Here is a 123,212-nt window from a genome sequence, read left to right as displayed (position 1 = left end):
AAACGTTGATGGAAGTCAAATTTCTTGTTGATTTATTACATTTTAGAATACATTTTTGAAAACTCTCTCCAAAAAATTATCATTAAACAGAACGTGTCAAATGCTTAAGACACAAAAATGCTAAACTTTTAGTCTATGGAAAATTAAATATATATAATACGTTACATTGACGTTCCTTGCAAAAAACATTCAATTTGGACGTGGTAACATTTTGGAGAGACATGGACAACTTAATGGAAATTGATGAAAAATTTATCGTTTCCTTAACATTGAAGGCTTAAAAAAATCTGCAAAAGAAAATGCATTTCAGGAGTAACATTTGTTTTCATAATTCATTTGTCTGTCACAAATTTGAAATACCCTAAATTAGCATGGTACTGAAAAATTTTAAACGATGGCTCTATGGTAACATTTAAGGGAGACACGGAAAATACTGAAAAAAAAATGAGAGAAGCTATGTTAGAAATAAATATGTGTTCGTAGAATTCAATAAAATTACATTTGCATGTAGAGGTGGTGAACCTTTTCTATAACTTATGTGAAAATATTGTAATATCGAAGTGCTTGCTTTCATTTTTGTATACTCGAATTTACAAATCTTACAGCTGTATGGAATTTTGAATATGGCCGCTAGAACTATGCGTAACCGTTTCACACCATGCATATGATCATATTATATTCCACCTTTTTGAATTTCATCGTAATCTATTTAGTAGTTTTTGATTTTTTTTTCGTTTATATTTGTATGGTTAGTTAATGTTGTAACGTTTTACACGGCAAAAATGGCATTATGAACAATGGACTTATTGTTTAACTATGTAATAATACATAAAATTGAATATATTAAAATTAAGTTTTATCTAATATCGATTAAAGTGACGAACCAAGACAAGTAATTACATGTATTTGATAATACGTAGAATTGCTTTGTTTTTGTCCTACTTATGCATCAAGAAATGGTCAAATGAAAGATAGACCGAATACCGTGCGTAACGTCAGTCTAGTTATTTTTAGGAAGAGACTGTTAAAAACGGAGAACGAAGTAATGTAAACCACGATGTTTATAATTATGCAATCTTATAAAAATATTTCGCCGATGAGTTGGATAACCATTCTATCCACCTCGATATTTGTACATGCTATAACGTTTGATCAGTAAAAAATATAGAAAATCTGCTATCATATAGTAAAGTAATTGGAACTGATTTTTTTCTTCTAAATTATAAAGTGTCCTTTCTGAAGTGACGTCATTTTGAACTGTTCTACAGTCCTGACTGATTTAGTTATTTCTGACTGACTGTTCTACTGTTAGAACTGATTTGGACAGTTCTACTAGAACAGTTTTAGACAGTTCTACCCTAGAACTGATCCTGACAGTTCTACCTAGAACTGATTTAGTCAGTTCTACTTAGAACAGTTCTAGGTAGAACTGTTCTAGGACAGGTTAGAACAGTTCTATGACAGATTATTCTGACAGTTCTAATAAGAGGTTAGAAGTGATCTCCATTGTATATTTGTCTGTATATGTAAAAAACTGTTTTTGTTCTGTTCCTATTTCGTTTATTCTGTTTGTTGTCTGATATTTAATTAATTGTATGTATTCATTGTATCTCAATTGTGAGGAAATGAATAAATGAGCTAGCACTACAAATTTCTGTGATGTCTCCCAGTAAATTATTTCGACGACTTGCACATTTTTGTAATGTCTATAATATTATTCTCGTTGTGAATATCACTGTGTGTTATATTGGTCATCTTGTGATAATCACCTAACTCTTAAACTTCTTAATTTTAAGATGACACTACTTTCCGTGTCATTCATGTGATAAACCCGATTATCATATTTAAAGTGTACAAATTGGGTTCTCCTATAGTTAATATTTAAGTAGCACGTCTGTCTCTTCAGTGACCACTTGCGAGTCTTTCTTCTTTTGTACAACGTTGGATGTAATACCCACAATTTATCTGAAATACATTTATTATCAAACAGATATTGTAAAGTGTTATGTCTCCTTAAAATCTACTATTTTTGGCACACCGATTCGAAAATATAGCACTATATAAATTATAGGAAATATGTTGATTACTCAATTATGCACTAAATTTTGTTTTGTCTTTTTGAAGACACATATTGTTCATATAAATACATGATAACTTAAAAGATGAATGCAACTCATCTGATGTTGAAGTTTTCAGATTTTATTTTGCTTCGTTTTGTGTGCTGTTTTGTTCTTTTTTTGTTCTTTTTTTTTATCTTTTGCAAATTTGTTTATTCATGTTAGTTTTTATTCCATCAAATAGCTGTATGTTTGTCTATATATCTTTGTTGTCACTGATAAGTGTGTTAGGTAAACATTTTCCAATTTTTATATGAAAATATCCATACTGTATCCGACACATATGTTAGGATGAAGAGTAAACAGCCACTGCGTAAATAACGACTTCAGATAACCATAATAACTGTACATATTAAACACATGTTTTTTTTGAAAATAATTTGGACAACTCTGTAAATATTCAAAATGCGTGCGGATATACTGTTTTGAAATACCGGAAAAACAACATACTACTTTTGAATATATCTTTAAAAAATCATTGGACTTGTCGGAGATTCTAGCGGTACCATCATTTCAGTTCAATCAAACTAGAAAACCGTCTTCAACATTACATTTTGTTAAAATTTATCGTAAAACAACTTCAAATATATTGATATTTTTTGTTTAAACATAGAATTTTGCGAAAAGATCGACGATCTTTGTTTCAAACTAGAGTCTGATATGTAATTTTTGTTTGCTGACCAATAAATGTAAAAGTTACGAATAAACTGGCAAACCAAATCTTTGTATTTATGAAATAATTGATAAGTAATATTAAACGAGTTACTGGTGAAAAAATAATGTTTATCAAATTATTGAACAAATGCATGTTTATATCATCAACTTAGTCTTCTGTGCACGATTTATCACCTTTACGCATCCATACCGTAAAATCGTATTTTTTTTTCTCTCGGTCTGTTATGATGTGAAAATATGACAGCTAATTAATTTTCGTGTTTTGAAACCGTAGGTAACAGATTGTCACATTTATAGTAAACAATCGACAAAGAGTCATGGATATTTATCTCGTGTATAACATGTACATGTACACTAAGATAATAGTTTATTTAAATGACAGATCCATGCTTGTTACGATCACCGGATTTTTACGAGAAAGATCACGCTGAGTTCACCTGCATAAGGAAAACATATCGGCGAATTGTTTACTAGAAGCAAACAATTAAAAAGTTTACATTTCATCTAAATTTGAACAAATTATAGAATTTTATTGAGAAAAAAGTATATGTACATATTGAGTTTTATACTAACAACTAGCCATTCAGTTATAAAAAAAAACATATGCATCATTTTTTTTAATTTAAAGTTTCATATGACTTACAGTTTTTACTGTTTTTGTTTTGGCGTTTTTGCTTTATATCCGAAAAGTTATTACAGATAATAGAAACTTATATAGACTAAAAATATTAGCAAGACGAAATCGACATATAGAGGAAATAGTTACCAAGTCAGGAATACCAGTTGTTATCCATTCGTTCGATGTGTTTGAGCTTTTGATTTTGTCATTTTCTAAAGGACTTTCCGTTTAGAATTATCCAAGTAGTTCGGTATTTTTTGTCATTTACTCTTTGTTTTAAGTTAAATTAGTCCGTACGATACAATTAAGACGAAAAAGGCATCTTTTTGCGATATGTCACAATTTGACGTCGCAAACGTTTGCCTTCAAGGGATTATTTCTTTCTTATATTGCTTTTCCATGGCTGTTTATTTTTAAAATTTATTGCTAACTCCATTTATGTACGTACTTACACTCCATTTTCTAATAACTTTTATATGGTTTTACTTTTTTCTCATTCATCAACTTTTTTTTATCTTTTCATTTTGTGGTCCCTATCGTTAAGCTGGGGAAAAAAATGTGAATAGATAAGATAAATATACAAATATCTTTATGGTGTTTTGAAAAAAAATCCCATGTGAATAAATAAACTCATCATAGATACATGTACCAGGATTACATTTTGTATTTATACCAGACGCGCGTTTCGTCTACAAAAATACTCATCAGTGACGCTCGAATCCAAAAGAGTTAAAAAGGCCACATAAACGAGAAATTTCACATATCACGCAACCCTGACAGACAATGAAAACATCGCAAAGAAACCGAAAAATGGTTCTTCCACGGATTCAATTTCTAACACAACATAGATATCAACGCAATAACTTTATGTATTTGTCTTACATACCATAGATGTGCGCTTCTAATTTTAAAAGCAACGTTAATCGTGATTTTCAAAAATCTTGTAAAAGTCTTTAGGAGAGTTCGGTGAATGGTTAAAGGCTTTTTTATTTAACGGAAACTATGTATTATTTACAAATACATTTAGAATGACAAGCATGGAATATCACTTATACTCCAGTTACACTATAAAAAGAAACGCATATAGGCAACACCGAATTAAAATTCAAATTGAAAAAAAAACAGTCTTTTTTGTGAAAAATTTGTTAATTTAAAAATAGAATTAGTTAGACATTATTTAAATCTCACATGAGTTAAATCAATAAATAGCGACTCGATAAGTTCTTATCTGCACATGCAGCTACTAACAATAAACAATAACACAGATGTTTTTATCCTCATTGTTTTCAACATTTAAAACAAAAAAGTTTAGAAAGTTATGTGATTGACACCTTGAAATGGGTCCTCCAAAACTCTTAACTGCAGCGATATGGCAGATTATCAGCATGAGAGAAGCAGGTATGTCGCTGTGGTAATTGTACGTATTATTGGTTATCACCATTCCACTATAAGTCGTTTTGAGAACAAAAATCAGGCAACAAACGAAGTTCAAGACCTTTTGAGATCAAGAAGACCCCCTATAACATTTGCTACGGAAAATCAAGCATAATGAAGGTTGGTCAGAAGGAAACCCATTGCAAACAATACAAAAAGAAAGTGGTTGCCATAATACAGGATACTTTAAACAAAAACTGTTCTAGATCGACTCATTACTACTGGTTATCGTGCGATAAGACGTTAATGCTGCACCAAGTACTAATTCGTTGGCGTTTAACGATCAACCATGAGGTCGACAATCATCTTATGCTTAATTTTGAAATGTCTGACATTGTAAAGTTCGAATACAGTAAAAGTTGTAAAAGGCATTTCATTTTGTTATCAAAATTGTGGTTAGATAAAACATTTTTTGATACATCTTTTTTTATACGTTTTAATGCCAATGGTATCATTAACTATGTTTCAATTTTATTTTACAAATATTTTATCATATTCTATCCAAAATAAGACGCTGATTTTTCAAGGTTTAAAAAATCAAGGTGTTGCAACACCTTTTTCCATGTTTATATCTTATTCATGACTTGTTACAGACATGTAGAAAATGGTAGATTAAATCAGGTTTCATAGCAAGCTAAACCTCTCACTTGCAAGATAGGCGCATAGATATCCGTTATATTGACAACGATGTGTGAACAAAACTAACAGACATAATAGGTAAAACTGTAAACCACAGGGGTACAGCAGTCAACATTGTGTTATAATTTTAATCACTATAATATATATCAAACAAATAGGTTAACAAAGAAAAGCAATAAAATTAAATAAACAAAGCACATAAGCAAACCCGAAAGACATGAATATAAAAACTTACCATAGCACAAGAGCACGACGACGGGATGTATAGGTACGGAGCTACGTCAAAAGTAGAATCACAATAAATACTGAACTCCTAGGAAAATTCAAAAAGGAAAGTCCCTAATCAAATTGCAAAATCAAACAAAAATGGATAACAACTGTCATATTCCTGTCTTGGTACAGGATAGATCTTACAAAGATAGACTAAACAGGAAAAGTAATTAACTAAACTGGCTAAAGGATATCATGTACAATTTCATAATCCTGAAGCAGCACCAATAGTTTTTAATCATGCACTGAAATAAGAACATATATATGGAATATATCAAAATATGAAAGTCACCATGCGAATCAACACTCAGTCTTTCTATTTATTCAGCTCATCGTTTATCAAAGAAGAATTGAAATCAATAATCTACAATATATCTTCTTGTCAGATCCTTTAATTTTTCGTTGAAAATGCTGTCTTTATATTTATAATGCCTCCAATTTTTCTAATTTCTCAGCATATGTTTTGATGTAAAGGGTATGCAAAAAGGCCAATACCAGTGTTATCTTTTCGTCAGACGACGTTGAAAATCAAATCATAGTAAATGACCTTTCAATAAATGTTAGATAATTAACAAGGGTTCCTCACAAAGTGTATAATTTTCATTTACTATTTTGTTCAAAGATGTGGGAACACTAATTTCTGCTACATTAGAAGAAAATCTTTATTAATAACAATAATTTCTCATCACTGTCATCACGTATACAGAAAAGTGAACCTTCAGCGTAGGTACAAGTACACTTTAATATTAAGTAGCACTTGTCTACAAATCAGTTGTGGGAATTCCATTTAATGTATCAGGGGAAAACCAACAAAAGCTGAAATAGCATTCAACCCTGATTGCAATAAATGTATTTACGTAAAGAGTAATGCTAATTCCTGTGTAGATTATTATCTGCATAAACTTCAACAAAAGACATAAATCTGTAAATACTGCAAACAAATTCAGTGTTGTATAATAACAAAGGATGAACTTAGGGAAAACATTTGATAATCAGTCACGAATCATATGTTATTGAAACTTGTACATTCGTTTCGATAAACACATGCGGCCAAATTGAGATTGGTTGTATATGATACTTTAACAAAAAGATATAAAACAAAATGTTCAAACTACGACAATAAAATATACTAAACAAAGCGGCATTCTGTCTCTTCTTACTTAGAAGTTATGGCACATTAAAGGTTTCTATCTGAATTGAAGTACAAACACTTGTTTTTGCGTTTTGGTCATTTTAAACATGTTTACCTTAAAATTTGTTTTTCTCATAGTTATTCGCTTATTTAGTATTTATAAAAGAGGAAGTAAAAGGTTAGTTACCTTTTCACAGGAAAAAGAACATGAAAATTATGTTCATGATAAAAATTGAATAATTAATATTTTTATTGGGCAATAATATTCCGAATTGGCCGCAAAGCGTATAATACCCTAAAAATACTGACTGTCGTTTGTTGTAACTTGTAAACAAAGTCCGTTGTTCGATATATAAGGTTATCTTTGAGCTATTAACACGATTAAAGTATGATAATAATACACTTGGAAAAACTGCAGGTAAATATTATTTTGAGACGTCCTTCAGATTTCAACCGAGAATTAAGTGTTTTGTGTTTTTGATTACGTTGTCGGCATTGGCTTCCTGCAGATACATAAATCGTGTATTATAGGTGATTATAAATTTGTTAAGCAACAGTGACTGAAGATGGACGGGACAATGATTATTCATTCACTTATAGTGATTTCTTTTTTGAATACGCAAATTGCACATTCAGAAACACAGGTAAGAACTTTATTTGTCCGGGTGAAAGGTCATGCTTCAAAAAATTAATGTGTCAAGCAAAAACAAATATCTATACGTATTGTGGCTGATGCTTTCTTGATTTAGAAATCTATATTTTGCGTAACTTTTCTCACAATTCTTTGCTCACTAAGTATCTATAAAAGAGGAAGTAAAAAGTTAGTTACTTTTTTACAGGAAAAAGAACATATGAAAATTATGTTCATGATAAAAATTGAGTAATGAGTATTTTTCTTGGACAATAATATAATTCCGAATTGGTCGCACAGCGTACTATATCCTAAAACTACTGACAGTCGTTTGTTGTAACTAGTAAACAAATTCCGTTGTTCTATAGATAAAGTTATCTTTGAGCTATTAACACGATTAAAGTAGGATAAAAATACACTTGGAAAAACTACAGGTTAATATTATTTTGAGACGTCCTTCAGATTTCAACCGAGAATTAAGTGTTTTGGGTTTTTGATTACGTTGTCGGCATTGGCTTCCTGCAGATACATACATCGTGTATTATAGGTGCTTATAAATTTGTTAAGCAACAGTGACTGAACATGGACGGGACAATGATTATTCATTCACTTATAGTGATTTCTTTTTTGAATACGCAAATTATACATTCAGAAACACAGGTAAGAAGTTTATTTGTCCGGGTGAAAGGTCATGCTTCAAAAAATAAATGTGTCAAGCAAAAACAAAATATGTTTTGATTATATTCTTTTATGGGTTTCCTTTGTGACACATTTGTTTGTATTCATTGTGATTTAGTATAACACAGTATTAACTATTTCACCCCTTTTTGTGACATTGTTTACCTAATATGTATTTTCGTTTTGTTCACACATTGTTGTCAATATAATGGATTTTTATGCGATTGTCATACTACTGAGAGGGTTTGCTTGTTACAAAACCAGCTTTAATCCAATATTTTGAACTTCAGGAAATGCCGGCTACAAGGCAGGATAATAATAGTTGTTATCCATTCGTTTGATGTGTTTGAGCTTTTCATTTCGCAATTCGATTAGAGACTTTCCGTTTTGAATTTCCCTCGGAGTTCAGTATTTTTGTTATTTTACTTTTTAGAGAAGTAAATTATTGCAATAAAGTCTACGTATCATATACATATGCTTTCATTTTGGAAACAAAATGTCCAAATATTTTACCCTTGGTTACGTATGACGATATTTTCCTATCAAGCTATCTTCGTTCCTTACAATAAAAAACACGCCTCCCTATCCTCTGTTTCAGCTGTATGGCATATTAAGTGACTTTTCATTTAGAGATAGTTTCCTCCCCGATACTACAAATAAATCACCAATGACTGGTACGACACTCAACTCGAAACTGGTGACAAATGTCTTAAATTCAACGTCCTTAAATCTTCTAGTGTCCGTCCTCAAGCTTTTGCTACTGTTTCGGCGTCAACATTTTATCACTGGAAAATAACTCCAAGTTATTTGTATTTATGAGTTTAAATATATGTAACGTGAAATGCAGTTTCTGTTACGTCTTTAACGATATAATAGATAATAAAGTTTATGCTTGAAAAAACAACGTAGGAAATACAAATTTTTGTTTATTTTCTTTTTATCAATTACATTCATTTTTCATGAATGCGAAGATAATTTCTTCTTCAATACTTTAAACCATAAAATCAAATGAAATATTCGGACTCAGCGGATACTACTTTACCAGCTGTGACATTTTATATGAGCAATATATTCGCCTGGCAGACCGACAAATTTCAATCTCGTACAAACTTTTAATTTTAGAGCATTTTGGTTTGTATACTACTATGTAATAATAACTTGTGGAGGGGGACGCACATAACGACATGTCTGTTGGCCTTCGACAACAGTGATCGCTTCAGGTTATGAATACTATAACTGCTCTTCCTAAAAGAAGAATGTAAATACCTCAAGCGGATTTCTCTTCGTTCAGTTATGTGTTTATTTGATGTCTGATGTACAGTAGTTGTAGTTTGTTTATGTAATTTATACGTGTTTCTTGTTTCTCGTTTTTTTATTTTATATAGATTAGACCGTTGGTTTTCCGGTTTGAATGGTTTAACATTAGTAATTTTTGGGCCCTTTATAGCTTGTTGTTCGGTGTGAGCCAAGGCTCCGTGTTGAAGGCCGTACATTGACCTATAATGGTTTACTTTTTTTAAATTGTTATTTGGATGGAGAGTTGTCTCATTGGCACTCACACCACATCTTCCTATATCTTATTATTTGTATAATGTTTTGTATGACAGTACTTTTAATTCATTTGACCGTTTCGTTGACGAAAATCATAGAGACCGCTTTGGAAAATGAATATTCATGCATATGGTATATTATTTTGTTTTTCAGAATCCTAGAATATATTATATGCACATAAAATCTGATGTGAAATTCCGATTTGCAACAACTTTAGTTACCAGCAAAGTTGCTAACAGTGCAAAAGCTTCAGTTGAAGCTCATTTTGAAGTCACTCTTCCAGATGCAGCATTTATTACAGAATTTGTTATGTAAGTTCTAAATTTTGATGTTGCTAAAAAGTAACGAAGACATAAATTCAAAAGACAAAATTTACAGTTTTGATATACTTTCGGCCCATTTCAGCTCTTTCACTTAGTATTAAGTTTTAGGTTCGATTGCATTTTAGACCAAAACAGTATGCATATAATGGTGCAGTAAATAGATGTTGATATGTATAACTAAACAAACCTGCAAAAAACCTTAACTGTTTCATGAGAATGTTGCAAAAGCGATCCATAAGAGCGCATATTTAATTCTTGTAAACTACAATTAGTTAATAAAATAGAAAAAACAAATTAATGTAAAAAAAATGTCATACTGCTTAAAATATATCTTAAAATTAACTATAATTATTTTAGAATATTAATAGATGGTGCTGTAAATTTTTCAGGGAAATTAATGGGCAGGTATATCCCGGAGAAATCAACGAGAAAGCGAAAGCGAAAGAGAAATATGATACAGCAAAGAAGAAGGGTCAAAGTGCAGGACATGTGGCACAAAAGTAAGTACACGATCACAATAAGTTATTAGATGTTTCAAGTAAAAGAGACCAGGGTCCTCGGTCATAAAACTATACTCAGAACTTGGAGTACAAAATTAGTGCTTGAAACAACAAATCCAGTTTTTTGATTAGTTGATTTTTATGACCGCAAGGCCTGTTAGATGGTATAATTGAATTTATTTAAAAAATGGTATTCTGATTTGTAAACTTTAAACAGTTACTAATTAGCTGTTATGTCGCTTAGATATTCTTAAAAGCGAAAATACTTAATTTTTAAATGATTAAATGCAAAACTTATAAAGCTAGTTTATGAATAAAATGGAAGAAATAAAGAGCAGGTAATTTTGATGCTGAAAAAATGAAATCATTTAATTCATACCAAACAATCATCATAAGTAATCACAACATTGCATGGCCGAATTTACGTCAAAGTTTAAAAATTGCACTGAGTACCCAAAATTGCACCCATTTAGCAAAACGATCAGCGGAAATCTTACAAGTTTTCTTAGAGACTAAGCAAGTCCAGTTTTGGTCGTGTTTGTATGTGTGAGTGTGGGTGGTCGATCGTCTTTCATCATAGCTAAATATATTCAAAATACACAAAATGTTCACAGTATATTTCGATGAAGAAATAATCACTATCAAAAGTAAAATATAAGGAAACTTTTATATGCGACGTCTAAAAACAAACCTTGTTTTGAAAATTAGCAATTAAAATATGTAACAGGCACCAATTTCTTAAAAAATAGAATAAAATATGGATTATAAATTGTCAAATTGTTCTAGATAATTGAAGAAATAAAACAAAGTATCGGTTATTTAATTTAAGGATATGAGAATTTAAGGATAGACGTAATTTGGTTTCGTTCATCAAGTTAAAGAATTGTGAATCGGCAATGTTTTTATTCAATATGGATTTAGAATTAATTAGTTATCAAAGGTACCAGGATTATAATTTAGTACGCCAGACGCGCGTTTCGTTTACATAAGAGTCATCAGTGACGCTCATATCGAAATATTTATAAAGTCAAACAATTATAAAGTTGAAAAGCATTGAGGATCCAAAATTCAAAAAAGTTGTGCCAAATACGGCTTAGGTAATCTATCATGTCTGGAATAACAAAATCCTTAGTTTTTCGAAAAATTTATAAGTTTTGTAAACAGGAAATTTATAAGTATGACCACATTATTGATATTCATGTCAACACCGAAATGTTGACTCCTGGGCTGGTGATACCCTCGGGGACGAAACGTCCACAAGCAATTGATGAAACAATCAATTAAATAAGAACACATCTACAAATTAAATACAGAATGAAAAGTTTTGTCCTGAATAATATAGACAAAATAGGTGCAACTTTGTGTACCCTCACGTTAGAAATTTACGTAATATTTGGAGAAGAACAACGGCATAGAATCATTGAAAAATGTCAGTAAATGACATATTGCGCCAGCCTTTATTACAAATAACATTCCGTTTTATTGCAGACCAAGACACACCAACCGGTTCAGTGTTGATGTAAACGTAGCAGCCGAGAGTAAAGTTACCTTTAATCTTACTTACCAAGAATTATTAGAGCGAGTCCATGAACAATATGAGCATATAGTATACGTGGACCCAGGCCAGATTGTGGAGGATTTCACGATTGACGTGTATATTCATGAGTCAAGAGACATTACTAAGGTCTCAGTGCCACCGTTGCGAAATGATATTATTTTGGGGACTATAGGTAACTAGTTGAATGATAGAAAAATTGGTTAGAGACATTATTATTTATGTCAGTGGTAAGTGTAGAAATTGACATTTTAATGATGAAATTCTACTAAACTTAATTCGGAGTCAAATTTGTTCGTTTAGTGTATGTTCAATTAATGTGTGAGTATATCGTTTGATAAAGTTAAGCCATTTCAATTTATGTTTTATAGTGTGTCTTATTATGTTGTGATGCTACACTATTGTTACGGATAAGGGCGACATTTCAATGTTTAAACCCGCTGCATTTGTTTTCACCTGTCCTAAGTCAGTAAGCTTGTCGGTTTTTAAGTGTTTTTCGTTTTTTAAATAGATTAGACTGTTGGTTTTCCCGTTTGAGTGGTTTAACACTAGTCGTTTTAGTGTCCTTAAACGCTTGCTGTTCGGTATGAGCCAAGGCTCTTTGTTGGCCATATTTGACACAATGAGTATGGCACTCATACCACATCTTCTTATATCTATTTATATTTTTATACTGTTCAAATGTTAACGGTTGCAAGGCATTAAAACGGATGCTTTTAAGTTTTTACATATTTAAGTATACGGCTCCGACTGATGGGCAAACATTCACATAGTACAACCTCAAACCTGGTCTTTTTCGAATGCACCAACAAATATATGTTTTTAAAATTTCATTCTTATTATCGAGGTGGAAAGACCTTCAATTGTTCAGAGAGGTTTTTAATATAGTTTTTGTTTTATTTCTAACAGAAGAGAAAAACGCTTTGGCTATCATCGAGCGACCAACACAAACGTCTGCTACTATTCATTATGCCCCTACAGCCGATGACCAGAAACAGATGTCTGACCAGGGAATATCAGGGTTGTTTGTTGTCGAGTATGATGTCGAGAGAAAATTTGACGCTGGTGAAGTCATGGTAAATGAAATAATTCTAATTTGTTCTCTGTTGCTTTCAGCAAACATGAAATAGTGTGACCGTATCAGCTTTAAGTGCGTTTTTAACATATTCATATTTAACATATCTAACTATCTAGTTACAAATCCAAGGGAGCTTTTAAAAGGCCTAACCGCACCCACCGGTATATATAAAAAGTTTTTTGTCAACATTTGAAGAAATGGAGGATTAAAGGTTGTATATGGCTACCATATTGTATAGGAATTATTGATAAACAACCCATTGACTTGCATGAAATGCTGCTATATACTTCGCATCTGATTCAATAAACATGGTATATGCAAATTGCTCCAAAAAAAAACAACTGTTGTACCATTTAGGTAAATCATTTTTAAGGAAGTTTTGTAAAGTCTCATCTATTAATTTTACTTGATGATTTTGCTTATGGGTTTATCGTTTTTAACAGGTTGTTGACGGATACTTTGTGCACTTCTTTGCACCAGAAGGTATGGATCCTTTACCAAAAGACGTCTTATTCATCTTAGATGTTAGTGGATCTATGTCGGGCACTAAAATAGCACAACAAAAGAGTGCCATGAATAGCATTTTGAAAGATCTTTTCGAAGGTGATCGTTTCAACATAATGCTGTTCAGCAGTGGCAATTCTTTGTGGCAGCAAACATTACTGTCTGCTAGCAACAAAAATAAACAGAAAGCACTTCAACATGTTGAAAATATGAAAGCAGACGGAGGTAAGCATATTGTAAAGAATAAATGTCAATTGAAACAAAGTTTAAAAAAAATCTTTCTCCATTTTTTTGTTATAGATTTGATTGGTTATTTGATTTGTGTTTAACGCCATTTTCAGCACTATAGTGCTATATCGTGGCGGGTCAGTTTTTATTTGTGGAAAAATCCAAGGTTCCCGGAAAAAAACAACCAACATCCGAAAAAAATAGATACCAAAAGGCAATTATTTTACCTCAATAAAAACAAACGATAAATAAAAAGGCGAATCAAAATATGATTTACACAAAGTAGTGCATTCATAATAAAGAAAATATGGATATAAAAGAATAACAATATGGTGAATATTATTCAACTTTATGTGTTTAAGGGGTACAGAACACCTAAGAAAAGATAGCTCTTACTCATAGTCTGATTCATTCCTACGTTTTAGAATGATGTGCAATATGAAAGCTTTTAAAAGATCATGATCATAATGTTTACATTATTGCTACTTTACAAAAATTCAAAAGTCTAAGGAACCTTCCATTTGATTTTAGAGGGGGGGGGGGGGGGGCTAGGATTTAAAATTTTGTCCTGCATTTTTTTTTATGGTTGTAATCATCATTATTGTCCTGCATTTTTTTATTTTTCATTCTTTACGGACCTGCAATTTTCATTAGTTTACTGAAATAGTTTACTTAAATTGTCATCCTGCTTGTTATGCCAAATTACTCATCCTGCCTTTGTTTGTTCAAAAGCCTGTCTTGCCGTTTTTTTAATTTCATCCAAGCCCCCCCTCCTCAAATGAGAGTGGATAGGACCTTTATCGGGACTCCGGGATAGGGTGTTTTAAGGTCGGGATTTAGGGATTGATCCTTTAAGGATCCGAGAATTCTTTTTTCGAATTCTGGGACTTCGGGATTTAAATTTATTTAAATTCGGGACCTTGGGATTTCGGGATCAGGACCCCTCCTACCCCCTCTCAAATGGTAGCTCCCTCCGACAATAAAGTTTTAACCAAATAAATAAGAATCTATGGTCAATAACACAATGCTTCTTTTCGTAGATCTTCGTATCAAATTGATTAAATCAAAACTTAATTGTCTCCACAATACTTTTTTTTAATGAAATACACTATGGCCTTAGTAATACACGTAGCAATGTAAAAAAAGGTACGAACAATTTGTAATTTTATAATTGCTGTCATATTTTTTAAAGAGCAATTGAATATGTTATTGCATGATTTATATTCATGTAAAAAGTTAGAAGATACCGAGGGGGGGTAATAAACCACCAGTGCATCATTTACATGATACAGAACAAAGTCAAAGACACAATTTTAAAAATGACAAACAAGAAAAAAAAACTTCCGATTGTACCGTCCAAAAAACACTACACATATTTTTGCTTTCTTAATTCATCTGAATAAGAAAAAACTATATCTTTCTAGTATCTTTCCAACCTTTATCCTGACAGGTGTAGAACATTAACGGGTGTCTTCTATTCCGTCCGCAATTTTAGGGAAAGTAAAGTCTATATTTAGAATCATAGTTAAAACTGAAACTACACATGTATGATATAAATAGAACATGGTATTTTCGCTTTATCAAATTTAAATTTCGAAGGGATAGCAAAATTTGTTATTTTTCTTTTGTTGTGCTTTTGTCCTGTTTGTGTATCTTTCCGAATTTTTGATAAAATGCAATTTTATGATAAATATAAAAAAGAAAGTGTGGTGTTATTGCAAGTGACAAGTGAAAAAATTTCTTCTCAAGTCTCAATTCAAAATTATTACTGAATAGAGTAATCATTCCCTATAATAATAAGGGGCCCAAAAAATAATGTGAAACATGTAAGGGGACGACCATTTGACATTCTGGGGGGAAGAGGATTTTGAAAATAAATAACTCAGCCTTGATAATCACAAAATTAAATGGTTTGTTTTGTGGTAGTTTGAAAATAAATTATCTGACTTGCAATGTATTGAAAATAAATAACTCAGCAGGTCTAATCGAAAGTATGAGATGGCACTAAATTCTTCATAAACTCATCTTTTTCCCCAAAAAAATCGGGAAACACTTCCCAATTTTTTTAATAATAAAAGTATGAATATTATTTAAATATACTTGAAATGTCTGAAAATTAGTTTAATTTAACTTGAGATATATTGTCTCAGGAAACCTTACCTCACTTTTATTTTAACAGGGCCGTAACTTCATTGCGGCAAATGCATCAGCCTCATGTAGGAAATTTCAAAACCAAACGCTTGTTTCCATATTAAATTGTGTTCACGGCGAGTGTCTTGCAAGACGCAAGTTCTGTTTTCCCTCAGACGTAGCCCTGATTTTTTGGGATCAATGTTTTTTTATTTATTTGTTTTTTGTTCATTGATTGCCCTTCTGGATTCTGTTAGAGTTGCACTTCTTTTGTTATCTAGTAATTTTGTTATGAATTTGATTATGAGTTTAAAAAAACAGCAGCCACAGACTTAACTATGTGAATTCCATTTTTGCTTAATCATCCACATTGTTCTTTTGATGTTGTCCGTAGAAACTTAAGTCTTGTACTGAATTTATACATTTTGCTTTGGGACCAAAATATTGTCAAAAAATTGTAAAAACAAAACTTGCATTTTCAGATTATGAATGGGGTTTTCGGAACATCCAGAAAGCATGATGTTGCATCATTTGCTCTATAGCTTCTTGGGCCTTCAGTGGCTCCAAAACCCTTCAAAAAATTTTTACAACCAAATTTAGTATTATGTATGTATGCAATACATGTATATACAGTTGGGAATATAAAAGATTCATTTCTACAGAGGGTGATGATTAATTCTGATTAAATGGTACATAATGACTTGACTATACATGTATTATTTATAAATAAACAAAACATTTAAAAATTGTATAAATAAACTTGTGAAAATGAATAATCAGTCCCTTGCTTTGATGAAAATGAAAAATCTTGCTTCAATAGTGCAGAAAATGAACAAAAACAAATCCTCCTGCCCCCCCTCTAGAATATTAAATGGTCGTCCCCTAACTGCCGTGCTTTTAACTAAAACCAGTTGTGTCTAGTTTTCATAAGCTCTGCAGAAATACTAAAAAAATTTCTATGTTAAACGAACTTGATTTCACAGAATAAGGATTTTTCACAGTCAGCTCTATTTTATCTCTCATGAGCCGTGGTTCTTTGCACCACTGGTTTTGTAGTTAAGTTTTTAATTGTATATTTTTTAATCTGTAGACCAATAAATTGAAAATCTAGATCATGTAAAGCATCTGCCAACTTTAAAGCTTCCGCCTTTTTCCTATGTATCATGTGTATTTTTGGCGTGTCATTCTTTTAATTTCAACAGCTCGTATCTCAAATCAAAAATCAGTTACATCCTTTTTTTGCCCCTGCAACTGAAAGTCGGGGTGGGGGTATTTTTTTACCCCTGTCCGTCTGTCCTTCCGTCCGTCCCATTATTGGTATATAGTTATTTGACATAACTCCTCCTACTGTTTGAAACTGTTTCACTTTGCTGTCTGTTGAGTAGTTAAGTACGTACACTGCACTTTAATAGAAACGATTCCTTTGTAAACAATTTTATGTGACTACATGTCCATTATGTATTCCGTGTGCATGGAATGGGTTGACATTTCATAAAATGTGTATATATTGTTGTATGGTCGATTAAAGCTTGTGTAATATGATTTTTTTTTAAATAAATATGAATTCATAACCATGATAACTACATAAAAGTCATGGCCCATACAAGTGTTTCTTACCAAAAAACACAATCGTCATCCTTTAGGTCAAAGTTCAAAGTCACATGAAAGTAAAAAAATTAAGAAGACACACCACCTCATGATGATACATCCACATGCCAAAGATGTAAGGCATAGGTCAAAAGGTGAAGCATTTATGGCCTACATGGTTGTATTTTTCACGAAAAAAACAACATAAAGTTGACCTTGAGGTCACATTTGAAGGTCACACAAGGTCATCATTATGCAAGACACTTAACCCTGTGATGATACATCCACATGACAACAGAGATGGGTCCAATTACTTTCAATGTAATTGATTAAATTACAATAACTTTGTGATTTGTACGATTAAATTAAATTAATGATTACATCATTTCTGAAAGTGTCTGATTAAATTAATGATTACATTGGCAAAGTAATCATGATTACATCTGATTACAATGAATTTAAAAAAATACATTTTGTATGATGTGAATGAATAAACGTTAAATATAACTGCATTTTTTAGAAAGTATTTTGTTTGCTATATTATAAAATGATAACTTCAAACTTCATTTATTTAATAAACCACAAAAGTTCACTTCATACATACATGAACATTGTGTCACTGGTTATGACCCATTGCACTTTATCATCATTGATCTCTGAATTATTTTTACTTCAATTGAATATAGCTTTATAAAAAGAGTTTGCTGTTTGTCTTCTGACCTATTCTAGACTTGAATTTATATTTGTTTCAAGGTGCAGTTCATGGAAGTTAAAATATGGATGAAATAAAGTTAATCAAATTGTAAACAAAATACAAGTACTAAAAATCATTGCATTTTACATGTCCAGTCCAAAGACATACAAAAAAACAAATTGCTAATTTTAAACAAGATATTTGTCCAACTTTTAATTAATTTTGTGCTAATTAGATAAATGATCACATGTCTGATTTATCTTTTACCATATATATTGTCCTACAGCTATACTCAATTGGTAATTGCAATAAAAAAAAACCTTAATTAGTTTCCTACCTGTCAATTCAAAGTTGACAAAAATCCCAACATTAACAAAAGATTATAATTAAGGGTTAAAGAAAAGTATTACTTGAATATAACAGTTATTATCAAATATATAAATGTCAATTTTTAAATTGTAAATATATGTACAATATCTTTTACTAAGGCCATTGATGACTTTTCAATGCTGTAACAGTTTATTTTTTACTGAAGTATACAAACCAAATATCATGCTTTATAAAAAAAATAAACCAAACTATTTTAACATGTTAAATATTATTAGTAATTAAATAAGAATAACAAAAAGGTCCATTTATTGACCATAAACACAGTTTAAGATTTTTTTCATTGTAATCAGAATGTAATCATAAAGTAATCAGGATTACAGGGTATTTTTAAAAGTAATTGATTAAATTAAATTACATGTAATCAGATTTTTGGCTGATTAATGATAACAATGATTACTTGAAAAAATTGTAATCAATTACAGCTGATTAACGATTACAATTACAATTACCCCAAGTCTGCATGACAAATAGCTAAGGCCTAGTTTAAAAGACGAACAAAAAATATGGCCGTTATGTTCTTTTTTTATAGTTTTTTCTCTTATTTAATGAACCAATTTGAGGGTGGGGCGTAATTTAAACTTAAATACCAAAATATTTAACGGTTAAATTTTAAATTTTTTTTGCAAGAACAGCCGACTAGTATAGCACTCCAAATGCTTAGTTCTATAAAAAAACTAAACGACACATTTTTTTTCTCAAAAAAAAATCTTCTTCAAATACTAGAAGCACAGCATTCACTTTTCTGGGCTGATTCTGATACCCACTTTTAAAGTTCTGGCAAAATTTTTAATCCGGAATAAAAAAAATTGCTAGAAAGGGGTATCAGTTAACTAATATTCACCTGAGCTATCATTATTAGCTATGCCATTGTCATCTTAGGATTAAATTTAAAAAAAAAATGCAAATTCAACCCTATACCCATATTTCACAAACTTCCAATTTTGGCCGATATTAGTATGTAAAAGATGCCATATTTGAGTAGCCAAATCTTTTAAACCTATGGTTCAAATCTTTTAAAATTTTCACAAGATGTTTAAGTTGGCCTAGTTTATCAATGAAAAAAAATAAGAAAAAATATAAATCAATTGCTTTAAAAAAGCAATTGTAGGGGGTCTTTCCCCCTTTAAAATTAATTGAATGGGGGGTGTTTGTTTGTTTGTTTGTTTGTTTGTTTGTTTGTTTGTTTGTTTCTGTATGGGGTCTATATTATTGTTACCGGAGAAGTTTCATGTTTAGTTTGGAAAGTTTTTCTTTTATTTTAGGTACAGCGCGCGCGCCACATCACGTGACACGGGTTTATAATAACGAAAAGATAGTCTTTTTATTCCTTTTTAGGTGGGGACTTTGAACAGACAACATGTATAGAGACGGAATGCACACAATGTAATTTCTTTTGTCATTGTAGGAAATTGACATTTTGATGACAGTTCACAAGCAGTGAATGATTTGGATTTATTTGATCCGGTGTAACTTTAAAACACATTTATTGATTATTTTCTGATAATGTACATTTTTCAGCACCTGTTTGTAACACAGATTAGTATTTCAATCTCGGAGCGGACATTTTATTGTAGGCTTTTACTGAAATTTACGGACCTAGCAAGCAATTTTTACGGCATTGCAATTTCTTTTCTCTAGGAAAAGCTTTGAGAGATATCTGCACCAAGTTTTTTTATAAACTTTAAGTACATGTATGCCCTGCTGACTGCAAATTTTGAGGTCGATTGTATTTGTAGTTTCAGAGTACATGTGGATTTTTTTTTCAGAAGTGACGCAAGAACAATATTAAATTTCAATTTTTCATGAAACATGATTGATTGATCATGATCATGATTGATTGATCATGATTGATTGATCATGATCATGATTGATCATGATTAGTTGGTTGGTTGGTTGGTAAAACACGTTGGATAGGGCCAATTGAAACCGCGAAAAAGAAACAAAAAGATCTTGGACCCTATATTAAACACACGAGACGGAAACATGATTGATTGATTGATTGATTGATTGGTTGGTTGGTTGGTTGGTTGGTTGGTTGGTTGGTTAAACACGTTGGATAGGGCCAATTGAAACAGCGAAAAGAAACAAAGAAGATCTTGGACCCTATATTAAACACACGAGACGAGACGGAAACATGATTGATTGATCATGATTGATTGATTGATTGATTGATTGATTGATTGATTGATTGATTGGTTGGTTGGTTGGTTAAACACGTTGGAAAGGGTCAATTGAAACAGCGAAAAAGAAACAAAGGAGATCTTGAACCCTATATTAAACACATGAGACGGAAACATGATTGATTGATTTATTAATCATGATCATGATTGGTTGATTGATCATGATTGGTCGATTGATCATGATCATGATTTGTTGATTGATCATTATTGATTGATCATGATTGGTTGGTTGGTTGGTTGGTTGGTTGGTTGGCAAACACACATAAAATTCTTCAAGTCGTGCCCCAAATCACATATGTACATGACCTTGACCTTTGACCTTGTGACCTTTGTCAAGGTCATTGCTTCACAATGTCATTGCAAAAGACCCTATGGGTCAAGGACCTTTTGTTTAAGAGTTTTGCCTAATAATGGCTTTTTATAAACCATCAATGGGTGTTATGTCCCTTACATAATGGTAAAACTAATACAGTCATAATGTAACAAAGTTGCCCCTTGAAGTACTGAACATTTTTCACTGCTTAAATTTTCTGTATCTATAACCATTCAAGAATTATAGGGAAATCAAAGACATATGAAAATCTAAAATATGACCTTGACCTTTGACCTTGACCTAATTTTCTAAGTTAGGACCCAGGGGACTCAAATAAAAACATTCCAGGGTTATACGGTTAACGGTTTCTGAGTTAAAAAAACATACCGACAAATTTATTCCGTAAAGGTACATAACTCCTATAAAATTTCATCGAATCGCTTCGATCCAAATTAGCCAAAAATTCCTGAGGATGTAACGAACAATTTGTAAAAAGAATTTTGTCGCTTTCTTATTTTGTTACGAAGGAGATGCGCTAACAAGGAAATCAGTGTTTGGGGAGATAACTCCTACAAAGAAAAGTATTCGTTTACGCAGGGTAAATTTCAAAAGCGCATAAACTGTTCGATATCATATACCAAATATCTAAGTGACATATTGCGAAACAAATGTTTATCGCAAGAACAAAATTAGGCGGAAGAAAAAAAAAAATAATCAGAAGAAAAACAATAGGTCTTTCCACAGAAAAGTGGAAAGACCTAATTAAACGACAGGAATTTTTTGGGGTATAGTGTTTGGTACCCCCTCAAAGAAATGAATGCTTCTTTTTTCGATTTTGTTGAGGTGTAAAAGTGTTGACCGAAGCACATTTTGTATGAAGCGCTGAAGCGCTTCATTCTAAAAATGGGTGCACGATCAATACTTTTACAACCCTATCAAATTACTAAAAGAAAAATTTATTTCTCATTATCACATTTTTTATGTTATTAGTAAGACCACAAAAAAAAGTTTTATCAATTTTTTTCGTTTTTTTTACCCTGTGCATTTTTGTGGAAGCACGTGTGCTTACGAATGTAAAATTTCATTTTGATATGCAGGTCAATTTTTTAATGACGCGCGATTGTTTTTAGCTAATCAAACTAACGATTATCGTTTATATGTCTTTTTGGAGATTTCAATGCTCGAACTGCAGAAGAGTCATACTTTGACGTCGTTAATTTTGAAGAATTTTCAGGAATGTTAGACATTGAAAACGAGGGTATTTGTACTTTAGATGAGTTAAATATAAATTTATTAAGGAAAAGTATGGATCACAAAAAAAATAATTTTGGTAACTTGCTTCTTGAATTTTGTAAGAATAACAATATGTTTATCCTAAATGGAAGAATGTGTGAAGACAAAGGTCTGGGTAGTTTTACATGTAAAAACACCAGTGTGGTTGATTACAATATTGCTTCCCCAAATTTTCTTTTTTCCCAAAATAATCAAAAAGCTGGGTATTAAATTCTAGCGTTTTAGTTTCGGATATTCATAATCCGCTATCGTTAAAGATTACTTGTTATGAAAAACAAAACGACGTCAGTCATGATGATGACATGCATGAGGAGAAGATTAAGAGATGGGAAAATGAACAATTAGATACCTTTATTAGTAACAGTGATAGACTTAAAGTAAATGAAATACTAGCTCAATTAACGGAAATGGTTGAAAATACAAGTGAAAACTCAATTATAAATAAAGTTGTTGAGGATGTATGTCATTTACTTACAAATGCGGCAAATTCTACATTCGGCACATTTACTAAAAGACGTAAGCGTACACAAAACATAAAAAAAAATCCAAACCATGGTTTCGGTCTAGTAGATGAAAACTTAAGCGAAACCATGCTGACGACAAAGTCAATGAAACAAAGAAACTAGAAAAGAGTTATAAGCGAGCAATGGATAAGAGCATTCGTAACCATAGAAAGAAAATTAGACATGTTAGACACAAGATAGAAAACTTAAAATCGATTTACCAGAAAGAATACTGAAAAATTTTGAACGGTGGTAAAAGGGGAAACAACCCATGTGTACCTATTAATATTTTGTTTGATTATTTAACAATGTTTAAAGAATTTAAAATTAGGAAATTCTGAAGATGAGGAGATTGTTTAAGAAAATAAGAACAATGTAAAAAATTAAAATGTTATATTAAACTCACCTGTTACAGAAAAGGAAATTGAAAAATCTTTGAGAAAGTTAAAAAAATAATAATAAATCCTCGGGTGATGATATGATTGTAAATGAATATTTAAAACACTCTTTTAGTGTTATGTCACAGGTGTTTGTGAAACTTTTTAATATTATATTTGACAGTGGAATCATTCCTGATATTTGGGTTTTTGGAAATATAATAACCTTTATTCAGAATAAAGGTAACAAACATGATCCTAGCAATTTTAGGCCTGCAACAGTTATAAGCTGCTTTGGGAAATTATTTAATTCTATTTTGAATTCACGTTTGAATAAATTTTCTGATGATTTTTGTTTACTATGTCAGAATCAAGCTGGTTTCAGAGAAGGTTATTCTACTACAGATAATTTATTTGTTATCTTCATGCTTATTAGTATCATGAAAAATAAGAAAAAGAAACTATTCTGTGCATCCGTAGATTTTGCTAAAGTCTTTGGTACTGTTTCGAGAAAGGGTCTTTGGCATGAATTACTTGTAAATGATATTAACGGTAAAATGTATAAAAATTTTAATATGTACACTGGTATTAAATCTCGTATTGTGTATAATGGTGAAATGTCAGAATATTTTCATGCAATATCGGTGTAAGACAGGGTAAAAATATGTCTCCTTTTTTTATTTTCATTGTATTTGAACAATCTTCAGAAGTTTATTGAAGAAAAAAATGTATGTGGTTTAAATTGTATCACTGAGGAAAAAGAGAATGAGTTTGATATCTACTTAAATCTGTTTGTGTTATTGTTCGCAGATGATACAGTGTTATTTTCGGATAATGTATCCGATCTACAGTTGCAATTAGATATATTCTTTGAATATTGCAGTACCTGGAAATTAAAAGTTAACACAAGTAAAACTAAGATTATAATTTTTTCTGGTGGTAGATTACCCAAAAATATTAACTTTATATATGATGGCAATCCATTGGAGGTAGTAAACGAATTGACATACCTTGGGTTAAATGTTTTAAGAAGGGTTGTTTTATGAGTGCTAAGAAAATTTTAGTTAGAAAAGCAAATAAAGCAATGTATGAAGTATTGAAAAAGGGGAAGTTGCACAATTTGTGAGTGAAATCACAATATCATATATTTGATAAAATCGTGAAGCCAATCCTCCTGTATGGGTGTGAGATCTGGGGTTTCAGTAATACTGATATTATAGAAAAAGTGCACTTAGAATTGTGTTAGCTTTTACAAAACCTTAAGAAGTCGACACCTAATTTTATGATTTATGGTGAACTTGGTATTTATCCCATGTCTTTATATATACAGCTGCGTATGGTTAATTTCTGGTCAAAAATGGTAAATGGGGATGATAACAGGATTGCTTAAATATTATACATTCAAATACATGTAACAGTTCTTGAAGAATTCTGACAAGCAATTTAGGTCAGATTAGTTGAAATACGTTCAAGATACATTAGATAAATGTGGATATAGTAATAAATGGTTGTCACAAGGAAAGTTTAATTCTAAATAGTTGGGTATTAGTTTAAAACAAAAGTTATTTGATCAGTTTCAACAGAAATGGAGAGCTAATATTGACTGTTCATCAAAAGGTTTTGCCTACAAATTGTATAAAGTAAATTTTGAATTTGAGGAACATCTGAATATTTTAAGTGATAGAATCACATATTGTAGATTTCGAACGGGTAACCATAAGTTACCCATCGAAACTGATAGATGGAATAAAATTGACCTTAGATATGGTAACTTATGTCATTGTAACGAGATTTGGTGATGAATTTCATTACACTTTGTAGTGTAGTTCTTTGGCAAATTGTCGAGCACAATATCTGGATACTTTTTTCTTGCATAGATGTAACATACTAAAACTTGAAAAAAAAACTATTTCAGTTTAAAATTAAAAATAAGTTGAAAAAGCTGTGCAAAGGGTTATAGATCAATACGGAGAAAATACCAAACGTCCAATCAAATAGGCAATACAAAAAGTAAATTGACGAAAGATCAGCAAGAACCCACATCCGAGGTGAACCCAGATACTCAAACTATATAATAAATTTGCTTACATGTTTGATAAGGCATATATATATATTTTCGGATTGATAATATGTTTTCCTTTCTAGACTATAGTATATGGTTTGGATGCTTTAAAGGTAATGCATATAGAACAAGAAAAGTAAATTATTTCTTCCGTGATTTAATCGTGAGTCATTATGATAGATATCTTTTGTACACTGTACTTGATGTTTTCGTTTTCTTTTTTTCCTGAAGGGACGAATATCAACGGTGCAATGTTGTCAGGAATTAGGTTTTTGAATTCTATTCCAAGTAAAGAAACTACGGAAAGTCGAAAGAAAATTGTGGTATTTCTTACTGATGGGCTAGGCTCTAACGGAGAAACGGTCCTTAATAATATCGACAGGGAAAATACCAAAGGGTTGCCTATTTATAGTCTTGCCTTTGGAAGCAATGCAGATTATGAGTTTGTAAAAAAAGTTGCAGTAAAAAATAAAGGCGTTGCTAGGAAGATATTTGAAGATTCTGATGCATCGCTACAGATAAAGGGGTTCTACGATGAAATTTCATCGTCAGCATTACAAAATGTTTCTTTTAAATATCTTGACAAAAACACAGAGGTTACTGAAAATGCAACAAAAAGGAACTTTGATACGTTTTTTAACGGAAAAGAATTAGTTATTGCTGGCAAACTATCCGACGACAACATACAAGTGCTGAATCTATTGGTTACTGGTAATGGGGTGAATGGAAATGTGGAACTGGAGCTTAAGTCGGATATTCAGAGACGTGATCCGGAATTGACTAAAGCTGGTGATTTTGAGAAAATCACGGAAAGAATATGGGCATATTTGACAATCAAACAACTTCTAGAAGAAGCCATCGGTGAAACTAATGAATTAGAAAAGAAGAATTTAAATGACAGGGCTCTGGCCATGTCTTTGAAGGTAACTGGTAAATAGTTGGTCTATTAAATGACTCTAAAACATGGGAAATAAAATGAAGATAAGTGCTAAATAAATGCCAAAAACATATAAAATGTAAAATACAAGTTTTGCTATTATCTTTGAAACCGATATAAATACGGAAAATATGGAATTACAGAAATGTTCAAAATGTTGATATCCATCCACCTAGTGTCTTTTTACATCAAAAACTGTCTGAAAAGAGTTATTTCCCTTATATGACGAGATTTATCTATTTTGTTCATGTTTGTTTATTATCTTGAAACCTATAATACATAGACAGAAACTTAAATAGCACAAATTACAAGCAAGACAACATCTACAAACAAGGCTTATTACAGATATCGTTATTCGATATTGCTCTTTAATGACGATTTTTATCCATCTGGTAGTGTTTTTTCATATAAATGTTATACCAGATTGACACTTCAAATAACAATATCTACGAATGAGTCAACATGACCGAAATCGTCGGGCGACTCCTTGTTTGACTTTTTACCATTTAATGACGATGTCAGCCGTATTTGGGACAACTTTTTGGAATTTTTGGTCCTCAATGATCTTCAATTTTGTACTTGTTTGGCTTTACAACTATTTTGATCTGAGCGTCTTATGTAGACAGAACACGCGTCTGGGGTACTAAATTATAATCCTGGTACCTTTGATAACTATTTATTAATTTTTGCGTCTTTATCTACTATCTTGAAAACTAAAAAAATAGAAACGCTCTTTAGATAGCAAAAATAATAAACAAGACAAGTTCTAAAATAAGTAAAATTTGCCATAATAGTTAGAAGACTCTTTATAAGAGTGATTGCCATGAAGTTGCGATTTTTTTTACCTTTTTTTGTGTTGAGGCGAAAAAAAGATGTAGAGCAATTTTTAACAGAAAAAAGTTACAAGCAATTATACAAGATCAACAAAAAAGTTATTTTTGTCATGAATTCTATTTTAGTTCAAAATGTTGGAGATGCACATATACATAGGTGAGCGGGCATGCTCTTTATGGGTTTTAGTTTTGTTATTAGCCAAAACGAGTCGATCATTAATCTAAGAGTACAGTTTCTCAACTTTTAAAAGAACTATAATGAAATCTGAAATGTGTTGAAAGTAATAAAAAAAGCAAAATTCACAGATACAATTCCTGAAATTCAGAGAATTTAATGTTATCGTATTATCTCCGTGATGACGATCACAAAATATTGTTCAACTGGTCTGTATATTATAGATCCTACAATATAAAGCATTACCGACGTTGACAAATATTTCAATCATACATTTTTTGACAACTATCGACCTTTTTCAGTACAAGTTCGTCACACCATTGACCTCTATGGTTGTAATAAAGCCAGATGAACGAGATCTTGGTGACTTGGAAGAGAATGAAGATGCAAGACGTATGTTTATCTTATATATGAGCTCTTGAAGGGGTTTACAGAATAGAAAATAATGGGTAAAAATACAGAATAAAGGGCCAAAGAATTAGAGAGAAAAAATTAAATGAGCAACAAAAAAAAAAAAAATGAAGAATCGAGAATAATGAACAAAAATATAGAACTCCGATGTATATTCGGTTATATAATTTAATTCGCAAAATATAGCCATAAGGGTCAAGCAAAAAACATAAAATAGAACACAGTATTAAAGAGGCACTAGCTGTCAAATTTAAGTTCACTAAGGGATTGTGCAATATTTATCTGAGGGTGGGGCCGGTGTACAACAAATATATTTAAAAAAAAATTACGCCCCGCCAATATTTATTATAAAAAAGTTCTTGCCTCGCTTCAATTAATGAAAAAAATTCCTTGTCCCGCTGGAAAAAATGAAACACATATATGGAAATATAAATGATATTTCAACTCAAATGCATATAATTCAATATTATTAAGATTTTATTTTTGTGAAGGAAGTCAACTTAGGAGCGCTGTGATTGAATGTAAGGGTACAATATATTTTTGTGTATTTATCTATGAATAACTGCAGTGTGTATATGTACAATATAAACTTTGAAACCAAACCTATAAAAATATTTTCTTGAGAATTATTTGAAAAGACTTCCGAAATTTCATAAATTTGGTGTGAAATGATAGTGGGCATCAGACTTCAATTATGTTTGAAACTGCTATTTTGAAGCTGTTAATTAAAACGTTTGATTTTTATCACAAAGAATGAAAAATATTCACTGAAAACAATATTGTGTTGAGAAAAGTGCTGATTCATCATTTTAAGTCAAATTGATGGGTACTTATATAAAACTTCATGTTAGGAGTTCAATATTAACTATATTGTATAAAATACACCAAACCATAGTTCTTTTGTATTTCTTTTCATCTTTCGCAATATAGAGTTTAATTGGAAACACCAGAATTCAAGTCGCGACAAATGTTTTTAACTGAGATATTTACTTCTTTGCTGTGTAATTCCCTAAATGTATCACTTGGGTATTTCTCTAGCTATAATCTATTAAAATGGGAAATGTTCTGGTTAAGTTTGACCTGTTTATGGAATAAGGCAATATTAAGTCATACTAGAAGCATTTTCAGTGTTACAATTGTCCATCTAAGAAAAAAAGAGGCCCACTTGAGGCCAAATTTAGATAGAATTTATATCTCCTGTGTAAAGAATTATTCACATTCTTGGCAATTCATGCATACAATATTTCAATATTGCTTGATTTTGTAGTCTCTATCTTTTATTATATCAGGCATATATAATTTTTCATTTTCTACTGTTTGCAAGGACTTTTGTTTGAAATTAATACTCCCAAGGGACATACTTCAGCTTTTTCATAGATTAAGTTGTAATACTTTTAATGTTTAAGAATTTAATTTTATTATGTTGAAGATTTATTTAAAATACAATTGAAGTTGTTTTATGTTTAAGCATTTATTTACCATATGTTATGTCATATGTTTAAATTACAAAGCATTGTTTAGTTTTCCAGATATTTTATTTATATAGACAATGCTTAATAATAGTGTACTAAACTAAAAAGTGCTAAACATTTATTTTTCTTCATTTAATTTCACAATTCTTTGTACGTACAATGTACATATATATTTTATACATTCTGTTGATCAGAATGTCATTTTTTTTAAATGATTATTTAAAGCATAAACACATAAAAATATACTGAAGCACTGTATTAAGTTATTTTGATTTAGATTCAATCGTGCTTTTTTTCTATCAAGTTACTTTTTCCTAAAGAAATCACAAATATATGTTTTGATAAGAATATTTAGACCTTTAAACATGTTGCATTCAGATAGTTTTAATCTGTTAATTTTTTATGCACACATGAAGGTTTTTAAAATGTGTGTGTCCCGCCAAATATTTGTTAAAAAAAAACTTTGCGTCCCGCTCATTAATTGCATGAAAAAAGTATTTGCCCCGGCCCCACCTTCAGATAAATATTGCACAGTCCCTTATTTGACTCAAATTCTCATATTTGATTTATAACAATGAAAAACATTCATCCAAATCATAAACAGTCTACAATAAACCATTTAAAAGGTATGGGCTCGATAATCTATAGCTTCATTTCGTGTGTATTTTAGTTTAGATGCAATCAAATAATATCGAGTACACCTCCGAAGATCTCCGAGAACAAACTTAAATATAGATTGAAATAGAACAGGTGCAATTTATTTTTGATAGGTCTTTTTAATTTCATTTTATAGATTAAAAACATATGTTAAGCATCGTTTTCCCCTTATAAGAATGATTTTTTCGGGGATCAAATCAGGCAATCAAATGAATTACCTTTATTTCTCTAATTTTTGTGCTATTTTCATATTTCTTGATCGGTGTGAGAAAATACACTACTGAAATATCTGTTCTCAGCAAATGATTAGTCGAAATTTGATTATAACGTCAAACTGTTTTGTTTTCTTCTGAATTTTCCTATTATGACGTCATGAAAAAGGTGACCATGCCTGATGACGTCGCATATAAAGAACACAAGTTTCTGAATATCTTTGAAAAAGAAGGATATAAATCATCAGAGAAACAGGTTTCAACACTATAGCTCGTGTATTACGATATTTCTCCACTCTCGACAGTTAAGATTTAAATATTTAAAAAGCTCGGCAAGCCTTGCGCGCCTTAAATAATAAAATTAAACTGTCTCAATTGGAGAAATATCGTAATACACTTGTTGCAGTGTAGGAATCTATATTTCACTTACAATGTTGACATTCGTTTCCTTTAAATAACTGAGCACGCACCATACATGTATTATCTATCCCTTACTTAGGTGTTAAATTGAAGTTCACATGAATACGGATGCAATGATGTCAAATTGTTCACTGGCAAGTGAATAATTCATTGTCAATGTTTCCTAGCTTTTTTTTTAATTGAACCACTGGCTAAAAGCGATATATTATTTCACTATTTCACTTTCATTAATGATTGAACAAGATATTTTTTATTTTTTTTTTATATATATATCTCGTATCTAGAACCCCTTTAATCACAATAATCAACAATTTCAAATTCAAACATAAAACATAGATAAGATAATCCTAACTTTTGATAGACATCGATCTCGTTTTCACAACTTCAAAGTTGCTTTATACAGTCATAAACTGCTGTCAAACGTTTCCGGTTTCAAAACATGTCTTAGCTTGTATAGTGGTTATGAATTTGCATAACCAGGTTTTATATTATTGATTTTTGAATATAACCATCTCTTAAAGTTGAGTAAAGTTAACAATCAAGAAAAAAAATCATCATCAAGTTTATTTGAAAATTTACATGAACTTAAATTTGGTCTATGTGTATATTTTTGTTTCTTTTCAGTTTATGTTATAGTCATCTACCCGAAATTTAGATATTATCTGTCTGGTTTTAAAATTTTATTTTATCAACAAACGAACGACAGGAATACATTGTTATAGTCTTTATTGACTGGGTATAGAATCAAAAACGTATTTTTACCAAAAATGTATTTTCCAAAAATGGTGGGTTAAACCTGGTTTAATAGCCAGACAAACCTCCTATTTCAAGTTGTCTTTTTAAACTGATTTTTATAGTTCGTTCTTATGTTGTACTGTTATACCACTTTCACAGGTTAGGAGAGGTTTGGATCCCGCTTAATGTTTAACCCCACCACATTCTGTTTGTGCAAAATCAGAACCTATTTTAATGAAAATAGATGTATTACATTTTCTTTGAGGTTTTTTGTTGTTAGCTATTTCATATTTTGGGGGTAACAACATTTGATTCCATTCATATGATACAAGGGATCTCTGAATTTTCAAAATTACTCTGAATCAGTTTAAAAACAAAATTCATAAAAGATGTCTCCACGATAGAATGGAAACGACCGTAAGTTAGTTTTAACACATAAACATTTAAAGTCTATATTTTTTTTAATAGTTGCTCTTAGTAAGGTATCTAGTACGAAGCAAACGAGCTCTGCGTCGACAAATAAGAAACGAACCAGTCCAATACGAAAAGGAGGTGGAGGTGGAGGTGGAGGCAGAGGTTATAGTTCTGGAGGAGGAGGTTTGTATGATGTGAAGTGGAAAGTTTATTACCATTGCTTACAAACTAAATATTTAACTGTCACGTGAATCGATAAATTATGTTGCCAATGTTTTATGATTTCTCTGTATGTTTACAATTGAAAGGGAAAAAGTTGAAAGAACTGTGTAAAGCTGCATGTAGCATGGTTCTGAAATAAAATGTGGTTTGAGGCGGAAAACAAATTTACTGTTGAGGGGATGTAGTGTCGTTACAATTTCTATATACGGGTAGTGTGAATTGCCTTCCTCTTTTAGCAATTAAAGTATTTTTTTCATTATTTTTTTCATCACAAACAATAACTTCCTATGTTTTAAATATAGTAAGTGCATTAAAACAATGATGGAGTACGATCCATCTTATATTTGATGGTAGACTTAAACATTTGATCTAATTCGAAGGAGTACGTTCCAAATTTTACTGTATTGACAGTTCTAGATTTTTTTTATTATATAGACAAGGCCACACCAATTTATCTCCTTGTTCGACGGACCCACGCGCACCTATTTTTTTCAAAACAGTTTTTTTTTTATTTTTTTTTATATTCTCGCTTCCCGCATCCGGAAATGTAATCATGTCTATTTCCCGCACCGTTTTTAGCTCAATTGGCCCGAAGGGCCAAGTGAGCTATTCCCATCACTTGACGTTCGTCGTCCGTCGTCGTCTGTCGTCGTCGTTAACATTTTGAACTTCTTCTAGAGAACCACTGAATGGAATGAAACCGAACATGGCATGAATGTTCCTTATGAGAGGCTGATCAAGTGTTGTTACTTTGTAGCCAATCAATCATCCAAGATGGCCGTCAACAGAGGACTTAGTTTAACATAGGACCCTATGGGAAATGCATACAAATGACTTATTTTAGAGAACCACTGAATGGAATGAAACCAAACATAGCATGAATGTTCCTTATGAGGTGCTGACCAAGTGTTGCAACTTTGAAGCCGATCAATAATCCTAGATGGCCGCCAGGAGGGGACTTAGTTTAACATAGGACCCTCAGGAAATGCATACAAATGACTTCTTCTAAAGAGCCACTTATTTGAATGAAACCAAACATAGCATGAATGTTCCTTATGAGGAGCTGATCAAGTGTTGTTACTTCGTAGCCGATCCATCATCAAAGATGGCCGCCAGCGGGGGGACTTAGTTTAACATAGGAGCCTATGGGAAATGCATACAAATGACTTCTTTTAGAGAACCACTGAATGGAATGAAATCAAACATAGCATGAATGTTCCATTTGAGGTTCTGACCAAGTGTTGTAACTTTGAAGCCGATCAATAATCCAAGATCGCCGCCAGCAGGGGACTTAGTTTAACATAGGACCCTTAGGGAAATGCATACAAATGACTTTTTCTAGAGAACCACTTAATGGAATGAAACCAAATATAGCATGAATGTTCCTTATGAGGAGCTGATCAAGTGGTGTTACTGTGTAGTCAATCCATCATCCAAGATGGACGTCAACAGGGGACTTAGTTTAACATAGGACCCTATGGGAAATGCATACAAATGACTTCTTTTAGAGAACCACTGAATGGAATGAAATCAAACATAGCATGAATGTTCCATTTGAGGTTCTGATCAAGTGTTGTTACTTTGTAGCCGATCCATCATCCAAGATGGACGCCAGCGGGGGGACTTAGTTTAACATAGGGCCCTATGGGAATGCATACAAATGACTTCTTTTAGAGAACCACTGAATGGAATGAAACCAAACATAGCATGAATGTTCCTTAGGAGATGCTGATCAAGAGTTGTTACTTTGTAGCCGATCCATCATCCAAAATGGACGTCAGCGGGGGACTTAGTTTAACATAGGACCCTATGGGAATGCATACAAATACTTGTTTTAGAGAACCACTGAATGGAATGAAACCAAACATAGCTTGAATGTTCGTTTTGAGGTGCTGGCCATGTGTTGTTACTTTGTAGCCAAATTTTATCTTTTTTTATATGATTTTAAAAACCCAAGTAAAGTCAGGTGAGCGATACAGGCTCTTGAGAGCCTCTAGTTTTAGAATATGAGATAAAGATATCAACATTTGTTTTGTTAAAATCACAGTCTAACCTGTATATAACGGTTTTAAACCTATAAGCACCCCATCACACTGTGCAAATATCTGTGAGAATATTTGTTTTTAGTATGAAAGCAATTTATCCCACGTGGGAGTGCTCCGATATAAATATATAACAGCGGAAATATCTATACAGAACAAAACATTGGTTTCTTTCTCCTTACTTATATTCCCTATCAAAAAATATTCGTTGTTAGACTAAAGTACAAAGAACTTCTGAAGGATGTGCCTTCAACTGCAATTATATTGTATGTTGGCGAAACAAAACTATCCATAGCCGCTACATGTTTATGGACCTGTCTTGATTGATTCAGGGGCCTGTCGTTCAGCAATTATCGTTTGTTGATGTGGGTCATTGGTATTCTCCCATTTGGTTATATAAATTAGATAGTTGGTTTTACTGTTCGAATTGTGAACACTAATAATTTTGAGGTCCCTTATAGCTTGCTGTTTGGTCTGGATCAAAGTCATGTGTATAGGCCGTACTTTGACCTGTGTTTGTTATTATCAGGTTGGGAACAAACCCCCTCAGAAAAGGGGTCATTTTACTGTTGTAGAAAAGGAAATAGAGATACCAAGGATTTGTATAGTGCTACTATACAAAAACTTTGAAAACTTTAATTTTTTTTACTCAAAATTAAATAAAGAGGAAAAATACATCATATTTTAAACTACTTTTCTAAAAGAGGGGTCCACTTATTATGAATAATATTAAACTGTTAAGTAAATGTGTTAACATCGTTTAAGTGCAGGAATATTACAAAATTATTGACCATGTTTTGACCATTTAATACCAAATAGATATATAGTTCTTTGGGAAAATATGAGCCCTTTTGTACTAAAAAGTGTTTTTTTTTTACAAAGAAATATTATATAACTTATATTGACACCTCTTAAATAGGATATTTATATCATTATGCCAACCTGAGTATGTCACTTAGATGGAGAATAGTCTCATTGTCAGTCACACATACATAGACCAGACTTAATTATACAATTATTTCTTGGTGAACACGAATAAAATACTTCATAAACTAAAGAAATGTCAAAGTACAAGTGATAAATCAAGTTTTAATATTGTCAAAAACTACTATTTTATGTTTACAAAAAATTATAATCGCTCGCCTTTACTTTTCTAGCTTCGCCTAAAAAATTTGCAAATTAAATATTTTTTTATTAAAATTTTCAAATCGCTCGCTCGCCCCAATTTTCGAAGTCCAAAAATCCGTAGAACAAGAAATTAAATTGATGTGGCCTAAAGGAGATTTGACCTTATCTTCAAAGAGACAGCAATTAAATGACAATTTTTAGCATTTAGAGAAAATGCAACGAAAATCAAATTGGACGGACAAAAATGCGGACAGACAGATATGGATAAGACAGTTTACTCCCTCTTTTGGAACATGGATGGTTTTTTTTTCTATATGAAGTTCATTTGTTTTATGTCTTGATTGAATTTTAATCAGAAGCAGAAAATGTAATAATGGTTCACAGTGAAAATATGAACCAACATACAAACCGATAAAGGCAGTACATGTTTTGAACAAGCATTTATAAATCAGATAGCAATTATTAATACAAATGCAGTATTACTGTCGCACAAAGTATATGTCTGGCATGCATGAAGACAACAAGTTTCGACGTAGGTAACAAACTTTTGATAAATCAGAAACTTTCAATTATTGAATTGAATCAGACAATGTACCTCTTAAATATTTCTTAATAAATACGGAAAGTTCGGGTTTTTTTATCATAAAGTTATGATTTTCTAGCGACATTCATAATCAATTTCCAGGTGTAATGCAAGATGGGAAGTAGACCGTACCTGTGTCTTACTTTGAAATTTGTAGATTCTAGTTAAATTTTGATTGATATAAAACCTAATTTTCAGGTGGTGGAGATCCACATTTTATGCTGAGGATTAATGGTATAAAATTCCCGGTATGCTTTGATGTCGATACACGTGACGGAGATGTTATCCGGATGTTGAAAGATCCAATCGCAGGTATGCATTGTCAATCGGCGGCAATTACTTAAAGTGTTTTGATAAGGTGCAGGATAAACAAATCAACAACCATATTACACTTTTTCTCAATGCACACACATTTTAATTGCTAACGAACATCTATAATACATTTATAATCATTTTAGATGGTGGATTGACGAATTGGGCTGTGAGGAAAAAGAGAAATGAAATTTGCAGGGGTGAAGTATATGTACATGTATGTAAATTTAATCTTTTCTCTGCCTTTGCAGATAGACAGATCTTTTACTTTCTTGGTCGACACACCAATTGCTGTTTTGGTCGACACATCATGCGGTTTATTGGTCGACATATCATGTGGTTTTTTGGTCGACACCATTTAGTGTTTTAGTTGACAAATACTTTGGTTTCTTGGTCGACACATAATGATTATTTGGTTTAATGGTCGACACATCATTTGGTTTCATGGTCACCACAGCATTAAGATTTTTTTGGTCGACACATCACGTTGATTTACATGAAAAAAATATTCCCTCGCTTCCAGTCCGTTATTTCTCTTTGTCTTCGTTTTTTAAACAGGTATTACCATTAACGCTGGCATTGTAAGATCAACAATGAAAAAGAAAGATGGAGAGTTTAAAACATACATTGGAGAAATTGTTATACTGGCACCCGCTTCACGAATTCATATAAAACCAGACAAAATAACATTTAACGGAGATGTAAAATCCTGGAATAATGAAAGCCTCTTTGAAATTGAAGGAAGTAAAATCCACATTTATGGAAATGCACTTCATGAAAGATCAGTATATATTGGTTTTGAGAATAACGTTAGTATTGAAATCCGCCGACCTTTGAAAGACGATACTGAACGTGATGTTAGCTACCTTAACATGTACATCGATAACGAAAAAGGAGTATCGAATATGGCTGGTGGTATCTTAGGTAAGATTCTTCAAATCATAAATGTAACCGTCAAAACAGATCTTAGTCCAATTCTATAAGTAAGTAAGTAAGTAAGTAAGTAAGTAAGTAAGTAAGTAAGTATGTAAGTAAGTAAGTAAGTAATGACATTATTTAAAGAGGGTGACTCAATAAACATTCTCTAATCTACCTTAAGGCCCTCACTAAGAACAAACAGTACAAGTATTACAAAGCTTACAATTTTAAACATATTATGTAGATGCAATATCATCATGTATAAATTTCGAAACCTACTTTGATATTTTAGATGACAAAAATATTGCTTCTTTTTGTAGATTTAGAACTTGAACACAAAAAATCCTATCGAAATTGGTACATGGCAAAACATTAAGAGAGAAAATCGTAATTCCGGTGATATTGGCGACTGGTTCCATTATATTTTAGAATGTTCGCTAATAGACTATAGAAGACAATTGCTACTAAAGCATAATTTTGTAAACAGACCAAATATTTTAAAATTTCAAGGTCTAATGAATTGTAGCAACCCGTCTGAACTAAACAAACTGTGAAAATTTATTAGAATTATTATTAAATGCCTAGAATCTCCTGGGTAACCACTTTATGTCTCTACTTTACATTTGGATTTAAAATTTATACTATATTAATTTATGTGTATATGTCTCTGTGCCATTGTTCTTTGGTTTACGAGAATAAAGATAGATGTATGCACATTTTTCATGCTTAGCTAACTATACATTGTCTGTAGAACAAGAGAAAAATAAATTCATATATTTATATACATAAAATGCTAAATCATTAGAATATATGAGTGAGTTGTTATAAGTCATTTACAGTGAAGAAATCTGCACATTTTTGTTGAAAAGTGTCCAGATTTTCACACCTTTTTGATTCATTTGGTAGTTTATTCCAAAGTATTAATGAGCTATATGCGAAAGATTTCTTCATTGAATTTGTATTCGTTCGTACAACAGCTGAATTATTATTTGCAAAATGATCTTAGATTTCTACTATGCAGGTTAACAATTGGACAACAGAGTTCCTTTAAGTACTAGTAGCCAGGTGCTTTATCGTCGACAATTTTATGAACAAGAATAAGTTTATGATATGAAATTTTAGATTTGAAATTTAACCATTTAAGCTCTTTAGATAAATTTGTAATAGGTGTTAGTATTAGTGCATATAGTATAATCCTTGTCGCACTTGTATTCCTTTTTATAATTCGGACTATGCTAGACATAAAAATTCAATAAGTTTCGACAATTTCAAATTTTTACCACGTTAGTGATCCATATACAGGAGAAAGGAGTCCCACAGAAAATAATCAAGATCCACCGTCAAAAGAAATGTTTCCAGAAAACGAAAAATATTCAGATATTAAATTTTCAACCTCTGACATTGATCCTAACATGGGATATGGAAAAACATACATTTGTTAGCAAGAATAATAGAAATCCCCAAACTATAGACAAGCTTGTATATGAGAACAATTAGAACTCCAATAACAACAACGAAAAGAATTCACATTAAAAAAATACTAGTAGTTCTCCATTAACATATTTATATTACAATCATATATGGCCATAATAACGAGTGTCGTTTTTTTATGTGCTTCTGTTATGGTGTCAAAATTTTTGTGCGGACATTCAATAAAATCAAAGAAGTGCTCAGTAACAAATAGCATTCCTGTTTTATTATCGATATTAAGAATTGAACGATGGACAGCTAGTGCGTGAATTTTTCTTGCTACCTGATTGGAAGATATTACGAGACGTGAATAATCAAAGTTTATTGATTGGTATACAGTCCGATATGCGGTTTAAATAGAACAAAAGAATTCGACCTCTTGTGTTTAGAAGGTAGAAAAGTGTATCGAACTTTGTATACAGTTGTCAAGATGTCACAAAAGTTTCTTTCCGTAAAGTCATTATAAATATTTGCATTCACGTTGTTTAATTTTCATATTGTACAATTGTTCACAATGCAACTTGCAAGCAATCGTTAAAACTTTTTAAAACGACCATAAGTCAAGCTGTTACGTCATTTAAGGGGGTCTCCTTATAAACTGCTACTTTTTTTTGCTCGACATAGAAAAATCTGGGAAAAATTACAAAAATTTCAAAATGAATTGTCAATCGTTTAAGACCATTCCCAAAGTGGCACACCTAAATTTGACATTTGGACGCAACTTCAAAGTTGGATGTTATATGACGGGTTTTGTTAATTAATTTACGCATCGAACACACCCGTCCTATATATGTAACATCACATGACTTTTAAGTGATTAAAACTATTTTTTAAAAATAATATTTGCATGCTTGACATGTTTTTTTCTTAAACAATTACAATTACACCGACAGTCATAATTTCTGTATTATTTAAAAAAGTTTTGTTACACATTTTGTTACACCTTAGTTATACAGTAACCCGGATTGGTTGACCATTGTGAAGTTGAGTTTTTCGGATAGCATAGATTTATATCGTTGTATTCCTTTTGTTTGTGTTAACCAATTGTCGTTCGGAATTATTTTTTATACATCATTTATTGATCTTACAATTCTTGTAATGTAGTTTGCGTCTTATTTCTTGAGTGTCATATTTTGGCTATGTTTGTGTTCGATCACACAGTATAATAAGTCGGTAGTTGCCCGCGAATGGATTTTTTTTTAATTTCTTGTGACTCTGCGTCTTATTTGCTGATTGCAGTTGGTTTTTTGTTTTGTGTCATGTTGAGATATGGTGTTATTTTGTTTTTCTTTTGATGTGTTTGCATCTTAAATTGGGATTGCACTGAGTTATTTCATGATTTCCCTTGTGCTATATTTTCGATACATTTTTAGTCTGTCTTATAGCATCTTACAATTGTCTGACGACATAATGTGATACTTTTTTTGTTCGCCAATATTATTCATAATATTATTCTTGCGATTTGAATTTACTATTTATATCTTATTTTATTCTTAATAATAGTTTATCTACAGTCGAAAATTTGCAAGACATTAAGAGTCTTAACTTATTTAACAGTTTAACATTAGACTCAATTTTATTGTAGTAATTTTCTTGAATAACCGTCCCACTGTTAGTTGTATGTTAGTTCTTCACAACTCAGAAACAGATTCAAGGGTAACAAAGTTCCCTTATATGAATTTTTACCGTGTATGGTAGCTCACTCTATTTGTCTCATACATGCTCACACTATTACAAGTTACAGAGTCGGATTTAGGGGGGGGGGGGGGGCTTTTTCAGAAAAAAAAATTGGTTGGTTATATAGGGAATCACTGAAGCGTGACGGAATCGCCCCCCCCCCCCTCTTTAGGCAGTCAGTGGGCCCCCTCTTATGAAAATTTTATTTGATCCGCCACTGAGTCAAGTACTATAGTAGTACACCGGTGTCTTCATATTTCATGTACAACACATGCGTATATATATTACTTGAGTGTGAAACATACAACAATACTCTACCAAAGAAAGCCAGGAAACAATCCATCAACAAAGAAGTAAGTTAATCCTTGAACTTCAAAGGGTTTTGGTATGGTTTTCTTGTTTGAGCGCGAACATTTATTGTCCGCCTCCATCAATCAATTTTTTTTCTTTCAAAACTTAACACTATAAGGTTTTAGAAGATCAGAATTCATAATATTTAGACGATATTTTTTTAAATGAATCTTACCCCTCACTTTTTTTTCACAATTTGAAGTTAAATTTTCGTTCCCGTATGTAAATAACTAGCACAAAGACTTTCATTATTTTTTTTTTTATTATTATTCATTTGAAGACTTCCATCGCACTGTTAAAACCAATATTCAGAGGCCGATCCAGAATTTTACATTAGGAGGGGGTGGGCGCTGACTGAGATTAGGAGAGCTCGCTCCAGTCCTGCTTCAGTGAATCCCGTATGTTTAAGCTAACAAATTTTTCCGACTAAAGCCCCAGCTCGAATCTGCCTATATGCTTGAAAACGTTGTTCTTATACATACTTACCTCCATGTCATTGTCTCAAGTCTACAGTCTCTGCACCGAACACTTCCAATCGGCCAAGCCGTTGATAAGACGGTGCTTAAAAGAGCAGGGGCTTGGGTTAAAATTGTACTTACTAGACAGTCTTTGATAATCTGTTACAGTTTTGTGCAAGAGTTAGCCCTTTGTTTGTTTTTTTTTTTTAACTCTTTACCATTCGGCAAAAATTGCACTATTTTTGCCGATGAGGAACGATCAAATTTCAATCAATCATAACTTTCTTATTAGCTCACCTGGCCTAAAAGGCCATGTGAGCTTTTCTCATCACTTGGCGTCCGTCGTCGTCGTCGTCTGTCGTCGTTAACAATTTTTCAAACATCTTCTCCTCTGAAACTACTGAATGGATTTGAATGAAACTTAAAATGATTGTTTCTTAGATTATCCTGCACAAAGTGTGTGCTTCGATTTTTGATCCGTCAAAAAACATGGCCGCCGTTACTTAAAATAGAACATAGGGGTCAAATGCAGTTTTTGGCTTATATCTCAAAAACGGAAGCATTTAGAGCAAATCTGACAGGGGTAAAAATGTTCATTAGGTCAAGATCTATCAGCCCATAAATTTTCAGATGAATCAAACAAACCAGTGTTGGGTTGCTGCCACTTAATTGGTAATTTTAAGGAAATTTTGCAGTTTTTGGTCATTATCTTGAATATTATTATAGATGAAGATAAACTGTAAACAGCAAAAATGATCAGCAAAGTAAGATCTACAAATAGGTTAATATGACCATGGAAGTATTATAGTCAATATAATACTTCCATGATATGACTAAAATTGTCAATTGACCCCTTAAGGGGTAAATGTCCTTTAATGACAATTTTTCACAATTTGTTCATCATATTTGCTAACTTTAAAAAATCTTCTCCTCTGAAACTACTGAATGGATTTGGATGAAACTTAGCATGATAGTTCCTTAGATTATCCTGCACAAAGTGTGTGCTTCGATTTTTGATCCGTCAAAAAACATGGCCGCCATTACTTTAAATAGAACATAGGGGTCAAATGCAGTTTTTGGCTTATATCTCAAAAACGAAAGCATTTAGAGCAAATCTGACATGGGGGGTAAAAATGTTCATTAGGTCAAGATCTATCAGCCCTGAAATTTTCAGACGAATCAAACAAACCATTGTTGGGTTGCTGCCACTTAATTGGTAATTTTAAGGAAATTTTGCAGTTTTTGGTCATTATCTTGAATATCATTATAGATAAAGATAAACTGTAAACAGCAAAAATGATCAGCAAAGTAAGATCTACAAATAGGTTAATATGACCAAAATTGTCAATTGACCCCTTAAGGGGTAAATGTCCTTTAATGACAATTTTTCACAATTTGTTCATCATATTTGCTAACTTTAAAAAATCTTCTCCTCTGAAACTACTGAATAGATTTGGATGAAACTTAGCATGATAGTTCCTTAGATTAACCTGCACAAAGTGTGTTCTTCGATTTTTGATCCTTCAAAAAACATGGCCGCCCTTACTTTAAATAGAATATAGAATGATTGTAAGGTGTACATGTCTAGCTGACAGGTGTCATCTAACCTTGACCTCATTTTCATAATTCAGTGGTCAAAGTTAACTTTTTTAGTTTTGGTCTATTTTTTAAATACTTTATGCATTAGGTCAACTATATTTGGTGTATGAAAATATTTTATGATCTATATGTCGGTTACGCAGGTTTTATTTGAACTTGACCTCATTTTCACAGTCCATTGCTAAGTTTTAAGTGTTTGTGTTTTGGTCTCATTTTCTTTATTTATAAACAGTAAGTCATATATATTTGTAATATTGAAGAATTGTTAGCTGTACATGTTTGCCTGGCATGGTTCAATATGTTCAATAAGGCATTGTTTACCAGGTGAGCGATTCAGGCTCTTGAGAGCCTCTTGTTTAATTCAATGGTCGAAAAATGGTCAAATGATATATCTTTTAACAGTCCACCTCAAAAAGTTTTAGAAACGTTCTTAGGTGTACCTGTACATATGAAGAGCTAAATGAATATCATATTTAAAATTTTATACAGCCGAATGGCTAAAGATATTTTAACCTTAAAGATGCTGTCATATGACGATATTAACAATTTAAAATCAGAAACGCTTTTGAACTTTTCGTAAATAGAATTGTCACTGATAACAGTGTCGGTGAAGCCTATTTTAAGATTTTGTTTTTAATTATTATATTTTGTTTATATTTCAGGTCAGTTTGTTCATAAAAAGACAACTCTCTTTAAGATTGGTCTTGACAAAAGGGGAAGACAACATGGACACTTTAGAGAGACAGAAAATACAAATAAAACTCATTTTAATGCCGTTCTTCACATGAAGCCAGATATAATTACTGGCGAAATGGTCTGGTGTTGGAATGTGTATAAGAAAACTGAAGGACTTCTAGCTGGTGATCTGAAAGATTATTTCATTTCTGATATTGATTCTACATAACTATAATAACCATTTTTATTATATACATACTAACTTCCATCAATTTATTTTTGAAGGGATATGAATTTAATGACTATGTCATTCATAATCATCGCTGAACGTTTCGGTCATGAATCAAATATTGACTCTTTATTTACACCAACATTTAAGGGAACCCTTTATAGTAAGGTCCTTTATATTTTATCAACACAATCCCTTCATTAACCAACGTATGTTTATTTCCGAGGAACATTATTTTTTTATTTTTTTTCGAGTAGGGGAGATAAGAGAAATCTGTTTTTAAGTTTCAGCTAAAAGGACGTGTTAATAATGACTGTCTAATGGGCGAAATTGTTATCTCTAAAACTGCGGTGTACCAACAAATATCTAAGAACAATCATTGCGAGTCCTGTAAAACTCTTGATGATCAACTTAAAGGGGCACCAATTTCCGAAAAAGACTGATCTTTTACAAAAGGCAGGCATTCACCTCTATTTTCTATAATAGATGGCAACAATGATAATTATAATCTTATCATAGTTTGATGTCGACTTTAATTTCATATGCTATTTTATATATTTGTATATTTTTATGATATCGAATCATCACTTCACTTTAATAAACTTTTATAAATGAAATTTACGAATAAACATTATCAAAATACAATGTGTATAGATTTCGACATCTTGCGTTGTAACCATTGACACGATATCCAGTAATATTGTAATTTGTACATCTGTTTATACATATTCAGAATTTGCAAAATGTGCTCAACGTGCCCATGTGATTTGCAAAATTTTTACTATGGCAGGGAATTTCAAAATGTACATTAAAGACAAAAATACATCAATATACCAATGTAAGCTTAAATGTATTAATTTATATTTTAATGTCTGGAGCTGGTATGTCAGTAACTGCTGGTATAGTACTTCGTTAATTTATGTATCCTTGTGATTATGCTTAGTTTCTTTTGTTACGTCATATTTTGACATCGGACTGGAACTTCTTTTAAACTGAGTTCAGCTGTGAGTTTGTTTTCCTTTTCATTGAATAGAGATATCGGGGAGGGTTAATATCTCACATAACGCTGCATGTTTGCGACTGTCCCAAAATCATGAGCTTCTGGCCTTTGTTAGTCTTCTATAATTTTAATTTTAGTTCATTCATATATTTTGGAGTTTAGTGTGACGTCCATTATCACTGCAACAGTAAACATTTTTGTTTAGGTACCACTTCCGGGAGCGGTATTTATCGCTGTGTCCATCGCGATGGCTCTCTGCTGTTTTGTACTCTTTGGTCGGGTTAATGTCTCTTTGACACTTTCCCCATTTCCATTCTCAATTTTATTTTTATTAATAAGAGGAGCAGGAATGAAAATAAAAAGTGGGCAATTAAACAAAAAAAGTAGAAGATAGAAGACATGGTGGTGAAATAATAGAAACTTATGTTAACAACTACAATGTATAGGTATCGTAAGAGTTAAACAACGAGAACATCCTTACCGGCTTAGACAGCTATAAAAAGTGATAACATGAGAAATTAAAACAATTCAACAAAAAACGAACGGCCATACAATTTAACACAACAAACGATAAAACATCTTTGATATAAAGCCACAAACAGGGAAGAGGAAAACTAATGTCTTCAACTCCTGACCTAGGACAAGCACATGTAACATGTGACGGGAATACACATGTTTGATCCCCTGCCTATTTAAAAAAAAATTACGGTCGCCATCATGAGCTGATTGGCCATTATGACAAAAGTGTGTCAGAAATCATATCTGAAATTCTTCCTCAGTCATGATAACCTTCCATCATTACCGAACTGAACAAAGGAATAACACGACGGGTGCCGTATATATGGTGCAGGAAATGCTTACCCTTCCGGAGCACCTGATTTCACTCCCGGTTTTAAGTGGAGTTCGTGTTGTTTCTTATTCATTATTTATAACTGTTGATGTAAATGTCCTATGGTTTTTTGAGTCTTTATTTTCTCCATGGTTTTTATTGTTATTGTCTTAAACTGGGAAATAGTATAACGGCACAACATAAGAACAAACTGTAACGATCAGTTCGAACAAAACTAAATAATGAAGACAGGCAGAAAGAAAGAAAGAACTGATTACATAGAGTTCAAATTTGCAGATTTAGAAATCTAGTTCAACTTTAGCCAACTACAACTAACGAAAAAACTTGAATCCAAGACAAAATGTCAATCATTACAATTCCAATACCAGACTCAAGCTGGCATATCAATACTTATTTTGTAATGATTAAATGTTATGCCCCACCTACGATAAAACAATATTCAAATATGTTATTACAGTGCTCTGTTTATAACTTTTCGGGGTACGTTTATCTATAGAATCGATCAGTTTACATTGGTTGTTACTACTTCAGCTAGCTATAAAACCCATTATCTACAAAGAAAATGCCTGTTCAAAGCCAGGAATATGACAATTGTTATCCTTTCGTTTGATGTGTTTGAACTTTTGATTTTGACATTTGATTATGGAATTCCCTTTTTGAGTTTTCCTCGGAGTTCAGTATTTTTGTTTGTTTACTTATAACCAGTGATACATATATTGCGGTCATTGAAATCTATAACACCGCTACAGACGCGTGCATACCAAACGAGTTAGAAGCATCCGTGCCAAAAACAGGAAATAAATTATAGGTAAAAAAAAATCGTATCTTTTGTCGTAAATTTGTTTGTAGATATTCCCGTGTGAATTGAGATAACTTAATCTAGAAAATCACAGTTAGTGATATTCCTTGGGTATATTTTTCGGCAGTGAATTAATCAAATATTTGATATAAAAAAAACGGCTATATATATATAACACGTTACAGACTGTACATCTATAATATATACTAGGCAAAACAAGAATGTGTCCATAGTACACGAATGCTCCACTCGCACTATCATTTCCTATGTTCAGTGGACCGTGAAATTGGGGTCAAAACTTTAATTTGGAATTAAAATTAGAAAAATCATATCATATTATCATAGGGAACATGTGTACTAAGTTTCAAGTTGATGTAACTTTAACTTCATCAAAAACTACCTTGACCAAAAACTTTAACCTGAACTTCGCACTATCATTTTCTATGTTCAGTGGACCATGAAATTGGGGTCAAAACTATAATTTGGCATTAAAATTAGAAAGATCATCATGGGGAACAAGTGTACTAAGTTTCAAGTTGATTGGACTTCAACTTCTTCAAAAACTACCTTGACCAAAAACTTTAACCTGAAGCGGACGGACGAACGGAGGCACAGACCAGAAAACATAATGCCCCTCTACTATCGTAGGTGGGGCATAAAAAGAAACGTTACATGCTTGTAAGATCATTGAAATTTTTTATAACAAAAAATTGATAGCAATAATTTAATGGGGTAGTTAGCTAACATAATTTTGAAGAGAACAATAAGTTAAACAAGTTTTCTCTATTGAAAACAATATTGCACGTTTTCTGACAATTTTAACAGGACGAGTACAGAATTCAGGTTAACATGTCAATACCTTGTATGACCAACGCTTGCATTTATGACCGCCTGACACCTCCGTCGCATGGAATCAACAAGACGTCGAATAAAGTCTTGAGAGATGTTGTTTCATTCCCTCAAAAGTGCTGTTCGGACAGTTCGGAGCTGGGCGAGCGTTTCTGGAAGAATTTTGACTATTTCTGATACGTCGTCCAAATTCGTCCAAAAGATTTTCAATTGGAAATAAATCTGGAGACATTGCTGGCCAAGGCAACACACGAATATGTTTATTCTCCAAAAAGGTCATCGAAATGTGTGCCACGTGACAACGGGCGTTGTTCTGCTGAAAAACGTGGTTAAAACGATTTCTTCGGAGAAACAGGAGAACAGCTGGAGCAAGAATTTGATCCCTATACCTTGTTGCATTAAGGTTACTAACGATGATTTTGAGCTCGATGCGTTCCTGCTAGTAGTGCGGTGACAGAAGTGTAAAAAGTCGTCTAGATCGCGAGTTTAATCTCCCCAAATAACACACGGCTAAAAATGGTTTTAACTTTTAAAGACAAATACGTCTTCTTTAATTTTTGCCCTGTCGTCAGAATTTCGTACGGTCACTTTTTTCTAAAAAGTCGTTTTAATGACTGGTAGTATATTGGAGAGTTTCAACCCCCCTTTTTCAAAATGAAAAAAATGTATATGTTTGCTTACATTTAATTGAAATAGTTTTTCCTGAAGCTATTTTTATATGTCAAAATATTCTATTCAGTATTTTCTTTTCTTCTAACCTATAAAATTTGCGAAGTTTAGACTATTTAAAATTGAGGTAATTTTAATTGCAAATTCAGACTCAAACTTTAGTTTCTTCTTCATAGTAGTGATAACATTTATCCCATAATATTTTAAGCATATAGTATTTAATAAAACCAATAAGTGATAAAATTTTCGGAACCAAAATATGAAAAAAACCTTAAGAAATCAATGGAAAAAAAATGGAGTAAAAATCTTCAATTTCAACACGGAACTCAATCACTTGCCTTCCGTCACATTTTGTGTATTAGTCAATAATTTGCTCTCAAATGATATATGAAATTACTACCTTTTTCGCTATTATATATATATATTTTCAATAAAAGTGCACTGATATATGCCACATACTTTGTTTGTATATGTTTATATTCTATGTTTTTTCGTTATAAAACATCAAATAAACTCTTATTGTAAAATCAAAATAATTGACGGATAGTTTCAGTAAATATTCCGTGATATGCCAAGTCCTTTGCAACTTGCTCCAAAGAAGAGAAAAGTCGTTAAATTTTATGCAGTGCATAATATGCACAAAAAAAAACTCGATTGAAAGTTTGAGTCAATTTACCATTTAGGGAAGTCGATTTTTGTATCTGCATTGCATAAAAGATTGGATGAGGTGTACATCAAGATGTTTCATGCGACAGCTGTTAATTTGAAGAACTCCGTGCAGGCAGTTTATCATCGTTCATGCTACAAAACTTAGTAAACATATCTGTTCCCCCTTTTAGAGCAAGGAAGCTTCTAGTCTGATATTTAATGACGACATACAATTATCTGACTGTTGTCCCTCAGTTTCGGGTATTTGTACACGTTCTAGAAATCAGTCGTTCAACTGGAGCGCTTGTATATTTTGTTGCAACAAAACATTTTAGAAAGATCAAAAATTACTCAAATTTGAATCAGATAAGCGTATTAAAAATGTTTTATCCGTGTCAGATAAAGTTAAAGTTGAAATAGTTTCCAGTCCATCTTTTAAACTTCAAGCACTCTGTCATTTTGGTTGCATTACAAATTATTTGCTAAAAACGATAAAAAAAAATCCAAACCCGTGGAAGCAGACATCTCAGAACACGATACTGCTTTTACTAATTTTATTTTGGTTATTGACAACGATTTAATGGTCATTCCTCACGACACCGTTACTTGATAAATATAGATCATTTCTTCCGGCTGATTCTAATTTAAAATATTCTACATGTAAAATGCAGTCTAAACTCATTTATTTCTATAGAAATTCAGTTGTCAAACAACTTCAACAAGTTCAAGGCAAATATAACATAATAATTAGTAGCAAAATAACTATTTAAGATGCCATATAAGCTTCTAGTCAATTGAAAACTGACCTCAAAATCTCAATGTCAACTGTAATAGACACAAATAACGGACAGATATTTCATTCCGCTGCAAGTTTACTTAGAAAAGACATCGAAACTCAATAGAAGACTACCCAACTTCGGATGAATTGTCTCTTCCTTCTTAATTCAGTCAATGTCCTTCGTATTTATTGCAATGCGTTCTATGGTTACTCAATGAAACTGCATACAGCCAAGACTATTGTCAGGAAATAGCACCAGAGAAATTGTGGAAATGCTTTAAGCAATTGTTGAGGCAATCGTTTTTGTTTTACTCCTTTTCATTTAGGATTGGCTTTACAAATTTAATGTACCATGAGTTTGGTTCAAAACACCTTGTTGAAACATTGAATGCCAATGGATTTTATGCTTCTTAAAGTAAAGTATGACGCTATCTGATGTGTTGCCAACCATGAAATTGAGCAAATTCAAGATAGTGTGTACGTCTATAATGTTTTTTGATAAAAAAATCTCAATGATTAAAGTTTATGTATAATAATAAACATTACTAAAGCCAAAACAGTATCATTTGTATTTAGGTAGAGTTTAGAAATAGAAAAAAATGTCAAAATTGAAACCCTCCCAAATTTTCACAGATTTTTACATATGACCTTTAACCTCAATTAAAAAAAAATGTGACCATATCAAGTCCTGACGACAGGCATATTATTATAGTACACGATTTCCTCTTTCCAATGATATATTATGTAGGTGTGTGTTCGGTGGGGAGATTAAATTTTAAAAAATCTGCCTTCAGTCACCGCACTATAGGTTATTCCGACCCATACCATGATTCCACCATCACCAAAGCGATCTGTTTCCTGCACGCACGCACCAAACATTCCTTCATTGCGCCTCCGGTAGACCCTGGCTCTGCCGTCGCTAAATTTCAAGTTGAATTTAGATTCATCGGTAAAAGGAACCTATCACCATGTTTGCCTACCGGAGTCCATTAAAGTCGCGCCATCCTTGGACGCTGCGTAAGGATAGGTCCCTTCAATGGACGACGAGCTCTTAGACCAACTTGACGAAATCGGTTACGAACTGTTTGAACAGATATTCTGTTGTTATGTCTTCCGCGTGTATGTCATTCAGTTTGTAACGCGTTTACAAATCAATTCCGGAGATGCAGATGTGCCTGTCTTGACGTCACGTCGTTTCACGTGCCCTGCCACTACGGGGGCGATCATGTGTTGTGCATGTATCTCTAAGACGAGTCTTAAGTCTGGCAATAGTTATTCTTGAGACATTGAAACGATTTGCAACCTGCACTTGAGTCATTCCTGCTGCCAACATCCCAATAGCTCGTTCTCTCTCATTTTGACGTAGACGGGACATTGACTTACGGGGAAACTTTTTCAATTTTTTAATGCGACCTTTTGTTAACAATCGTGTTCGACACAATTAATGACCAAAAGGACAACTCGATTCCGTCTCTATACAGGTAAATTTTTGAAAATATGGTTATTTGTTTGAAATCAGAAAATAACGTCACGTCATTTCCAATTTTTATACATGAGTAAATTTGATAGATAAATCATTCAGGTTACTAGTTTTAATCATAAAAATATTTGAACTTAATATAATATATGTGATATTTTCAAACTAAAAACCAATGTAACGTTTCTTTTTTTTGCGTAGTATATAATCACTGTGAAGCAGCTGGCCAAAAATTGATTTAGTCAGTACCTGATTAAGAAAGTATGACCGAAATATGTGACAAACGTGTTGACGGGCGCAACTTTTTAAATCCTAGACTGGGAACATAAAAACAAATGAAGGAAGTAACCCGAGTTCAAATTATATACTAATTAGTTTAGTTTAAACATATTTATTTATAGTGTTGTTGCAACTTACAATGTATATTAATCCCTTTCCACTTTGCAGGTGCGAGTGCTGCCTTGTAGCGGCATTAGCCTGCTCTTTTAGCGGCATTAGCCTGCTCTTTTTCGAAATCTACAAGGTTGTCTTTTATGTGCAAGAGATATGGCTCTCTCTTAACACGGTTCACCCATTTATCGTCCCCTTCCGACGGACTAGCATCGTTCCTCAAGACCATACTCGCAAATGGTGTCAAGTGAGAGCCGAATATTAAGTCCAGCTGAAATTTTCTCCCCGAAGCGGGAATCGAACCAGAAACCGTTGTGTTAGTAGTCCGATGCACTAACCATTACATCACGGCTCTCTCTGTACTAATTAGGATGCGAGACTCGGCATATACCAGTGCATTTATGGCAAAGTCGTTTACGTTTATATTGAAAATATATAACATATGTACTACAAATTACAATAAATATATTTTACCACATCGCAAAAGGTATACAGATTTTAGTCCGATAAATTTCATTGAACTTTTAAGAGTGGGTAAACAATGGGATAACAGTAAAATATGTTTCTCGAATTATAATATTCAAAGAAATATACGAGCGCACTATTCCATATGTGTAATGAGGGAAATTATATGAAAATATGTGGTTTATCAATTAAGACATTTGAACAAACTGGTTAAAACTGGTTTTAATTAATTAAATGATAAAGAACAAATGCACCATGCACTTAATGAGACTGGTATGTAAAATTGGGAATTCCTTTCTTTAGTTTTGTCGGGGAAAACCGTAACCAGTCATGTCTGTGGTACCCATTAATGAAGGCGTAGTTTAAGGATATTCACCCTTTTTTTTCATGTGTGATAGTGATACTTTTATTTCAAAGTTAGCTTTGATAATTGGTGCTACTTGTACATCCTTGTATAACTTTCAAAAGTTTTGCGTCTGTTTTAGAGCCTGTAAATCTTTGTTCATAAGCATGAAACATTAAAGAGTACTATACTATTAAATAGTGGTTACCAATCAATAAAGTACGAGGTGTTTTACTAATTAAAAACAGTACTTGTTTTTGTATTTGTTCTTTTACGGTTTAGGACCAGTTAAACTCAACATGTAAGTACTCTTTAACAATGGAAGTTTTTAACGACCTTCACTGTGCAAGGGCTGTATAGTTAGTCAAGGTTGTTGAAAACTTCCATCGTCAAACAGTACCTGTTGTGTTTAACTGGTCCTAGACCATGAAATAAATACAAAAACAACTAAAAACACATTTGTTGTAGAATTTTATTTAAAAGGAACATGTTTACTTGTTTACTAAAACTAGGGTAAATTGAACAAAGGTCCCACTTAAGTAACACCGACCCTTGCTAAGGAAAACATACAAAATCAATCAAAAAAAGAAAAGAAATCAAAAGTCCATGATGAGAGAAAGATTTTGCGAAATTTAACATAAGGTTTACGTAAGGAAGAATAAAGGAAAAAGCAAATACATGTACTATAAACCTCCTGCTTTAGAAACTGGGGTATAACATATCATGAACCACTGAAGCCTGACATGGCCGCTCTTAAGCAGTCAGTGGCTACCCCTTAAGAAAATTTCTGGATCTGCAACTGTCAAGAAATTAAAATGGCAATGATTCAAAAGGGAATTATTGGGTTTTTTTTTAAACTGAAATCCAAGCCATGGGAATTTAAACTTTAACATTATAACTAAGAATTGTATTCACGAAGAAAGAAAAAATGAAATTGCGATAAAAACAAAAAGTCTTTCCACAAAAATTGGAAAGACCTAATTAGGTAGTTACAAGACAACCATTAGGGTCGTTACCGTTTGTCAAATGACGTTTTCGACATATTCTGTACATAAACCGAGTTATTTTATTTTTAGTTCAGGTTTCAAATGAGAAGCAAATGGCGTCTATTTTGTGAAAAAGAAACAATATTACTTGATGACGTTTGATTTAGTAGATTTTTTACTTTTTCTTTTTGAATATGCCTTGGAGTTCGATATTTTAATTGTACTTATTAAAAAAGTATATGTTGAAACACGTTATTCGTTTCTATATTGTTTCTGTTGTCACACTGAAAAAAAATGACTACATGTATAAGTTTGGTGTTCCATTTGCCAGGATCGTGGTTTCGTTAAAAAATGATATAAACCAGATATAAGTAAAATACATGGCTTTTTCATACCATCTCGGCTATTATCCTACGGTCATCTAACATTGGGCCCACACAGGAGAAACTTGGCGATAGCCATGTCCATATGAACAGGCAATGCATTAATATGTTCCTTTAAAAAGTTCAATAATTTTTATATGGTATAATATTCTCAGGGGACTCCGACTGGACTTCTTAACTTCAAGATTTATTTTAGATATTTGTTGCAAAACAAAAAGTTTTAAATTCAATTTGTGAATATTTCACCAGTTCGGACACACACCATGTGGATGTTGATATAAAGAAAAGGGCTTTAAAAGGTGTGTTTGATTAAATGGATGGGGGTGTTTTTCTAACTGTTTTGGACATTTTATTACACAAAACAGATAACAAGCAGATATTTACAGTTACGCAATATGCTCTCTAGCTCCACCTCGTCTAAATATACTAGGCTCAATTACTTCAACCTGGTAAGAGGTTATTGACATGCAGAAGCTAGTTTTTCCAGTTAAAATTTTGGTTTGTTTGCACTAAAGACGTTTCTCACTTGAATTCAGTGGCAATCTGAAAATTATCATGGAGAGAATTGTGTCAGCACTTTTTATTGTCTTAATGTTATTTTCTTGTGTTTTACAAGAAGGATGAATACAAGAAGGATGTTCACAAACACAGGTAAATATATGTTTACTTTTTACAAGATATAGTACGATAGCTGAAGAGCGATTGTCGGAAGATTACATAATGATAATTCAATATCGACATGAAGGTGTTTTAAAATATGTGTAACAAATCATAAATTACGTATAATGCAAGCGCTTTATTTGTTAACACAAACATGAAATTTGGTGTAAATTTGAAAGGATTCTTTAATATTTTTCATTTTTTCGAGCATATAATTTAACCACGATATCACAATTGCTGTTTTTTTTTTCAATTAATAAATCATCAAACATACTATGTTTGCTTATAACTTATAGTATATCTTTGTAGTTTATATGCATAACATCATAGATGAATAGTTGTTTTTGTAAAGAATAACCAAAGCTAAAATAATAATTTGAATATGATATGTATATAATATAGAAGGGTTTGGAAAGGATTTACAGAAAAGAAAATAATTTGCATAAAAATTAAGATAATAAACAAACATGGATATAAATTAAAGAATACAGAGAAATGCACCCTCTTCCCCCCCCCCCCCCCCAAAAAAAAAAAAAAAAAAACAACAAACAAAACACAAAACACAAAGACAATTAAAAACATCCCTTCCCCTTGATTTAAATCAGCAAATATGTCTTGAAGTTTTGACATTAAAACCTCATTGCAACATGTGCAAAGGTTCATTCGGTCACTCTAGTTCTTTCTGGTAACTACCCCACCACTACCACTATCTCCCTCCTAGATTTGTTTCCTATATAAATATGTCCTATTTTCAATGAAATGAAATATATATTTGACAATGTACTGAAGTACAAACATGTGTCAAAAATTGTCTCCTCGACCTTTCTCACGCAGAAACCGAAACTGATTATATGTAATTTACCTCTAAATGCATGATGATCAAACATGTAAAATGTGTAACTTGATTGTTTAAGTTACTTTGCTTCAGTTATCACGCATAAATACATATTTTTTTTCCATATATAATAGATTCATGTTATTGAAGCCAGATCACTGATGTAATATGACAGTTGATCTGGCTGTTTACGAGGATATGAATACCAACCAAAACATTTAGACGCTTGAAAATGTTACACAACTAGTTTTTAATGAAGCTTTAAAGGTCAAATTGTCTAACTGGAAAGCTTCAGTTTTCTAGTTTTGTTAAGATAAACAAACGTGCAAATGATTATGTAATAATGGTTTCCTACTCTTTGTCTACATATGTGAGCGTGTCTTCATCTTGAATTGTCATGTGCCTGAGAAAGTAAAACTTCAATGAAGACCAAGAAATGACATTCGACCCCAGTTTCCGACTTCTAAATAATTAGTCTGAACAAAATTCAATATGCACAAACATTTTTATTGAAAACCGTAATCGTTATATTGAATTGAAAAAAGGAATGTAGAAATTACATAAACTGTTAGATTAAAAAAAAAAATATCAGCATACTTATTAGTTTTTTTTTTTTTTTTTATTTTTCACTGTACTTGAGGCAGAAGTTGTCGATATATTGGTTATCTGTCGGACTAGTCTATAGTATCTCTTAAAGGAGGGTGTTTTACCTTACCTAACAATGACTTCACGATTCAGCTAGCAAGCAAGCTTACTAAAGATATTACTTTTGCCTACACATTCAATGAAATCTGCTGTACGAGTATCTGAATTCAGTAAACGTTTTTATGTTTCCGTCCATCTGTGCTTTTTCAACCGTTGTAGAACCCAATATACATATTGCGACGATATTTACTTTTTCTAGACGGTTTGACAATTTTTTAGTAGGCCTAGCTCCTTTGGTGGTCAGTGTTTGTTTTTTTTTTTACGGTTATTGTTGAGTTTTTACTACATTTACAAAAGATGGTTTCAGAATTTACGAATATTTGAAAATTTGATTTTTGTCACAAAACACAAATTTCTCATTTTATAAGGTGCTGTTAAAAATTCGAACGAATTCTGCATACATAAATCACATTTTATTGTTTCCATCGTTCATGTGTCAAAATTGCACAATAAATATATAACTGTCTATGTATTTCAGTAGTAAATATAATTTAAGTTATGTCCTATACTGCTAGATTTATAAACTCCGATGAAATGTCACACTTGCCGTTTTGAAGTTTTCGACGTATTAATTTAGTGCTATATCAAAAACAATAGCCATTTTACGGTCGTTTTTACGATCCTTGATTTTATATAAAAGTGTAAAGATGTTTCTTAAAGTGTAAGAAAAAAATACGGAAAAGTTGCAAGGGAAAATATAATAAAGAAAAAAAAAACGCGATTTTTTTGTTTGTGTCTAGTCAAAATGTCACAAAACGCGATTTTTTTTTACATTTAAGTAATTGTATGATAGGTCAAATATAGCTGTTTTAGTGGGGGAAAATAATTTGAAAGTATAGCGCACAACAAACAACATAACATAAAAATTTAATTTTAAAGGATTCATTTGAACCTATTTTCGACTATTTGTCGAATATATTAACGACACAATCAGCGCATACTTTTGTCTAGTCATAATGTCACACCGTCCTTTTTTTACTTGTTTTTACGTTATATACGTTCTTTTACATATATTTTAACATGTAGAGTCCTTAACGTCGCAACTCTTTTGTCTACTTATTTCATGTAAAACTATGATTTGTATCCGTGTAAGTGTTCATACTTGACATTAAATTTCCTTTTATTTGCAGTTGGCAATTTATATTAAATTATTTAGAGTAGACTGTAATTCTGAGTTTGCTTTCAACAATTGATACTTAACCTTTGATACAGGTGATGAAATAAACGCTTCAATTGATAATGTTATCCAGAAACTTTCAAAAGCAGATAAAAGAAAACAGCAGAAAAGAGAGTGGTTCGAAAAAAATAAAAAACAAACTGTTACAATCAAAGAAAGAGAAAAGATCTTTGCTCAAAGGTGAAACAATATAATTTAAATACTGTTATTTCTCTTTTAATGTAACTGCACTCGAAAATAATATGTGCCGCTTTTGCCTTTAATTTGGTCCTACACGTAGCAAGCGTGCCTGCATGTATGTTGCACCATGAAAAAAAATAAATCTGTCTTTTCAAAAGCCGGTACTTTTTATTACACACAAAAACCAAAGAACTTTAAAAATTTAACATAATTATTTAGTTGAAGAACCATTTACTAATATATTTGTATATATATATATATATACATTTTTTTTGTACATATATCTAGTACATTATATAGTGCGTGCACGTACAGTAATTATTTTTATTAACTGTTACACATTTTGGCTTCTAAAGGGGCTACTACCCTAGGTCGATTATCCCTACATATATAAGTTATTGTCAATGATATTATATAGGCAAAGAACGAAAATACACAAATAAACAATATACAACTTTTCCATTATAAATCGCGTGCATGTAAATATATAAACAATATTATGCATTTATACATGTAGGTACATAGTATATTAAAAACGACTCGATTTTGTAGGTTTAAAATCTGTATCTGCTAGCGCCATTCGCAAAAGAAAACAAAGAGTGAAAGAATTTATAATAAAAGAAAATTGTAAGAACAGAAAAAGAAATGAGAGGGAGTAAAATAAATTAGAATGTGAAAAGCGGCAGAGTTGCCTTGAAAAGAAGCGCGAATATCAAAGAAGGAAAAAGGCAAGCTCTTTTATTACAACAACAAAACCTGAGAAAATCCCACCTTTCTCTAACAAAATGAGAAAACACAGAGCAATAAAGACTCACCAGGAACGCGCATTTCTACACTAGCAGCTTATCTTAGAAATCACCAACAATAAAAACACTGCAAAGCTCCAACATCATATACTCACCAGAGGAAAATAATGAAAACCAACTAGGTCTTGCTGTTCTTGAAGATATGAAAATAGCAATTTCAGAGACAAAACTTAAAAGAACAGACCAGGCTCGATTATCCATGAATGTTTTAAGCGCGTCAGTAAGCGGCAACTGCGTAAAACAATTACGATCAAAACTGTCATTAGCCAAAAAATTGGGTGTACCTGCAAGGTGTATAAGCTCCGGATTTACATTCCGGAATAAAATTTCTATAACTTTATCATCGTCTTATGTATATACAAAAAGAAAAGTAAGAACAGATGCTCTTTCGGATGCAAATAAAAACTTAATTCATGACTTTTGGTGTTCTTCGGAAAATTCCCATCCGACCGGAAATAAAAATGACGTGAAAAGAGTGCGTATTGGACCCAAAAAATATTCGAGTCACCATGTCCAAATATTAGAAAAGACTCAACCTGAAGTTTATAAAAACTTTAAAAATAAATACCCGTCTGTTAAAGTTTGTCAAAGTTTGTTTGAACGCTGTAAACCTTATTTTTATTTTGTTCGTGCTGCTAGCACGAAAGATCGTGTAACGTGTTGTTGTAGATATCATTTAGAAATGAAACATGTTTTTAAAGCTGTCATGAACAATCGTAAAAATTGTAACCAAAATCTGCCAAGTGACAGACAATTTCCCGTTTATGCTTCTGTGACTGATATGTGTAATCCTATATGTAATCCTAATGAAAGCGGGTTTCATGACAAGAAATGTCTAGATAGAAATTGTCCGAATTGTGGAGTGAAACTTCTCAATTTCTCCATGCAATGAAGAACTAAGAACTGATGACTCCAGTGAAAATATTAATTAGGAATGTTTTGAATATACCAATCAAAATACAAAACACGGACCGAAAAAGAAACTTATGCTTGTGAAAAAAAAAACACAAATCCTGGCTTAATGGTTCAGTACCTACAAAAATTACTTGGAACATTTCCGGCGCATAATTTTAGAGCAAAATGGCAAAACAATCAATTAAAACATTTGGTTACAAATTTACCGCAAAATCACATGATATCTGTGCATGACTATTCTGAAAATTATAAATGGAAAGAGAGAGACGAACTGCAATCAAGCTATTTTCAAAAAACAAAAGCGTCTTTACACGTTTCTCTGTTATACAGACATGCAATATTAGAAGTTGACGGTGTCGAAAGCACCCTTGAAGACCCTTATATAGTAACAGAAAACTTTTTTGTAATATCAGAAGATGAAAAACATGATCAATATTTCACCTTTCAAGTTCAAAAATATATATCTGAATGTTTGTCATCAATATCATGTCATGTGCATACAATGCACGAGTTTTGCGATGGATGCAGTTGCCAGTACAAGAGCAGACATTGCTTAGGTCATCTTCGAAAAACATTAGATGAACTAGGTTATGTTAATCTTATTCAGAACTTTTTCGAAACGTCTCATGCGAAAGTCCCACAAGATGCCGCAGGAGGACTCGTAAAAAATCAGGCAGACTTAGCAATCGTTCGAGGAAGAGCAACTATACAAAATGATCGTGATTTATTTGAATTTGCTAAAAGCAATCTATCTGTTCCGAAATTCCGAAATCAAGTCATTGTAAACGTCGTTTATTTAAATATACTGAAAACATCAATAGAAATTTCCCAATGTTTTATAAACCAATAACAGGAATTCGCAGCGTGCATCAGGTAGTTGTTAACAATGACCATCTTTTAATAAAATCTTTATTATGTTACACTTGCAATAATTGTTTAGAAGGTAACATTAACGAATGCGAAAACACAAACATACTAGGAAGTTTTTCTCCGGTACCAATTGTCCCGGAAATCGGAACGGTTGGAGAAGACCAAACTGACGAGAATGAAATCGAAGTCCCAATTAATGAACTAATATCTAAATCCACAATATTTGCGTTTCTTTGTGATGATGATGATGATTTTGATTATTATCTATTAAAAGCTCAAACTGAAACTTATCAGTTAACGAGTCGTGAAACAGATAGTTGGGGGGTGTCTTATCAACCCGGAACTTAGCTAATCAAAGGAAACTATTTTATGCAAGGTGAAAATCCACTCCATTTCAAAATGATTAAAAGAAAGTATGGGCTCGTTCCTTCAAATTCATGCTTATATATTTGCACTGATGTTTGTGTACGTAATGGTGAAGTTAAACTTTCTGAAGATATTCACCAGAAATGAGTACTTATGTGTTATAGATTATTTGAATAAAAAGTCAAAATATTGTAAATATGTAAATATTTTAGCATGGACTAAAATAATTATAAATGGGTCTTGATTGAGATAGACTAATTTAAAGTATATATCTGCATGACAAATATAAACATATATATATATATATATATATATATATATATATTTGTCATGCAAGTTTTTCATTTAATATAAAGTTATTGAAGTACACATTATTTGTTGCTTGTATTGACATGAATCTCAAAATCAAGTACATGTAGCTTATATATTACAATTAATCAGAAATATAGAAGGTTATGATACTGATCAGATATAAATGAGAACACTTCTCAGAACTAAACTACGGAAGCGTATTAGCGCCACACATTTTTTTTTTTTATTTTTCTTCCTATGTTTGCGTTGCGTTATAACGCAAACCTTTGCGATATAACACAAACCTTTGCGTTATAACGCAAACCTTTGCGTTGTAACGCAAACCTTTGCGTTAAACGCAAACCTTTGCGTTGTAACGCAAACATTTGCGTTCTAACGCAAACCTTTTGCGTTATAACGGAAACCTTTGCGTTATAACGCAAACCTTTGCGATATAACGCAAACCTTTGCGTTATAACGCAAACCTTTGCGTTATAACGCAAATATCTTTATTTCAATTATTCATTAAGTTTTGTATATATGTCCGTCTGTCATTCATTTCGGATGTGATTTACTAGTAGATAAAAAAAGAAACATACATACAAGGCCAAATCATTATAATAAATATGCATAGGAATAATGGAATAATTGAAGTGCAATTATACATAAATTAAGACTGATTTGTGCATCAGAAAAGTATATAATTTAACAAGAAAATAGATATAGTTTAGTATATAGTCATATTAAAATTGAAAGATCAAAAATAATGTCATACAATTGTGAAACCTCCAAGTCAAATAGACAAAATGATCTTTCTGCTTTAAAATGAATTATTAATAAGGAAACATTTTTTTTAAATCTCAGAATATGGTCAAGATTCTTTGATAGAAAGTCATTGAATCTTCATTTCAATATAATGAAGTATTTTTAAGATGCTTGGGTAGCAATTTGAATAGAGAGAACATAATTTTATTAATAAAACATCTTCATTCTATACATTTATTGCCAAAGGGTAGCTTGTTTGAATGTAACCTACTTTACACAGTTCTCAAACGAGAGCTTACTTTGGAAGTATATTTATATTCGGTTATAGCTATATTAGCAGGGTTGATTTTTTTCTTAGGTATAACCTCAATTTCCTCAATTTTCTTTGTAATATATATACTAGTAGTAACTTGGATATCGTTTTTGGGGACCTCTATAGTTTGTTGTTTAGTGTGAGCCAATGCTCCGTGTTGAAGACCGTAATTTGGCCTATGATGGTTTACTTTTACGAATAGTGACTTAGATGGAGAGTTTTCTTATTGGCACTCATACCACATCTTCTTATATTATTCTGCTCATTATTAGTTATTGATATGATCTAATTATTCAAGCAGTTTACTTTGCAATTACTACAAAGGTGATAAATTTTACTATATACAGCCTCCTCCATTAATAACTACTGTTTCCTTTGAATCTTAAATAAGAAATAAGATAAAACAAATGTTTGCGTTATATCAAAGGTTTGCGTTATAACGCAAAGGTTTGCGTTACAACGCAAAAGGTTTGCGTTATAACGCAAAGGTTTGCGTTATATCGCAAAGGTTTGCGTTATAACGCAAAGGTTTGCGTTATATCGCAAAGGTTTGCGTTATATCGAAAAGGTTTGCGTTATAACGCAAAGGTTTGCGTTTAACGCAAAGGTTTGCGTTTTAACGCATTTGGTTTGCGTTATAACGCATTTGGTTTGCGTTATAACGCAAAGGTTTGCGTTATATCGCAAAGGTTTGCGTTATAACGCAAAGGTTTGCGTTATAACGCAAACATAGGAAGAAAAATAAATAAAAAAAAAAATGTGTGGCGCTAATACGCTTCCGTACTAAACTAACAAGTCCACCTTTTATATAATCTAGGTAAATTTGTACACAAAAGGACAACGCTTAAGAAGATCACAATTGACAGTCAAGGAAGAAAACGTGGTTATTTCAGAGAGATTGAAAACGGACATAAAACACATTTTAAAGCAATTTTACATCAGCAGCCAGATGTTATTACCAATGAAATGGTGTGGTGTTGGAATGTCCACAGGAGAATCGCAGGACTGCTTGATGGTCATTTGAGCGATTACTTTGTTTCAGATATTACTTCCGCTTAAAGAAAAATAGTTTCATTATTTGACGCATGCGGAATACAATGAAAATGGCATGACAATGCCCTCAAACTTTGATTATGATATCGTTTGACCTTTCAGGTTTGTTCATCATAACGAAGATACTAGTAATTTAGCTGTTTCTGAATTTTACAAGAAATTGATGATTAATTATTTATTTCAAATAATAATTAAAATTAATATTGAATGTATCCAAACAAGTAAAAGGCATGATAATATAAAACACACTGTTAAACTATTATAATATATATTTGAAATATATATTTAAGAGAGAAAAAAAAAAAAAAAAGCATTCAAAACACTTATCCGGAATTCATACAATTTCGTGAGAGACTATGAAAACTTTTATTTCAAATTTTATGTATATACTATTATTCAGATTATTTTTCTCATTAAAACTTTTTTTATATGAATTATATTTTTTTTTCTTCTGTACACAACTGAATCCTCCTTCAAATATTATGAACATGATTATGGGCCCCCTGCAACGATTGGACAACGAGGCATATAAATTTAATCAAAGAAGATGTGGTATCATTGTCAATGAGTCAACTACGCATTTAAGACCAAAAGACACACATGAGAAAAGTAATCAATCACATAACGCTCTTCAACAATGGCCAAACTGGTACTTAAATTTAGCTATAAAAATTTACAAGAAGACAAAAGGTGAAACAATACAAACGAGAAAACTAACGACCCGATTTATGTTGAAGCAATATAAAAAATGCAATTAAAGCAGACAGTCGCCAACGAAAACCACTGGATTTTGAACAGGTATAGAAATAACGTGTCGGGGTTCGTCATAAATTATCTTTGATCGATCAACACTCCTACTTTCCTATGACTGTGGTGAAACATCACAACATAAGAACAGACTTAAAAAATCAATAAGGAAGTGATTAACTTATCAGAACGGTACTAAGCACAACAAATAACAAAAAGAAGACAAAAGACACAAATAACCGACATTTGTTCAACTCACTAATAAAAATATATACATGTTGATTAGCGAATGGAAACAACCTTTTAAAGAATCCATGGTCGAAATTTTGAGAATTAATTTCAAACTCTCAAAGAGAAGCACCGTTAGAAGAATATTCTGTATTAAGTTCTCACAGTCTGATTGTTTGTAATGAAATGTTGAGGCGCGGTTGAGAACATTGTGTGAATTTCCATTTTTTGTCAGTGAGTGATATTCGTCGGAGAAAGCGGCATAACTCAGATTTATATTGATGATTTCTGTAGTCGTGTTACTACTATATTAAAAAGCTGAAGAACAGTTGAAAGAAAGGTTAGTACATGATACGAAATTGGTGAAATTAATAAAATATTTTCATATATGATCATAATAAGTTCGCACCTTCTTAAAGTTAAACAGACGAGGTTGGATACACCACACTGGTACATGTAATTGGCATGGATGCAGTGACTAAGTAGAATATAAAATAATGGTGGAATATGTGTATTCAAAGACAGGTTTTAGCAACTTGACAGAGTTTATGAAGCATATCTAAACATTTGAATAAGGCAAGAAATACAAAGTACATGTACAAAATGTATATGCATGATAAATAAAATGTCTAAAAATTATAAACTGAAAGTGTACCGTACAAAAGCATAGTCTATACAAAAAATGATACCATTGGCAACACAAATAGGTGTCAGACCACCAATTACTCCTTCCAATTTAGAACGTAGTAAGAGTAGCCCTACTCTGACACAAAATAGTGCTTTTGATGTCCTTGTTTACCTAAACTAACCAACAAATTTGCAGAAATGAAACTTTTCGTGAAAGAGAAATATATCTAGATCATTTTGAGCCAAAATTTACTTGTCTATGAGTTTGCATTAAAAATTGAGGATTAATGCGCTCCAGAGTATACTAATTTTAGATTTCCAGAAAACCAGTTTTTTTTGTTTTTTTTTTTGGAGTACCTCTGTTTGAAGGTCAGTTATTTTGTTAGAAGGCTTTAAAGGTATGGTGAAAATTGTAGTTAGCTGATACAATTACAATTAAGGATATACCTGGTTTCTATGAAGTTAAACTTAAGGTAAAATATTTAGAAAGCTGTGAAAATTGCAAAATTTGGTTGAACAGATAGGGATTTTTAATTGGTGGTCTGACACCAATATACATACAAGTTCAACACTAGACGTTCATAAATTCAGTAGTGATACTTCCGATTATAACTAACATTAATTATAAATAAGAAGAGGTGGTATGATTGCCAATGAGACAACTATCCACAAAAGACCAAAATGACACAGACATTAACAACTATAGGTCACCGTACGGCCTTCAACAATGAGCAAAGCCCATACCGCATAGTCAGCTATAAAAGGCCCCGATAAGACAATGTAAAACAATTCAAACGAGAAAACTAACGGCCTTATTTATGTAAAAAAATTAACGAAAAACAAATATGTAACCCATAAGAAAACGACAGAAATAGTTAATATGATAAGATAACACAATAGGAAGAAAAATCGATGTATCAACATAAAATCGACCGTTTTGTCTCATACTTAGGTAAAATGAAGCAGAAGCAACTGCATAATGTCTAGAATGCAATTTTTTCTCTGTCTATTAGTATGAACGAAAAACAAATATGTAACACATAAACAAACGACAACCACTGAATTTCAGGCTCCTGACTTGGGACAGGCACATACATTAAACCTGATAAAAATAGAATTTACAATGAATAGATGTACTAGTGTATGACAGCATGAAAAAGTAACGTTAACGGCACCCGTATTCAGACTCGGTCTTCCTCTTTTATAAGATGGATCCCCCATTTCAACTTGGTAAAAATTTCAAAGAAGCAGATTTATTTCACCCGGTACATTTACAGTAAGGCTGAATTTAAAAGTCATCTAAATATTTGTTTAGTTGTGAAGAAGCTGAACTCCCTCGGGAAAAGTTAACCTTAGATGAGTTTGGCAATTTTGAATATCCTTTTTTGAATTACATCCCTGATGACTTACTAACTCACTTATGCCCTTGGCTCCTTTGGGAGCATAGGCCATTGACGAACTCCCTCCATCTAACTCGATTTAGCGCCAGCTTTTCTGAATGAATGAATGAATTTTATTCTCATCAACTAATGACATAGTTATAGAGACAATAAGTATATACAACAATATAATATACAGTGCATGTATGAGGAAAATGATATACGTTAACCAGGAGGAGAGACTTTCACATTAACAGCTTTAATATATCGACATAATTTTTCTAAAACAGTAATATTATTTGAGGAAAACAGATTACATAATTTCAAGGTGTTTGGATTTTTCCAACAAAATTTCGGTAAATATTTTTGTCTTTCATTAACGAAAGATTTACAAGACAAAATATAATGATACTCGTCACCAATTTCAGCCGAGCCACAGATACGACACAATCTATGATTTCTCGACAGATTGTGCCATCTCCCTGTCTCAACTGGTAGACGATGGCTACCACATCTAAATTTACAAAACATATACATACAATTCAATGGTAAAATAGATAGATATTTTTCAAATTTAAATTCTTTTTTAAATATTCTATAACATATACCTTTTGAGGTAGAATTCATATTTTCATACCATTCCTGTATAAATTGGTCCTTCAGTTTTTGTTCTACACATTTAGAAATCCACAGAGCAGAAAAAGTACCCTGCTGATTCCAAATATTTGACATTCCACAATTGTCTAGTGTGCTTTTTATAAAACATAACCATTTACTCTCCAAACCATAATTATTAGAATAGACGAATAATAGCTTATATAAAAGTGAAGAGACTTTACATTCTTCTCCATGTAAAAGACGACACCAAAACTTTACCATACGAACTCTTGCGTGAAATGAAATGGGATATCTTCCCAGCTCTCCGTAAATCATAAAATTTGGAGTAGATTGTTTCAAATGTAATATAAGTTTGCAAAATCGCAAATGTACTTTTTCGAGTAACTCTAAATTTTCAAACCCCCAAATTTCACATCCATACAAAAGTATCGGTAAAATAGTTTTGTCAAACATATCTAATTGACATTCAATAGACAAATTGTTCTTTCTACATTTTTGTAACAATCCATACATTGCTTTTGTAGCTTTTCCATATAAATATTTTCTTGTCTTCAAAAAAGAGCCACTTTTTGAAAAAATAATTCCAAGATATTTATATTCATTTACTATCTCGATTTCATAATCTTCAATATAAAATTTTAAATTCTTTGACAGTCGACCTTTTGAGAATACCATAACTTTTGTTTTCTGCACATTTACTTTCAGTTTCCATCGTTTACAATAATCACAAAATTCATTAAGCATCAATTGTAAGTCTTCATTTGATTCTGACATCAAAATTGTATCGTCAGCATACAGTAAAATAAACATTTTGAAATAAACCATCAGTTCATTTTCTATATCTTTACTAATAGTTTCTAAACCTTTAACATTTGTAGTTTCTAGAAAGTCTTGCAAGTCATTTAGATATAAAGAAAACAATATAGGAGAGAGATTCTCCCCTTGTCTAACTCCTATATCACAAGCAAAGAAGTCAGACTTTTCATTATTATGTACTATACAGGATTTCGTATCTTGATACATATTTTGTACAATTCTAAAAAAATTACCATTTATGTGGTTCTGTAGAAGTTTGAAAAATAAAGAGTTTCTATGTACAAAATCAAAGGCTTTTTCAAAATCTACAAACGCACAGTAAAGTTTCTTTCTTTTTAAAAACAATAATTGAAACAATACATACAGAGAAAAAATATGGTCGTTAGTAGAATATCCGGATCTGAATCCAGCTTGATTCTCATGTAAAATCTTATAATGATCGAAAAATGTACTTAATCTATCATTCAAAATAGATGTGAATATCTTCCCAATGCAAGATAACAGTGTTATAGGTCTATAATTTTTTGGTTCCATTTTACTCCCTTTATTCTTAAAAATAGGTAAAACATTACCAAAAAGCCAGGACTCTGGTACAATACCTGTATCAAAAATCAAATTGAATAAATAAACATAAATGTCAATCATAGAATCCAATGAAGATGAAATGTATTCATTAATAATTAAATCATCACCTGGAGACTTGTTATTTTTCGCTTTTTTTACTGCTTTTCTTATTTCATCTGCAGTTATTTCCTTGTTAATCATCTCATTTACTTCGTCTGAATTTATCTCGTTTGTAATAACAAAATCGTCTGAATGATCTTTGTTTGTATTTAAATCTTTAAAAAAGTCAACCAAAGTTTGCAAAGGAATTTTAGAAATATCTCTTTGCCTATTACCATGAAAAAGTTTCCAAAATTCTTTGGGATTTTTTGTTCTCATGTTTTTCATTTTGTTTCGAAAATCTGTATTAAATCTCACAATAGCATTATCCATAGTTTTCTTATAGGAAAGTTCACTCACCCTTAATCTTTCTTTAAATATATTTGAACCATATTTTTTACACAGTCTTTTTGATTTTCTGAATTCTTTTTTTGCTTTCAAACATTTCAGATCAAACCATTGCTTTTTTGAATGTCTGTGTGCTTTGTTACTTGTGAGACCGAAAGTAGTTTCTGCCGATTTCAATAAAATATTACAAAGATCAAAAAACTACTTCATCTACTTCCGGTTTTTGTGCGTTTTCTTTTGCATTATGTAAAGTTTGTATCTTAAAAAATAATTTCTCAATCATTTCTCCATCTAAATTATCTCTAAAATCCAAAGTTTTTTCACATTTCCATTTACCAATTTTCGGTGTAAAATTATTTGTCTCCAAATCTGAATGCTTCTTATTTTTACAGCTCAAAGTAAGTGAGAGAGGTGAGTGAACATCTGAAAAAAGTCTACAAAACTCTTGTACTTCAAAGTCGAGTATATTCTCGAGAACATTACATGTACATATTATATAATCAACTACACTTTTATTTTTACAAGTCATTCTACCAGTACTATCTTTCCCAAATCTACCATTTAGGATAAACATATTATTATTTTTACAAAATTCAATAAGTTTTCTACCATACTTATTTACAATAGTGTCTGGATTTTTTCTACACCTTGATATGTTCATATCATCAAGAATACATATATCTGAAAATACATTTATATCTGCTATATCATTAAATTGAGTATCATCAGTATCTTCTATTTCATGGAAATCTTTTAGTGTTGCAGTTCGACTATTGAAATCGCCAAGTAAACACATGTAATCACTATTCTTACTAAAATTTTGAAACTCAAATTCAATTTCCGAAAAGGCTTCATCTGACGCATAATTTGTATTTTCTGGGGGTATATAAGTTATACCAAATATAACATTTTCTTGGAAATCAAAAATTTCTTTTTTAACAGAAAACCAGAAAACAAAAGGGCATTCTGATTCTATTACAGTAATGTAATGTTCTAAATATTTTTTGTAACCTATAGCAATACCACCAGATTTGTAGTTTGAAATTTTCTTTCTATTTTTATACTTGAAAATAAAGTTTTCACAATCAATAATGTCTATATCATCAAGCTTTGTTTCTTGAAAACAAACAATATCAAATTTATTTATTAAACATTGGAATTCGGGATAAAATAATCGATGCTTGACACCGCATACATTTAGAGATAATATTTTAATATCTGAGTTTTTGTTCACAGTATGGCCAGTTGATCCGTGAAAGTCATCCGAATTGTTAGAATTGTCACTGTTCACTGAGTTTGTTTGCCCTCTTGCCCTCCATGGTTCACCTATCTTCCGTTACTTGCGGTTTCATCCGAAGTGATATCATCTCGTCTGTTTCGTCGTCTAGTTTTTGGACGTGCTCCTTGTGATTGAAATTCCCGTCGTGTAGTATTTTCGGCTATATCTGATTGTAGAGGCTTAATTTCTTTTCCATCGATAAAAAGTCTGTCTCGTTTGATAAGAGCTTTTTTGTTTTGTTTTCGAGCTTCCTTATAATAAGGCCACAATAATTTTCTTCTTTCGTTGATTTCTTTAGGGAATTGTTCTGAAACACCAAAGGTCGTCCCCTTAAGATTAGTTGCAGACTTCCGTACTATTTCTCTGTCCTTAAAGCTCTTGAATCTGCATACAATTGGTTTAGTTTTAAATGTTGTTCCGTCTCGATTTTTTCTCTCATTCAGCTGTCCGAATCGGTGAGCTCTGTGGAAATCAATCTCTGTTTCCATTTTCATGTCTTCTTTCATGAATAATTTCAAAATTCCTTCCGTTGTATCACTTTCTTCATTTTCTGTCGTCATAGGAATTCCTGTGAAGACTAGGTTTTCACGCATCGAACGAATCTGAAGATCTAGGTGTTTTTCTTGTAGTTCATCAAGATTATTCTGTACCTTTTGCATGTTTTCGGCCACTTTATTGTTTTCAGATCTAATAGCAGTAACTTCAGATTTCATTTCGGATAGATCACTTCTGTTTCCTTCAAACTGAGAGTTTATAAAGTCCAAACTTTTTTCTATATCTCCTACTCTATCTGTAATTTTTCCTACATTGCTTGAAAATGTTTGCATACTTCTTTCAAATTTGTCAATTTTTTCACCAAAAGAGTCAAGCATAGATAATTTTGTCAAGATTGTCAATTTTGATGTTTGTGTCGTGTCCCATATTCATTGTTGAATGCATAACTGGTTGAATATTTGGAATAGGTTGGGGTCCATAAGGATAGTAGCCCGTTGGTGAAGTTAAGTTTGGAGTTGACATTTGTTGTGTTGTATACTGTGGTATGTTGGATCTTCCAGGTAGGATAGGGGAATCAATATTTGGTATGTACGTTGACATATTTACAGTCTGTAATTTATCGACAGTTTTATTTTTTAAACTTTTTTTCGGTTTGTTTACATTCTCATGTTTTGAATCGTGAGTACTACTTTGTTGTTTCTTACTTGGTTTCTCCGAGCTATCGTTTTCAGGTTTTGAATTCCTTCTTTTCTGACCTTTCTTGCCATCCTTTTTACGATTCATGTAGTTGATACACTATTTGGGTAATAAATTCCACATAAAATAACTTTCACAATAATTGTTAACTTCTAGTTATTGTCTTTTTTTCGGGATAGAAAATTGGTCGACATGTTTTCTCCACACATGCGCAGATCTTTTTTTTTTTTTTTTTTTTTTTTTTTTTTTTTTTTTTTTTTTTTTTTTTTTTTTTCTAAAGTGTTCCAGTTGTGTCCTTGCTGCTTTATTGTCGTCCTCTGTTTCTTTTTCCTTGAGGGTTCCACTTAAGTGCCTGCCTTTTAATGCTGCTTGTTGGTTTTCGCAGTACTGTGGCCTATCCATACCCATTTTCTTTTCTTGATTTGGATGTTTAATAGGTTCTTGTTCAACTCTTTTCCATAGTTCTTTATTTCTTACTTTGTCGAACCATCTAATGTTCATGATTCTGCTTAGGCAGTAGTTGATGAACTTCTGGAGTCAACATTGTTTTGGTTGTTCTCCATGTCTCTGATCCATACAAGAGCACTGATTTTACGTTGGAATTGAAAATTTTCATTTTTGTGCTTCTTGAGATGTTCTTGGCACTCCATACTTTCCCTAGAATGTTAAAGATGACTCTGGCTTTGTTGATTCTTGCCTTTCCAGCAGCGTCTGTACCTCCTTCTATGTTGACAATGCTTCCTAGATAAGTAAACTCCTCTAGTTCTTCTATGTTGGTGTTGTTCATATTTATTGGTTGTTTACTTTTGGTATTGATCTTCATTACTTTTGTCTTTTCTTTGTTTGGTTTGAGTCCAAGCTTTATAGATGTTGAAGAGAGAAAGGATGTTTTTTATTGCATTTGTTGTTGTATACTGGATATAAGGGCTATATCCTCCGCAAAATCCAGGTCTTCTAGTTGTTGCCACATTGTCCATTTGATTCCATTTCTTTTCTCTTCGGTTGCTTCTTTCATGATGTAGTCTATTGCAAAGAGGAAAAGAAAAGGTGATAGCAGACAGAATTGTTTTACTCCAGTTTTGACATCAAAACTCTCGATGAGCTTGCCTTCATGTATAACTCTGTATTTCATGTTGATATAAGAGTTTCTGAATGGTTTTGGTATTCCATAATGAGCCATAATGTTCCAAAAGGTTTCTCTGTCCAAGCTGTCAAATGCCTTTCCGAAGACAACAAAGTCAATCAGTAACGAGGTGTTCCACTCTAATGACTGTTCTTTTATTATGCGTAGTGTTGCAATCTGGTCTATGCATGATCTGTCTTTCTTAATCCTGCTTGCTGTTCTCTGAGTTTTTCGTCTGTAGCCTTTAGAAGTCGTATTATGAGAATTCTATATAGTACATTTGCTGCCACTGAAAGTAATGCATTTCCTCTGTAATTGTTGCATTCTTTAAGGTTGCCTTTCTTTGGTAGTTTTATTAGGTGGCCCTCATTCCATTCTTGAGGCATTTTTTCGTGCTGCCATATATCACTGAATAGCATATGTAAGAGGTTAGCTGTTAGGTCTTAGCTGGTCTTAAGGGCTTCTGGTGGAATGGTGTCCGGACTTGCTGCCTTTCCTGACTTCAACTTTTTTACAGCTTGTTAAATTTCTACTTTTGTTGGTAGGTTAAGGTTTATGTGCAGCTCTTCATCTGCTTTGTTGACAACTGGTGTATTAGCTGGAGGTGGTTTATTTAGAAGTTTTCGGCCCATCTAGAAATCTGTTTTCCAATAGTGGTAAGACCCTTCCCATTTTTGTCTTTAACTTGTTGACCTGTTTGTCTAAATTTGCCAGCAAGTGTTTTGGTGGTATCGTACAGATCTTTCATGTTTCTCATTTTTGCAGCTTCTTCAGCTTGTGAGGCAAGATTTTCAATATATGCTCTTTTATCTTTTCGTACACATTGTCTAACTTCCTTGTGAGTTTTGGTGTAGTCAGTTTGGGCATCAGCTTTAGATTTTCTGGTTTTGTTTTTATTTAATTTGTCTTTTTCCCTCATTTACTTTTCTAAGAGTGGCTGGTGTAATCCATTCTTTTTGGGTGTGTGTTTTTCTACCAAAAGTTTCTTCACATGTGCTGTTTATTACCTCTTTCATCTGACTCCACTGGTCTTCGATTTTATCAAGTTCTTCTAGCAGCTGGAATTTGTTTGAAAGTGTTATGTTGAATTGTTCTTTCTCTGTCTTTTCTTTCAAAAAGTTGACATTGTATTTCACCCTTGACGAGTTTTTCATGGTGTATACTTTCCTTAGCTTCAATCTTACTTTTACAATCAGGAGGTGATGGTCTGATGCAGCATTTGCTCCCCTCTTTACACAATCATCTTGAAGTGATCTCCTAAATTTTTTGTTGATGCAGAAATTGTCAATTCGGTTTTCTATGATATAGTCTGGTGATAACCATGTTGGCTTGTGGATGTGTTTGTGTGGAAATATACTGCCTCCAATGACAAAGAGGTAGGGCCAATTTGCCCTGATTTGTTTTCACAGAAGGGACAATTTCAAAAAAGTGCCGACATAATTAAATTTACTATTAAAACAAAAAATAGAAATGCTTTTTGATCAATATCTCGATTTATATGTATTATGATATGTGTGATAAATAGTTAATTCAAACCTCAAAAAGGTTGAAAGTCCAATATGCGGAATTTAGGGTGTGTTTAGGTGAAAAAGAGGGAATCTCTCTCTCTCCCCCCCCCCATATGTTTTTTTGTGACTGTTGTAATTTATGCTACTCTTTCCCTCAAAAATAAAATTTGTTTAGTGTGTACTTATTACACAAAAAACAACTTTTTAATGAAAAAAATGTAACATCGCTAAATTGTACCGATATAGTTCCTTAATAAGAGTTCTAGAGCCAAGCATCGCCGTGGCTACATCAGTAGAGCATTGAACTAAAACAAAAAGATTGTTTTGGAGATAGGGTTCGAATCTGGTTCATACTTTTTGTAATTTGTTTTTGTGTTGTTATATTTTAAATTTTAATGTTTCTATCATATTTTTTCGGATGTTTGCTAAATTCATAGAATCATTCTGGTTCTTTTTGTCTATGTAGTATACCAGTATATCATTTTATTAAATAACTAAATAATGTATCGCTTATTGTGTGCATTCATATGACTGTCCATACTCTTGACTTACTTTTTATTCATGTGTTTACATTTATTACATATATGCAAGGAACACCTGTCGTCAAACTGATGTAGGTACATGTACATAACCAACTAGAGGCTCTCAAGAGCCTGTGTCGCTCACCTTGGTCTATGTACATATTAATCAATGGACACAGATAAATTCAGGACATATGTTTTGGTGATGGTGATGTGTTTGTAGATCTTACTTTACTGAACATTCTTGTTGCTACAATTATCTCTATCTATAATGAACTTGGCCCAGTAATTACAGTGGAAAATATTTTCTAAAAATTTAAAAAAATTAATGCTGAAAATTAACTGGAAAGGGCAATAACTCCTTAAGGGGTCAATTGACTATTTTGGTCATGAAACTTATTTGTAGATCTTGTTTTGCTGAACATTATTGCTGTTTACAGTTTATCTTTATCTATAATAATATTCAAGATAATAACAAAAAACGGCAAAATTTCCTTAAAATTACCAATTCAGGGCAGTAACCTAACAACGGGTTGTCCAATATACGTGAAAATATCAGGGCAGATAGATCTTGACCTGATAGACAATTTAATGATGTCAGATTTTCTCGAATGCTTCGGTTTTTGAGTTATAAGCCAAAAACTGCATTTTACCCCTATGTTCTATTTTTAGCCGTGGCAGCCATTTTGGTTGGATGGCCGGGTCACCGGACACATTTTTTAAAATTATATACCCCAAAGATGATTGTGGCCAAGTTTGGATTAATTTGGCCCAGTAGTTTCAGAGGAGAAAATTTTTGTAAAAGATTTCTAAGATTAACGAAAAATGGTTAAAAATTGACTATAAAGGTCAATAACTCCTAAAGGGGTCAACTGACCATTTTGGTCATGTTGACTTATTTGTAAATTTAACTTTGTTGAACATTATTGCTGTTTACAGTTTATCTCTATCTATAATAATATTCAAGATAATAACCAAAAACAGCAAAAATTCCCTAAAATTACCAATTCAGGGGCAGCAACCCAACAACGGGTTGTCGGATTCATCTGAAAATTTGAGGGCAGAAATATCTTGACCTGATAAACAATTTTAGCCCATGTCAGATTTGCTCTAAATGCTTTGGTTTCTGAGTTATAAACCAAAAACTGCATTTTACCCCTATGTTCTATTTTTAGCCGTGGCGGTCATTTTGGTTGGATGGCCGGGTCACCGGACACATTTTTTTTTTTTAAATTATATACCCCAAAGATGATTGTGACCAAGTTTGGATTAATTTGGCGCAGTAGTTTCAGAGGAGAAGATTTTTGTAAAAGATTTCTAAGATTTACGAAAAATGGTTAAAATTAACTATAAAGGTCAATAACTCCTAAAGGGGTCAACTGACCATTTTGGTCATGTTGACTTATTTGTAAATTTAACTTTGTTGAACATTATTGCTGTTTACAGTTTATCTCTATCTATAATAATATTCAAGATAATTACCAAAAACAGAAAAAAATTCCCACAATTACCAATTCAGGGGCAGCAACCCAACAACGGGTTGTCGGATTCATTTGAAAATTTGAGGGCAGAAAGATCTTGACCTGATAAACAATTTAACCCCTGTCAGATTTGCTCTAAATGCTTTGGTTTTTGAGTTATAAGCCAAAAACTGCATTTACCCCTATGTTCTATGTTTGGCCATGGCGGCCATCTTGGTTGGTTGGCCGGATCACGTCACACATTTTTTAAACTAGATACCCCAATGATGATTGTGGCCAAGTTTGGTTTAATTTGGCCCAGTAGTTTCAGAGGAGAAGATTTTTGTAAAAGATTACTAAGATTTACGAAAAAATGGTTAAAATTTGACTATAAAGAGCAATAACTCCTAAAGGGGTCAACTGACCATTCGTTCGTTTTGACGTATTTGTAAATCTTACTTAGCTGAACATTATTGCTGTTTACAGTTTATCTCTATCTATAATTATATTCAAGATAATAACCAAAAACAGCAAAATTTCCTTAAAAATACCAATTCAGGGGCAGCAACCCAACAACAGGTTGTCCGATTCATCTGAAAATTTCAGGACAGATAGATCTTGACCTTATAAACACTTTTACCTATGTCAGATTTGCTCTAAATGCTTTGGTTTTTGAGTTATAAGCCAAAAACTGCATTTTACCCCTATGTTCTATTTTTAGCCATGGCGGCCATCTTGGTTGGTTGGCCGGGTCACGCCAACACATTTTTAAAACTATATACCCCAAAGATGATTGTGGCCAAGTTTGGATTAATTTGGCCCAGTAGTTTCATAGGAGAAGATTTTTGTAAAAGATTTCTAAGATTTACTAAAAATGGTTAAAAATTGACTATAAAGGTCAATAACTCCTAAAGGGGTCAACTGACCATTTTGGTCATGTTGACTTATTTGTAAATTTAACTTTGCTGAACATTATTGCTGTTTACAGTTTATCTCTATCTATAATAATATTCAAGATAATAACCAAAAACTGCAAAAATTCCCTAAAATTACTAATTCAGGGCAGCAACCCAACAACGGGTTGTCGGATTCATCTGAAAATTTGAGGGCAGAAAGATCTTGACCTGATAAAAAATTTTACCCCCATGTCAGATTTGCTCTAAATGCTTTGGTTTTTGAGTTATAAACCAAAAACTGCATTTTACCCCTATGTTCTATTTTTAGCCATGACGGCCATCTTGGTTGGTTGGCCGGGTCACGCCACACATTTTTTAAACTAGATACCCCAAAGATGATTGTGGCCAAGTTTGGTTTAATTTTGGCCTTGGTTTTGTAGGAATACTTGTTCAAGGTATGAAAATAAATGATGTGACGAATTTTCATGTACATTTTTACTACAATTAGCATCTATCGGGCTATTTAAAACAATGATTTACCTATCTTATCGAATGAAAAGAATTCACGGGAAAATGGCTCTAGCTCTTTATTGTTGGCAATTAATTCTGCAAATCTTTCTCCATTTTCATTCATTTGACCAAGTCCATTGATTGTTCATACCCCATATTGCTGTTTCCTATATTTTGACATTGAAATCTCCCATCAGTACTGTTTGATCTTTGTCTTTTTTTTTTTAGAATTCCATTTAAGGTGTTATAAAAATTGTCCTTGTCATTTTCATCGGCATTATTTGTTGGTGCATAGCACTGTATAAAGTTTGCTCTTATTCGCTTATGCTTTGTTCGAAATGTTGCTGTCATTATTCTTGAACTTATAGGTTCCCAAGATATAAGTGCCCTATTGGCATCCTTTGACATCATCATTGCAACTCCTTCTGTATGTGGACTACCATCCTCTTGGTTTCTAGAATATAAAATAGTCTCACCAGTAGCAAGCATTGTCTTACCAGTTGAAATCCATAGAGTCTCGCTCAACCCCAGTATTTCTATTCTGTACTTCTTCATTTCATTGGCAATGATTGCTACTTTGCCACTTTGGTACATGGTTCTTACATTCCAGGTCCCAAGTATGGAGGTTGACTTAGGTGTAAGAAGGCTAATCAGCTTTGCAGCTTCGTTCCTGCTTTCCCTGCAATGCGTCATGTCTCTTGTTGTTGAAGAGACCCTCTCTACCAAGTCGGTAAATGTATTTCTGTTTGTCAATGTTTCTGTAACTGTGATTTTTTTTTACAAGGCGAGATAGTTGGTCTTGCGCTCAACCCCCAAACCTGGAGGGCTAGGAATTTTGTTCTCGATGTATCCTTCCTCTAGATAAGATGTCTGCCATGACTTACGAGCCTTATCTAACCGGTTTGATTTTGGAGTTGTTCCTTCTCCTAGATGGGTTGCTTTTCTTGTCTTACGGCTCTCATCTATCCAGCTATTTTCCCATAGCTGGTGCAAGGTTGATGAGTGCAAGGACGTATCCACACGCCGATGGGCCTACACACTGCATCGCTGCTCCAAGATCTACAATTACGCCTAGGATACATGACCCTAGTTACCGTGTGCTGGCGCGAGGATCATTGAAGTAGTCTTGAATAGTGTAGAAGCTACGTACTGGCAAAAAAGCTTTCTTTTCAACTGCAAAGCAGGCTAGCCAGCGGTGGTATAAGAGCATATGGCTCCAACTCACACTAGACGCATACACAATCCAAACACCAACACACCAATTCCTGATGAAGGTTAATCTAAAGAATTCCTTAAAGGCACGCAATTTATCAAATGTTATTGTAACACGAGTTGTACACTAGATGTAGTCGCAGAAACAATTATTGGATAAGTAAGTCTGAACAAATGATAACGCTACGAGCATCCATCCATTGTACATGTATATACAAATGTATATACTACCGGTAACCTTAGTATATGTACTCTATTTTTTTCTGCCAGGTGACAAAATACAGTTAAACTCTGAAGTGGTGACATTTTGATTTAAAGAACCACCATTTATTCCGAGAATAGGTTATGATTTTTAATGTTAAATTATTTTGAGTTTAAACTTTGAAATAAAAAAGATTATAATTTATATTAAGTAGACTGTATATCCAGTATACCAATATCAAATATTGTATGCGAACAATATTTCCATGAAGTATTGTTTTGCGACATATGAAACAATATTTTCTTGTGTATAATAAATATATGAGACTAAACTTAAGTTTGAAGCAAAAACTTCAGAACAGGGTTCTGTTTAATTGTAATATGACCAAATCAACAAGGCCAGCCTTAATTCTAACTTGTTTTTAGTATTATAAATTACGTCAAAGTGGGTGAAATATTTAAAAATTCATATTGTGTAGGCTAGGCCTATGTGACTTACTTTAGAAATTCAGGTGTTTAGTACAATCATTCTCTGATGAAGAACATTTATTAACCAAGGAACTTAAGTACAGGGATCTGTCAATATAAATAACCAATGCGACATCGCCGATAGCTATAATACGGCTATTTTTATTGTAAATTATATCAAAGTGGGTGAAATATTTTGTTATATAAACATTCAAACTCTTAGGACTAAGCATGTGTGACTTTAAAAGTAATTCATGTGATAAGTCATTCTCCGAAGATGAACAACTTTTATCCAGGAACTTAAGTACAGAGATCTGTATTTATAAATATCCAAAATCAAAACGACCGACAGCTATAAAAAAAAAATGAAATGCAAATTTCATCAAAGTAGGTAAAACTTTAAAAAAAAAATATCAAAAAGTCACGCGGGCCACGACCGTTCGCTGAAGTTGCCTATTTTGTGATTTATATGTTTCTGATTATAAAACTAACTCTTTGTATTTATACACAAAGAAAACTGTTTAGTTGAAATTTACAAAAACATATAAAGTAGAACACTTCAAAACTGTACCAAACCTTTTACAGTAAACTACTGGATCAATTAACATTTAAAGATAGTGGTTAAATCTTAAGGTATATCATTAAGACTCTTAAATATTCAAATTCTATTAGTTTGTGTTATTAACTTCATTGCTTCCTGTGGGAACTAAACACACAGTAAATTGGCTTTACCTTTTTAAAGCTGAAAAATGGAAACGTTACAACTACATGTAGTTAACATAATATATAAACCCGAAATTTTATCAATATATTATTTTAACCGACAAACTAAAAAAAGGGTGCAATCGAAATTAAAAGAAGAGGAGGGTTATGACCATTCGAAAAGAACATTTTGTTGACAGAAAACATATAATTAAAATATGACATGCGAAAATTCCGGTGAACAACTTACTGTCAAATATGTTAAGTTAATTGCACTCTTGTATAACCATAGGCTCTAGTGGATAGGACAATTTATTTTAGCCCTCCCCTTTTTACCGTTATTTGGTTGATTCTGTATCATATGAACATAATTGTACCAGAATGACTCGTATAAATTTGCTATTTACTATCAATTACAAGTTTACTATTCACAGCGGTCACTGATATATAATAATTACTTTATCTATATGATATACCAGTGACCAATATCTGACAGGATGAACTGTTATCGGCTTATTTCCTTTACATATTAACATACAAGTTTTTTGTTTTTTGTTCTTTTTTTTAGAAAATTTGTAAGTTAAACAGTCGGTTGGTAACAATTTGTCTCATTAAAGTTTTAAGTGTAGTAAGGTCATACACCTTATAACTGTGTCAACACATTACATATGAAACAGTCTACTCCAAATTTAATCGTGAATGCAGATCTTGGCTTATATGTTATTACTGTGTCTATGAAGTTGCGAATTAAAAATTTCTGGAAAAGACTTCTTCATTGAAAAGAAGGTACAATTTGTATTGTCTTTTATATAAACACACTTTTTATTTTAATATTAAAACGAAAACGGAACATAAATAAAGCGGATATCGTACATGAAAAAAATAGTTTTGATTTAAGATTTATGTCAAATAATTATAGTACATGGAATGCACAATATGCAAAAAACGGGTGTCATAAAGTATTGAACTCAAGTAAAAACTCAAAGACGTCAAGTTTCAACAAGAATGCTTTGTTTTTAATTCAGACTCGCCTAAAAGTAGAAAAAGAAAGAAGAAAAAGGTATGTTATCGTATGTTTTTTAAAAGAATTTACTGAAACAATTTGATAAATTTTTAATTTTTTTAACCTTATAATTTAATCTATGCATTGTGCTTAATATATATGTGATAGTCACTATCAGCTGATTGAGTCCAGAAGGTGGCAGGGTTTACAGAAAGAAGACGTTGTCTACTGTCTATGTGATTCAAATTACATTGATGACGAGACCCTTAAAAATTGTGTAGAAAATTTGATTTAGAAAGAAAGACGTCAAATTTTTACCACATTACTGTTGATCAATCCCTGAAATCTATAAATTTGATTAATCTTTTAACTCCCCAAATATTGCAATATTGGAAAACAAAATGTGAAAGTCGGTCCTCCAAGTTAATTTCATTGTAATGTTCACTCAGACTTCTTTTATACCGAGTTCTAAAGTGTTTATTGCTGTGCGTTTGTTTTGTTTTTTTCTACACTGGCTAAAGGTATAGAGGGAATGTTTAGATCTACCTAATTTAAAACATATTTAACCCTGCCGCATTTTTGTGTCTGTCACAAGTAAGAAGCCTTCGGCCATTCTTATTCTTGTGTGAATTTTAATTTGAGCTTATTTACATGTTATGGAGTTTAGTATGACGTCCATTTTCACTGAACTAGTACACGTTTTTGTTTAGGGGACAGCTGAAGCCGGCCTCCGGGTGCAGGATTTTCTCACTGTGAAGACCCGTTGGTGGCCTTCGGTTGTATTCTGCACTTTGGTCGGGTTGATGACTCTTTGACACATTCCCCATTATTTACACATTTATGTAAAAATTGTACCCTATACATCTGTAGTTATGTTTATTTAAGAATAAGAATTTTTATTAAATCAAACCAAAGGGCCCGTTTCCGAGCATAATTTTATACACATATATTATATATATTATTTGTTAATACAATGTTATGTCAAATTCTAATCAGATTGTTTTGATGAAGGAGTGTGTATACATACAGAACTAATCAATGATCATTAATTGTGGCATCGGGAGTAAAATGCTATTAAAATGGAAAACAAACTTATGAATTTTGATTCCAAAACATAGGACTTATCCAAAATGAAATTTGTAGATTTTTCAGATAAAGGTGTATTTTTGACTTTTAAGTAAACTTAATAGTATATTTTCTATTTTAAAGTGGTACAATGTACTTAACATTACAGGGAGATAACTGTGTAATTAAAACATCAGCTGATTTGTTAAAGAATATTCTTCTTCTCAATGATAAAAAAAAAATGTTTGTCAACTATATATCAAACGAAAAATTTCCGATAGATTGTTACATTTGTTATATTTTTGTCAAAGGGTCAAAGTAGATATTTTGTCAATATTTTATGTTAAAACTAGACAAATTAATTTTTGTCAAGGTGTTTGATCCACCTTCATTTAAATTTTAATATGATTATGTAATGAAAATATGAATAAATCTTTTCCACGTTATATGTATCATACGCAAACAAACTTAATGTAGTATACAAAATGACATCTCATATATTTAATGAACACATGCAAAAACTATTAAACCCTATGAAGTGAAGAACAAGGTTACATCATTTACTTATATGTAGGTATAAACCTACATATGAATTCATTCAGGTGAACATATTAATTACAAATTCAACCAAAACAAAACCAGAACAATATTATTTAGCTCATATGCATATGTGGCTATACTTAAAAATTTGTTCACAAATAGTTCGATACGATGAAGTCTAGAGGAAATTGGAATTGGAAAGAACAAACTGACAACAGTTATTAAAAATGAAATAATACAAAATGTAAGTATTTGATCAATATTTTCATCGGTCTTTAGCTACACAAATGAAGTAAAATACATTTCAAATTTGCCATGCAAACATTTAAACGATTTTTTTTAATACTTAAAAGATAAATGTTCAGAATGGATACTTATACATGCAATTGATATTTTAGGGATTTGGTCTGTTTATTAAATATGATTGCATGCCTCCACGTCTTACGTTTTATATTTACTGAATGGTGTCCTAACAAAAACAACGGCACCTTTGTTGTTATCAAAAGATTATTCCTTTTGGGTAACTGACATTAATTCTTATCGAAAGTAAATAAAATAGAAAACAATGCATTTCAATAGTCCATTTTTGCCAATTACCGATTTGATTCTGTTATTACACACTTTTTAAACATATTACTTCCCTTTGTCAATCGTAGACTGGTTCCATACCGGACAAAACTGGCTTTTGCCAACGCAAGGCATGATGAATTGAAATTGATGTATCGGCAGTTTAACTAATTTTTCGTGAAAAATAATTTCTGATGTCAAACGTATTTAGCTAAACAACATATTAATGTAATTAAAAGATTGAAAACCTCATAGATTACTCACATTACGCTCAGGTTAATTTGCTCTTTCTGCTAGCTCTCCATTGTAAATAATAATTAATGTCCCTCATAAAGGGAGACAACAAAAAGGGATCTCTATTATTACAGGGTCAATTACGGGAATTGGCAAATAGCCTATTGAATAAAAATTAGATTTGGTGAGGGATTACTAGTGGGGATTATAAACTTTATTTTGATTTTCGATATTTAACGATTCAACAATTCAGCATTTTCAAAGCATAATGATTGTCCATTTCTTTCAATTTTTAACCTTTGTCTACACCCTATAAACTATATGTTTAAATTGATCTGGTATTCAATTTAGTTTTTGATAAGCAACATTTAATTGTCCCTTCATGTAATATCATTAATACGAGTACGGACGAAAAAGTTCGGTCCTGAACTTTGTCTGTTTCAAAAACCACAGCATCGGTGTCAATGTATTTTCTTCCTAAAATAAAGAATCTTATATTTAAAATAAAATGTAATGTTGAAATAAAATTAAGAATGGAAATGGGAAATGTGTCAAAGAGACAACAACCCGACCATAGAGCAGACAACAGCAGAAGGTCACCAACAGGTCTTCAATGCAACGAGAAATTCTCGCACCCGGAGGCGTCCTTTCAGAAAAGCTACCAGATTTAAAATTAATAATGGAAATATCAATCTTTTATATGACACCATATGTTGTTTAACCTATTGTTCCCATTGACAGTCTTTCCAACAACGACTTTATACCTTCATGAACCTCGAACTACTACGGGGTCTTACAGTTATGAAAACGTTTTCTTTTTGTTATGAAAAAAAAGAAGGAATAATGAAAACGAAATAGGTCAAAATCAACTGAAATTATTATGGAATATCTACACACTGCCTGTCATTGCAGCAAAAAAAAAAAAAAAAAAAAAAAAAAAGACTCATGATTTTCTTTTGGTTATAAATAAACTTAGTACAAGACGTTTAAACTTTTCCCCTTTTATAATAATGATGGAAATATATCAACCATTACGTGTATCGCTCCATGTATCAATAGTAAAACTACGCAGGCGATACATTTCTGCGTATCAAAAGGGTTTTTAATTAAGAAAATAAAAGGAAAACCTAGTTTCAATATATAAATTCTACAACAGTCAGGATTCTACTTCGTCAAAATTTATCCCCATTTAAGCCATGCCATTGTATATAGGGATGACGCGGTCTTGAAAACATTTTTCCACATAGCACTATCATGGTTTATACGATACAGGTAGTATATCTCTAGATTTGACATTAAGCGTCCAGTATGACTCTAACCTGATATACATGTACACCCTATTATCTTTTAAATATAATAGGGACAGAACGATCTGATACACTTTAAAAACAGCGTACATTGTACATTTAACAAAGTTTCATATATTTAGTTCAACTGATCACAGTAGTGTTTAACGTAAATTGCAGATAAACAGGTTATTTTGGATTTGAACTTCAAGCGGACAGGACATGGCGTATCAAGAACTACACTACAGTATGTTGATACTTGTCTTCTTGTTTATGCAGATTGTCTATGTACAAACTCAGGTAAATACTTAATTTATTAAACACATTCATAAAAAAAGTCATGTTTGAAAATCCATATGAGGCTATTCAAGTTAAAAAAAAAATGAAATGCAAAAGTTTTGACAAAATAACAAATATTTCATGTTTTGCTATTCTCATTCTTTTGAAACTCTCTCATGTCAATTAAAATCAAATTATTGTACATTTATACAGTGGGAACAAATTATCGTATATAGGCATCATCCCGCATTTCTTGTTAACGAGTAGGACTATATGAGGCAGGTTGTGTTCATTTTCCACTATCCTTACAAAACAATATTTCACACGACGACTATTAATTAATTTTATGACTATTTCTCATAGCCTTACCTATATTGATGACTTGATTGTTGTTCTTTTTTTTTAAATACAATATGTCGGATTTAAATAATTACACCACAGTTTTTACAATTTAGTTAGTACACAGTAAAATCAGACTACCTAATCCATGAAAATAAATATTTCTTCATATTTTTGTACTTTGGAGAGCAATTTCGTTTTATTTTATTTGGGAACGGTTTATATTCAAATGCGTCTATTTAGTTATGTAAAACCTCAATTTTCTTCTCTTAAGCATTCTATACTTTTAGTATGAAAATATGTTTACAATGCACTGATAATTTAGATAAAAAGGAGAATGGTCAATTAACTCATTAGACGTGAAAATTAGTTTTCGTTTACAAGATGATATGCAATAGCTTTAACAAATTAAACCTCTCACCATAAGACAAATCTGTTGTACAATTTACAATTATAGTTTGATTAGATGTCTATTTCGGGGATGAGGTCTATTTCGGGGATATTAAAAAGAGGGAGAAAAATAGGATGGTTTTATCTATTTATCGTTTGCCCTTACTTTTACTTGGGAAATTATAATCTTAAAAGTCTGATCGGTATAAATATAGTCCTATAGATTATCAAACATTGAAAATGGAATTAAATGCCAGAAAATCAGGAGTGTCATTGAAACTCGTTCACGGCATTAAAAAGAATATTTACATGCACCAATAATAGAAAAGGATCTACACACCATTTACAACCATGCCCTCCTCTAACACCCTATAAACAGCATAATAAGAAACGTGATCCACTAAATTAAGAGAGGAAATGCACATTTGATTTTCTTTACAATATGAATGTTATGATATATTATAGAGGGTCAATGTTATTCAGACAAAATAGCAAGATTCCCAAAAGCACTTATAATTAGGTTTGCTGCATACATTTGTAGGACGAGAACAAATAAACAATTTAATGCAAAAACAGCCCAACAAGGCCAATGGTTATTTGATATGCCACTACAAAATTAGAAAATTACAAGTTCAATCAAAATGAATGATTAGATAACGTTTTCTTTTAATGTTGCAATATAATGACTGGACAAAATTTGCAATTTAAGTTTGTAAAGGGAACCACTAAAATCTATTATTCATACTCATACTATACCAAAAAATGCAATATGAAAAATAAAATCTGTGTTCTGTTGCCTATGTCACTGTTATTGACTTGTAACCCCCCTTTTGTAATTCCTGCTTTTTTGTACCATTAAAAAGTAAAATAACAAAAATACTTAACTCCGAGGAAGATTCAAAGTTCCTAATGAAATGGCAAAATCAAATGATAAAACATATCAAACGAAATCACTATTTTTGAAACCAAAAGAAAGGTATTTTTTCAGAGTGTTGTTTTATAAAATAGATATACTAGGTAGTTTTAAAACCATAATATGTGCCTTTTCCAATAAAATATTTGAACAGTATATATATTTGATAAACAAAAATTTTATCTACCATATTAAGAGTTTTTGTGGATAATCATACATCCGGTACAAAAATAACCGATTATCAGTATTATGTTTCTAATAATAAAATGGAATTTACAAGAGGTTGCTACTTTAGAACAAGCAATGTTTAATCTGTCTAGCTAAGTACTTGTGGTCTCCGATTATTTTTGGGCTGTATGGTCATAATTGGATAAGTTCATTGACCGACGTACTTAGATATATGAGCGCATATTACTTGTTTCAAAATGTAGTCTTGGATGTATTTTTTAGCAAGACAACATGAATAATAAGAATTTCAAATTTTACTCTATTTAGCAATTTTTGTATTTTTGAATCCTGAAGTCCCTTATATCCTTTTTTGACATAAAATAAAAAAAAAAGAAGAGAAATTAAATGCAGTTTGTCTTAGTCTAATGTTCAACTATATAAGACTTAAGTGATTTGAGAATAAAAAAAAAACAAATTTAGGAGAGAAGTTAACCTGTTGTATTCTATGAAAGTTAGATTCAACAACATTGTACTTACTGTTACATGTCACGTGACTAAATGATTTGGTTTTCAGTATATTAAATGAGTGGGTTCAAAAGAATAAAAGCAAAAGTTGTAAAACACATTACTGCGCTTTAACTTTGTGTTTAAGATTACGCCTACCATATTTCTAAAATCACTAGATATGGTATTGTTACTCTTTACATAACATGAAAGTCTTGTTAGTATTTGTAGGACATTTAGACTTGACATAACCATGTACGAATGTTTAACTTTGAACTGTCACACCGATGCACATTTCATCCCGTTGTGTTTATTTAATCATTCGGAACCACAGCTTATTAAGGTGGTTTTTTTTCTTTCATTTTTTGTTGCCGTCTTAACTACTGGGGATTGCGAATGTCTATTGAATCAATTGATCGATTCAGTAATTCAATTCATGTCATGAATTAGACTGCGCAGTTTTAGCTCCATTGCAAAGAGCGCAGGCCATTTTATACTGCATGGGGACATTTTAGCACAAGCTTAATCCGTTTAACTGTATTTTCGTTATTCTATATTAGCACAAACTTAAATGGTCCACGAACAGTAAATTATGCTGACTTAATGGTCAAGTTGCCTGCATTTACAGTTTGGTTAATCATGGAAATTACGTTATACGTTTTTTACTATCATCAAATTGAAAACAACACCATTTTTCAAAATGAGAAGTGTATTGAATATGCACCCCAATCTTGACAGAATAAAGAAAAGGTACAGTTCCTACTCCAATTTCGTGAACAGTACTGCACAGGGGGTATATCAAGCCCTTTACGTACTACGTTCTCTAACATATTTTCAGACTAGAACGGACATGTAATATTTGAGTTAAAACCTTTCAGACTTTTAGTGTTGTATAATTGAAATGATATATTTTTTAAAGTGTGTTTTTTTTTAATCTATAGAAATCTATTAATTATGATATCTGTCGCTAAATGGGACATTGAAAATTTCACCTTTCGCTAAAATAGGCATTGCTTATCTATAACTTTACGCTAAATGGGGTAAAAAAAATTGCGTTAACATAGGTTATACATTGGCACAAAAAAATCTGAATTTATTTTTTACCATGTAGACCATGTATTCATCAATCTCAAATTGTAACAGTTTCAGTGAACTTTATAATTAATGTTACCAGATTTGTTACAACAAAGAAAAGAAAAACTACACAAGAAGATGTATTGATTTCTGTATATACGTAAATAGATACTATATTTAGGAAGGTATATTCTCCTAGTCCAATGTATCATGACATTCAATACTAATTTGAACTGCGCAATAAGGACATCTTTCGTTAGGAAAATCCCATTTTGGTCTAAAGTAATCGCCTCTTGGTATTGTATCTGCTTTTTGGTAGGATTCAATGATCTTACATAGAAAACAAACACCGTTGAAATGATGATTTGTTGATTTGTTAAGGGTCCATCTGAACGGAAGTTGTCTTAAATCATTAATTTGTCAAATCATTAGAACAAAACGATCGATTTAAAATTAGTTTGCTAGACAAATTGAAAGTATGATCAAGAATGCTTGTTCTGCCTGCTGATAGGTTTAAAAATATAAGTTGACGCAATACAAAGAAAAAACCCAGACAGGATCAAGTCGTATTTCTTTTGATGTTTTCAATCAAAGAAATAATAATGAATAACATATAGCTTTTCGATAAAGCAAAAATAAATAAAAGTTAGTACTTAATCAATCTTACAATACATAATGTGTCTTTACTATCGTCAATATATAACTTATATAAGCATGGAAATGGGACGTTACGAGATGAAACATAAAAATCAACACATTCTTATAAAGTAAGACTATTTTGTTCAACGTGAGCTGCATGTCTTTGTTAATTTAGATAATTTAAATTATGAATGCAACCGATGTGACCCTTTAAAAGATCATATAATATGCAAATAATATATGGACTGTATATAACATAACTGAGTTTATATCAACTTTTATCAAACTTTATTGTTTCAACCAATTTTATTTATTTTCTTTCAGAATCCTTCAATACAGTCTATGCATATTAAATCAGACATAACACACCGATTTGCTACAACTTTAGTTTCCAGCAAAGTTGTTAGTAGTGTAGAGACACCAGTAGAGTCAAGTTTCCATGTTGTGATACCAGATTCTGCTTTCATCACGGAATTCCTAATGTATGTATTGTCGTAGACATATGTATATGAGGGCCTGGGTCGGGTTTTCGTTTCTGTATTCTTTATTTATGATTTTTTACCAAATCTATTCTTACTTAGTAAACTTACTTAATCCTCTTTGTGCGTACTTTGACATGATATAAAAAAGAAGATTTGGTATGATTGCCAATGAGACAACTCCCCAAAAGAGACCAAATGACACAGACATTAACAACTATATGTTATCGTACGGCCTTCAACAATGAGCAAAGCCCATACCGCACACCACATATTAAACTATAACTTACTGGACATTTCATTTCATTTTGTTTTATTTGTATTCTCCTTTTTAGACTTGGTTGGTCTTAAGGTTGTTTTTGACAAGTTTGGACCAAAACACAAAGATAATTGTATGCGTGTCTTGGACATATCTACCCCACAAATTTCAACCCTTACATTAATCCAGTGCATATGAATTTTAAAGTGTGCCTATTAATTTCCAATCCCCTATATTATTTACTTAACAATTTACCTTAAATAAAAAATAAAGCTAAATAAAGTTTAACACTGACACCAATTAAAAATTTACATTAGATAAAACATAAAGCTAAATAAACACTGACACCAATAAATACATTCCACATTGTATATCAAGAATATCATTTTACTACTGAAAGTCTAAAAGGGAAGTCGGACAGTTATCTTATTTGCACTAATAAATCTCGGGTGTTCAAATAAGAGCTGTATCACTTTCCTAAATATTTATGTCAGTAAAGTAAATTTCGTTTAATATGACATCACCCTTAAATTCTATTCTTACTTTTTCTGTGACATAAATATATATCTTGTCCTATATTATCTTGATCCTGCTTTGTGTGCTTGGAAGATACTATTCTTCTTTTAATATTAACGACCAGAACCTTTGAAGGAAAGGTGACAATTTGTTATCAATATCCTTTCTGTTCTAATAAGCGTTAAAGTAAAGGTTGCTCATTGCATTTGTTTGTACATGAGCACTTATTATTATAGATATGGCCATGCACACCTTCATAAACAAAAAAAAGATGTGGTATGACTGTCAATGAGACAACTCTTCACAAGAGACCAAATGACACATAAATTAACAACTATAAGTCACAGATCGACCTGCAACAATGAGCAATGTCCATACCACATTGCCATCTATAAAAGACCATGAAATGACAAATGTAAAACATTCAAACGTGAAAACTTACGGCCCAATTTATGTACAAAAAATGAACGAAAAACAAATTTGTTACAAAGAAACCAACGACAACCACTGAATGATAGGCTCCAGATTTGGGAGAGGTATGAGCTTTGTTCATTGTTGAAGGCCGTATATGGTGACCTCTAGTTGTTAATTTCTGTGTCATTTTGGTCTCATGTGGAGAGTTGTCTCATTGGCAATCATACCACATCTTCGTTTTTTGTACATATATACAGAATGTGCCTGGGTTAAAAATGTAAATGGGATCCTAATTCTCTCTTCATCTGGGAGAGCGGTTAAACAGTACATATTTTATGTTGTTGTTTGTGTTTATTCATTTTATATATATGTTAGCATAACAAGAAATTATCACTTTTATATATACATGCATACATATTTTACTATACTCTTCTTTGCAAAATAACTCCTAACGTTTCTGGGGAATAGTTATATGATCTTTGTCTTCTTCGACCGGCATCCAAACCTTTGCCTAAATAGGGCGTTTGTTTGGTTGTACTGGATGTATAAATACACAGCCACGTCAGATCAGAATTGGGATGTTACACCGATGCCTTATGTAGAAACAGTCACGGTCACTACACGTTTAGAACCATTTCAACAAATCTTTGAAGGGTTCGTAGGTGGTATGTTGCAAGGCTTAGTTTTGGTCCCATCCCAATAAATCCTTATGTTCCGATGATATTCCCGCAGGACTTTCTTAATGTATTCATTGTAAAACTTGTTCTCATCTTGAACAATGATGAAATATTTGCCACGGGACGGTCAGCAATCAACAATCAACCAATCCACGCAAAAGAAAACTGCATATACTGTTGGTTGATAAATCAAATCATTTTCTGTTTGAATGAGTGTCCAACTCCAAATATAAATTTTCAGTGAACCAGCTAATCCTTAGAGAATTTCACCATCATTTTATGAAATAAATTGTACATTATACTTAAATCAATCTGTTATACTCTTTATTGTCCATTCAGCGAAATAAATGATCAAGTGTATCCCGGAGAATTCAAGAAAAAGGGGAGAGTGAAAGAAAAATATGAAAGTGGAAAAAAGAGTTGGCAAAATGCACAACAATTGACAGAAAAGTAAGTAAAATTATTTAATTGGAATTTAATATGGATATTTTTTTATAAACTTCATCAACAAATAACATGTATCTCTTGTATTTCTAAAATCAAACTATGTTATTACACATAATAACAGCAATGCATGGTGAAAGAGATAATTTAGATATTAAATATCAAATGTCACTCTTTTTAAATTTTCGTTCAGTGCACATGTACTTGAAAGATAAAACATAGTTTACTTCCGATTTAAATTATTTGTTGGGTCAATTGGTCTTTATATTCACACATCATTGTCAATTTACTGTAATATTCTGCGACCGTCATCAAAGTGGGAGGTTTGGCTAGCTATAAAACCAGGTTTAATCCAATACCAAGTCCGGAATATGACAGTTCTTATCAATTCGTTTGATGTGTTTGAGCTTTGGTTTTTTTTTATCTTACTTTTCGTTTTGAATTTTCCTCGGAGTTCTTTTCTTGATTTTACTCTTGTTTATAAGCAGTCATTTTATTAATTTCAATCATAACTACGTCATTCACAGATTCAGATATACTAGCAGATTTAGTTTTGATATAAACGTACCAGCTAAGAGTCGAGTGACTTTCAATCTGACTTATCAAGAACTATTACAGCGAGTCAATGGTAGATATCAACACAAAATATATGTCGATCCAGGACAGATTGTGGAGGATTTAACGGTTGATATTGTAATTTCTGAATCAAGAAATATTACCAAACTTTTAGTGCCACGACTACGAAACAACACCCTATCTAATAAAGATGGTTTGTACGCTTACAAAATTTTAATTATTCTGCTTTCTGTAATTAGAAAAAACGTGGAAATACTAAGATCGTGAATAACCCGAAGCAACTCTTTAATACTTCACTTAAGAATTTGACTTATCGGACATGTAAATGATTTCGCATTTTGGTATGATGAAAAGTTCGGATTTCTTATATTTTCGTGATAATTGAGAGATAAATAAATGAGAAACATGTTTAATCACTTACTGTTTTCTGGATATAGAAATGAAATGCCTCTTTAAAATTATACAAATGCAAGTAAAACGTAATTTTACATTATGGAAAACTAGTTCTATGTGTTGGTGATAAGAACCCCATGAAAAGGCATTATCATATGTTAATCTTTCATTACTTTATGCAGAAGAGTTAAACACATTAGCTGTTATTGACCGACCAACATCGAAGTCTGCCACAATTCATTTTGCCCCGACCGCCGATGACCAGAAACAGATGTCTGACCAGGGAATATCAGGATTGTTTGTTGTCGAATATGATGTCCAGAGAAAATTTGACGCCGGTGAAGTCATGGTAATAGCAAATTTACTGTTAGTTGGTTGAGCTAGTTATTGTATTTGTTAAATTCAGATGGTAAACATGGTAACTAATAATTTCAATCAACTCAAAATCGCTTACGGTGAAAAAAAAAATAATCTGTAATTTTTTTTTATTATTATTTGTTTTTATACAAACGATAGGTGGTACACAAATGTTTGGAAGTTCTGATATTTTTTTCTCTTGTTTTTCTTTCTTTTTGAATTATTTGAAAGTAAAAATCCTGTGTTTGGATGCTTATACAAAAGTCACCAAATCGGACCCCAATCATAGTTCTGTGGTATAAATGGTAACAACAGCCATTTTGTAAATTCTAACGTTAAATATTATTCTGTATATAATATAAAAATACATTTGAATATCTGTAACACGATCGTAAACAATAGTTCACATATTTGAAGAATTTCCAAGGAATATTCTCTTTCGTTATCAAAGGTCTTAAGAAATGCAACTTTGACTAATACATTCGGCAACTATTGGATCAAGTCGATCATTAACCTTTTCGCTTTTTCTTTTTTTAAGAAAATCTTACGAGAAGAAATATTCGTATACCACGACCAATCTATGTTGTAATTTTTTTTTATGGAATGAGCCCCAGATGCTTAATTGGAACATCAACACATCAAGGATAAGATTCGAAGCAATATATAAAAAAACCACATTTTGTTTTGTGTTACAACTTATTTATTTTATAATTCTAGATATCTGATGGATATTTTATGCATCAATTTTCCCCTGAAAGCCTGAAGCCAATTCCAAAGGACGTTCTGTTCATCCTAGATGTTAGTTCATCTATGTATGGAACTGAAATACGACAACAAAGTAACGCCATTGATACAATTATACAAGACTTTGACAATTTTGACAGATTCAATATAATGGAATTCAGCACAAACGCTACATTATGGCAGCAAAGGATTTTGAATGCAAGAAATAAAAATAAACTAAAAGCACGTCAGTATCTCAAAGAGATGCAAGCAAATGGATGTGAGTTAATATTAGTTGTTTCAAATTGAGGAATGTATGTCCATCAAGCAATGCTCTGAATCCGTGACCGTCATAGGCTTTACATCGTGTCCCTTTTTGTCCATTTTTGGTTTTATAAGCTCTGCATTTCTTAAATATCTTTTGATTTTCCATTTTTTTGTCCGGTACATGCATTAAAGATACGTTTATTGTCGAAATGCGTATCTTGTGTAGAGAAATTCGACGATTCATATTTTAAGTAACACAATACATTTTGTCATAGCAGCGAAGGACGTCGACAGCATGAGACAAAATCTGAACCACATTCGAATATTTGTATGAAAGTCTGAACCATAAATTAATAAGACAATCAAAACACATTTTATCGTTTAAAAACAAGTTCAATTTGTGTTGATGATATCTATGTCCTTGTAAATGTTTTTTCCCCATCTTGCTTAGCACTATAACACTTTTCGCGATTGTTTACCGTAAAAAGTGAGTAAATATCAATCTACCATCTTATTATTAAAATCAAAATTCAATTCAATATATTCAATATATAAACTGTTTAGCAAATTTGTTTTTGTTAATATTGTGGTTTTTGAAGACAGGTCAAAATTACAAGATTAATTATCCAGATTTTCAGAAAATCTACATACACATATATGTATCAGATATCATGAAGCGAGTTTGTATTAATGCAATACTCACTTAATTGCATTATTATCCCTATTGACATCTTACTTCTACCTTTAAACTGCAGAATTTAATTTTTTACAGATTCTGATATAAATATTGCAATTCTGAAAGGATTAGAGTTTCTAAACAATATTTCGAAACATGATAACCGTATGAAAATGTTAGTGTTTCTTACTGATGGTCAAGCCTCTAAAGGAGAACAAGATAGAAGTAAAATTATCAGTAACATTGATGAGAAAAATACTGAACGCATACCTATTTTCAGTCTTGCATTTGGAGATGAAGCGGATTATGAATTAGTTCAGAAAGTTGCTGTAAAAACTAATGGGTTAGCTAGAAAGATTTTTAAAGGCCATGATGCTTCTTTGCAAATCAAACAATTCTTTGATGAAGTTTCGTCACCTTCGCTACGAAATGTCACGTTCAAATATCTGCAGAAGAACACGGATAAAGTAGAAAAAGCAACAAAATTGAACTTTGGCACGTTTTATAACGACCAGGAAATAATAACCGCTGGAAAGTTATTTAGTGTCGATGGAGATATAATAGATGTTTTAATTTCTGGCCTCGGAGTAGACAGACCTTTAGAATTAGCTCTAGAGATTGACCTTCAAAATCAAATTCATTATACGGCCAAACCATCTGACAACGACAAAATAACTGAGAGAATATGGGCGTATCTTACAATCAAGCAACTTTTTGAAAAAGCCATTGGTGAAAATAATTCAGCAGAAAAGATGAAGTTAAATCATATGGTTAAACAGTTGTCTTTGAAGGTTATCTATTTCAATTTTTTATTAATGCTATCTTGTCGACATATGACATCTCACTTTATTTATTGATAACTGTTACTGTACTTCAATACGTCCATACACTTCTTAGACGTGTAAATACTTATGATAAAACGATAAAAAAAACACCGTTTTGTCAACATGCTACAACATTTCGTAAACAGAAACAAGGCACAACACCGTGCAGAATTCGGCGAACAAGTTATCGAGTTATCGTAGCTAAAACTTAATATAATCAATTCGCCATCTCCGCATTAAGATTAATCTACACAAGGCTTATCAGTAGCGGTCGAATCAAAACAGAGGATATATGTATCGAGGTATCTATTTGTGAAAGAAACATTTCATTCTCTGAAATAGTTCTTTAATAGCCGGAATTTATCAGATATATGTTGAAAGAGTATAAGTGCTTTGAAGTTTTACTATTTCGTATTTAATATACTAGCTCATCTATGTTTTTTTCAGTATAAGTTTGTGACACCATTGACGACTGTCGTTGTAACATTACCAGAGAAACGGCACCACGGCTTATTGGAAGAAAATGAAGATGCTTTACGTATGTCAAAACCTATTTTATTAGAATACAAATATTTTGATATTTAATTACTTCTGTATTATTATTGATATAAGGACAATGATTTTCGCTAGAAACCATCGAAAACAGATCGAGTCTTAATTAACATGTATTCTATTTGATTTACAACTAAGCCGTCAGAATTTAGTTTTTTTTATTCTTAAGCTAGTAATTCAGTATTTTAATTGTGTTTGTAAAGAACTCATTGCCTCAAGATAAAGAAGACTTTGAAAACAAAACCTACTAAATATATATTATGACATAATGATTCCCACTGATAAGAATTATCATTTTGTGATTATGTGACAGTCATTTTAATGTTGTGTCGTTGTTCTCCTCTTATATTTAATGCGTTTCGCTCAGTTTTGGTTTGTTACCCCGATTTTGTTTTTTGTCCATAGATTTACGAGTTTTGAACAGCGGTATACTACTGTTGCCTTTATTTATATGCGTTTGTGAAGGAATGTAATACTTTTGATTAATTATATATTGTCTGAAATTCGTGTTGCTTAAACTTTTCTCCGTTGTGTCTGGTGTACTATTAATTGTCTTTTGTCTTTTTGTAAGCTATGGCGTTGTCAGTTTATTTTCCATCTATGAGTTTTTCTGTCCCTCTGGTATTTTTCGCCCCTCTTGTATTATTTGTTTTAGATGAAATAGAATATGCAAGACTTTTTTTAATTTTCAATTTCTATTCATGTGCGTTATTTTCCCCATTCTCCAATCTTTTCTCTAACTTATTTGTATCCATCATATTATAAGATTACTTGAATGATAAAAAGACTAGTATGCCAGAGAAAGTGAAATTTAACTTTTCTTTGTTTAAAAGTCTTTCCCATTTCGGCACCGATCGGTTTTGATTGTTTAAGGCAGCGAAGTGTCTTGCCAGAACTGAATCAATCGATGGTAAACAATATGGCCTCGTCTTTTTGTTTTAATAATATTGTAAGTATATTATGTCATAGATCAAACTGATTCGTTCAGTGTATATGAAAAAGAAAATGTGATATGATTTAATAAGAAGTATTTTATAGTGCATACTAATCAATTTTTATTAATTTTCCCACACAGTTGCCCTAGCTTTGCATCAGTCAGAGAAAAGAAAAGAAAGTGTTCCGAAAGGAATTAAACGCAAAGCTGACGGTAGTAGTACCGAAGGAGGAGGTTTGTTCTCATGGGATTTTCATGTATATATTAACTGTTCACTTTTCGGTCTAGCAGACTAAAAATGTACAATTTTGATAGATATAAATCTATTTGAGATCTTCGTTGTATTAAGTTGAGGTTATGAATAGGTCTACATTAAAGGTTTTGTGTTGTTATTCTATCACAAAAAATATAACTGTTACAATAAAATATGCATCCCTTTATGATCGCGACTGAGCGATTGAGTCTAGCAAAGTTTTCAGAAATGGTCCAAAAAAAAAAAAATAATAAAATAAACGAAGACAAATACGGTGTAGATATTTGATTAACTCTGAAAGATAATGCCGTGTAAATGCTGCTCAATAGCAAAGTTTTCAGAAATGGTCCAAAAAAAAAATTAAATAAAATAAACGAAGACAAATACAGTGTAGATATTTGATTAACCCTGAAACATAATTCAGTGTAAATGCTGCTCAATACCGTATATGAAGTAGATTTGCATGCGATTAAAACATACTCCATTATAAGCGAAAAAGCAACATACATGTAAACTGTAACAGGTGTTCGTCATTGTTGTATTTGATTGGAACAACGATAAAATCAATATATATTTAAATACACATATTACAGGAGGAGGTGACCCCCATTTCATGCTGAGAATTAAAGGCATCGAGTATCCAATATGTTTTGACGTGGATGCAGTCGAGGGAGATGTGATTAAGATTTTGAAAGATCCTTTATCAGGTTAAAATGGTGAAATATTTATATAGAAATAAGAAGAAATGGTATTTGTCCAAATGAGACAACCCTCGATTCAAGTCACAATGTTTAATAAGTAACAAGTATAGGTCAAAGTATGGCCTTCAACACGGAACATTGACACACACCGAACAGCAGAAATAAAGGGACACAACATGACTAGTGTAAAACAAGTATAACAGAAAAAAAACAAACGGTCTAATCTATGCAACACACTCGAAATACTCCACAACGGTCTCTTGACTGAGAACAGGTGCATACAAATGTAGCGGGTTCCAATGATTTATTTCGCCTCTTTTTTTCGTCACATAAAAACAACACATCATTTTTCCAACTCATTGGGTAAAAAGAAACTAAAGTGACAGAAACCTCGGGAAAAAATAGGTTCCACCACTGAACCTAGTGCAATGATGTATTTCTCCGTTCAAATTTGAATATTGAATTGTTTCGATAAGAGTTGTAGCTGACTAAACGTTATTTAAGCATGACAGATAGATACCTTAAATAAGCTAATGTATATACAAGCCACAGCCTAAGGTTGTTTTCTTATATGATACGAAAACTAAAATGACAAATAATAAACTGCAAAAAGAAAAAACAAACATAAAACAATTGACATAAAAGTGCAAAGCAATTGACATAAAAAAAGCATAATAATATGAAAGTATGAAACATAATTAATTCGAAAGTACATGAACTAAAGTCATATCAATCAAATAAATCACAAAGATTAGCAAAGGTGGGAAGAAAAACCTGATCGTACCTGCTGTCTTAAATGATTTATTGAGCTTAATTTTCAATAAGCAAGTACAACTGGTTGTACACTCTCAAATTCTTCAAATCTTGTATTTAAACGTCAACCTTATTTCAGGTATGACAATCAATGCTGGTATTATTGGTTCTAGGAGGAGAAATAGATTCGGAAAATATAAAACTTTTATTGGAGAAATTTTTGTAATGACGCCTTATGTTCAAATCCATATAAAGCCAAACCAAGTTATAGTTAATGGCTCCCCGATATCTTGGAATAATATTGCTTATGCATCCGAACTTGTTAGAATACATATTAACAAAACTGTCCACCATGAAGAAAAACTGTTTTTACATTTTGGAAATGATATAAGTGTCGTTATTCGTAGATTAATGAATGACACGGATAGTCAGGGTGTTGACTATCTTAATTTCAACATTGACAAAGAAACAGGGGTATCCTACATTGCCGATGGCATTTTAGGTACGTATTGTTCAGCTTATATCTTGTTTTGTTTCCCTAAATTACAATTACGTACCAACTTTTAGACTAAAGTACGGAGATTTACTTGCTGATACCGAAAGGATATTTGAATTCGTGATTAGAAGGCATACAATAATGGCTATCTGAAAAACTTAGACACAAAAACAGACGCCAACAGCGCCGTAACAAACTACTCAAAGTTTTTATAACTTCCTGCTTTGAAATCATGCAACACTCTTATATAGATAAATGTACCTACCAGTATGTTTCATTCAGCAGCAAAGTTGACATATTATACATATTAAATTTGTTTGCCGATACACTGCCTTAGGAGTATTTTGTTTTATATGAAAAGGCAAAAGGTTTAATCAAACGATTTGACTTACACATAGTAGTTAATTACGGCCGGATATCAATTTACCGAAGTTTGACTTGCAACGAAACAATGATTTCAAACCAGTTCCTAAACAAATAATTACAACAAAATAAGTGATGTACAGAATGCTAGTATAAATATTCTGTATGATATGTTTAAAATATCTGAACAAGCTTCATTTACATCAAGTAATATTAAACTTGTCTTATTCTTATTTTCCATCACTGTATGCAATCTCTTTGGAGTATTTAAATTGCTCGTACAGGCAGGCAGTCATGTGTTGCATGTATAAGCTAATTCAAGTTTTAAGTTTTAAGTTTTATCTGTAACATATATGCCTTATTCATTTTCAGGTCAGTTTGTACATAAAACGATATCCCTGCTAAGGATTAGTGTTGACAAGCATGGAAGAAAACATGGACATTTTAGTGAATTTAATAATTTACACAGATCTCATTTCAAAGCAATTTTGCATCAGAAGCCAGACATTATTAGTGGTGAAAAGTTGTGGTGTTGGAATGTACATAAGAAAACCAAAGGACTTCTCAACGACAATTTACAAGAGTACTTTGTTTCTGATTTAACTTCTGTATAAATATGCGAACTCATTTTACATTAATGTACATGTTTTTAAACTCTTCATTATATTTATCCATACCTTTAAAATTACATGCGCATGATCACTTTTCATAAGTAAAGATAACATTAATTTCATGTTAAGCACAAAAGGCGGCGGAGTGGTTTTTCTTGCTCAATTTTAGTTTTCTGTTTGATGTTAGTTTTTTTATACTAGTAATCTATACTATCTGAAATCATCAATAATGTTTTTTTTTTAAACTTTCATGTTCATTTACGAATTTAGTTCAACACTTTCTTGGTAAACTGCAGTATACATGGATGACACATGTGTTCATTCATAATCACTATTTAATACAATATTTGTTCATGGTGAGTAGTGATCAATCATACATCATCTATGTAAATATCTTTGATTATTTTTTGTAATATGAAATAAATAAAGAATGTGTCTATTAGACATATATGTTGCCTCTGTTTATTTTTTTTCCATTTATAAAGGGGCATACCTCGAGAACAGTGAAAGTGACGCCACCGAAATTCAAATTTGATCTGATCTTTGTGGTAATAAGCATTGTATATAAGTTTCATTTTTAACATTTATATGCGGCAAACTAAAGTTGGGAAACGAAAAATTCAACATTTGTTTATACATATATTACGGAGCATAACGGTAGAAGTGACGATTCACCAAATCGAACTTGACCTGTGATTTGTTGAAATAATATTTGGTTGAGGCAAAAGAGGGACGAAAGATACCAGAGGGACAGTCAAACTCATAAATCGTAAATAAACAACGCCTGGCTAAAAAGGAAAGAAGACAAACAGATAAACAACAGAACACATGCCACAACTTAGAAAACTAAACAATAAGCATTACGAACCCCACTAAAAACTAGGGGTGATCTCAGGTGCTCCGGAAGGATAAGCAAATCCTGCTCCACATGTGGCACCCGTCGTGCTGGTTATATTATAACAAATCCGGTAAATAGTCTAATTCGGTAGGTCACGTTCACGAAAGAGGAGGGGATTGTAGTTAAGACGTAAGGAACATATCCGATATCATTTGTAAAACAGTTATTCCATAACGGTCAACCAACTCGTGATGGCGTCCGTATTTACGAAGGGATGATTTCAACTTCACCATTTGGAACTCTTGGTTAAATAGCTTCCTTGTGAGCAGCAACCCTCTATCAAGAAAAGCAAACTAACTGTTGCACGATGTTTGTTCGTACGATCAGCTCTTCCACGTTTGCATTGAGTTCGGATGAACAACTGTTTCGGTCAGATTATAACTGAAGATACATTAATTTACAGAATGCTTCTCTAGTGCTGTAAAATTGGTACCGTAGATTTCACATGTCATTAATATTCTGTCTTTTATCTTTTTGATTTTATTGAAGCAACATTTACGATTTATTTTTATTAAACAGTGCAATAAATTTTATTCACAAACATTGCCATATATACATTTATTTATATCTCTCATTTAAATGTTTTATATCAACAGCTCACACTCTGCTAAGTTGGTAAAACATCCGAATGAAACAAACTTGGCAGTTGAAACTTGCTTGACGAGTCTGTTATACCAGATATCTTTTTGTGTAAATGCCAACAAAGATGTCTTGATTCTGAATTTTCCATTAACTTCAGTTTACCCGAAAAGTATTTGATTGGTCTAGTTCTATTAGACCTGCTGGTAAAGCTGCCAATTATTCTACCTTTCCTCATTATTACTTTTCGAACTGAAACTGTTTCATGGAGAATTCCCCCTGCAAAAAAGAGCGGTATAAACAGTTAACAAGTATCAAAGATGGAATGACGACTAAAACAGATTCACTCATATATTATAATTTTTAGCTGTTTATGCAAATTTTAACTAAAATTGTTTTTTTACTATTGAATTCTAGTGTTTTCAAATCTCGAACTTTATATGGTATATTCATATCAGTTAGTTCAAGCGCTTTGATTTGACCTTAGAAAAGTTTCTCTTTATTTTTGTATCACATTCTGAAGAAGACTTTCTATCCAAAATTTTGTTCTCGCAAACTCGGGTTTAAACGGTTATATAGATAATTTATGTAGGGGGCATACTGATTTTTTGTATATACTGTTATACAACAACTTGCATCGTGTGGACGACCATTGCTTTTATTCTCATTAAAAAAAACGTAGCGAGAATGATCAGAAAACAACAATAGAATCAGAATAGTGCTAGCGTCCTTACCTGAAAGATTTCTATATATTTTAGTATTTTGTATGTAATTAGTGTACACGGGTTTCCCAAGCAATCCAGGCTGGTTTGTTCTTGGTTTCATACTTCCCGATAATTTACCACAAAGTTTCGTATTTGGTGAATATATATATGAATATAGGAGACGCGAACTATTTGAGACCATCAAATCGAGAAGGGGACGTAAAAACGACTGTTGTAGTGTGATAAATAAATTACCTAATAGTCCCGAGCTTCTTTTCGAAAGTTTGGTAAAATTATCAATATAGAAATTAAAGTATTTCTTTCCAATATGTAGTACTCTTTTCACTCGTAATGTAACTTTAGGATTGAGCTGAAATCCAGTCATGCTACTTTTATTGTTACTACACTTTATAAGTTTCTCTGAAGTTGTTTCTGTGCAATTAAGCAGTGGCCAATCAAACTTGCGTCCATTATATATTATTCCACTATCGATATTCATTAGAAGGGTATGGGCATGTATTGACACAAATATATCAGAAATGTACATCTTATCTTCTCTGAAATCTTCCGTTTCCGGTATAATTCCTATGTTCACTACCATTTCTGTTTGAAAATGAAGATATTATAAAATATTGTTTACTTTTATCACGACCAGGGCAAGTTTATCAATTAAAGTTTATATACAAAATACCAACAAAAAACGTAACTCCTCTAATCCCTTACCATTTTATATTCATCCAATGCAAATATACAAAACAACAAGAATATGTCATAGTACACGGATGCCCCACTCGCACTTTCATTTTCCATGTTTATTGGACCGTGAAATTGGGGTCAAAACTTTAATTTGAAATTAAAATTAGAAAGATCATATCATAGGAAACATGTGTACTAAGTTTCAAGTTGATGTGACTTTAACTTTATCAAAAAACTACCTTGACCGAAAACTTTAACCTGAAGCGGGACAGACGCACGAACGAAAAGACGGACGGACGGACGAACGAACGGACGGACGGACGCACAGACCAGAAAACATAATGTCCCTCTACTATCGTAGGTGGGGCATAAAAAACCCACTGCCATAACTAGTTGAATACATTTTCAATTTAACTTAAAATATACACACTTTAGTCTTTATTTATAATTTGAAATAACAAAATACACATAGATTTAAACGACGGACGATGTTGAAGTGAAGAAAAAAAGAGGAAAATAACAAGGAAACACATCAACAACAAAAAAAGCCCTAAATATTTTCTAATATAGATAAAAGGGAATATCTCTCATACAAAAACCGAATACGACAACAGTGCCACCAATGTGCGTGTAAAAGTAGTATTTATAGATACATGTATTCGTATTAATTCCAAAACCCCAATATTATAATTGTCATTCGCAAATACATGTCCCTTCAAGTGAATAAAAAGTGGACAAAACAATCATGTACAGTGGAATAGTCAAGTGTTAATTTTATTTTTCTCAGCAATTTCCAATAAAGGCGTTTTGAGATCGAAATTAAAACATAAATCAAACCTTTTGGATACATATTACCTTTTGGAATTTGAAGTATCCTTACGATCGAACCGGGATCGGTCTTTATATCAAAGCAAAAAGGAAATTCAATATTCTCTATTCCAAACTTGAAATGTGGATCTCCTTTTGCTGAAAGCATAAACACAAACATTGCAAATTGTTCTGGTAAGTCATTATTAGTTTTTAAAATGTCATACATGTATTTAATAAGGAAATTTAAATTTAGCTATTGGAAACACCTTCGAAGCGGCTTACTCCACTGTGCCCTTTACAGTTCATTACTTAGAAAAACTAGTTTACAATATAGAGTTAACCTGGATATATATATGCTCATATAGAAGAAGAATTTTTTTGTTAAAATGTACAGTTACGAGGCACGGTCAATGTTATTACCAATAGACCCGCCAATCGATTTCAGGGTAAACATTCCAAGACCAAATAGATAAATATTCAGTGTCTTTTTCACAAAAAATACTGGTCATGACCTATTAATTCTATGTGCTGAAGTTGTGTATTGTTTTAATATATTTTACAGTTTTAGATTATATGTCTATGGGCTATCATCTTTGTTTATTGATGTCTTTTGACGAGACTAATCTGGCAATCATACCACATTTTCTTTTTTATAAGTATTTATATATCCCGCTATATGCCATTTAATATTTGGAGTTCCGTACTCAAGAAGATTTTACATTGTTATTTTTCAGTTTGTTTATCTTTGTATCTATATATTATCTAATGTGTACCTCATCGAGAAAGTACATAATAAACTTATCATAGATACCAGAATGGACATTTTTCATTAACGCTAGACGCACGTTTTGTCTACAAAAAAGTCATCAGTGACGCTCGAATAAAAAATCTTAAAAAGGCCAAATAAAGTACGAAAGAAGTAGCTAAGGTAAATTATACTGTATATATTATCTACTACAAATATACAAACAAGATTTGTATCGGCTTCTTAGTCAATTTACTATCAAGTACAACATTTTGGTTGTTTGCGTCATAATGCTCAACATGGAGCACCTGTCATGATGATCATGTGAGTACAAAACCAGTAAAAAAACTTATGTAGTTGGTTATATTGTGAAAACTGGCGGTATTACAGTTACGACAGTAGTAAAATGTCCGCTATCATCTGTGAAACAGATATTCCAAAACGTTCAACCTACTCGAGAAAGCGTCCATACAATTAACGAAGGAAATGCATTTTGTAATTTAGCTTCATAATTTGGAAATCTTGGTTAAATAGCTTTCTTGTGATCAGCAACCCTATATACAGCTTGTTTAGTTTGCGCTTACAATAAATAACCGTCATAAAAGTGAGAAGTTTAGCTAGCTATCAAAGCAGTTTAACTTACTTGTTCTTCTGAAAATGCCTGTACCCAGTCAGGAATATAACAGTTGTAACTCGATCCGTTGGTTGATAATGTTTGTAAAACATTTTTTGCACTGTTACAACAGTTATGTTTTCCTCGTGCATTTTCTAATATCGTTTTTTGTAATGACTATGATGTATTTCGTGTTACTCGACTTCCAAAAAAACGACAAGAAAAAGTATCTTTGTATACTTATGTTGCCATCTTTTATCACCAAAGTAAAGCCTATAGAATCACCTGAAAATTCGGTACCTCTTCGTTTCGGCTGCTTTTCCTTTAATTGGTCTCTTTGTTTATGAGCTGCTGCATATACAACTGTAAAATATTTTAAAAAAATCAATGCTTATAAAAATTTCAAGAGTAACATCTGAGGTCATATGATAATGTATGTATTCCAAAATTATGTTTTACAATTCAGCATGCATTGATCTGAGACATTAAAACATTAAAACGACATCAAACATACACGGTAAGTTGCTTCAACATGGTGTAAATGATCAAAATAGATCATTACAACACATATGTTTTTAAAAGGCTTGGTTTCGTACGTGACCATGCGAGTCTTTTTCTACTTATACTGTGTAGGCTATCAAACAAAAAGTCTATCTTTACAAATAGGCGAATGTTTGGTTTTAAATTTTTAAGACATATTCCATGAATTTCACATCAGAAAAGCATCAATTAAGATTAATGTTGAATCTAAGTCTCATATTCCGACAAGTATTGTAGATATATAATGACGCTAGTTGAATCTAACATGGTTTGATTTCCAATTTTTTTTGGTCAGTTTTTATAGTTTAAAATGATATAAGTTGAAAACAGCAGTTAAGTTCAGATCTATCTTGATAAAGCTGTACGTGGGTTTTCTCAAAAATGGAAGCTGTAGTGATATTCTAAATTTGCGTATACATAAAGGAGAGGAGAGATACAATTTGGTATTAGTTGGTACATTGTATGTATTGGTAATGCAGATCTAGAACGCTTTTGGTGAAGACTTTTGTATTTAAAATGTAACTTTAAAACTTTAGCTGAAATGCCTATCCTATGCTTTGCATATGAAATTTATACCAAGAGTTGCATCTCGTATATCACTATGTGTTCCTTTAGTACATAATATTAACAAAGAAAAACAAATTTGAGACGACTTCATTTAAAGGCAGTTAAGGTTGTGAATTATTTGTTTGCTATTTTTTTATCGGACAATAGACAGACAAAGAATATAGAATAATTTCCATTCATACGGCGGACATATAAATTCTTTACTGCACTTTTTTGAATGAAATAATAATTATATAAAACAAAAATGTTAAAACTACTGTCTGGGGGCTTTCATCCGGGTTTGAAAACAAGATCACCTACGATTAAGAATTCTATTTTATGTAATCTCTTGATAAACATCAGTCAGTGATTGTTTTAAATCTACAAATACTTGATCTTTGATCTTTGATCAAGAAACCAACACAGTTAAGCTAAACAATACCACAAACAACAATAAACAAGAGTAACGCCGCTTTTCAATTTGAATAGTGTGTGTGTGTGTGTGTATTGATGACTGTCTTTATCTAGAAATTGTGTACCAAAACGGACCTTGAATTGTTCAAATGATGAAAATGGATTCCCTCTGCCTAAAATAAGTAAATATTAAATCATTGTACTACCCTTATTTCATATTTCAAAGATATTATTTTGTACTACAGATAAACACAATAAGAATGTTTCAATTTGTTTTAAAATTTGTATAGTACCTCTTTCGTCATTGTCTAGGACACCACTACTGTCTGATTTGCCGTGTCTTCCAATCAAGACTGCAGTAAGTGGTGTAACATACTTATACTACAAATAGAAAAGTAGCAAATGCAATCAAATGAATATAACACTTATTACTTTCATGCGTCCGAAGTCCGTTTTCAGATTTACCATCATCAGCAACATTCAAATTAAATTATTTAACGAGCTCTGTGTCGAAAAATACCACCAAAGATTTCTGGACTGTAATTGTGAAAGACGGACTCAAAATATACATTAACATTTTGAACTATCTTCTTGACTGTCAACAAACATTCTAATAGGGTCTTTGCATCGGAACTAAACACATTTATTCTTAATAAACCAGTTGTTGGCATGACACGGGTTATGTTCTTCTCATATATGTTATGATGGTATGATACTAAACCCCTCACAGGGAGGATTGTGCCTGATATTCATATTATGAAGACATAATTTTTCAATCAGTTTAATTGAGGTCCGGAGCTGGCATGTCAGTTAACTGCTAGTAGTCTGATGTTATTTATGTATTATTGTCATTTTGTTTATTTTCTTTGGTTACATCTTCTGACATCAGACTCGGACTTCTCTTGAACTGTATTTTAATGTGCGTATTGTTATGCGTTTACTTTTCTGCATTGGCTAGAGGTATAGGGGGAGGGTTGAGATCTCACAAACATGTTTAACCCCGCCGCATTTTTGCCCCTGTCTCAAGTCAGGAGCCTCTGGCCTTTGTTAGTCTTGTATCATTTTAACTTTTAGTTTCTTGTGTACAATTTGGAGTTTAGTATGGTGTTCATTATCACTGAACCAGTATATATTTGTTTAGGGGCCAACTGAAGGACGCCTCCGGGTGCGAGAATTTCTCGTTGCATTGAAGACCTGTTGGTGACCTTCTGCTGTTGTCTGCTCTATGGTCGGGTTGTTGTCTCTTTGGCACATTCCCCATTTCCATTCTCAATTTTAATAACATGCAAGATATATATTCTTCCTTCCACACATGACTATTTGTCCAGATAACTAGTTTAGAACCATTTAATTTCGTATATCTTTCATAAAATACATTCATTTTAATTTTGATATTGTAACGTTAAACAACATAAATTTGAAGAATAGTTCAGTACAAAATATGTCGATTCTTTCCATTCCAGTCTGATACAACACACTCTTAAACAACATGTTTGCTTCATTAAAAATTATCATAATGGTATACCTGTGTTCATCGTTTTAAATGTGACAATATTTGATAGACACACTATCAGCATTCAGGGAATGAAACAGTTAAAAGTACCACACAAATAATATAAAATGAAATGATCCTCATAGGTTTGTTGAAGTCATATAAGCATTGATTTTGTTTGTAAGTGTGATTTGTGCTAAAAGTCAGCACTGTTATTTATCATCATTATAGTATTTAAATTCTTATTTCTTAAGAGTCACGTTAAAGTGATGTTTGGCTTTACTTATATCCTTTACGATTTCCTAATCCTAATGAGTAACTGAAAACGTTTAATTATAATGATTTTCTTAAATTTTGCGACTATTGTCAGATCATTTCAAAATTAAAACGAACAGTACCTGAATAGACATTGTTAACAGTGTTTCTTTTAAAGCTTTAACCATTCTAGAGTCATCCATAGCTTTTTGTAACGACATCACTTCTTTTAATCGTCTATGCTTCCATATTGCCTCAATTGTATTTTTACGTCCATCATCATCAATTACAGAGACGCTTGCGTTTGATAAAATGGTCAGTCCCGAAGCTCCAAGCCCAACAACTGTAGAATTAAGAAATTTTGTTGTCTCGTTTTGAAATTTTCCTGACGTCACAATTTCGGAATTTTGGAATAAAGTTTTGAAATTCGTTTGTGTTACTGTTTGATCATTGACAACGTTATCCATGTATACAATATTGATATGCTTCATTAATGTAGTAGCAACATCGTCGTACACACTGTTTATGACCGAACTTGATGTACTTGCATTATAAATATGTCTTGAAAAGCCAAAATTTTGAGACGCTATCTTAGACGTCAGATTTTGATCTGCGCCTTTACCTAAACTAATGGAAAATATAGGAATTCCTAAAACATTCCTGGTTTTAACTCTTTTTGTTATTAGATTTCTGTTTGTAATACCAGTCGATGCCTTTCCATCGGTTAGAAATATAACAATTGGTGAACGGATTTCGTCTACTTTGATAGAATGTAAAATCTTTATGCCTGCTAGTAAACCATCATGAATATTTGTACCTGAAATAAAGAATTCCAATTTCAAAATATATCGACACACATTTAAGTATTTTGGGATTTACTAAGTTAAGGGAAAAAAATTAAAAAAATGTATATATAAACATATGATAGATGATTGACAATTGGACTTTTCCTTGTAGTTCAGTTCTTTAGTGCTTCTACTTTTCTTTATTCCATTTTTCGAGTCGATGTAAACAGTTTAAACGGTTTTGCAAAATAATATTTTAAGGCTACTTGTCAGAACGGCTAAAACCTTCCAACTCACTGCATTGGTTAATAATTCGTGCGTTTAAATTATCGAAATACGAAAATAAATTGACAATTAATTTCATTACACAAGCCAAAGAAACAAAAACCTTGTGTTACCAATTACCGCGAACAAATTCTGTTTTTTTGTGATTATGGAGTTGATTTTTATTTCATTTTAATTATTTGAAATGAAAGCAAATAACAATATCAATCACACTTGGCGTGCAAAAAGCAATTTCAACTAAATATATGATAAATCATTTCTTTACATTTCTTATATTTACAAACAACAAAAGACAATATTTATGATAATTATATTTTCATTTGAACGTCAAATGTAAAACTAAACTGCGACAGAAGTTATAGGGAATCAATATTAATCAACGTAAAATATATCAAACACCATATACGTTAAATTTTGCGGATTTCAAATCAGATAGGTCATGTAATATTAGTATATTCGATATTTATTACTTATTATAGCATAGTTCTTAAATAGTTTCTGTTATTACCAAATATTCATTAACAATATGTTTAATAATATAAAATATAAACTAATTTTTTCTAATTAATAGAATTAGTAATTGTTTAACTTCAAATATTTGCTGCAAATGCACAGACTGCAAGAACAAAGTGCAAAAATACTGTTGATTTATAAGGTGCACGGAGCAAATAGTTATATTCTTTGGTTCCTTGCCAAAGATTTGTTAACAAATCATTTTTTTCCCTCAATAAACGGCACTGGTATTAATTAAACACTTAAAGTAGATATTATGAGATGAAATAAAGATCCAGTAAATATACACCAATTAATGATAATAGATGTACTTTTGGACACATGAATTTGATAGGAATATGTATGAGCAATGTTCCTTTTTGCTTGAAACGTCATTTCAGAGAAATTATACATCTTAGAGTTTATAATGTACATATCATAAAAAATAATGTTGTTTAATGTCCAAATTGTGAATGAGTAAATATATCACTTTGATTGTGTGATAGACAATAAATCATCTTTCTCGTGCAAACAATTGCTGTGCGTTCGAAATTCTTACAAAGTTATAACGAACAGTTTACGTATCGATTACCTTAACCGTATTTAACATTACTTTATCGGAAATGTGGGTCCCCAATGCTCTCCAACTTTGTACTTTATAACTATTTTGATATGAGCGTCACTGATGAGTCTTATGTAAAAGAAACGCTCGTCTGGAATATTAAATTATTAGATAACTATGTACGTACCTCCACCAGGTGTCATGAAATAAATCATAGTTTTGGCATCAGTAATACTTCGATTGGTTACTTTTTGCAGTTCGCTCTCAAACATACCAAATGACGACTCGAAGACAACGATGTTGAACATATCCTTCCAAGCAAGTTTGCCCAATATAGTAACCATAGCGTTCTGGAGTTCCGCAATAGGTTCACCCGTCATAGATTTGCTTGTGTCTAGAACAAACACAATATCCTTTGGAATAGCTTGAAGACCAGTCGGTGCAAGAAAATGTACAAAGAATCCATCTTCAATCTAAAACATATTGAAATACTATTTTAGTTACTCATCGAAGTTAATAAGCTTATAATTTTGCACGCCAGAGGCGCATTTCGTCTACTTAAAAGTAAGCAGTGGCGCTTGAATCAAAACAGAAGAAAGGAAATTATTCTGTTCCTGGCATATATGCATCTCTATCAGTAAGACGTAATTCATATAAATAATACAACTCATTGTTCTTTTTGTTTGTGTTAAAAGAAGAATTGTTATATGTGCAATACATTTGAAGTAAAATTAGCATACAAATTATACACCATCCTAGTGAAGACAAATCTTCAAAAATCTTGTGAAATTACCATTTATTTTACAATTTTTGATATATTGCTTTGCCATGCCGCAATAATACGGTATGTTATTCTGTTTCTTCCTCCTAATAATTGACGGTACTGTAGCAACGACATTATTTTAGTACTTTTCCCGTAATGTAATGTAAATACAATAGGAATGTAATTTGTATGCTTGGAAATCGAGTGTTTCGCGATACCTATATTTGCAAAACAGATTTGAATTTGTCTAGAAATTGATATTTCAGTTCAGTCAAGATTTATTCTCATTGTTACATATGTAATGTTCGAAGAAAAAAAAGCAACACATAAAGGTTACAAGAATCTCTCCAGCATTCTGACTTCTTTCTACGTCATATTGCACTTGTAACTTATTTAGACACTTCATCTTATTCGAAACCGCATTGTATCTTATGACTGCTGATTCGTTACTTGGTCTTGTCAGATGAAGGTCTTTGCCGTTGTCTACAAGAGAAAATGCATTAACAAACAAATAGCTGATCTCCATATGAATATAGGACTTTTATAGATAGTGTACAATTATTTATAATTCGATTTAGGTATGTATACTTTAAGAAACTCATCATTCAAAGTTGGCCTTATATTGATGTGGCTAATAGTATAGGTTCTTTTTGTCATATAGCTCTTCAATGGTTTCGGTTCTTATACTTGTTTGGCTTTCAAATATTTGACTTTGAGCGTTCATAATGAAGGTCTATTTAGAAAAGCATTTCGGACACATGAGATTAATAAAATAACACATGAATTTCCAATATATGATGATTCACCTGATGAAAACAGACTGCATGGCTTAAGTAACTGGCATTGTAAGATGGAATAGGCTAAAACTGATTAAGCGAATTTTGCTCCAAAAAAGTTTTTCTATCGAATGAAAAAAAAACAGTTTGCAAGTGGTATTTATAAGGTCTTTAAAATAATTCGATATGTGAAGTGTAAAAAAGACAAAGGTGTATCTCTTGAACCTAAATTTAGTCTTGATAAATTACCAGCAGAATACATGTCTTTCGTGCTGTTTTTCATCCTAAAACTTGCTTGATAAATCTCGTAAATGAATTAAATGATATTTCATTTTAATTACAGCAAAATACGTACTTGTATGTTTATGATCTGACAATGAAATCATTATTTTTGGAAATAAAATTGATTATCTTTCAACTGTTTATCGCGATTTCCTTTGATGCACTTTATTAAAAAATAAGATGCCTAGATGTGTTAGTTTAGTTATCTATGAGATCTTAGCCAATTGTACAATTATAACTCTAAAACGTAATGCCATATCAAATGTACTTGATTCGCCATCTGATGATTTTGAGATGAAAAGTTACAAAGCAATGCCATGACAAATTTATAAAAGTGCAAAATAAGGGATTTCAAAACAAAGAGAAATATTGTTGTCTGTCTTTGATTTTTCTTCACTTTAGAAAAAAAAATAAGTAAAGTGTGCCATTAAGACAAGCAAGTCAGTATTTAATAATCGTTTACATTCATTATATTTTTATATGCAGTAAAGGAGTTTAAAACATCAAAAGACTCTTCAAACTTAATATCATTGATAGCATCACTATTGCACAAGGTTATCGTTTTATTAAATACCGCCTTTCATTTTATTGAAGTAAATAGAAACTCTCCTTATTTTTATTGCATATTTAATTTCAACATACTTATCCCTGCTGTTAATGATCTGAATAACACTAGTTGATACTACAGATATATTTAGTATTTTTTGGATTGACTAAATCATGACAAAACCAAACCAACCACTTACAGTCTTGTTGTACCTTTTCTTTAATAACAAGAAATAAAGAGGTGTAAATGAAAAAGTATTCTTTTGAATTTGAAAATAACAAAGAAGACTATTTGACAAGACACGGACTTCAACAACAGCCGAAGCGAAAAAAGCTACAAATCGTTCGTGTTAAGTTATGAAAAAAAAAAAAACAATTTGCCAGGTCCTATTACAGTAAAAACGTGTGAACTAAATGTTTGAAAAGTACGATACAAAAATATGTAATTACTTAGTGATTCGATAAAAAAGATAATGCTGTAGCTTTAAGATTAAAAACCAATTAAATTGAAGACCAATTTTAATGTATGTACATGTATATGTATTCGATTCTGATGCTCTTTGAGAGTTTTTGTTAAATATTTTTCTTTTTTTAGGTTGTGACACAGTGATAACTGCTGTACCCATATTTTGAGTAGTTTACCTGTTGTGTCTGTTTTGTTCATTTCATCGTTGTAAATGTAATGGAATCTGATGCAACTGTCATACAAGTGAGAGGTACCAGGTTCAAACCCACCATTTTCTACATTTGAAAATGCCTGTACCAAGTCAGGAATATGACAGTTGCTGTCCATTCGTTTGATGTGTTTTATCATTTAATTTTGCCATTCCATTAGGAACTTTCCGTTTTGAATTTTCCGCGGAGTTCAATATTTTTTGTGATTTCACTTTTTATATGTTCTTGATCCTTTACAGATCAAACTAACAATAAGAAACATTGGTGTCCGTGACCACACAAACAGAAACCTTACAGAATTTAATATACACTTTGTAAAAACAAATTAAAAAAATGGGGCAGTATCAATTTTTCTTCACCTTTTTATGTTTTTTTTTCGTTTAAGTTATATTCGTAACACGTGCCTCATAAATCCAAAGTATCAAATATTGATTTTGTTTAACTTGTAACTGTCAATCAAATGAACAGATAAAATAAAACAGAATTTATATTGCATATGAAGTTAACAAATCAAAGCGGTAATAACTAAATCAAGGACATTCTTTACTATAAAAGTTTTTTATCTACAAAATGCTTGCGGAAGTCAGAAGTATGTTGATTAAAAAATAGAAAATAAAACATTTTAAAAAACTGACGCTGCTTCAAGACGTTTCCACAGTATTAAGATAAGATGTTTTAGACTAGAAAAAATAGGCTGGTGAACACGTCTTATATAATGTATACCGTCTACATTTGCCATTTATCGTTGAGGTAACTTCATTATTTAAATTATTAAAATACGTTTTCATCACGATGTTGTCTACTTTGACATATCTGACTTCAATTCTACAAAATTGGCTAGATTTTAAAGTATGATTGCAGGAAAATGAATATTTTATAAATGAAAGTATAATAAATGACCTGATCACATAGTCAATATTACATTAACAATTACGTAAGGAAACATTTTTCGATGAAGATCGTCTAAAACAAAAGAATTTAGATCAAACCAGCTGTATAAAAAATGAAAGAACACATTTAAAATAGGTAGCGATTCGACAACAATCCAACTGTGTAAATATTGAATGTTCTTATTTATTGTCCAACCAATTTTTCTTATTATTATCATTGTGTTTTTTGTTTCATCTGAGTTCTGTGTTGGTCGTAATCCAATTTGGGGTATATCCTCACAATTGGCTATTTTGTGTTCAAAAGAAAGGCTATTATTCGAGTTCAGAAATATAATATCACATTCGATTCAGTAGAAGAATCAATTAGAATAAGATTGTACACAACTTGAATCCCACTTTACAAAACTGCTAGGAATGATTGCAATGTACTTCAGAAAGTCTTCCATGAGTTTTTGTCATATATGTGTTCAAATATAGCAGTTACTTTAGTCGTCAGAATTACGATTTGTTCAGAATCATGTACATGTATTTATCAACGTCAAAGTTAATCCGATCAATTAAAACCGTAACATTCCTGTATCAAATTATCTGTGTTTACCTTGTTTTTTGTTGGGAGGGACGGTTGTCGGGTTTTTGTTAGTGTTAATTGTGAGAATAAGGATTTGTGCATTTAAGTCATTATTATACATATACAAATGCACATGACATATGTTAACGATAACAATATATAGCTGTATTTCCTTGTCCTTTTTTGGAAAATAGATAGCAAGATTTTTGGTTGAAAACATGTTTAATCCTTGTCTTGGTTTTTAGAATTAATAATGTAGGATTTGTATTAAAAATACAAAATAAACAAGGTTTCTTGTTTTAAAGTCAGTCATATAAACAGTTTATTCAATGTTCTAAAATTAACATTTATTGCATACATCGTTCGAGAAAATACGTACCTCGATGTACATTTTTCCACATTGGAGACAACTCGAGTTTTGCTAAAGGTTTCGTTTCTTTAATTGACACTTCGATATTTGTATTGTATCCGTTTTCACAATGACCGACAAAAATGTGGATATTATAAACGCCTTTAAGTCGTCGGAGTACCTCTTGGTATGTTAATGTTATAGTGACGTCTTCTTCAGGAGGGACATCAACGGGAAAAACAAACGAATTTGTGTCCAAAAAGCTGAAAAAAAATAATATTGGTTCATTTGTTTAAGAACATTAAAATGTTGAAAATTTCACAATCAGCTTTATATAAACATAATGTATACATATACTTACAATATCGAATAGACAAAACCAGATACCAAGAAGATATTTGAAAAATGTTGAGTCCAATAGAACAAGAAAACACCATGGTTAAAATAAAAACAAAGAACAATACATAAAACAATAGCAAAACATTACACAGACACAGAAATGGAATTCAAGATCTTCATCTAATAATGCATGTCCAATCCAGTGTTCCGAAATGGTACGAAGTTCCTGTTCCGCAGTCTGCATCTGCGTTTTGTTCATTGAAGTTAAAATATGGCGCTAAATAAAAGCAACAGTTGTTTACCGATGTTTAACCCACATAAAGAAGACGAACCAAGGCAACATACAAAACTATTGGAATGACATGCAATTGAAAAGCAGCAACCCGGGTGTCTTGACAAAGGCAGAGGCTACTGCTATGTATGCAGCATCCCCCATACAAATACACACTCAGTCAAAATTTCAAAATCGGAAAAAGAAAACATTCGGGAAAATTAGTTACCTTTATTTTGTTATCATAAGATTTAAGATTGTCACTGTTGACAAAGAGATATATCATATCGGTAATTCATATTTGGTAATGGAAAAATCGAGTATAACTACACATGTTGAGGGTTTCTCCTGGGTCAATTATTTTTTTCGCAACCTCTTTGCCAAAACAATTCATTTTTCGACACTTTATAATTTTTTTCGCCAAATAACAAATATATAGTTTTCGTTTAAATTTTCCTTTTTTTACCACCACCCGACCCCCCTCCCCCTTAAATAAGATGAGTTTGCCCCATTGTTGTCTATGAATATTCTCTTAAACTTATCTTAGAGTCTACATTGTAATGAATAAACACTAAAAAATCTACATTCAAAAAGAAGAACTTTATTTTTAACTTAAAACTGAGAAATTTATTATATTTTGAACAACTTTAAAAGAATGGTGCCACCTACTTTTAAAAATAAACATGTTTCAACCATATACTACCAGAAAGGTGTACAGTTCTTTGGGAAGGTTTCTTCAAAATAAAAATATGTGCCCTTTTGTACTAAGAAGAGGGTTTTACAACAAAACAAAAGTTTTGTCACTAGAAATTGATCCGTCATTTAAGGTGTAGTCATTACATTGAAGGGTTACCCATATTCGAGGGGTTGTTCCCAGATCTTCCAAACCTTTTGAATAGATTTCTTCATAAAGAAAGTTTCTTTACTAGACCATTGTAAATGATTAAGTTGAGAAGTAAAACTATGCTTAAAATACGTGTGTCACTGAAACGACTTTAAGGTACCAACTGAAATTAATTATCTATATCAAAGTTAAAAGATAAAGTTTTAAATCAGAGATTTTTCTTGCTTTTGAACATTTTCCGTTATGATAACAGTTTTCGTTTCCAGACTATCATTAAAAAAAGGAGAGGACCGAGACGTCTAAATTTTGCTTCAAGCACGTGACGTTGCAAAGTGGTTAATAAATCCTGTATGTAATTTGTCACGGACGCCGTTTAACCATATCATTTTGTCAAACAATACAATCAACACCTTTATTAGTTAGTCCTTTGTTGTCGATGAAATGCAATCAGCTGATTATTGATTTTCTATCAAACTCTTAACGAGTTCAAGGTGAATTCCGACTATTGTCCGATCAGCTAAAGTCCGAGAAACCCAAAAAAAAAGTAAACAAACAAGATGGTTGAAAATATATCGTTATGTATATATATATTTCTTTCGCCAAATTCTTTCGCCAATGACGAATTTTAATCGCCACAATTAATATTTTAGCGCCACCGGAAACCCTGCATGTTTATTGAATGGGATTACAATAAGAAGACACAACATACAGTGGAGATCACTTCTAACCTCTCATTAGAACTGTCAGAATATTCTGTCATAGAACTGTTCTAATCTGTCCTAGAACAGTTCTACCTAGAACAGTTCTACCCTAGAACTGTTCTAAGTAGAACTGTCAGAATCAGTTCTAGGTAGAACTGACTAAATCAGTTCTAGGTAGAACTGCCAGGATCAGTTCTAGGGTAGAACTGTCAGGATCAGGTCTAGGTAGAACTGTCCAAATCACTTCTAACCGTAGAACTGTCAGCAGAACTGACTTAATCAGTCAGGACTGTAGAACAGTTCTAAATGACGTCACTGCAGTAAGGGAACTTTAGAATTTAGAAGAAATAAATCACTTCCAACTACTTTGCCATATATTAAATAGCAGATTTTCTATATTTTTTACTGATCAAACGACTTTTATTACGTTACATGTACAAATATCGAAGTGAATAGAAGGTTATCCAACTCATCGGAGATATTTTTATAAGATTGCATACGGAAACATCATTGTTTACGTTTCTTCGTTCCCCGTTTTTAACAGTCCCCTAAATAAAACTCTACATTTAATTCATGGAATTTTAATCGTAATTTACCTTGTTTGCCTTGGATTTACATTCATTTATAATTCTGTTTTGACAAATGTTCAAACGAAAATTGTACAGTGGATGAATTATGGGATATTAATGAAAAAAGTGTTGTGTAACGTAAAAAAAACTATATATACATTTGCACCATCTCGTCTTAGCCAAACTTATCCATAACGATTATATAAATAAATGATATCTGGGAGTCTCAGAAAAATATACCGGATCTGAACATGAATGAAACATTTGCCCCTGGACGTTCGGCTACAAACAAAATCATGCATTTTTCTTTGCCTTCTTCAAACTATATTAACAGTATACTATTCCAAGAAGAGAACTTCCCATACATGTACTTTTTATTTTATTTTTAAAATAAAGTATATGAATCAGTCATGTGAGTGTTGGATGATGCCATTAAATAGTTTTGTTTAAAAAAAACCCATCACAAACTACTGACTTAAACATGTTAAAAAGTCACTTTAGCATGTTGAATGACGATTCATTATTATGGATACAGAGAGGAAATAACGGCGCGCTAAATTCTTAGATATGGTATAAATACACCTTGTCGCAATTTGTCTGCCATTACTGGATATCACACAGGTTCCCGTAAAATTTTGACGTCATAAAACAAAATATCTGACGCCACAATAGAAAAGTCATTGTTGTATGCTTCAAAAGTTCAAGAGGCCGGGTCAGCCAGGATTAGCAATAAGGTGTATTGTGTTTCAAAATTGGTGTCATTTTTATCATACGATCCGTCCTCACATAGAAATAAAATTGGTTTACCATGTTTACAATGAGGCCATATACATGTATATTTACATGATAAAGTGTAAATAAGTTCAGTTTTGGTTGATGCGGTCAAATAATTTTGTTAAAACAACTCTCACTCAGTCTGATATATCGAAACCACTGAAATTTGTTTACAATTCAATATTTTGAATGAAAAGAGGACTTGCTGATATTCTAAATTGATGTGGAAATTTTTTGTAGCCAATGTGTTCCAATATTCATTGATATTGCTGTCATTTGAATTATACAATCCATCATTACCGGTATATGTATTACTATAAGTGATTTAATATGCGGCTATATATATATATTAAGATTTTCATAACAAAGTGTAATTATGGTCAGTTTTGGTTGATGCTGTCACATATTGTCAGTTATTTGTATGGTTGATGCTGTCAAATATGGTCAGTTTTGGTTGATGCGACAAATAATTTTGTTATATTCATGAGTCAGTCTGAGATATTAAAACTACTGAAATTAGTTTACGATTCAAAATTTTGATGAAAAAGAGGACATGCTGGCACTATAAACTGATATGAGCATAATTTTATTTTCCAATATTGCTTTCATTTTTATTAAACAATGATCCATCCTGATATAAAAATATACATGATTTACTTTGCGGCTATTAAGATTCGCATCATGTTCATAATAAAGTACAAATATGGTCAGTTTTGGTTGATGCGGACAAATTATTTTGTTATACCAGTCAGTCTGAGGTATGAAAACTACTGATATTTGTTTATGATCAATGCAATATTTTGAATAAAAAGAGGACATTCTGGCATTCTAAATTGATGCAAATGAAATTAGGTAGCATTGTGTTCCCATATTTCTATCATTTGTATTTTCATGATTTTACAATCCATCCTTACATAAAAATATTACAGATTTACTATGCGACTATAAGAGTTACATAAAAAATAGCAAATATGGTCAGTTTTGGTTGATGCGGTCAAATATGGTCAGTTTTGGTTGATGCTGTCAAATATGGTCAGTTTTGGTTGATGCGACAAATAATTTTGTTATATTCATGAGTCAGTCTGAGATATTAAAACTACTGAAATTAGTTTACGATTCAAAATTTTGATGAAAAAGAGGACATGCTGGCACTATAAACTGATGTGAGCATAATTTTATTTTCCAATAGTTGCTTTCATTTTTATTAAACAATCCATCCTGATATAAAAATATACATGATTTACTTTGCGGCTATTAAGATTCACATCATGTTCATAATAAAGTGCAAATATGGTCAGTTTTGGTTGATGCAGACAAATTATTTTGTTATACCAGTCAGTCTGAGGTATGAAAACTACTGATATTTGTTTATGATCAATGCAATATTTTGAATAAAAAGAGGACATTCTGGCATTCTAAATTGATACAAATGAAATTAGGTAGCATTGTGTTCCTATATTTCTATCATTTGTATTTTTATGATTTTACAATCCATCCTTACATAAAAATATTACAGATTTACTATGCGACTATAAGAGTTACATAAAAAATAGCAAATATGGTCAGTTTTGGTTGATGCGGTCAAATATGGTCAGTTTTGGTTGATGCGGTCAAATATGGTCAGTTTTGATTTATGCAGACAAATAATTTTGTTACATGATTACATGTTACTGTCAGTCTGAGGTATGAAAACTACTGACATGACTGATATTTGTTTCTGATGCGATATTTTGAATAAAAATAGGAAATGCTGTCACTCTCAAATCCAATATTGTAGTTATTTATATACTACAGTCCCTCTTGACCTAAAATTATAACTGAATTACTGCGCAGCTATTTAGATTTACATAAATAAAAAGCAAATATGGTAAGATTCGGTTGATGCAGTCTGAAGTATGAAAACTACTGATATTTGTTTATGATTCAATATTTTGAATAAAAAGAGGACATGCTCATTGGCTGATCAAAGGGGGGGGGGGGGGTTCAGGAGTTGGAACCCCCTTTTTTTGGACGATCAATGCTTTTGAATTTGAACATATAGTTGGAACCCCCCTTTTATAAATGGCTGGATCTACCCCTGCATGCTGGCACTATAAATTGATGCGAACAAAATTGTTTTCCAATAGGCACTGGCTACGGTTACATGGAAATGTAACAATAATAAAAATATTATTGTTACATTGGAGACTAATTGCCGGAATGCAAAGTTGGGTGAGGAACCGATTAATTACAAATGTAACAATAATTACTGAGGCTACGGTTACATTACGGTATTGTTACACGAAAAACAGCAATGTACGCTAGATTGATTAAACTTCAATCTTCTATAGTTGTATTGCTTCATTCTTTCATATGTACTAAACAATACTTGTAATTTAATACTGATGAATAATAAAATATTATTATTCAACAAATGGTGTACAACTTGAATAGTTTTACTACGTATTAATGGTTTTGATTGATGGTCAAGATTAGGAGTGTGACTGTCAAAGGCGAAAAATATAGTTCAATGGTTTCACTTTTTGTAAAGTATTTAACTGCACACCTACTCGTATTACTGTCATTATACTTTGGACCAATTTTGTTTATGGTGAAAAAAATAAAACTTGGGATGCGTTTTAAACGAAACTGAAACAATATCAAGACATACATTTCATACAGCTTTATAACTTGACGCAAATTGATAATCAAAAGCAAAGTTTGCTAACTGTAACTTAAATACTAAGAAATTATGTATGTACACGTATCCGTGGAGGACGTAATTTCGTTCATCAAAAATGTGTCGGACTTTAAAAACAACTTACTGGATTTGTAGAAATTGTCATTGTATTAAAATAAAAAAAAATTACAGTAAATAAATTGTATGTTATAAATGTATGTAATATAAAATGTCCTCAACTTTTATTATTTAGTACATATATTACTAGTCCCATCGTACATTGCTTTTTTCATGTAACAATAACGCAATGTAACCGTAGCCTCAATAATTATTGTTACATTCGTAATTAAACAGGTCCTTACCCAACCATGCATTCCGGCATTTAGTCTCCAATGTAACAATAATATTTTTATTATTGTTACATTTCCATGTAACCGTAGCCAGTGCCTTTCCAATATTGCTGTAACTTGTATAGTACAGTCCCTCTTGACCTCAAATTAAAACTTAAGTACTGTGCAGCTACTAGTATATAGATTTGCAGAAAGACTGAAGAGCAAATAAAGTCAGCAATGATCAGTTTAGATTGATGTGGTCAAAAGATTTTTGTTAAACAGGTCCGTCCGAGGTATGAAAACTACTCGCAAACAGATATTACATTTGGTTAATGAGAATAATTTTGTTGTGTGATAACGAGCCATCCTGACTCCCAGAATAAAAAATGTAAAACAATTCAAATAATAACCCTCCCCCCCCCCCAAATAATACTAATTAACGGTCTAATTTATGTACAAAAAATGAAAGAAAAACAAATATTTTATACTACACATCAACAAAAGAAAATCACTGAATTACGGGCTCCTGACTTGGAACAGGCACTGACATACATACAGAATATGGCGGGGTTAAACATGTTCTCTTGCCGATTATAAATCTTAAATAAAACCGGCAAAATAGCAAAACTCTATATCGTCGCTGTTATGCAAAAACCGCGTATCTAAGGTTTTGATAATTTTACACCAGGCAGAAAAAAATGAAATCTTTTAATCGATTATTTAGAATTAAATATGTATGTTCCACTGTATGCGACAATATCTGATATGCTAACCAATCAATTACCAAGATGAACAAATATTTCTGCTGCTATGTTGTTTTTACAAAGCTTTTCATTATTTCTAAGCTATATTAGCCTTGAAAACCTAAAATTGTACCTATTATAATGTCAGCTGCCACGCCATGTGTTTTTCTTTTGAGAAACGATATTTTCGCACAACAAAATGTCTCGCCAATCCGACTACACTTTTTCGTCACATGTCAGAACTCAAGTTAATGATTGGTTAAAAGATCAGATATTTTCACATACAGTGGATCATACATATTTAATTCTAAATAATCAATAAAAAGATTTCCGCAAAAAATTGAGATACGAGGTTTTTGCATAACAGCGACGATATAATATTAATCGCTATTTTGCCGAAGCCTTTATATTAAGACAAATATTTCTTAAAACTTATAAATCAATTCTAGCCGTAGAATTTATAAATCAATTTTAGCCGTAGAATTTATAAATTAATTCTGGCTGTAGAATTTATAAATCAATTCTAGCCGTAGAATTTGAAATCAATTCTAACCGTAGAACTGTTCTAGAAGTAGAACTGACCAAATATTTGGTCAGTTCTAGCTAGAACTGTCTAAAACTGTTCTAGGGTAGAACTGTCAGGATCAGTTCTAGCTAGAACTGTCCAAATCAGTTCTAGGTAGAACTGACCAAATCAGTTCTAGCTAGAACAGTTCTAACCTAGAACTGACTAAAAGGTGTCAGGCTGACAGTTCTACATACTGTTCTAGAACAGTTCTCCTGACAGATTCTGACAGAATTTATGAGAGGTTAGAACTGATCTCCACTGTATGTCAGTGGTCATTTGCGACAAAGATAATTCATAACGGTCAGCCAAACCTTTTACGGCGTTCATAAAAAAAGCTGATAAAACAAATCTTCAGTAGTTTGTTTAATCAGGAGATGAAACTATTTTTTTTTCTTGGAGGTCAGTTTTTGTTATTAGACTTAAAATTTTTTTGTGCAATGTTCAAGAGAAACAGCTTATACAACGGAAGACCAATAAGATCTCCCTAATTTTCAGTTACCGGTTATATAGTTTCGAATCGGGGTTTTTCTTGTTCATTTCATTTTTTAAATGAAGTCTAAAATGAAGTCGTAATTCATACAATAATTTGTGAAAGTGGTAATAGAATGTTTAGAGGACAAATGTGTACACAATTGTATTATGTGTGTCTTAAACTGTAGCTCATAGTTCGACATTACATTGTATAAAACTGCTGTTGATGTCTTCAATCACTTACTCTGACATGCTGTCCGTGAGTTCCTCGCTTTCTGATGTGTTCCAGGAAATTGTACCAATATCCTTACTGTCTTTTCCTATAATACTACTTAGTAATATCTCGTCACCAACTTCTCTACAAGAAACAAACTATAAGATTATTAGATAGGGATACTTGTTAACCTTAAGGAAGATATTTCTTTTGTGTTTTAAAACAACTCTTCAACGGTCAATATAAAACAATAATCTTGATATCATTCTTTAAAATTAAAGATTAAATTAATCGAACATTATGGAACAGAAAGAACGTGTTGCGTTGATTCATGAAACAATTTTAAACACGCTCATGACAAATCAAAAGTAATATAACCAAACAACGCTTGAACTACTGTTAAAGTGACCAACAGTTCTTCATTCCTCAAAGGAGTATAAAATTAAGAGTTAGTATTAACAGCTAGTAGGTTGTTTTTTTAAAAGATATTAACTATATCAATATCTCTTCACTGACGAAAACAAAACTGATTTCTTATAAATAAATTTGTTATAAGTGTATAAAGACTTAATAAACTATATTATCAGACAAGGACATCTACCAACTATTGTCATGAATTACCGCAAAAAAACATTTGCAGTTATTTAGACAACTACGGGACACATCAAGATATTCCAATGTTAGTTTACTTGGCGGGCCATAATGTAGGGATGGGGAAATAAGTTTACTA

At 31.8% G+C, this 123,212-nt stretch overlaps 5 protein-coding genes across 6 annotated transcripts in view; 2 read left to right on the top strand and 3 right to left on the bottom strand.

The window, feature by feature from the left end:
- The first annotated feature begins 7,332 nt into the window (after nt 1–7,332).
- On the top strand, nt 7,333–43,528 carry LOC139512808 (inter-alpha-trypsin inhibitor heavy chain H3-like). 2 transcript variants are annotated; one of them, XM_071300738.1, is made up of 12 exons: nt 7,333–7,530; nt 9,900–10,057; nt 10,459–10,569; nt 12,058–12,299; nt 13,034–13,200; nt 13,646–13,931; nt 25,695–26,386; nt 27,711–27,801; nt 31,784–31,912; nt 35,903–36,016; nt 36,575–36,940; nt 43,152–43,528. In XM_071300738.1, the coding sequence occupies exons 1-12, from the start codon at nt 7,453–7,455 to the stop codon at nt 43,391–43,393; spliced, it is 2,676 nt and encodes an 891-aa protein (XP_071156839.1). In that variant the 5' UTR covers nt 7,333–7,452; the 3' UTR covers nt 43,394–43,528. The 2 variants fall into 2 exon arrangements, with proteins under 2 accessions (XP_071156839.1, XP_071156829.1); XM_071300728.1 differs by lacking the exon at nt 7,333–7,530 and adding an exon at nt 7,967–8,177.
- A 32,472-nt stretch (nt 43,529–76,000) lies between these two features.
- On the bottom strand, nt 76,001–76,573 carry LOC139518428 (craniofacial development protein 2-like). Its single transcript, XM_071309995.1, has one exon. It carries the CDS (start codon nt 76,571–76,573, stop codon nt 76,001–76,003), a length of 573 nt encoding a protein of 190 aa, XP_071166096.1.
- A 4,581-nt stretch (nt 76,574–81,154) lies between these two features.
- LOC139512799 (inter-alpha-trypsin inhibitor heavy chain H3-like) lies at nt 81,155–99,145 on the top strand. The gene is made up of 13 exons (XM_071300719.1): nt 81,155–81,315; nt 83,339–83,458; nt 87,789–87,946; nt 90,149–90,259; nt 90,781–91,022; nt 91,405–91,571; nt 92,297–92,582; nt 93,342–94,036; nt 94,517–94,607; nt 95,697–95,789; nt 96,402–96,515; nt 97,402–97,764; nt 98,494–99,145. The coding sequence occupies exons 2-13, from the start codon at nt 83,381–83,383 to the stop codon at nt 98,733–98,735; spliced, it is 2,640 nt and encodes an 879-aa protein (XP_071156820.1). The 5' UTR covers nt 81,155–81,315; nt 83,339–83,380; the 3' UTR covers nt 98,736–99,145.
- A 978-nt stretch (nt 99,146–100,123) lies between these two features.
- On the bottom strand, nt 100,124–114,254 carry LOC139512776 (inter-alpha-trypsin inhibitor heavy chain H5-like). The gene is made up of 9 exons (XM_071300681.1): nt 114,028–114,254; nt 110,249–110,394; nt 109,336–109,621; nt 107,168–107,841; nt 105,571–105,658; nt 104,063–104,140; nt 102,465–102,575; nt 101,169–101,516; nt 100,124–100,488 (listed from the first exon to the last, which is right to left on the bottom strand). Exons 1-9 carry the CDS (start codon nt 114,047–114,049, stop codon nt 100,238–100,240), a joined length of 2,004 nt encoding a protein of 667 aa, XP_071156782.1. The 5' UTR covers nt 114,050–114,254; the 3' UTR covers nt 100,124–100,237.
- Nucleotides 114,255–122,508: 8,254 nt separating this feature from the next.
- The window catches only part of LOC139518306 (uncharacterized), a 4,957-nt gene continuing 4,253 nt past the window's right edge, over nt 122,509–123,212 (bottom strand). Inside the window, exon 3 of the mRNA XM_071309909.1 lies at nt 122,509–122,626. Coding sequence (XP_071166010.1) covers nt 122,509–122,626 — 118 coding nt within the window. The remainder of the gene's footprint in view (nt 122,627–123,212) is intronic.

Source organism: Mytilus edulis, chromosome 1 (assembly GCF_963676685.1).
Source record: "Mytilus edulis chromosome 1, xbMytEdul2.2, whole genome shotgun sequence".
In the NCBI taxonomy this organism is placed as follows: Eukaryota; Metazoa; Mollusca; class Bivalvia; order Mytilida; family Mytilidae; genus Mytilus; species Mytilus edulis.
Note: the sequence above shows the minus strand (reverse complement) of the source record. Positions and strands in the feature narration are given on the sequence as shown.

Coding starts and splice junctions, on each gene's coding strand:
- LOC139512776 (XM_071300681.1), bottom strand. CDS start 114,049: ATGTGGAAAAATGTACATCGAG. Junction 105,659..107,167: donor TGTTAACAATGTCTATTCAG/GTACTGTTCGTT, acceptor TTCTATTTGTAG/TATAAGTATGTTACACCACT. Junction 104,141..105,570: donor CCTAGACAATGACGAAAGAG/GTACTATACAAA, acceptor AATATTTTACAG/TTGTATATGCAGCAGCTCAT.
- LOC139512808 (XM_071300738.1), top strand. CDS start 7,453: ATGGACGGGACAATGATTATTCATTCACTTATAGTGATTTCTTTTTTG. Junction 36,017..36,574: donor GTTGAAAGATCCAATCGCAG/GTATGCATTGTC, acceptor TTTTTTAAACAG/GTATTACCATTAACGCTGGC. Junction 36,941..43,151: donor TATGGCTGGTGGTATCTTAG/GTAAGATTCTTC, acceptor TTTATATTTCAG/GTCAGTTTGTTCATAAAAAG.
- LOC139518428 (XM_071309995.1), bottom strand. CDS start 76,573: ATGACGCATTGCAGGGAAAGCAGGAACGAAGCTGCAAAGCTGATTAGC.
- LOC139512799 (XM_071300719.1), top strand. CDS start 83,381: ATGGCGTATCAAGAACTACACTACAGTATGTTGATACTTGTCTTCTTG. Junction 90,260..90,780: donor GCACAACAATTGACAGAAAA/GTAAGTAAAATT, acceptor CGTCATTCACAG/ATTCAGATATACTAGCAGAT. Junction 91,572..92,296: donor TTGACGCCGGTGAAGTCATG/GTAATAGCAAAT, acceptor TTATAATTCTAG/ATATCTGATGGATATTTTAT.